The 130470-nt window shown below is 39.0% G+C and overlaps 2 protein-coding genes and 2 pseudogenes across 2 annotated transcripts; 3 read left to right on the top strand and 1 right to left on the bottom strand.

Moving 5' to 3' along the window:
* The first annotated feature begins 10090 nt into the window (after window positions 1-10090).
* Window positions 10091-10556, top strand: LOC122478861 (60S ribosomal protein L31-like). Its single transcript, XM_043572613.1, has one exon. It carries the CDS (start codon window positions 10153-10155, stop codon window positions 10528-10530), a length of 378 nt encoding a protein of 125 aa, XP_043428548.1. The 5' UTR covers window positions 10091-10152; the 3' UTR covers window positions 10531-10556.
* A 5798-nt stretch (window positions 10557-16354) lies between these two features.
* Window positions 16355-102582, bottom strand: ZFR (zinc finger RNA binding protein). Its single transcript, XM_043600399.1, is given in 21 exon segments — window positions 16355-17863; window positions 24370-24467; window positions 24575-24686; window positions 45667-45762; window positions 46621-46718; window positions 52242-52383; window positions 54003-54153; window positions 54884-55089; window positions 56403-56565; window positions 61240-61385; window positions 62448-62567; window positions 63971-64164; window positions 66021-66312; window positions 66831-66988; window positions 66991-67021; window positions 69755-70002; window positions 77377-77595; window positions 79551-79695; window positions 81294-81576; window positions 102048-102147; window positions 102446-102582. Coding segments are annotated over 21 exon segments (3219 nt in total). The 5' UTR covers window positions 102483-102582; the 3' UTR covers window positions 16355-17683.
* LOC122494890 lies at window positions 30462-30967 on the top strand (annotated as a pseudogene).
* On the top strand, window positions 40368-40780 carry LOC122494895 (annotated as a pseudogene).
* Window positions 102583-130470: the final 27888 nt, after the last annotated feature.

The raw sequence follows: 130470 nt of genomic DNA, 5'->3' as shown, positions 1-130470 counted from the left end.
CACCTTTGGCTAGGTACAAAGGGAAATATGACACTAGTTGCTTTTAGAGGCGGAACTAGGTGTTTGGAAGAAAGAAAGAAAAGTTTCACTGTACTTTCTTTTATACCTCTGGATTTTAAACTATCAGAATTATTACCTAGCTCAACAACAAATTAATTTAAAATCACACATGCACAGAAACAGTTATCTCCCATAGACATTTTTAAATTGAGATGAAAGTCAGATAACATAAAATTAGCCATTTTATTTTGTTATGTTTATTTATTTATTTTGAGAGAGAGAGAGAGCAAGCACAAGCAGGGGAGGGGCAGGGAGAGAAACACAGAATCCGAAGCAGGCTCCAGGCTCTGACCTGAGCTGAAGTCGGATGCTTAACTGACTGAGCCACCCAGGCGCCCCAAAATTAGCTATTTTAAAGTGAACAATAGGGGCACCTGCGTGGCTCAGTTGGTTGGGCATCTGACTTCAGCTCAGGTCATGGTCAGAGTTCAAGCCCTGAGTTGGGGTCTGTGCTGACAGCTCAGAGCGTGGAGCCTGCTTCGGATTCTGTGTCTCCCTCTCTGCTCCTTCCCCTCTCGTGCATGCTCTGTCTCTCAAAAATGAATAAACGTTAAAAAAAATTATAAATAAATAAATAAATAAATAAATAAATAAATAAAGTGAACAATTAAAATACATACGTTGGATTTTAATTTAAAAGCAAGAGACTTGGAGCACTTGGGTAGCTCAGTCAGTTAAGCATCCGACTCTTGATTTCAGTTCACGTCACAGTCTCCCGGTTCGTGAGATTGAGCCCCAAGTAGGGCTCTGCACTGACAGTGAGCCTGATTGGGATTCTCTCTGTCTCTCTGTCTGTCTCTCTGTCTGTCTGTCCATCTCTCTCTATCTTTCTGCCCCTTCCCCAGGTGCACGCACATACCCTATCTCTCTCAAAATAAATAAATAAACTTACAAAAAATAAAAGCAAGAGCTTTTTATAAGGCATTGCCATTTTCTGTCTCCATGGTAGTTCCCAAATCGATCCATCCATCATGGTCTGACCTCAATGTTACCACCTCTTTGACATCTTCCTTGGAGACTGTCAGAACCAGGGTAGAGCTCTTCTGAATCCCTAAGCAACCAGGATCTGTATGCTGCATTGGTCCATGAACTTGCATATGTCTTGGAATCACTGCAAAAGGGCCTCACCTTTGTCTTCTTTCCTACAGCTATGCCTGGAGCTTCTCACGGTCATAGGAGACCCTCCTGTGCTTCTAGATAGTTCCTAAAGCACTATCCTTGGTGCTTTGAAGAGATTATCAGATTGATGAAAAGCCTTCAGAACCTGCTGGAGTCACTGACATTCCTGAACCCTGGAAGCCTCTGGGACAAGGCAACTGTGCCCTCTACAGGACTATCTAAAAAGTGGTGAATGGAAGGTACAGATTTCCCCCACTATCCAAAAGTTTGTGTTACACTACTCCGCCTTTACGAAAAACCCACATTAGTAACTGTTTTTGCAAACGAAAATAAAAAAATAACCAAAGACAATTTTTTCTTTTACAGATGGTAATTGCTTCTTTGCTTATGCCATTTAGGCTTAGAATAGGTTTCATAGACAAAACAGATAACACATGGGACAGGAGGGGTTAAGGGGAAGAGGAGAGAAACAAACCACAAGAGACTCTTAAAGGTGGAGAACACAGTGAGGGTTGCTAGAGGGAGGTGTTGTGGGGATGGGCTAGATGGGTGAAGGGTATTAAGGAGGACACTCATTATGATGAGCACTGGGTATCGTATGTAAGTGACAAATCACTGAATTTTACTCCTTTTTTTAATGTTTATTTATTTTGAGGGCAGGGGAGAGAATGAGAGAGAGAGAGAGAAAGAGAGAGAGAATTCCAAGCAGACTCCTCAATGCCAGCACAGAGCTCTGGAATTTATAAACCATGAGATCATGACCTGAGCTGAAATCAGGGGTGTGACACTTAATTGACTAAGCCACCGAGGCTTCCCTGAATTCTACTCCTGAAACCAATGTTGCACTGTATGTTAACTAAGTAGAATTTAAATTTTAAAAATTATAATAAAAAAAGAATAGGCTTCATAGGAATGCTTCACTTCCTGTATTCTCAGCACGGGCTGGGGAATCTCCTCAGCTCCGCAGGCGATCAAGAAAGATGATAAAGGAGGAGGAGGCTGGGCCCATTCCTTCTCTGTCCTCTGGGCACACAAGCGTCCTCTGGCGCCCTCTGTGCACACAGGCACAGGCAGCCTGCAGGAGAAAGCCTGCTTGAGTCAGCGGCTAGGCCACCCCTTTCGTTTTGAGGAGTGGGGGGTGGGGGGGTGGGGATGTCACAAGGCGGACAGAAGTAAAATGACTGGCCGGAGATCACGCTGATCAGGGCCACCCTGAGACTTATTTCTGTAACACAATCTTCTTTCCGAACGTGAGTTCTAGGCCAGAGAGAGGGGTCTAACGCAGGCAACTAATTCTGGTTACTTCTGAGCTTTATCTTTGTCGCTTCAAGTCTTCTAAGCCATTCACAGTCCATTCCCCAGCTCCCTTCTCCTACTCTCTGGGTTGAATTAAAGGCTGTAAGGTACACAAAGCCCCAGCCAGGCCTGGGGTGGGGCAGGGGCAGGGGCCAGGACAGGTTGTTGGCCTCCCTGCCTCTGTCCCATTGCTGGTGCTGCATGTTCCTGGGCAGGGAAGCTGCTGGGTTCAGAGGGTGCAGACTTGGCCTGCGATCTCTCCGTCCTGCCCCTGTGCAGCTGGCTGACATGGCGTGTCCCCGTTTCCTCTGTGAGGCACTCAGCCCTCTTTCCTAATTACTTTCTATGTCTCACTTGAGGGCCACTGAATACTGTGGATCATTTCCAAAGCCCTTGGGAGACACAGAAGTGTCAAGGGGCTTTGCAAGGTCTCCAGCACCTGGAAAGGCCACCACAATTTCAACCACGCTCTGCCTGGAGGCAGGGGAGGAGAGACTGCCAGCAGGGCCACCACATACTCCAAGTCCCCTCTGGGGGTGCCAGGCTCAGGCTCGCACCCCCAGGCTCCCTCTTCCCCTCTCTCAGCTTTCCTAAGTGATGGGGTAACCGGGGAGCAGGGTTAGTGCACAGACACCACCTGCTTCTCACTCTGCTATTTCTCTCCCAGGTTAGCTCTCTGCCCAGCTCAGAGCCCCAGGTAGGGGCGGGGGGCATAGGCATGGGGGGGGGGGGGCAGGAGGAAGCAGCAGGCAGAAAAAAACTGCTATTTTGGTTGGCTTTCCTTTTCAGATTTCTCTTGACTCGTCCCAGGATGATAGAAGTCAAGATCTGGCATCTGATTCAGAGATGATCTCCAGGAGAGGAATGAGAAAAGTTTGTTGATGTCTCAAATTATTATTATTTTAAAACATTTTTAATGTTTATTTATTTTTGAAAGAGAGAGACAGAGTGGTGGGGGGGGGGAGGGGCAGAGAGAGAAGGAGATATAGAATGAAGCAGGCTCCAGACTCTGAGCTGTTAGCACAGAGCCTGATTCGGGGCTGGAGCCCACGGAATGTGAGATCATGACCTAAGCTGACGTCGGACGCTTAACTGACCGAGTCACCCAGGTTCCCCGATATCTCAAATTATTAAAATTGACACAACTTCATGCTTCACATGTCATACAATCATGTGGAGAATGTGTATCACAAAATAAAAATAATGTATTATTCCTCCAAATTTTAATTGAAATCAAAAAGTTATGTTCATTTGTTAAATTTAATTTTTTTTTTTTAAGAGAGAGAGAGAGAGAGAGAGCATGAGCAGGGGAGAAGGACAGATGGAGACAGAATATCAAGCAGGCTTGACATTCAGCAGGGAGCCCGACACAGGGCTCGGCCCCACAATCCCGAGCCCCACAATCCGGGGATCATGAGCTGAGCCAAAATCAAGAGAGGGGTGCTCAACCGACTGAGCCACTAGGGCACCCCAAAGCACCACGTTTAGATCTTAGAAGTCCTGGTACTCCAGAGGTGGTTGGGAAAAATTGAGGGACCTGACACCCAGGGTGTTTAGTCTCTAATTTGCAGGAAGACGGCACTGAAAGAATCTTCTCTTCCTTTCCAGTTTTGTTTAGGGCTGCACCTGGTTTGAAACTGGAAGAAGTGGGGGTGGGCACCTCTTCTCCACGGAGGAGGGCCACCGGTTTTTGCAGCCTAATCATCTTAGACGGCAGAAGGAAGCTGTTGGTGTCACAGGGGCCAGGAGAACCTTTTCAAATACAAACGGGCTGCCCCTCCCTCCCTGCCGGGGTATGTGATCTTTGTTGAAAGTGCAGTCAAGCCTGTTTTGAGCTTGGCTGACCCATTCCTACTCACTGAAAACCTGAAAGGCTCATTGTTCAGGTGGTTGTAAAAGAACATAGAGGTTGTGAAAGGCCCACTGTTTTATATCTGAAATAGTTATCTGTCCCAAAGTAAAAATGTAATCAAAATTGTTTTTTAAATATCCTTTTTTGTCCAAAGGCAAAAAAAAAAAAAAGAGAGAGAATGCAAGGGATAGAAATGACTGCAAAGAAACATCTCAATATTTTTTACAGAGTCATTTTTCTGCTTGAGCACTGTTAATGGGTGGCCATTTCCCCATTTCCCTATTTCCCTGCAGGACACTGGGGTCTATTCACCATTCATTCACCTGGTCTCTGGAACAGAGTCTCGGGGCAGCCAAGCAAAGCACCAGGCAAGACAATTTCAGCCTTTGCAAATATCTTACATAGGTTTAAGAAATCCAAAAAGAAATTCTGTGGCTCAGCTGAAACTGGGGGCCCAGAGAGGTGGTGGGGGGAGGAGGGGGGAATCAGTGCGTTCTCCCACATCATGTGAGACAACATCAGCTGAAGAGAAAATACCAAGAGAAACTTAATCTGAAACCACACAAGATTAGAGAAATAAGCGATTCATTTTTTTCCTTTTATTTCTTTATTTCCTTTTTAAGTAACCTCTACACCCAGCTTGGGGCTCAGACGCACAACCCCAAGATCAAGAATCACAGGCTCCCCTGATTGAGCCAGCCAGGCACACCCCTTCCCCCGCCGAACCCTCACACCAATCCAGATTCATCTTTATTTTTCCTTTTTAATTTTTTAAGTTTATTTATTTATTTTGAGAGAGACAGTGACAGCGTGAGTAGGGGAAGGGCAGAGAGAGAGAGGGAGGGAGGGAGAGAGAGAATCCCAAGCAGGCGCCACACCATCAGCACACAGCCCCACAGCTCGAATTCACCAAACCGTGAGATCATGACCTGAGCCCCAGAGTCAGACGCTTAACCAACTGAGTCACCCAGGCGCCCCTGGATTCATTTTAGAAGGCTTCTCTACTTTTTTCCTGGGCTCCTTGTGTGCCAGGGCCACACCCTCCCCATCCCCAAAGGAAAGGCTCTGTAAGAAAAGGAGCACCCACATTGGCCTATAAGGCTGACCTCAGAGGGGACAGGATGTGTATGCACCAAGGGCAGAGGCAAGAGCTGGGGATTTGCCCTGGCATCACACTGCTGGTTCCAGTACAGGCAGTGGTGGGAGATGGCACTGGAAGGACAGGCTGGAGCTGTAGTTTAGGGGGCCCTGTATGCTAGGCTTTGTAATTTATCCTTAGGTATGTGGAGCTAGTGAAGACTTTTTACACCATTTTTTTTCTTTTTAAAGAATGATGTGGTAATTAAGAATTATCAGGTGATCACTTATTATTATGTAATAAAATTTATTATATAAACATAGAAACAAGAAAATCTCATAATCAGGTAGAAATAAAAGTCCCAAACTGAACAAACCATAATCATACTACACAAGAGGTAACCACTGTAAAGATTTGGAGAAAGAACGGTCTTTATATACGCTTATCTATTAAAATAAAAAGGGATAATACTTTGCACATGGCTTTGTGATCTGATTTTTTTCATTAAACATTATAAAGTAAATTTATTCATGTATTATTATTATTATGCATAGTTCTTTTCTTTTCTTTTTTTTTTTTTAAGTTTATTTATTTTGAGAGAGAGAGAGGGAGCTCGAGAAGGGGAGGGCCAGAGGGAGGAGATAGAGAATCCCAAGCAGGCTCTGCACTGTCAGCACAGAGTCTGACACAGGGCTTGATCCCACAAACTATGAGACCACGACCTGAGTCAAAATCAAGACTTGGTTAACTGACTGAGCCATCCAGGTGCCCCTGCATAGTTATTTTCAACTTTTTTCCTGAACTAAGATTCCTGAGGGAGCTAACACCAAGTCATGAGTAACAGGTTGAACAAGCAGTGATTTTTGAGGGGCACTCCTCTTTAGAATCTTTGGTCTATGATACCATTTAGATGGTTGAGCTGCATTTCAATAAAATACTCGTGGACATTTTAATTGTTTTTAATCTTACACATTTGCTAAGAATGTTTCAGTCAATATATTTGAGCTCTCAGTTTGTAAACTTACTAATTAGATTTAATTCTTTAAGATAAATTCTTTGAAGTTCAGCTGTTTATTTGCATTAAAAAAAAAAGAGACAATTTAGATGTCAACTGAATGAGTGACCCTTGCCTTTGCCTTTGCAATTTTTGGTATTACTAGCTCAGACATTAATATTTTCAATCTTTATAATCTTTGTAAATCTGGCTGACAAAAGGTCTATGACCTTTTAAAAATAATTTGCATGTGTTTTCTTAGTAGTAAGGTTGAAATTTTGTTTTCATATGGTTATCAGCCATTTGTATTTTTTTTTGAGAATTGTCCACTCATGTATATTGTTCATTTACACTTTCAAACAGAAATTTATCTTATTATTTATTACCAAAGTATTCCATGTTGTCAAATCATCTGCATCTCTTAAAAAAGTCATTGAGGATCTTGTAACCCAGAGATAACCAGTGCTAACAGTTTTGAGTTAGAACTTTTTCTATGATGTGTATACATATGTAGATGCTTGTACGGCAATAGTGGACTCTTACACAGATACTTGTTTTACATGTATTATTTGTGAACATCTCGGTATGCCAGTGAGTACATAGCTACAACATTATATGCAATGGTTCACTACATGCATGTTCCATTTGTTTAATTCTTGACCATTTAGGTAACAAATCTTTATGCCTGTGTCCAATTCTTTTCTTAGTGGAATCAGATACAAATGACTTGAATATCTTTATTAATACCAACTGTTATATTATGGTGTAATGGCTTCCCCAGTTATTTGACTTTATTTTTATTATTTTTTTTAACATTTTTAAAGTTTTATTTATTTTTGAAAGAGAATGCACATAAGCTGAGGAGGGATAGAGAGAGAGGGAGACACAGAATCCAAAGCAGGCTCCAGGCTCTGAGCTGTCAGCACAGAGCCCGATGTGGGGCTCAAACCCACGAACCGTAAGATCATGGCATGAGCCAAAGTCGGACACTCAACTGACTGAGCCACCCAGGTGCCCCTTGACTTTAAATTTTATTCTGGGATATGGTAGTTTCATACTTTTAGTAGTAAAATTTGTATGTTGATTGATTTTCATTTATTGAGCCCACTTTACATTCCTAAGATAAACTCCACTTGGTTGTAGTATATTATTCTTCACATATATTGCTGGATATGATTTGATAAATCTCTCATTAAGGGTTCTTCAATCTAATTTCACCAGGTACATTGCTCTGAACTTTTTTTTAAAGTAAGTTCTATACCCAATGTGGGGCTTGAACTCATAACCCTGAGATCCAGAGTCACGTGCTCTACCAACTGAGCCAGCCAGACAGTCCTGAGCTTTCTTTGAACTGTGTTTATTTGGTTTTGATATCATGGTAATGTTGGCCTCATAAAATAAGTTGAGGTTGGGCACCAGAAAAAATCGTTGTGAAGTTACTCATAGATAACTTTATGGGGTCACTTACCCTAGCTTCTCCCTCTCCCCAATCTGCCCAGTATGTTCTAGTTACCCAGGACTCCCCCTTGCAATCCTCTGGCCAGGAAAAGTCCCAGCTGGGGCTTTAGTTACTGTTGCCTGCCACACACTTCCATGGCTCTATTCAAATTCATGGCTAAGCAGTGATTTTACCTCTGGAAGGGGGAAATGTGGTCAACTGTTAAGTTTGATGATACGTCAGTTCTTGTCTTCTCCAATCTGCCTGCCATTAGTTGTTTCAGAGTCCTCAAACTGTTGTTTTATGTATTTTAGCCACATTTTATAATTACATTCAGAGGGACAGATAGGGATGAGGGTGCTTACTTCATTTTACTGCGAACTGGCACTCATAAATTGGTTTCAAGGGGCATCTGGGTGGCTCAATCAGTTGAGTATCCATCTTTGGCTCAGGTCGTCATTTCACAGTTCATGAGGTTCGTGAGTTCAAGCCCTGAATTGAGCTCACTGTTATCAGTGCAGAGCCCACTTCAGATTCTCTGTCCCCTGGTCTCTCTGCCCCTTCCCCACTTCCTTTCTCTCTCAAAAATAAACATTAAAAATATCTAAATGTGGTTTCAATTAATAATTTAGGTGTAGCTGCCTTTCCACTTTACTGTAGACTAAGCCCTCTCCTTTTCATCTCCTTTGTTGTACACTAAATTTCATAAAAAGAAAAAATTTAGAAACTCATACAATTTTTTTTTAAATTTTCATTCAGTTTTGAGAGACAGAGAGAGACACAGTGTGAGCGGGGGAGGGGCAGAGAGAAAGGGAGACACAGAATCTGAACGAGGCTCCAAGCTGTCAGCTCAGAACCCGACACGGGGCTCGAACTCATGAATGGTGAGATCATGACCTGAGCTGAAGTTGGATGCTCAACCAACTGAGCCACCCAGGTGCCCCTAAAAACTCATACAATTAAGAATTTTGTCATCTAGAAAATCTTATTTTCCTTTGAGCCCATCTTTGCTCCTCATCAGCTCCCACTGATTCTTCTACCTCTTTCATTAAGTCCAACCAAAGAGCAGACAGGAGGACAGACCGGCTGCTCCAACATTACCATGAGATTTCTGGGAGATTTTGGTCTCTGCTTTGAAATAAAGGATTCCCTGAATATGTAGTTTGCTTAAATTTTAGGTCTCCTTCCTGACATTTCTCTTGAAACAATCAATGAAGGAAGTGCATTGAGTGTTTATGACAGTCCTTGAGATTTTATTTTTAAAAGTAATCTCTACACCCAACATGGGGCTTGAACTCACAACCCTGAGATCAAGTTACATGTTCCACCGATTGAGCCAACCAGGCGCCCCTATGACTGTCCTTTATACTAAGTGTGAGGGACATCAAGTATCCTAGTGTTTAAGAAGAGAAACATGTGATCACAGAATTGAAGAATTTGGGAACTGAAAGTAATTTTTGAGATTATGCCTCAGTTTAAGAGATGTGTTCGCACACTAAATTTAGGAGTCCATAGGTAAAATGACTGGGGTCTCTAATGTCATAAAATCAAATGCACACAAGGCCAGCCTGGTAGACAAAATAGGGAATGGTAGAGGCTGTGATAAACTTTCCAGAGAAGACGGTCTTAAATTTGTCCACCAGAGGGAATAGCCATTCCTCTCAGCTTCAGTTAATTGTTACCACAGGGGAACACATGCCTTCCTGTCATCAGATCTTCCATTTTTTCAAGAGAAGTCAAATTGGGATTTCCTGTGAATTTTTCTTTTCTTTTTTTTTTTTAAGTTTATTTATTTATTTTGAGAGAGAGAGAGAAAGAGCACCAGCAGGGGAGGGGCAGAGAGAGGGAAAGAATCACAAGCAGGCTCTGTACTGCCAGCACAGAGTCAGAGGTGGGGCTTGAACTCAAGAATTGTGAGATCATGACCTGAGCTGAAATCCAGTCAGATGCTTAACTGACTGAGCCACCCAAGTGCCCCTGTGAAATTGTTCTTTAACATTGGCTGTTTAAAAAAAATTTTGGGGGGGGGCGCCTGGGTGGCTCAGTCGGTTAAGCGTCCGACTTTGGCTCAGGTCATGATCTCACGGTCCGTGAGTTCGAGCCCCACATCGGGCTCTGTGCTGACAGCTCAGAGCCTGGAGCCCGTTTCGGATTCTGTGTCTCCCTCTCTCTCTGCCCCTCCCCTGTTCATGCTCTGTCTCTGTCTCAAAAATAAATAAACGTTAAAAAAAAAAATTAAAAAGAATTTTTTTTTAGGCTGCTTTCCCTCTCCCACAATACCTCGTGGTCTTCCTTTCCAACCCGGGCCTGGCAGGATGGCTCCTGCCAAGAAGGGTGGCGAGAAGAAGGACTGTTCTGCCATCAACGAGGTAGTGACCAGAGAATACACCATCAACATTCACAAGCGCATCCATGGAGTGGGTTTCAAGAAGCGTGCCGCTTGGGCACTCAAAGAGATCCGGAAATTTGCTATGCAGGGGATGGGAACCCCAGATGTGCACATTGACACCAGGCTCAACAAAGCTGTCTGGGCCAAAGGAATAAGGAATGTTCCGTACTGTATCCGTGTGCGGTTGTCCAGAAAAAGTAACGAGGATGAGGATTCACCAAACAAGCTCTATACGTTGGTTACTTATGTACCTGTCGCCACTTTCAAAAATCTACAGACTGTTAATGTGGATGAGAATTGCTGATTGTCAAATAAAGGTATAAAACTGCAGAAAAAAAAATTAATGTTTATTTTATTTTTGAGACAGACAGAGGCAGAGAATGAGGAGGGGAGGGGCAGAGAGGAAGACACAGAATCCGAAGCAGGATCCAGGCTCTGAGCTGTCAGCACAGAACCTGATGCGGGGCTCAAACCCACAAACTGTGAGATCATGACCTGAGCTGAAGTCAGACACTCAACCTACTGAGCCATGCAGGTGCCCCTTGGCTGTTTTTAACAGTTTGGGCCAAATAAGACATAGCTATATCCTGGATATAGTACATAAGATATGACTTCTGGCTCAGGTAAAGGTTAAAATGCAGAGCAATGGAGATGGCATTCCCTTTTCCTATTATTCCTTAACCACTGACCTTTGAAAGAGAAGTAGTGTTGTGAATTCTTCAGAATCTGAAGAGTGGAAAAGGGCTGATGGGTAGGCCTTTGGAATAGACCAAAATTGGGATACTTAAAATTCATGTCTTAAGCATTAAAATTGTACAGAAAGAGGCTTAGCTGCAGGATACATCTATGGGAAGTACATGGCATAAAGGTTAAATGCTCTGGCTTTGAAGTCAAAGAACTCTCCAAATATGTAGCTTTCTGATGATGTGACCCAATTCAAGAAGCTCTATCATTCAAGTGACCTTTTATTACAGAAACAGCAAGTTACTTAATCTCAAACCCTAGTTTACTCGTGTGTAGCAAACACAATGTTGTGAGGATGAATACATACTGTTCAGTACATTGATGTAGAGTTGCTTGAAGGTATCTTGAGTAGCAGTGACATAATCAAACAGATGCTTTAGGAGGAATAATCTGGGGGTTGTAGGCTGAATAGACTGGAGTTTGGAAAAAGGCAGGATTTGGAAATAATTTTAACAAAGGGAGTATCTAAATCCTGAAAGGTGGATGAGATCATCAATAGCATGTACACATGCAGAAGATGTTGATGACAGAACCATGGAAAGTGCCACCTAGAAGCAGCAGCACAAAAGGAATGTTCAGAGAGGTAGGAGGAAATAAAACCAACGAACCAGGAATTTCAATGCCATGGAAAACAAGGGAAAATTTAACAAGGTATAGAGCAAAACCAGCCTCCACTTTGCCGAAATCTTATTCATGCCTGCATTTTGGCTGCCATGAAATAATTATCAACTTTGAGACAATGGCTATTTGAATTCTATTCAAATGATCTTTACTAGGCACATGGACTAACAGTATAAAGGCATACCTCATTTTATTGTACTTTGCTTTATTTCTGCCCTTCACAGATATTGAGGCTTTTTTTATTTTTAAAGATTTTTTTTCTTTTTTTTTTTTTTAGGGGTGCTTGGATGGCTCGGTCGGTTAAGCGTCTGATTCTTGACTTCAGCTCAGGTCCTGATCTCACGGTTCATGAGCCAGAGCCCACATTGGGTTCTGTGCTGACAGTGCAGAGCCTGCTTGGGATTCTCTCTCCCTCTCTGCCCCTCCCCTACTCATGTGCTCCCTCGTACATGCTCTCTCTCAAAATAAATAAATTTGTAATTTTTTTAATGTTTATTTTTGACAGAGAGTGCGAGTACACACGAGCAGGGGAGGGGCAGGGAGAGAGGGGGACAGAGGATCCAAAGTGGGCTCTGCACCGACAGCATAGAGCCTGAGGCGAGGCTCAAAACATGAACCATGAGATCATGTCTTGAGCTGAGGTCCTACACTTAACTGAGAGCCAGACAGGTGCCCTGATACTGTGTGGTTTTTGTTTTTTTACAAATTGATGGTTTGTGGCAACTGTGCATCAAGCAAGTCTCTCAGTGCCATTTTTCTCATAGCACTTGCTCACATAGTGTCTCTGTGTCACATTTGCTAATTCTCAAAATATTTCAAACTTTTTCATTATTATTATAATTGTTATGTGATCTGTCATCAGTGATTATGACTCACTGAAAGCATGGATGATGGTTAGCATTTTGCTTTAAAAATTGTTTTCTTAAAATTTTAATTTTTTTATTTTTTAGAGTTAAGGTATGTACATTTTTTTTTTTTTAAGTTTATGTATTTATTTTGAGAGAGTACACACGCTCACCTCTCTCTCGACGCCAGGCTGGAACTCACAAACTGTGAGATGATGATCTCAGCCGAAATCAAGAGTCAGACACTTAAATGACTCAACTGAGCTGCCCAAATGCCCCTGTACAATGTTTACTAAAGACACACTTAATAGATGAACATAACTTCTATCTATATATAGGGAAACCAAAAAATTCATTTGACTCACTTTATTGTGACATTTACTATGTTATGGTGGTCTAGAACTGAACCTCCAAGTATCTGAGGTATTCCTGGTAACAGCATCTTCAACTTTGAAAAGATCTGGTTAGCTTATATACTTTCATACTTAATGCCAGAACCTTTAACCAAAATGTTAAGCAGGTGGTTATATTTGAACACAGGCACCAACTTCTTTCCAGTGACATTCATCTATTTTATTGTTGCAGTTAACATTTTCAAAAACTATGCTTTCTATAGATATTCATATTTGAAGATACTTCTAATCCTTTCTCTCCCCCACATCTCTTGTTCCTCCTGTGCTGTGGTTCTAACTGTAGAGTTTAGTTTCAAATTTTCACTACCTTGGTCACTCCAAGTTATCACTCAACAACAAATGCTGAGACAGGCACCTGGCTGGCTCAGACAGTAGAGCAAATGATTCTTGATCTCAAGGTTGTGAGTTCAAGCCCCACATTGGGCTAAAGCTCAGTTAACAACAACAACATCAATAAGAAGCAGCCCAGAACTGAACACCAAACTGAACATTGGTGTGAACCAATGCTAAGGATACGTTTCTCTCTCTTTGGATATCAGATAAGGGACACAGGGAGTTCCTTCCAGGTTAGAAGTTCCAATGCTATCTCACCAAAATTAGCTGTTATTGGTAATGTAGGTTTGAACTTCCCTCCAAACCCCTACTTTAAGCATTAACATTTTAAGATTTTTATTTTTTTTGAGAGAAGAGGGCAGAGGGAGAGAGAGAATCTCAAGCAGACTTCATGCTCAGTGTGGAGCCCAACACCGGGCTTGATCTCATGACTGTGAGATGAGATCATAACCTGAGCCAATGTATCAAGAGTCAAGTACTTACCGGACTGAGCCATCCAGTCATATATATTGCCATATATAATGTGTGGCTGATAAAAAAAAAAAAAAAATACTTAGAATACAAAATTTAAGGTACAGTTTTGTAGGGATGCCTCAATGGCTTAGGCAGTAGAGCATGTGACTGTTGATCTCAGGGTTATGAGTTTAAGCCCCATGCTGGGCATAGAACTTATTTAAACAAATGTATACACAAAAACACACAAAATAGCTTTTGAACTCTAGAGTAAATGATGGTCACTGCTATAACGCACATTTATTCAAGAATGACCAATGTACCACTCAATCAGAACCACCTATACTTAAAGAAAAAAAATTCTAATTTGAATGATCTTATAGTGCTTGACAAAAATGCAATTTCCCTATGTGTACTGATATGGAATAATCTCTAGGACTCAGATATTTAAAGGAAAGGAAGGCAGGTGCAGAATAAGCCCAGTATGCAGCCATTTGTAAAAAAGCAAAGAGGTGTACACGTTCATGCCACATGCACAGACCATGTGTGGAAGGACATACAATGGATAACACTGACTGCCTCTGGGAAGGGGCAACACAAGAGGCAGACCTTTTAAGCCATATATTCCTTTACACCTTTAAAATTTTAAACGTGTGTGTAAACCATCCATTCAAGTAAATACCTACAAGAAAGCCATCTTAAAATGTACAGCCTTGGGGTGCCTGGTGGCTCAGTTGGTTAAGTGTCAGATTCTTGACTTCAGCTCAGGTCATGATCTCACAGTTCCTAGGTTTGAGCCCTACATTGGGTCTGCGCTGAGCAAGAAACCATGAAGCCTGCGTGGAATTCTCTCTCGGAGACAGGGGAGAGGGGAGAGGGGAGAGGGAGAGAGGGAGAGAGGGAGAGAGGAGAGGGAGAGAGGGAGAGAGGAGAGGGAGAGAGGGAGAGAGGGAGAGAGGGAGAGAGGGAGAGAGGAGAGGGAGGGAGAGAGGGAGAGAGGGAGAGACGGAGAGAGGGAGAGAGGGAGAGAGGGAGAGAGGGAGAGAGGGAGAGAGGGGGAGAGGGAGAGGGAGAGGGAGAGGGGAGAGGGAGAGAGGAGGGAGAGGGAGAGAGGAGAGGAGGAGAGAGGAGAGGAGAGAGAAGAGAGGAGAGAAGAGAAGGGAGAGGAGAGAGAAGAGCACATTCCTAATTAGGCTTATTCTGGCCCTCCTCAATCTTTTTAGAATGTTCTCCAGACAACTCTCATGGAATAGTCAAATTTGAGACCAATGCTATGAACATTATCTTTCTAGGACACTATAAAATTTGCCCTTTATTGGGAAAAATCTTTATTCATGTTTTTGTTAACAAGCAGGAAAAAATTACTTAAAATACTCTTGACTTACCAGAGATCTGGGGGTGCCTGGGTGTCTCAGTCGGTTGAGCATCTGACTTTGGCTCAGGTCATGATCTCACCATTCAGGAGCTTGAGCCCTGCATCAGGCTCTGTGCTGACAGCTTGGAGCCTGGAGCTTGCTTCAGATTCTGTGTTTCCCTCTCTCCTGGTCCCTCCCCCAATCGCTCTCTTTCTCTCAAAAAATGAATAAACATTGAAAAAAACAATAAAAACTAGAGATCTTTTGCTATGCTGTTCATGCAGTTCTGCATTTTCAATTCTAACTTATCCAAAGAAACAGAAGAAATAGTAGTGGTGAAGAAAAAGAAAATTCTAATTTGGAGTGTATCATTTAAATGGAGGTAGGTGAGAGGAATCAATTTGTTTTATTACGGTCATCATTAAATTACTGTAACAAAGTAACAGGGAAAGCCAGCCTGAGATGCAGAGAATAACTAATAATTAGTTACCAAAACAACTGATTCCAGAATGTATTCTCAGGGTGATAACCAATGCCTCTTTTAACTAAAGTTTATAGTTTTCTTTAAAAATTGTCAAAGCAGAAGATATTAACAAATCCAAGTTATTTCACACAAGATGGTTAATGTGGGTCTAGCCACAACTATGAAACCATTACATCATGCAAAAAATAAGTAGTACTGAAACATTTATTTTCATAAAAAATTTAAACGGCGCTAACTATAGCTCCTACTGAAACCTGACTCAATTTCAATCCTGTCACATAAGTGGATCTGTGATCTTTTGTTAGTTAGCCACTCTGGGCTTCAGTGTTCTCATCTGAAAAATAAGAAATACAGCACTGTCACTTATTCTTATCGTTATGATAGGTTAAAACGGGAAATGACCAAGCATGGTATGTTGTGTCATTAGTGCGTGACAAAATGTCAGTTCTTGCCTTCTCTCTCAAGAGAACTGTGAAAAACAAAATTCCAAAATTTTACTGGGCAACTAATTATTCAAAAGAGTAAAAGGAGACCTAGAAACATTAAAAAAAAAAAAAAAAAAAAAAAAGGCTTGCCAATGTTACATAGTATATGTGACAAAATTGGTAAAAAAGCCCAAGTTTCTTGTTCTAGTTCTCTGGTAGTCGTCTCCTACGGTTTCCTGGTTCTCTAAGGGTCCAGGGAAAGATTCTGACCAAATTAAGAAGTTAAGCCAATAGACTACTGAATTATAAATTCTTCTGAAATTATGTGCTCAGGTAGCATAACAAGATATAAGTACCCAAAAAACTTGAATATGGTTTTACTGAAGCATAAGTCATTTCAAAGCAAAAGTAGTTTATGAGTCAATTCTAACATATAATACATTTAAGTCATTATATGAATTTAAGTTTTTATTTGTGTATTTCACTGTAGTGCTGTGACAACAAAATGACATCTGTGTACCAGAGCATACATACATCAACAGTAAGATGTAACTTCTCATTACACCACTGCTAGAATATTTAGCTTTTTGTAGGACACATAAGCATGTAAGATGGCCACACCAAATAATTTTCTGGTTTTTCTCCTTAGATAACCTTAATTTTTTATCAGTAATACTTTATCAACCTCACTGTTAAGAGAACTGTAAATTATGTGGGTGATGGGCAGGGGGAGGAATCATTCAACTGTGTTACACTGTAATAGTTTGCTAGAGTAATCTCACACACACCAATAAGGAACTGTCATCATAATTAAGGGCTAGTTACTGTTGTTAGTTGCACAATGATAAAGTTCTTTTGAAAATATTGGTTAGCCCACTTATATATGAAAAATGCCCTTTCCACTTATGCAGAAGAAAAAAATATTCAGAAAGTTATTTTTGGCCTTGCTATGTCAAAAAGTCAACTGTACAAAGATCTACGTGTCAAACCTAAAATTATAATTTTAAAAGTCTATTAAAAACAAAAATGTCATGCATTTTTATTATCAATTATGCAGAGGCTTTAAAACTGTTGCAAGACCATATAGTATATATTAGCTTTTATACTGCTAATGCACAACTAACAGCAAACTTGATTAGATTAACAGAAATCTGTCTTAATTACACCTTTATATATCACACTAGGGACAAATGCCACAAGATCTGCAGAAACATTCAGTTCTGAGCACTTAAATGGCAGGATAACTTTTTGTGTTGAAATCCATCACATACAGAATAAAACAAAAAGAAAAAATTCTGCAGTTCCACGTTACAAAAAAACGTACTGCTGTAAAATATTAAGAAGGGCAAAGGATATCATCTATAACACAAAGTAACATCTAGTGTCAAAGAGCAAACAAAACTAAATAAAAATATCAAAATACACATAGCAACTGAAGCACAAACACTGCATTAAATACAGTAAAGATTTAATAAGACTAGTTAATAAAAGACACAAAAATAGGGGGAGCTAGGGCAACCAGTAAATAAAACCAAAATAATGGGGAAAAAATCTGAACCACTGTTTTTCCCCTAGTTGGAGCACAATTTTTTTTTTGGGTGTCTTTCCATTCAATATAATACCTAACACTGTACATTAAGATATTAATGTCACAGAAAAACTTGGTTCTTCCATGAAATTCTTTAAATTCTTGATAAACTTTTCAAAGTAGACATTATTATGAATGAAAAACAACCAACAAATGGGCACCTGTTGTTTTAACACTGCAGATTTACAGAAACTTTTTAAAAGTTATCATAATCTTTTTTGTCTTTTTTCCCCTCAGCTTCAAATCCATCGACTCCATCGCTATCCCTTCTTCGTTTCCTGTTGTTGTGGATGTTAAAACGTTGGCTCATTTGGGGTAATGGATCCATGCCTAGAACTTTGTGTATCTGGCGGAATGCAAGGAGTCTCAATGCAAACTGCAACAAAAAGAGCCAAAATTCAGAGTTAATTTTAAAGACAAAAATATTCATTCTTAACTAGGTTTATGTCTCCATGTAACAATATAAAAAAGCATATTTGGTGAAATAACTTCAATAATATTAGTTTCACAACTGAAATACTGTGAAATACTGTTCTTGTTTTATATGTTCAGACTTTTCTGTATACATGCTATTTTGCTTTTTAAAACCTAAATTAAAAAATAAATCTTAAAAAAAATTCAGTATTATGTTCATTTGAAAAAATCTTGAGGGGCACCTGGGTGGCTCAGTCAGGTGAGCACCTAACTTCAGCTTAGTTCATGACCTCAGGGTTTATGAGTTCAAACCCCATGTCAGGCTCTGGGCTGACACCTCGAGGCCTGGAACCTGCTTCAGATTCTGTGTCTCTCTCCCTCTCTGCCTCTCCCCTGATTGTACCCGGTCTGTCTCTCTGTCTCTCTGTCTCTCAAAAATAAACAAACATTAAAAAAATTTTTTAAAGCCTTGAAACAATATACAGCAAAACAAAGTGTCTCTCAGTCATGCAGTAAATCCCTGTTTGGTTTATAGTCATGTATTTTCCCATTTTTTCTGTGGATGACCATGTGTATAGGCTGCACATATATACATATACACACTTCCTCAGGCTTACAAAAAGGCCATTTCTTTAACTTGTTACTTCATGAACTAAAAATAAAAATTTCATTACATGGTTATGTACGCACAGGCATACATATGTTAGGCATCAATGTCACAAGATTTCACAAAACATAATCTATTCCTCAAATTTCTGGGAATAAACTAATTCAAGAAGATGTAATCATCTGATTATATGGCAAATTTTACTATACGGTTATAACCTTCAATGTAACTGTTTAGACTACTTCTTTAAAATGTTTACTTATTTTTGAGGTTGGGGAGGGAGAGAAGGAGGGAGACAGAGGATCTGAAGATGGCTCTGTGCTGACAGCAGAGAGTTTGATGCAGGGCTCAAACTCATAAACTATGAGATCATGACCTGAACTGAAGTCAGACACTTAACTGACGGTAAGCCACCCAGGCGTCTTTAGACTATTTTTTTAATTTTACATTTATTTATTTATTTTTGAGAGAGACGGAGACAGAGAGAGAGAGAGAGAGAGAGAGAGAGAGAGAGAGAGAGAGAGAGAGAATGAACACACATGAACAGGGAAGGGGCAGAGAGAGAGGGAGACAGAGAATCTCAAGCAGATTCTGCGCTGTCAGTGCAGAACCTGACGACTTGGACCTTAAACTCACTACCGTGAGATCATGAGCTAAGCTGAAACCAAGAGTGGGAAGCTTAACTGACGGAGTCACCCAGGCACCCCAGACTATTTTTTTGAGATATAATTAACATATCCTAAGAATCACCCTTCTAAAATGTACAGTGTTTTTTAGTATACTTAGCAAAGTTGTTCAACCATAACCACTGATTTCAGAACATTTTCACACACAACTCCCCCCCCCCCCCCCCCCCCCGCAAAACTATGACTCAATGGCAGTCATTCCTCAACCCCTTCACCCTTAGGTAGTGACAACCACTAATCCGCTTTTCTATGTCTACAAGATTTGCAGACTGTGGACATTTCACATAAATGGACTCCTACATTATATAGCTTTGTGTCTGACTTCTTTCACTTAATAAGGTTTTTAAGGTTAATCCATGTTATAGCATGTATCAATACTTCATTCCTTTAAATGACTAAATAATATTCCGCTGTACAGAATATATACTGTATTTGTTTATTCATTTACCAGTTGATGGGCATTTGGGATGTCTCCACTTTTTAGCAATTATGCATAATGCTGCTATGAACATTCCTGTACAAGTTTTTGTGTGGACATGTTTTCAGTTGTCTTGGGAATATACCTCGGAGTCTGTTTTCCAAATGGCTGATATTGAGAATATTTTTAATACCTGTTGATTTTCTTCAGCTGAGATACAGTTGTTGGTTATAGTCATCTGTGTGAGAATTTACTATTCTAAAACTTTCCCCAATTATACAATTTCAGTTCCTTAGAACTTTGTGCCACATTATATTGGCTTTTGAAATCCTAAAAGTCCCCAAATCATCTGTGTTCATAAGGACTTGATAAGGTATTCTATTTAGTTTGTAATTCTGGATTTTCACCAGTAGTGGGTGCTTCTCTATCTCCTTTAAGCTATCAGGCAACTTTCTGAAGCCAGAACTAGGAATATTTACCATAACAGAATACAAATTCTCTGAGAGAGACTTATGAAAGATAGAGTAACTTTTTTCTGTATTAACAGAAAATATCCAAAGATACCTGGTATACAATAATGAATATTAATACATTTCTACCATAGGGCGCCCAGGTGGCTCAGTCGATTAAGAGTCTGACTCTTGGCTGGGGCGCCTGGGTGGCTCAGTCGGTTGAGCATCCGACTTCAGCTCAGGTCACGATCTCGCGGTCGGTGAGTTCGAGCCCCGCATCAGGCTCTGGGCTGATGGCTCAGAGCCTGGAGCCTGCTTCCGATTCTGTGTCTCCCTCTCTCTCTGCCCCTCCCCAGTTCATGCTCTGTCTCTCTCTGTCCCAAAAATAAATAAACGTTAAAAAAAAAAAAAATTAAAAAAAAAAAAAAGAGTCTGACTCTTGGTTTTGGCTCCAGTCATGGTTCTTGAGTTTGAGCCCTGCATCAGGCTCTGTGCTGTCAGTGTGGAGCCTGCTTGGATTCTCTCTCTCCCTCAATCACTCTGTCCCTCCCCTGCTCACGTGCACAACTGTGCACGCTCTCTTTCAAAAAATAAACTTTAGGGGCGCCTGGGTGGCTCAGTCAGTTAAGTGTCGGACTCTTGGTTCTGGCTCAGGTCATGAGCTCGCAGTTCGTGAGTTCGAGCCCTGTGTCGGGCTCTGTGCCGACATCTCAGAGCCTGGAGCCTGTATCAGATTCTGTGTCTCCCTCTCTCTCTGCTCCTTCCCCACTCATGCTCTGTCTCTCTCTGTCTCTCAAAAATAAACAAACATTAAAAAAAAAAAAAAGATATTAAACTGTGCCATCACTGTAAGACTCCCTTTCTTGTAACAATCCCTACTCCCATCCCAAACTCCTAGGAAACACTACTCTGTTCTCCATCTCTGTATTTATGTTATTTTATGAACGTTACAGAAATGGAATAATGCAATTAACTCCTTCACTATTAACAAGGACATCTGTCACTACCTCCTAAAGTCAGACCACTTTCTTCGAAGTCACGTTTAAACAAAAAAAGTGCCTTTCAAAAGTGAATTCTATTTGTTTTCGAATGCCCTGTTCCCAACCATAAATTTCATTTCCCTTAGAATTTGTAAGTAATTCCTTCTTTAAGTACCAAGGAAAAACGAAAGCCACTTAGGGTAACCATCTTCATCCCAAAAAAATTAAACCCAGAGAAATAAAAACAAAACTTGTCTAATACACACGAATTAGTAATTGTATAAAGTCTGTAAGATAATCATAAGGTTCTATTACTACCAATTACCCCTTAATATACTTTTGACACAATTTAATCTTAACATCTTTCAAATTCTAAATTACCCTTGCCAGAAGAGACAACAAATCAAGAACTTAAGCCCAACAACTTAATATCTTAGAGTGAAGTATTTCTGTTCATAGCTAGTTGCCTTTTCTCCCCTTAGTACAATTTTGGAATAAAAAAAGGAAAGTTATAGGAGTTTTAGACTTTTTTTTTCTATTAGGTTCACACAGTTTTTCCTTTCCATAATTCTTCTGATAAAACTGTTAACTGATAATAGCTAACATTTATTATGATCCTTCCATATATCAGATACAGTTAATAGTTACACACATTAACTCATTTAATCCTCCCCCAAATCCTGCTTGAGACAGATACTGCTTTGGTCTTTGTTTTATAGATAAGATGGAAGAGCTTATATTCAAACCTAGAGAGTCTTGACTCCAGAGACTACATTTTTAATTAACTACATTAGACAGCCTTTCCAGTGGCAGGGGAGGCTAAATTATAGGAATAACTACCAAAAACTACACAGCACATCACTTCTTAAAACCAGAGGACATAAACAGTTCCTAAACTGATCATGATATATAACCTAATATTCAGATTTAATAAGACACTGAAAATACAGAGGTATTTTTATATTTATATAATATACTTACTTAGACATATAAATTATAGTTAAAATAATGCAGTTAAGATTATATTAGCGAAATCTAGTTTAAATTATATCTCCTCCAACGGCTTACTAAAGAAGCACAAAAAAATACTATACATCCCAAAGAAGACATCCTATTGACTAACTGACACATGAAAAGATACTCAACATCACTCATCATCAGGGAAATACAAATCAAAACCACAATAAGATAGCACCTCACACCTGTCAGAATGGCTAAAATTAACAACACAAGAAACAACAGGTGTTGGTGAGGATGTGGAGACAGGGGAACCCTCTTACACTGTTGGTGGGAATACAAACTTGTGCAGCCACTCGGAAAAACTATAGAGGTTCCCCAAAACTTAAAAATAGAACTACCTTACAACTCAGCAATTGTACTACTAAGTATTTACAGAAAGGATACAACAACCAAAAAACAATTCAAAGGGGTACAGGCACCCTGATGTTTACAGCATCATTATTAACCAAAAGCCAAACTATGGAGAAAGCTCAAATGTCCACTGACTGATAAATACCCACACATGCACATTATGCATATATAAACACTACACACACACACACACACACACACACACACACACAGCAATCAAAGAGAATGAAATCTTTGGGGACCCTGGGTGGCTCAGTCAGTTAAGCATCCGACACTTGTCTCAGCTCAGGTCATCTCACGGTTGCTGAGTTTGAACCTCAACTGGATGTGTGGAGCCTGCTTCGGATCCTGGCGCGCGCGCTCGCTCTCTCTCTCTCTCTCTGCCCCTCCCCTGCTCCTGTGTGTGAGCTTTCTCTCTCTCTCTCTCTCTCTCTCTCTCTCTCTCAAAAATAAACATTAAGGAAAAAGTTCTAAAGTATAAAAAAAAGAATGAAACCTTGCCATTTGCAACGTGGATGGAGCTAGAGTCAGTCAGAGAAAGATAAATACCATATGATTTCATTTATATGTGGAATTTAAGAAACGAAGAAGATGAACATATGGGAGGAAAAAAAAAAGAGGGAAACGAAATATAAAAAGACAAAGATAGACAACAAACTGAACGTTGATGGAGGAAGGTGGGTGGTAGATGGTGATGGGTATTAGCAAGGCACTTATGATGAGCACTGGGTGTCATATGTCAGTAATGAATCACTGAATTCTATTCCTGAAACCAATATTTCACTGTATGGTAACTAACTAGAATTTATCTGTGTGTGTGTTTATTTACTTATTTTTTAAATTTGAGAGAGAGAGAGAGAGAGAGAGAGAGAGAGCGAGCGAGAGCGAGCAGGGGACGGGGGCAGAGAGAGAGAGAGAGAGAGAGAGAGAGAGAGACTCTTTTTTTTTTTTTTTTTTAATTTTTTTTCAACGTTTATTTATTTTTGGGACAGAGAGAGACAGAGCATGAACCGGGGAGGGGCAGAGAGAGAGGGAGACACAGAATCGGAAACAGGCTCCAGGCTCTGAGCCATCAGCCCAGAGCCCGACACGGGGCTGGAACTCACGGACCGCGAGATCGTGACCTGGCTGAAGTCGGACGCTTAACCGACTGCGCCACCCAGGCGCCCCGAGAGAGACTCTTAAGCAGACTCTACACTCAGCATTAATACTGCCATGGGGCTCAATACCATGACTCTGGGATCATGACCTGAGCTGAAACGAAGAGCTGGGTACTAAAATGACTGAGCCACCCAGATGCCCCAACTAATTAGAATTTAAAAACTTGAAAAGAAAAAAAAAATACTATACAATGATTTCTAAAGGACAATTACAAAAAAGATAAAACTTTGGGGCACCTGGGTGGCTCAGTCAGTTAAACATCTGACTCTGGTTTCGGCTCAGGTCATGATCTTATGGTTAGTTAGTTCAAGCTCCGCATAGGGCTCAGCACTAACAGTGCGAAGCCTGCTTGGGATTTTCCCTCTCTGTCCCTCCTTCTCTCTCAAAAATAAAAATAAAATGAACATTGGGGCGCCTGGGTGGCGCAGTCGGTTAAACGTCCGACTTCAGCCAGGTCACGATCTCGCGGTCCGGGCGTTCGAGCCCCACGTCAGGCTCTGGGCTGATGGCTCAGAGCCTGGAGCCTGTTTCCGATTCTGTGTCTCCCTCTCTCTCTGCCCTTCCCCCATTCATGCTCTGTCTCTCTCTGTCTCAAAAAAAATAAATAAACGTTGAAAAAAAAAAAAATTAAAAAAAATAAAAAAATAAATAAAAAATAAAATGAACATTAAAACACACACACACACACACACACACACACACACACACACACACCCACCCACACCCACCCACCCACAAAAAACCTTAAGGGCAGTGACCCAACAAAACTTTGGGATTAGGAATACACTGGTACCTGTGCACTGGAAGTGATGTCTTCACGCTGTTGGTCAGTCATTGTAGCCAAGGTATCAAATGGATCTTTCTCACAAGGATCCAGAAGTCCAGGACTACCTACAATCACCATAGAGAAAAAAAAGGCATTAGCATTATCCATTTGTAAAAGAAAGTTATTATTCAACTATCAAATGCACAAACATTAAAAATGAGCCAAAACTTACCTTTAAGAATAATCCCTGAAGAAATGCACTCAAAAACTCTTCTCAGTGCATCTCCAGGGCTCTGAGGACTAGAAGCACTACTGATCGCCTTCTCGACTAGTAACTCCATAGCCTAAAAATAAAAAAATAAAAACTGTGTTTAATAACTTACAGACCAAAGGAATTACTCATTTTCAAACATCAGAATGAAAAATTACTTATTATGTTGCTGTTAAAAGTTTTAAATACTGAAAACGTTACATAGAACAAATCACAAAACCAGAAAATTAAATATAAAAACAATCAAAATGAAATAAAACAAGTAATGAAAACAAAACTCATGAGGCAATATACAATTTACACTTTATCTATTTATTTTTTTTTTATTTTTGAGACAGGGAGAGACAGAGCATGAACAGGGGAGGGTCAGAGAGAGGGAGACACTGAATCTGAAACAGGCTCCAGGCTCTGAGCTGTCAGCACAGAGCCCGACGCGGGGCTGGAACTCACGGACCCCGAGATCATGACCTGAGCCGAAGTCAGCCGCTTAACCGACTGAGCCACCCAGGTGCCCCTACACTTTTAAAAGATATTATAATTTATGCTTAATGAAGAAAAATGCAAAATAAATTAATAGAGTTTGGTTTGTTTTTAGTTTTAAGTATTGCTGGTCTTTCCTATTAAAATGACAGTCCTTAAAATTCTTTAGATATTTAGGGCTCACATGTTTGTTCCTTAATACCTACAGTTAGAGTAGATCAATATCTCAAGTAAAGAAGACTTGTTTTTTCTTTAAAAACAATGTAGATTATCTAAATTTTCATTTAATGCACAACTACACTTACATTATCCGTAAGGAAAATACAAATTATGCCTTCACTATAAATAAATTACATCTGAGAGACTCAAAATCTAAACCAATGAATAAAAGACAAAAGTAAAAGTACAGATTTAGAAAGAAACCACTTCAGAATATGGTTTGAATGGTCTATTAGAAAATTTGCTTTAATTTAGATTTTAAAACTTGAGATATAATTCACATAAGATCCATTCTTTTAAAGAGTATAATGCAGTGGTTTTCAGTATACTTACAAAGTTGTTCAACCATAATCACTATCTAATTCCAGAATACTGCATCACCTCCACCCAACCCCCGCAAAAAACCTCCATATCCACCAGCTATCATTATCCATTTTCCCTTTTCTCCAACCCCTGGCAACCAGTAAACCACTTTTTATTTCTACAGATTTGTCTTTCTGGACATTTCACACAAATGGAACAAATATAAAATATGGCCTTCTGCATTTTGTGATAGTTTTTACTGAAATTTAAAAAGTATGACCACCAATACAATATTCAAAGAAACTAAACAGATTGAAACTACAATAAAATCCTTAAAATGATAACGAAGCTGGGGCACCTGGGTGGCTCAGTTGGTTGAACATCTGGCTCTTGATTTTGGCTCAGGGCATGATCTCAAGCTTCCTGAGATCAAGCCTGCGCTGGACTCTGTGCTGACAGCATGGAGCATGCTTGAGATTCTCTCTCTCCACCCCTCTCCCACTTGCTCTCTCTCAAAACAAATAAACATTAAAAAAATGATAATGAATGAATTACTGGGACCTCATCAAAATAAAAAGCTTCTGCACAGCGAAGGAGACAATCAGCAAAACTAAAAGGCAACTGACGGAATGGGAGAAGATATTTGCAAACGACATAGCAGATAAAGGGTTAGTATCCAAAATCTATAAAGAACTTATCAAACTCAACACCCAAAAAACAAATAATCCAGTGAAGAAATGGGCAAAAGACATGAATAGACACTTCTCCAAAGAAGACATCTGGATGGCCAACTGACGCATGAAAAAATGCTCAACATCACTCAGCATCAGGGAAACACAAATCAAAACCACAATGAGATACCACCTCACACCTGTCAGAATGGCTAACATTAACAACTCAGGCAACAACTGATGTTGGCTAGGATGCGGATAAAGAGGATCTCTTTTGCATTGTTAGTAGCAATGCAAGCTGGTGCAGCCACTCTGGAAAACAGTATGGAGGTTCCTCAAAAAACTGAAAACAGAACTACCCTATGACCCAGCAATTGCACTACCAGGTATGTATCCAAGGGATACAGGTGCGCTGTTTCAAAGGGACACGTGCACCCCAATGTTTATAGCAGCACTATCAACAATAGCCAAAGTATGGAAAGAGCCCAACTGTCCATCGATGGATGAATGGATAAAGAAAATGTGGTGTATATATATATACAATGAAGTATTACTCGGTAATCAAAAAGAATAAAGTCTTGCCATTTGCAACTACATAGATGGAACTAGAGGGTATTATGCTAAGCAAAATTTGTCAGTCAGAGAAGGACAAATATCATATGACTTCACTCATATGAGGACTTTAAGATACAAAACATATGAACATAAGGGAAGGGAAGCAAAAATAATATAAAAACAGGGAGGGGAACATAACAGAAGAGACTCTTAAATATGGAGAACATACAGAGGGTTGCTGGAGGGGTTGTGGGAGGGGGGATGGGCAAAATGGGCAAGGGGCACTAAGGAATCTACTCCTGAAATCACTGTTGCACTATATGCTAACTAATTTGGATGTAAATTTAAAAAAAAATTAAAAAAAAGAAAAAAATCAAAACAAAACAAAAATAATGAAGCTGAAAATACCTTAGTCAGAATCTATTTTTGTGTACCTAAAATGCTTATGAAGTTATATAATCTGAGATTTACCATATCAACCTATTCACCCTAAGGCCATTAGTCAGATGGTTTTTTTTTTTTTAATAATGTTTTTATTTATTTTTGAGAGAGACAGAGTGCAAAGAGGGGAAGGGCAGAGAGAGAGAGAGAGAGGGAGACACAGAACGTGAAGCAGGCTCCAGGGTCTGAGCTATCAGCACAGAGCCCAAGAACTCGTGAACAGTGAGAGTCGGAGGCTTAACTGAGCCACCCAGGCGCTGCATTAGTCAGATTTTTAAAAAAAATTTAAAAATGTTTTAATTTTATTTTTGAGAGACAGAGACACAGTGAGAGCAGGGGAGGGGCAGAGAGAGATGGAGACAGAATCTGAAGCAGGCTCCAGCCTCTGAGCTGTCAGCGCAGAGCCCGACGTGGGGCTTGAACTCAGACTGCAAGATCATGACCTGAGCTGAAGTCAGATGCCCAACCAACTGAGCTACCCAGGTGCCCCTGCATTAGTCAGATCTTTAAATAGCAATAACTAAAAAGTCTGGACATGTGGAGAAGTAACCCCAAACAAATTAGGAATAAATTATAAGAGAGTTGGAAATTTAAAGAGACAGTACACAATTAACAGGTACAAAAATAATAGCTGGCAGCATGAGACACTGATTAACAAAAATGAAAATAATGAATGTTCATATGATAAATGCAAATCACAATGAAAAAAATTAAGATGGTTCAGTTTACTCAGAAGAATGCAGGAAGATGTTCAAGCATTTTGTTTAAAGATTGTCATTTAGAAATTTTTAGAATTTTAGGGGTGCCTGGGTGGCATGGCTCAGTCAGTTAAGAGTCTGACTTCAGCTCAGGTCATGATCTCACGGTTTGGGAGTTCAAGCCCCACATTGGGCTCTGAGCTGAGAGCAAGGAGCCTGCTTGGGATGCTTTCTCTCCCTCTCTCTGTCCCTCCCCCACTTGCTCTCTATTCTCTCTCAAAATAAATAAAAATAAACCTAAAAAATTTTTGAGAATTCTAAGGAATCAGCTTCAGTTACTCAGACAACTCTATGAATGTGTAATAAATGGCTCTCCTTTTTTAGACAAATCAAGTACTATTTTAAGATGTTCACCAGACTGTGAAATCATTGAGAAGATCAATGTCATTTATTTTGTCCTGTGCCTAGCATAAGTAGCCAACATGTAGAAATTACTCAATATATATTTAGGAAACAAAATGCTTTTGAAAATAATGTGAGAACAGTCCTGGTCATAAGAGAAATTACAGGTGGTAATTATCAAAATTCCTGATGCTGTGCTCAAAATACAACACTGAGTTACAAAATATGCAGCTTTCACAAATATAGGTGACCCTTGAATAACATGTGTTTGACTGGTGTGGGTTCACCAATACATGGATTTTGTAAAAATAAATATATTAGATGGGTACCAGGCTGGCTCAGGCAGTAAAGCATGCTCTTGATCTCAGGGTTGTGAGTTTGAGTCCTACATTAAGTGTGGAGATCACTTAAAAATAAAAATCTTTAATAAATAAGTAGGACAATATTTTGGACATTTGTGATAATTTGAAAAGACAGATGAGGGGCACCTCAGTGGCTCGGTCAGTTGAGCATCTGACTCTTGTTATCGGCTTGGGTCATGATCTCATGGTCATGGGATTGAGCCCTGTGTTGGGTTCCATGCTGGGTGGGGAGCCTGCCTGGGATTCTCTGTCCCTTCCCCGCTCCCTCTCTCAAAATAAATAACATCAACATTAACGACAACAAGATGAATGTAGCCTTGATATATCAAAAGAATTTAAGAAAAGTTAGGCATTACTATAAGAACAAAGGATGTAATATATACAACATACAAAATGTGTTAATGGACTGTGTTATTTGTAAAGCTTCCTATGAAGAGCAGGCTATTCGTAGTTAAGTTTTTGGGCAGTCAAAAGTTGTACATGAATTTTTAACTGTGTGGGGATTGGTGCCCCTAACCCCTACATTGTTCAAGGGTCAACTGTACCTCACACTTTTAATAAGTACTTTTAGAAAATGTTAAGAGAAAAAAAGTATTAAATAATCAGCTGTAGTCTTGGTATGTCAAGACACAGGGTGTGTTTCAAGTAATTCAAAGTTTTATCAAAATCCACTTATTAACCTTGAAAAGTGAGGATTTATGATTTATACTTGCAAATAAAGGTATGGACTAATTAAAAACCAAGAAGGAAATAAATCACTTGTGGAAAACCAAAGTCAATATATAAATACCCACAATAAAACTAGGTCAACGATCTGCCTTCTGAGATCATTTGCTATGAAGCAAGCAATTTAAAAATATTAATTTTCGGGGTGCCTGGGTGGCTCAGTCGGTTAAGCGGCCGACTTTGGCTCAGGTCATGATCTCGCGGTCTGTGAGTTCGAGCCCCGCGTCGGCCTCTGTGCTGACAGCTCAGAGCCTGGAGCCTGTTTCAGATTCTGTGTCTCCCTCTCGCTGACCCTCCCCTGTTCATGCTGTCTCTGTCTCAAAAATAAAATAAAAACGTTAAAAATATATATATATATTAATTTTCTTCAGAACATGGTTATTTTCTAAATTTTTTTTTTCAACGTTTATTTATTTTTGGGACAGAGAGAGACAGAGCATGAACGGGGGAGGGGCAGAGAGAGAGGGAGACACAGAATCGGAAACAGGCTCCAGGCTCTGAGCCATCAGCCCAGAGCCCGACGCGGGGCTCGAACTCACGGACCGCGAGATCGTGACCTGGCTGAAGTCGGACGCTTAACCGACTGCGCCACCCAGGCGCCCCGGAACATGGTTATTTTCTAAGCAAATGTCTATAGTTGGGAAAGCAACAAAAATAGTATGCACGTGGTTTATAAACTCTGAAATGTATGCATCTGAAAGTAAAAAGTAAACATTAAAGATGAACAGAATCAAGAGAAATAATATTTAGATTATAAAGAATCTTGGTAGCTGAAGCTATGGAGAGAGAAAAGCTCTCCATATTAAATGATTTGAGATCTACAATTTTAATATTTGCTTTAAAAGCCACTTGTGGGGGGAGGGGCTCCTGGGCGGCTTAGTCAGTTAAGTGTCTGACTCTTGGTTTCAAGTCAGGCCATGATCTCATGACTCATGAGTTCAAGCCCCGCATCAGGCTCTGTGCTGATAGCGCAAAGCCTACATGGGATTCCCTCTCTCTGCCTCTCCCTTGCTTGCTTGTTGTCTCCCTCTCTCAAAATAAATAAACAAACTTTTACACACATACACTCATGGGTTCCTTTCTGGCATTCAAGATGTTGAAGTGAGGATGTGGTGGGTCCTTCAGTGTGAAATTCTGGATTTCCCTAGGTCTTCTAGTAGGAGCCATGATCAACTGCTGACAACACAGGAACCAAAAAACTGTGTATCATCTCTGTGAAGGAGATCAAGCAACGACTGAACAGACTTTTCACTGCTGTTGTGGGTGACATGGTGATGGCCACAGTGAAGAAAGGCAAAAGATGGTGTGTTTTTCTATTTTGAAGATAACAGAAGGGTCACAGTAAACAATAAAGGTGAAATGATAGGTTCTGCTATCACAGGAGGAGCTGCCAAAGAGTGTGCAGACTTGTGGCCCAGGATTTCATCCAATGCTGGCAGTATTGCATGTTTCTTTGGTGTATTGTTTAAAAAAAAAAAAAAATTATTTGCCCCATAACCCAAACCACTTATGAAGCCTGTTTTTCCTTCTCATCTCTAGTTGTACTAATTAGGCTGACAATGTGGCAAGCACCATGCTAAGCACTTTATTTTTTATGCTAAGCACTTTATTTTTATTTTTCTAAATGTTTATTTAAAAAGAATTTTTTTAAGTTTGTTTATTTTTGAGAGGGTGAGACAGAGCACAAGCGGGGGAGGGGCAGAGAGAAGGAGACACAGAATCTGAAGCAGGCTCTAGGCTCCGGTCAAGTGTTCAGCACAGAGCCCCACATGGGGCTTGAACCCACAAACTGTGAGATCATGACCTGAGACGAAGTCGGTCACTTAACCAACTGAGCCACCATACGCCCATATTTATTTTTGAGAGAGAGAGGGAGAGCGAGCGAGAGCGAGCGCGTGCACGCAAGTAGGGGAGGGGCAGAGGGAGAGGGAGACACAGAATGTGAAGCAGGCTCTAGGCTCTGAGCTATTAGCACAGAGCCAGATGCGGAACTTGAACCTACCAAAGGTGAGATCATGACCGGAGCCGAAGTTGGATGCTTAACCGACTGAACCACACAGGTGTCCCATGTGCTAATAAGCACTTTAAATGCATAATTTAATTTAATCCTCATAACTAGATGCTACTATACCTGAATTTTAAAGACTGGGGGGAAAATCTTAAAGACGTTAAATAACTTGTCCAAGGTTATGCAGCTAAACTGTAAAAATTAGGTTGAGATTTGAACCCAGGTCTGATTTAAAATGTTTTTGTTTTTACAAACCACAACTATATTGCAATATATATCCTTTATCAATGGGTGATCCAGACCAGTTAACTAGTTTCCTTGGATATTAGTTTCTTTTTCTTTTTAAAGATTTAATTAAGCAAGCAGGCTTCATACCTAGTGTGGACCCCAATATGGGGCTTGAACTCAGAACCCTGGGATCAAGACTTGAGATCAATAGTCAGATACCCAACCAACTGAGCCACCTAGGCCTCCCTAAAAGATTTTACGTAGTCTCTACACCCAATGTGGGGTCCAAACTCACAACTCTAAGATCAAGAGTCGCACATTCCACTGACTGAGCCAGCCAAGTGTCCCACTGACTTAAAAAAACATCTTCTGAGACTGTGAGAACACAGATACTTTCATTTGGTGGCAAAGTAAACGGGTAAACCCCTTTTTAGCATACAACTGACAAGCTCAAAGATTTACAATAGGGCTATTATATTTAATGTAAGCACAATCTAACACTAGGAAGTCTGGTTATATAACAGAAATAATAGTAGTTATCCTCTTTATTAAAACTAATGCTTACTGAGTACTTATTATAAACTAAGCACTATTCTAAGCTCTTATGTACATTAACCAATGTAAATTCCCACAATCACCGTTTAGGGGCAGATAGGACTATTATTCCCATTTGACAGATGAAGATGTTAGTAATAATAAAATAGGACTTTATGAATATCATTTACAACAAGCAACTGTATACACAAAATCCATTTCTATATTCTAGTTGACACAGGTTAATATTGATACATGCATGACAGACTTTCATTCCCATGTCCATTTGCAGGATATTGTATTTTTGTATTACATTTATGCAGTAACACCTCATTTCAGACTCAACAATTCTTGGTAAAAAATTGTCATGTCTTGTGAGAATAATTTTTTTACAGCTTTTGATGATTAGGGGGTACATGTGTAGATGGTTTAAGTAGATGGTTTTTGTTGGGGGGTAGCTAAGTGCTACATTATTATTTTTAAACTAAAGTGAATGAGACAATACCCTTCAAGTGTAATTTGCTGATTCTTTTACAAGCTAAGACAATGTTATTTCTTCGCCCTGAATGTCAGTGTCCTATCATTTAAAAACTCTTCACTGGTTCTAAATGTTACAGGCAGGGGGCACCTGGCTGGCTCAGTCAGTAGAGGATGTGACTCTTGATTTTAGGATGGCGAGTTTGATCAAACCCCATGTCGGGTGTAAAGATTACTTAAAAAAAAAAAAGTGATAGGAACTCTCTTACTATAAGCCACCACCACTAAAATCTAAATTACTTATATTCTTGGGAAAAAAAACACAACAAAATATGTAGAAAGAAATAATCACATATTTCAACAGCTATTTGAGCACAAAGCAGAAGAATTACGGCAGTTCCCTCAGCCTCTTTGAGAACTGTCCTTTAACATTTGGCAGATCATTCTTTTAAAAAGTGAGGTAGGGGCACCTGGGTAGCCTAGTCGGTTAAGCATCAGACTTTGCCTTGGGTCATGATCTCATGGTTTGTGAGTTTGAGCCCCTCGTCAGGCTCTGTGCTGACAGCTCAGAGCCTGGAACCCGCTTCATATTCTGTGTCTCCCTCTCTCTGCCTCACCCCCGTTTGTGTGCTGTTTCTCAAAAATGAATAAACGTTTAAAAAAAATTTTTTTTTTAATAAAAAAAAGAAGTGAGGGAAAATTCAGGGCGCCTGGGTGGTTCTGTCAGTTAAGCGTCTAACTCTTGATCTTGGTTCCAGTCAATCTCATGGTTCATGAGTTTGAGCCTCGTGTTAGGCTCTGTGCCAACAGCACAGGGCCTGCTTGGGATTCTCTCTCTCCCTCTCTGCCCCTCACCCACTTGCTCTCAAAAATAAATACATACAAGTTTTTAAAAAGAAAGGTAAAGGGGCGCCTGGGTGGCGCAGTTGGTTAAGCGTCCGACTTCAGCCAGGTCACGATCTCGCACTCCGTGAGTTCGAGCCCCGCGTCAGGCTCTGGGCTGATGGCTCAGAGCCTGGAGCTTGTTTCCGATTCTGTGTCTCCCTCTCTCTCTGCCCCTCCCCCGTTCATGCTCTGTCTCTCTCTGTCCCCAAAAAAATAAATAAATGTTGAAAAAATAAAATTTTTTTTTTAAAAAGGTAAAAGTCACATAATATAAAATCAAGTACTTTAAAGTGAATAATTCACTATGTTGTGCAACTAACACCTCTAATTCAAAACATTGCCATAATTTCAGAGTAAAACTTCTTATCCATTAAGTAGTTTCTCCCATTTCCTCTTTCCCCCCATGTCTCTGGAAGCCCATCAATTTGCATTCTGTCTGTATGTATTTGTTTATTCTGGATATTTCACACAAATGTAATCACATAATGTGACCTTTTGTGTCTAAGGCTTCCTTCACTTCACACAGTATTTTGGAGGTTCATCTATGTTGTGACAGGTTATTCTTTTTATAAAATATTCCTTAACTTCATATATACTGTTCATAAATATATAATAAACATTAAAAAAAAATCATATGTCTTTTGTAAATTATACCACAGTATACCATTATAGAGGTATACCATTCGAAAAGAGGTTGAGATACCACATAGCAACACTGATGCCAGGCCAACCTGACAACAGCTCTGTCTTTTCTTTACTTCATCACCATGGGTTTAGGACAAAAGAACTACTCTGAAAGCAAAGTACCATTTCAGTACTCACTGTAGTGGTAAATGAAAGCCTAAAAGCAGGCACTGTTACTTAAAGATTTACTCAAATAATCTGAATGCTAAATAAAACTAAAGATAATAAAGTTCATAAAAAATTTCAAATTTCTTTTATGAAATCAAGAAAAGTTACTCTTTGCTTAAGGTGACAGCACAAACCCAAACTTCACCATCTCTGGCCCAAAACATGATTAAGAAATATGTTACAACACATACCACCCAAGCAAAAATGTAACAGCTTCAACCAAAAACAGAGGAAAAGGTCAGTGAAAGAACTTTCCAAGAAATTGCAGGCCTTGGGCAACTCTCCATGTAGCTCCCAACTTGGTTCTCTAGACAGAAGATGGGGGTGGGGGTGGCAGTTGAGTGAGAAAACTCCAAAAAATTTTAGCAATAACTTTCCAACCCAGAGAGGTTGGAAAGATATAACAAGTCATATTGAAGGTAATTCCAGAAGAAATTTTCCTAAATGTAAAAACCCCTTTTCCTTCTACCTCCCCTTCCATCTTAACAGAGAAAGGAAAAGAGTAGAATTCACCATCCTGAAGACTCTTGCAGAAAGGAGGAAGGAAAGAACAAGAAGAATCCTAATTATCCACATATAATTATCTCTAAATAGACATTTGGCTAACATGTAGATAAAAAAGAAAAAAAAGATCTTTCAAAGGAGTAAGGGTAGGAAAAATGTATTACCAAGGATGGCTGTAAACTCTCAAGTGTCCCAAAGTGGCATCACATACCCAAATACTCTGTTGGTTCAGGGAAATGGAAGTAGTTTCTACAAGGAGAAGGTAAATAGGCTTGGAGCGGGGGTGGGGGTAGGGGTGGGGAAGAGAGCAGATTCTGCATAGGCGAAAAAGCTCTAGGTGTCCACCCTGGGTTTGAACACTAAAGACTGAACTGTGTCAATGGAATCTACCTCACACAATAGCACAGCACATTCAACCAAGATGTAGTGGAGAGCACAGCCTATGTCTGGAATAAGGCTGGATACAGCAAATCCATATATCTTTCCAATAAATAATCCTCAAAGCAGAGCTCACAGGAGAAGAAAAAGAAACGGATTTTAAAAGGCACAGACAGATTCAAAGACAATTCTTGTTTGGATGTCTCAGCACAAAAACAATTTTGTAATCAAACTGACAACTAAGGAGAAGAAAAAACAAAAACAAACTAGGGGCGCCTGGGTGGCGCAGTTGGTTAAGCGTCCGACTTCAGCCAGGTCACGATCTCGCGGTCCGGGAGTTCGAGCCCCGCGTCGGGCTCTGGGCTGATGGCTCGGAGCCTGGAGCCTGTTTCCGATTCTGTGTCTCCCTCTCTCTCTGCCCCTCCCCGGTTCATACTCTGTCTCTCTCTGTCCCAAAAATAAATAAACGTTGAAAAAAAAAAAATTTAAAAAAAAAAATAAAAAAAAAAACAAAAACAAACTAGACATGACATCTCTATATTTGGGTGGAATGTACCATGAAAAACAGAGATGAAAAATCTATTCTCAGAACTGAGTGATGTTGATGTGTCGATACAGGTTCACTGCTTGTAACTAATGTACCCCTCTGGTGAGGAATATTGACAGGGAGGGAGTGAACATGTGAGAGCAGAAGATCCAAAAACTACTCTAAAAAATTAATGTCTATTAAAAAAAAAATTTAAAAACCTGCTGTGGAAGCGCCTGGTTGGCTCAGTCAGTTCAGCGTCCGATCTCACATTATGTGGGTTTGAGTCCTGCATCAACTCTGTGCTGACAGTGAGGGGCCTGCTTGGGATTCTCTGTCTCCTTTTCTCTCTCTGCCCCTGCCTGCTCTTTCTCTCAAAAATAAATAAACTTAACAACAACAAAAAACCTGTTCTGAAAGAATCTCTCTGCTAACATTCTGAGTTGTAAGAGAGAACCTGATCAGCAAAAAGCCAACAAAATTAAGAACTCAAAGTTGAGATGAAAAGATTAGAGCTAATAAATAAAGCACACTGAAACATAACATTATTACAGAATAAATGAATTATAAATAGTAAATAAAAATACAACATAACTGAAAACCAAGGTACTACCGAAGAGACAATCATAGGGATACAAGAGGAAAGAGAACAAGACTTAAGATAATTACGAAGATGAAAGATATGCAAGACAAAGGCAATCCAACGTAAGGAAACCTGGTTTCCCTAAAATAGAGAATCCTATTAATCAGAGGGGAGCCTGGATGGCTCAGTTAGTTAAGTGTCTGACTCATCATTTCAGCTCAGGTCACAATCTCAGGGTTCGAGAGTTTGAGCCCTGGTCAGGCTCTGTGCTGACAGCAAGGAGCCTGCTTCTCTTCCTGGCCTGCTCCCTCTTAAAAGAAATAAACTTTAAAAAAATTAAAAAAAAAAAATTAGACATAATGGAAGATTATTTCTCCCCTAACTGAAAGAAAAACCAAATCTCCAGGACAAAAGGACATAAAGATTTAAAAAAAAAAAAAATGCTGATATTAAACAATAGATTCCAAGACATAATTTGGTTAAGGTAATGATATGGAAGAATAAAGAAACAATTCTTTCAATAGCCTGTAAAAAAAACGTCAGGGCAAAAAAATTAGGCTGAATTTAGATTTACCAATACACAATGCTGGAAAATAGTGGAGCAAAACTAAAAATGGAGAGAGGAAAAACTGTGACCTAACAATGAATTTCTCATTAAAGTAATGGCGATTGGCAGAGATTCTCAAATGTGAGAAATTTTTAAAAACTTACACATCTTTTGATAAAAACTATTTGATGATAAAATGCAGTCAATCAGGAAATGAAAAGGCAAAGCCCCAGTAAAAAGACCTAGTGGTTGGCATTGAACCATTAAAATATAGAACATTAAACAAGCACACAGAATATGGCTACAGAAGGTAAATGTAGTTATTTTTACACTTTTAAAATTTAAAACGCGTAACTGTGTAAATTGACCTGTTTTCTAAATGGAATCAGTATATATTAAGATAAGTTAATCAAGAAACAGGTGTAAATACATTAAAGAAATAAATGGAATGAACAAAAGAAATAAGAAACCCAAGAAGGAAGGGGTAAGGGGAGGATGTATAAGTGATCATTTTCTCAGCTTTTATAGGTGAGAGGTTGGCAGATATTATCTAAAACTGTTAAAAGAGATAGATGAATAAGAATAGTATATAAAACAGAAGGGCAACAATTAATAGTCAAAAAGAAAAAAATTCACACATAAAAGGGACAAGAAAAGAATAAGAATTATGGTAAAGCACAGAAGAAAACAAAGGAAACACGAAATACACTCCTACTAGACAAATGCTAACGAAAAGAAAACTAGAGTTTCAATATTAATCAATGAACAAGGCTTATTAACTCTCAGCAGAAAGTGTTAAAACGGGGGGCCCTTTACGCCTGGGTGGCGCAGTCGGTTAAGCGTCCGACTTCAACCAGGTCACGATCCTGCGGTCTGTGGGTTCGAGCCCCGCGTCAGGCTCTGGGCTGATGGCTCAGAGCCTGGAGCCTGTTTCCGATTCTGTGTCTCCCTCTCTCTCTGCCCCTCCCCCATTCATGCTCTGTCTCTCTCTGTCCCAAAAAAATAAATAAACGTTGAAAAAAAAAATTAAAAAACAAAAACAAAAACGGGGGGCCCTTTATAATGGGAAAGGGTTCATATTCACAATGACAAAACTATATTACTGCAACAAAACAGTAAAGCACAAACTATAGGAAACAGAAACACAATAGAAATAGCGGATTTTAATTCTTTCATCAATCCATGGATAAACAAAGTAGACAAAATATATGTAAGGAAAAATATAGAAAGATGATTAAACTGAACTAAGGAGTGAATGTTGTTTGCTGTAACTTTTTTTTAAATTTTTTTTTTTTAACATTTATTTTTTGAGACAGAGAGAGACAGAGCATGAACAGGGGAGGGCCAGAGAGAGGGAGACACAGAATCTGAAACAGGCTCCAGGCTCTGAGCTGTCAGCACAGAGCCCTACGTGGGGCTCGAACTCACGGACCGCGAGATCATGACCTGAGCCAAAGTCGGCCGCTTAACCGACTGAGCCACCCAGGCGCCCCGCTGTAACTTTTTAAAAAATATTGATTTATTTTGAGAGGGAGGGATAGAGAGAAAGGAGAACAGGGGGAGAGGCAGAGAAAAGAGAATTCCAAGCAGGCTCAATGCTGTCAGCACAGAGCTGGGCGCAGGGCTCAATCTCATGAACTGTAAGATCATGACCTGAGCCGAAATCAAGAGTTGTCCCTTAACTGGCTGAGCCACCCAGGTGCCCCAATATCTTACTGAGAACACCTCTTTAACATGCCCATATAGATTATAAAAATGGTATATATCAGACTGCAAAGCAGAACTTTAAATTCTAAAAACTGTAAATAGAATACCTTTATCAGATTACAATGCTATAAAAACTAGAGCTTATTTACAGAAATAAAAGCAACCCTCCTTCAATCACAATGAATTCAAAAATTCCCTCAAAACTACTCTTTGCTTAAAGACCATGTGAAGACAAATTTCAGATTACATAGAAAATAAAAAGAAAATATTACATATATAGCCAAAATCTGTGTTAAAACCTCTACATAATTAAAGAGTGAATGAGAGTGGGGGGATGGGTGAAATAGGTGATAGGGATTAAGGAGTGTACCTGTCTTGATGAGCACTGGGTGATGTATAGAATTGTTAAATCACTCCATTGTACACCTGAAACTAATATTACACTGTATGTTAACTATACTGGAATTAGAATTAAAGACAGTGAATGAAACAAGTACCCATCTCAAAAAGTTTGTAAAAGAACAATAAAATAACCCCCCACCCAAAAAATATAAAGAGATGAAATTAGAAATAAATAGGGAAATGGTAGATCTGGCAAATAAACCCAAGGAGCTGATTCTTTGGGGACAGGAAAAAATAATATGAAAAGTAAACCACTGCCTAAATAAGACATTTTTAAATGTCAAAATACTGACATTCTGGTGTGTTATAAATAATCAAAAAATTGGTGTATTTTTGTTATATGTACACGATTTCAAAAGATCAGCCATCAGGTGAAATAGCCTCAAGGGCACCTGGGTGGAGAGGACTGAAGTTAAAGGAAGCAGAAAGCAAAATGATGATGTATAGGGCATATATTTTTATACACTAAAAACCTGAGGGGCACCTGGGTGGCTCACTTGGTTGGGATTTTGACATCAACTTAGGCCATAATCTCGTAGTTCATAAATTCGAGCCTTGCACTGGGCTCTGCACTGACAGCTCAGAGCCTAGAGCCTGCTTCGGATTCTGTGTTTCCCTTTCTCTTTGCCCCTCCCCTGCTCTCTGTCTCAAACTAAATAAGTAACCATTTTGGGGGCGCCTAGGTGGCTCAGTCAGTTAAGCTTCCCACTTCTGCTCAGGTCATGATCTCAGGGTTTGTGAGTTCAAGCCTCCCACCGTGCTCTGTGCTGACAGCTCACAGCCTGGAGCCTGCTTCGGATTCTGTGTTTCCCTCTCTCTCTACCCCTTCCCTGCTCTTTCTCTCAACAATAATAAACATTAAAAAAATATGAAGTTAGGTAATGCTTAATACAATTTTATATTAAAATACATTAAGAATTTTGTGAATTCTGACCACATATAAATACTGAAACAGTCATTCATTTTGCTCTTATATGCTAACTACAACTGTTGGCTAGTGTGATCAATCAAAAGGAGAATTACAAAGAAACAAAATAATAAAGATGCTGCAAGTACTTAAACCCTGAGACAGCAAAATTCTATCATGTAAAAATCTGAATATCTAGCTGAATTGGTCAATTTTTCTAGGAAAATGGAAGTTGCCAAAATGAAGCTCAGGAGAGAGAAAAATTAGACTAATTAATCAACAGAAAAAATTGAGAAAATGCTACCCCATTTCTTGAAAGACACTGGGAAATAGGTGGCTGCTGCTCTTTGAGCTTCACAATGTCACCCAAGGACAAAAAGAAAGATGGCAGAAAGTTGGCCAAAAAAGACAAAGACTCAATGAATGAATCGGGCCCAAAAAGAAGTGGCCCAAAGGCAAAATTTGGGACAAGCTCAATAGATAACCTGGTTTTGTTCGACAAAGCAACATATGACACTCTGTAAGGAAGTTCCCAACCATAAGGTTGTAACTCCAGCTTCAGTCTGTTGTCTCAGACTGAAGATTTGAGTTTTCTTGGCCAGGGAAGCCCTTTAGGAGCTGGTTAGTAAAGAACTTACTAACTGGTTTCAAAGCACAGAGCTCAAGTAATTTACACCAGAAGCACCAAGGGTGGAGATGTCTCAGCTGCTGGTGAACACGCATGAAGAGATCTCACCAAATGAACATTTTGGAAAATAAAAATTTATTAAATTAAAAAGAGAGAGAGATTGGAAAACAGTATCATCAAATGACAGTAGTAGTTTGATCCTATTAAAACTGTTTCAGAGTTCAGAGAAAGAATAAAAGGTTCCAGATTGTTTTTATACCATTAGTGCATTCTTTATTCTAAATCTGAAAACAAGGATAAAAATAAAACTAGAAAAAAATTTTATCACCAAAAAAATCCTAAACAGACCATCAGCAAACAGAATTTAATAGTTCATTAATATTCTCATATATATGAGAATCACCCCTGGAACGCAAAGTTAGCTCAATATGAGATAGTTTATTTGTATTATATACAATATTGAACAGACTGAAAGGAGAAAAACTATACATTTAGGTCAATAAACCCTGAAAAATTATCTGGTAAAGTTCAATTTCCATTCCTGCTTCTTTTTTTATTTACTTTTTGTTTTTAAGTAGGCTTCATGCCCAGTGGGGAGCCCAATGTAAGGCCTGAACTAACAACCCAGAACTGAGATCAAGAGTCAGACGCTTAACCTACTGAGCCACCCAGGTGCCCCTCTTTACTTTTTTTTTTCCATCTAAGTTCCATGCCCAATGTGGGGCTTGAACTTATAACCCCAAGATCAATAGTCACATGCTCTACAATAAAAGGCTAATCATCATGTTAATTAGTACATTTCACACCTAGAAGCACTTTTTTTCCTTTTTCCAAGAAGCATTTTCAATGCATGTATGAACACAGCATGCATGTAAAGTATTATTATATTCCCTATTTATTCTACAAGTATCAATTAGAAAAGAGAAAGAAAGCAAAATATCATTTATAGTTATGTTTCTAAGATTAGAAAACCCAAAAATATCATATGAAAAAAATATTACAAATAAAGGAATGCAGTCAAGTGGCAGGTTGCAAAATTAATACCAAAAGTTAATAGCTTTTATATACACAACAACCGGAAAATAAAATGTGAAGGGGGGAGGAAAAAAAAAAACCTCTAAAAGATTAAATATGTAGGTACAAACAAACCAAACCAAAATTTAACATGCATACAACCTATTCAAATCTGAGCAGGTATGTAAAATTAACTTCAGCAAGCAGGATATCACATACTCTCGGCCAAGAAGAGTCAGTATTATAAAAGTGATATTCCCCAAACTAATTTATTAATTCAGTGAAGTACTACTTAAAAAACATCATGAGAACTTTGGAGAAACTGAACAAAGCTGTAGTAAAGTTCATTTGGAAAAACAAACATATAAGAAAAGCCAGAGAAATTCTTCTGTGCAAGACGATGTTTACAATGAGGGGCAGAAATAAAATGGGGGCAGAGAATAGCCTGGGTGCTCAGTCCCTTGAGTGTCTGATTTCAGCTCAGGTTATGATCTCACGGTTTGTGGGTTAGAGCCTATAAGGGATCACCGCTGTCAGCACAGAGCCTGCTTTGGATCCTCTGCACCCCCCTTTCCTGCTCATGTTCTCTCTCATAAACAGGTAAACATTAAAAAAAATTTTTTTTAAACATACTCTGAAGCTTTAATAGTTAAGAGTTCAGTACTATAGAAGAAAACAAAACAGTCAGACTGAGTAATAAAAGACAACTGCCAAAATGGACCCACAAAAAAAGGAACTCTGGTTTAGGACAGTTTCTCAACCTCAGTACTACTGATAAAGGAAAATGTCTCCTGGAGGGCAAAACTGCCCCTGCCTGAGAACCAGTGGTTTATGAATAATGGTGGTATTTCAAACTGGGGGTTGGGATAACAGATTTCACTGTTAAATTGTTAAATCGTACTGGAATAATTGGCAATTGGTCTGAAAAAGCATTTAGCTAACTCCACTTATGATTTTAAATGATTATTTAAAATTATTTTTAATTGTGTTAAGTCATATGTGTATATTTTGTCTTGGTAAAATTAAACATTACAGATCTCTATTATAATCATCCCTTTCTCTTACTCCTCAGAGATAAGTGCTTTAATTTTAAGTTGATATATAGCTTTCTCAAAGCTTTTGTTATGTATTAAAAAATATGTAATACACACTTGTGGAAAACGTAATTTTTTAAAAGTTTATTTGAGAGCAAGCGTGAGTGGGGGAGGGACAGAGAGAATCCCAAGCAGGTTCTATACCTGCCAATGGGAGCCCGATGGGGGCTCAAACCCATGAACCGTGAGAACAGACCTGAGCTGAAATCGAGCAGGATGCTCAACCGACTGAGCCACCAGGTGCCCCAAAATATAATTTGATTGTGGGGAGGACGGCGGGAGGCTTCAGAGGAAAGCATGTGTGAACTTTTTTTTTAAGTTTATTTATTTCGAGGGGAGCCTGGGTGGCTCAGTCGGTTGAGCATCCGACTTCGGTTCAGGTCATGATCTTGCAGTTTGCTTAGGTTTCTGTGTTTCCCTCTCTTTGCCCCTGCCCTGCACATGCTCTATCTCTCAAAAATAAATGTTAAAAAAAAATGAAAGTTTATTTATTTTGATGGGGGGAGAGGCAGAGAGCGAGAAAGAAAGAGAATCTCAAGCAGGCTCCATTCTGTCAGCGTGCAGCCCGACCTTGGGCTTGATCTCGACTTTGGGCTTGACTTCGAGAACTTTGAGATCATGACCTAAGATAAAATCAAGAGTCTGACGCTTAACTGACTGAGCTACCTAGGTGCCCTATAATATATAACCTAAAATACAAGAGGATTTTATAAATAGAATAAGCAAAACCCAGAAGTCATAAAAGATCAATGGATTAGAATTTACAAAAATTTTAAAACTCTGATACAGCAAAAATGATCATATAGTTAAAAAATAGATAAAAAACTGGAAAAAATAATTTTTGTTACAGATAAGGGCTATTTTCTTATAAAAAAGAGTTGATATAAATTATTAAGAAAATGTTGAGTAACAATGGAACTGCAAATTAAGAAAAAATAATTACAAGTGCCAGCAATCACTCAACTCACTTAAAGAAATGTAAATAACCACATGTGAAGTAACCAGTTGAGCTGAAGTTGACCCTAAAAAACGTAAATAAAAAATGAGACACCATTTTGTATTTATTATATTGTTAAGAAATGTGATGATATCCCAGAGTTAGTGAGGGTGTGAAGGAAATGATCAATCCAACAGTTTTTGGATGTTTTCAATGATCCAACTTTCTGATAAATGATTGGCACATGTTCTTTGACCTTGGAATTCTAGCCCTAACAATTTATCACATGAACATAGTACTTAACAAAAGCTTGATAGCAATATAATGAAGATTTAATGGGAAAACACTGCAAACAACCAAAATGTCTATCAAATGCATGCAGGTTAAATAAAATTTGGCATATCCATACAAAGGGAATACCGTGTAGTCAATGCAGAGAATAAGGTAGATTTGACTGTGACCTTCTCAAAGAGTTTCAAGATGCATTTTGTTAAGAAAAATCCGAATAATGTAAATAGCATAAACACCCCTGTGTTTATTTAAAAAATTACAGAAGTAAAGTAACCCAGGGGCACCTGGGTCAGTTGAACATCTGACTCTTGATCTTGGCTCAGGTCATGATTTCACGGTTCATGGGATCAGGCCCCACGTTGGGCTCTGCACTGTTGGTGCGGACCCTGCTTAGGATTCCCCCTCTCCCTCTCCCTTTCTGCCCCTCCCCCACCACGCGCATGCACTCTCTCTCTCTCAAAATAAATAAATAAACTTTTAAAAAATCTTAAAAAAAAAAAAAAAGTTCGGGCGCCTGGATGGCTCAGTTGGTTGGGCATCCTACTTTGGCTCAGGTCATGATCTGGCAGTTTGTGAGCCCACATCGGGCTCTGTGCGGACAGCTTGGAGCCTGGAGCCTGTTTCAGATCCTGCTGTCTCCCTCTCTCTCTCTCTCTCTCTCTGCTTCTCTTCCACTCACACTCTGTCTCTCTCCCTCTCTCAAAAATAAACAAACATTAAAAAAAAATTTAAAAAAAAAAAAAAAAGAAGAAGTAAAGTAACCTGGCTATTTAATTCTCACTAACCAACTCTGGAATCAATAGGTCCAGTCATATTTTTGGATGAACCCCTCTCTATCTGAATTCTTGCTACTGAGGAACCAAAAAAGCTCCAACATCAAAGGGATACTAGTACTACATATATAAAAACAGGAATATATATGATGCATACGCATGCATTTTTTTTTTTTCCTGGAAGAACCCACAACAAAGTGTTAGACTTTCACTTTTTGGTGCCTTTCTGCATTATTTGAATTTCCTAACTCTACACATTTTTGAAAAGCCCAGATTTCTGAATTCTTAAAATTAAAAATTTTTGCACATTATTTTAAAACAACTGTCAACAGTTGTCAACAGAACACGGCATAGGGAGATAAATACCTTATTTTTAAACTTTGTACCTTTATGTAAGTAAAAGCCAATTAATAATTGCTGTTATTTTAAAAAATAAACAGGGGCGCCTGGGTGGCGCAGTCGGTTAAGCATCCGACTTCAGCCAGGTCACGATCTCGCAGTCTGGGAGTTCGAGCCCCGCGTCAGGCTCTGGGCTGATGGCTCGGGGCCTGGAGCCTGTTTCCGATTCTGTTTCTCCCTCTCTCTCTGCCTGGCCCTCCCCCGTTCATGCTCTGTCTCTCTCTGTCCCAAAAATAAATAAAAAACGTTGGAAAAAAAAAATTAAAAAAAAAAAAAAAACATTGTGAGAAGGGCAAAGGGGGGGGGGGGCGATACAAAAAGAAACATCAAGTCCAATTCTTCAAATAGTAAAATCTCAGAAAATTAGATATTCTATGACCCCCTAGGATTTCTCACTAGAGAAGGAAAGAAATATTTAGCAAGTGAACATAAAGTTGATGACTAAATATAAAAGATTATAAAAACTGCAGAAATATTTCCTAAATGTTTATTTTTCACACCATGAAGTTACATAGTACTCACCCAGCTTGGAAAATCAGACCAAGTTGGAACTCGCTGACAGAGGTCCCGGAGAATACGTATGATAATCACACAGGACTGCAGACCATTAGCTCTAGCCTTAAGAGCAACACAAAAACCAGGTGAATTAATCTTAGAAATATTGAAAATATCCCTTGATGAAAAAAAGTTAAAATACCACTGTTCAATGGAAGCTCAGGTAAAAATAAAACAAAAATAATCACACTTAAAATTGGATTCAATGAGCTGCCATTTACAGCAGTATTTTATGCCAGGGTTAGTATTTAAGAGCTGGTATTTTAGGTCAAAGTAAACAGATTATACAAGAATAATATTTCTTGATCCCCTGTGAACCTTGACCTGTGTCATTTAAAACAGTAAACTTAAAAAAAATCTGCCTACATTAGAAATAAAAGAAAAAGTAAAGAGCTAAAAAGTTTGTCTAGGGACTGAAAGGTTAAGGAAATCTGTTTGGTTTCCCTTCTGTGCCTTTGCATGACTGCAAAGTCACTAAACCAAACAGTTTCTTCCTCACCTTTCACTCCCTACACTTATTAACTTAGAGAAAGAGGGGGAAAAATCTTAAAACTATACACAAAGCTTTAAACACATATTCCATTATTTAAAGCAAAAGTTAATCTGCAGCCTTATGGAATATAATATATATACACAAACATGTGATGTTCCTAAACAAGTAAACTTTAAATATAGCTACTAAAAATGAAAATAAAAAAACCCAAACTACAAAACACCCCCAAAACCTAAGGTTATTGTCAAATTAATAGTAACTGCAATATGCAGATCTTCATACCCAGCTATGTTAACATATTTTCTGAGATTTAATTTAAAATAGTATTGCTTGGGCAATCTTTTGAAATGTTTAAGCACAGTTAAACATGTTGTACTGAACTACTCTCTCATAAGGCTACAAGAAAAAAGTAAAATGATGTTCCGAACCTGGAACCACTTAGCGTGGCGTAGAGCAGCCAGAGCGTCAAGGCATTTTTGCCTGTCCAAGACGTCCGGTGGGTCTTTCACCATACCCGAGGTTACATCTAAAATGGATTGAATTGGCAAAATGCAGTGAGGAATGGGTGTTTGACCAGGTGAGCAAGACACTTCCTTATAGTAGCATCAGTGTCACATGAGCCATTTGAGAATTTACCGGCACATTAATGTACCCAGAGAATTATTTTCAACAAATTTACATAATCCAATGTGAAGATCAAAAGGAGAATTTAAACTCTTATAATAAATAGTTTCTCCAAATATAAACCCTACCCCCAAAATAAAAAGGGAGGATTACTGGACACAGCGCACCAGCACAAAGACAAGACAAGAGGGAACACAAAAATCCACCTTAATAAATGAAGAGTGTATGATAAACTATGAAGTTTGTTCAGTATTCTAAATGGTCATGTCATTCTGGGGCTCATATAGCAAAGAACTAATAATAAAGATGGATTTATCAATATAGTATCAGAGAAAAATGAAGAGTCAAAGATAAGCATTTCTAAGAGATCAATAATTTCTCTCCTGCAAGGAAAATTTTAGCTTCAAGGGAATATGAAATGCTCTTTTAAAAGGTTACCATAAAATATTCCAAAGAATAAATGTAGAGGAACAATGGGTAAAGTGGAAAAGGGCGATAGGAACCAGCATGATTAAACAGAATACGTACAGAAAGGAAGAGATGCAGTAAAGTAAGCAGAATGCTTTGATGATAAACAATATGTATGGTCTAAAATTGTAATAACTGATTTTAATTAGATTATTGTATTAAAACATAAATGAGCTATCTAAAAACTTGAGGAGAAAACTAGAGACAAGAAGGTAATTTTATATTCATAATAGCTGAAGGGCCAGCTATGTATCCATCTATACATATCTGTAAAGTGTGTATAAAAATAACAGCATATCTGCTAATCAAACTAGCCAAAATAGCAACTAAGTCAATCTAATTCATAGCTCTTGGGTAATTTTAATAGTATAGATATTTTCTAAATACAGTATAATCATATACCAGGAAAGTAGTCTCTGGAATTTAACAGTCTTCTGGCTAAGTGCATCAGATGTATGCAGTACTTAAGATATAATTTACGGGCACGTGGGTGGCTCAGTTGGTTGAGCGTCTGACTTCGGCTCAGGTCATGATCTTGGGGTTCATGGGTTTGAGCCCCGCATTGGGCTCTGTGCCGACAGCTCAAAGCCTGAAGCCTGCTTTGGATTCTGTGTCTCCCTTGTCACTGCCCCTCCCCCGCTCACACTCTGTCTCTGTCTCTCTCTCAAAAAATAAACGATAAAAAAAAAATTTTTTTTAAGATATAATTTAATAAATCATTGAAGGTACCAAAGGAGTATGAGGGTCAAAAGAAATATATGATAAAAGAAGTTAAAGTTGGTTTTAAGAGTACAGGGCCACTTTAGGTAAGTTATTTAATTGTATATTTTGTATGAGCATTCAGTTATCTTAAAAGACACTTGTCCTGGGTTGCCTGGGTGGCTAAGTCGGTTAAGCAGCCAACTCTCGATTTCAGCTCAGGTCATGATCTCATGGCTTGATTTGTGTCGGGCTCTGCACTGACAACACGCAGTCTGTTTGGGATTCTCTCTGCCCTTCCCCCACTCTCTCCCTCATAAATAAACATAAAAAAAAAAAAAGACACTTGCTCTTATTTTGAATAGGTAACACATAAAAAACCTTATTTTAGAAATGGTATAGAAGTCTCTCCACTGCATGGGCTTTCTGTTCTTAATTCTTGCTCTTCAAATAATCAGATGATACAGATTTTTTTAGAAGACATGTTAGAAGGGCGATTTACAGATAATCCAAGAACACTACGCCACACTACGCCACATTCTGAGAATTAACACTAAAAGAGGAATCTGAGTGCTAAAAAGAAACTGTCGGGGCGCCTGGGTGGCGCAGTCGGTTAAGCGTCCGACTTCAGCCAGGTCACGATCTCGAGGTCCGTGAGTTCGAGCCCCGCATCGGGCTCTGGGCTGACGGCTCAGAGCCTGGAGCCTGTTTCTGATTCTGTGTCTCCCTCTCTCTCTGCCCCTCCCCCGTTCATGCTCTGTCTCTCTCTGTCCCAAAAATAAATAAACGTTGAAAAAAAAAAAAAAAAAAAGAAACTGTCAAGACAAAATATTAGTGTTAAAAAAAAAACAGTGAACGGGGTGGGGCGCCTGGGTGGCTCAGCTGGTTAAACGTCTTAGACTTTGGCTTAGAACATGATCTCGCAGTTAGTGAGTTCGAGCCCTGTGTCGGGCTCTGTGCTGACAGCTGAGAGTCTGTAGCCTGCTTTGGATTCTGTGTCTCCTCTCTCTGCCCCTCCCCTACGTGCACTCAGTCTCTCTCTCAAAAATAAGCAAACATTAAAAAATGTTTTAATATTTAAAAAAAACAGTAAATAATCCTAAAACCTGTAAGACCTACTACTAATGTCAGAAACATACTGACCATTAGAAATGGGGCTATTCTGAGATAAGGAAAAGGGACACAGGAAAGCACAGCTAACTAAAGAAAAAGAAAGAAAAAAAGAAACAAGAAACCACTCCTCAAAGCAAGATTACAGAACTGCTGAAGGATCCTCTTTCCATGTCCCCTTATTTACATTATTTGTTAAAGCTAGAATGCAAATAGGTGACAATGTGCAATCTCTTTCTAAAAAGTTTATGAATTTCTAAATGTTATTTTTACAATGTTATAATTTCCTCCAAAATGTAAGAAAATTTCTCTTTTAGCACACATTCATAACTTTGAAATTTTTAATGACAATTTCAAAGATGCCAAGACACCTATTGCAATTTAAAAACAAATTAAGAGCTGTAAGTAGGAAGTTTCTGTTAAATTTAGAGTGTGGATTTTTGCACCCATTTTATATTTCAAGTGGATTAACCCCTTAGGTATACTGTACTAAAAACAAAACAAAACAAAAAATCATACTTGTTGCTTAATACCCAGTTAACAAAACTCAGTTAATTTAAAAAAAAAAAAAAAAAAGGCAAATTCTTACCCTACATAAATGTATTTCATAAATTTTAAGGGGTTAATCACCAGTTAGAAGACATGCTGTGTCCACACTACTTTATGATTAAAAGTTAATGGGAATGTATTAATTTAAATTAACATGGTTATATAAAATATATAATCCACCCACAACCATTTAAAAACTAGTGTGAACACTGCTCAATTCTAAATAGACAAAGACAAAACAAACAAAACAGCCACACAAAGGACAATAAATGCCAGACTCTGCATCCAAAAATCCCTCCTTAATCAAATGGCAGGTGTGACACTGAGCTTTTGAAAACCTTGGTCAAAAATCCTTCCGATGTCTTGGCAGCAACCCCTGACAGGAATCAATCCCCTCTGCTAGAAGGCTTTGGACCGGGCCTGATAAGCTACAGGTGGAAAAAAACACACACAATACTTGTCTTGCTGCAGAAAAGACTCTGTAGCAAGGGTTAGAGCATTTCGAACATTTCAAGCTTCAAGTCAATTAACTGTTAACTTAATGTTTAACTGCCAAACACAGTACCATAAAATAGATCTGTCATGCGTTTAACAGTTATTTGGGCAATTTAATAATTTCTTTTAAGTAATTTAAAGATAATTTTTGGTATTAACCAGGACCGTTAAAGAGGCTACCACACTGCGCAAGTCTTGAGATTTATAATTGCTCTTCCGGCAAAGCCTTCCTTACCCTCTGGACTAACTCCCCAAAGCAAGCTATAGGCTTTACGTGATTTTAAGACACAGAGCATTGGGAGCTGCAGTGAGAGAGAATACATACCGTTATTCTGCAGCAAGAAAGAAGCAATCTTCATAATGAAGCTAAAGACATAGTTTACTGCAGTTATCTGCAGCAAGGAACACTCTATCAATGTTTCTACAGTTTTTGCACATCCAACTTTTCAGCTCAGTGTCTTGAAGTAAAATCTTCCAATTTTGGACTGATCATTTCTCTCACCAAAGTATTTATGAAATCCAGAACAGTAATTCTAACTCAAGTCTGGGTCAGACAAAAATATAATTTTGTTTCCTTTAGAAGGGATAGGTTATCAAAGACTACCACAAATGCGATATGAACTTTAGACTTTTGCAACATAATAAAATGACTTGATATTGCACAAATTTAACTACAGTTAAATATAATTAGATAAAATGTGCTCTGAAATAGTTAAATGGTTATATGAATATAATTTCATCCTAAATATAGCAACTTTTATTTATATCATATTAGATTTTTTCCCCCAAATCCTAAGGGTCATATGTTGCATATGAATTGACCAGATTGACTCAGGAAGTGTTTTTCTAGCAATATCCACAGCTAGACCTTGAGTGGAAACTCATGTTCATAGAAAAGATCCTTTTCACAAAACCCATTTATTTTTAAGACGCAAAGCTTTTACAACATACAAGCCCTGATATGGTATACATATGAAGTATATGAGACATGTCTCCCAATGACTACATTTTAAATAAAGTGTTCTCTTCCTGGGTTGTGGAAAGCCCAGTGCCTTAAAAAAATTGTTTTGCTGTAAAAAAAAACAAAAAACAAAAAACAAATTTAAAGGGACTACAACTAAGAGCCTAATCATGCTATTTTAGACAAGTTAATTTTAATATTCAATATATAGTATTTTCTCTTCTCCTTTATCACAAAGAAATATTAGTGTAGACTAACTCCATACTCAACAAGTTAAGATGTACAAAAACAACATGAAAGGAAACAAAGTAAATTTTATCTGACCCATAAAACAACAGAACCAACATAAGGCAGACACTGACCATGCTTTTTGGCTTAAAAGCTTTCGAAGCTTTGAAAATGTTATAGAACAGTCCCTAAAGCAACATTGCTGGCACCAGCAGGATTTCATATTCTACAATTGTAAAGTAAGTTTAAAAACCCTGAATTGTACTAGAACTTACTAACTACACCTACACCATTTATTTTTCAATATATCTAGTATAATAATATTGGGATCAAACGCCCAAATCTATGTGCATTAGGATGCTCTGCATTTATTAAAACTCTCCAAACCAAAGAGCAACCTCAGAGAACTAGAAGTATTTACCTGAGGACAAGCCAAATCCATGATTACACTTATAACAATGCCTCTTAAAGTATAAGCATTACAAGTATTAAACCAATTTTATTTATGAAACTCTCTTGTCTTTTTTGTAAGACAAGGCAAGAACAAGAACTTCTTAATAGAAGTTAAATTTGTGGCCCCTTACTACCAACATTTCTTTAATTTTTTTCATGTGTCCACTATGTCAGCAAGAATAATTTTGAACTTTTTTTTTTCCAGAAATCTGAGGTTAGCAAGAAAAGAAAAAAATTAGAAAATCAACAATACCATGAATGTTTTATGTAAAAGTACATTACTAAAAACATTTACTTTCTGGGAAGTGATCTTAAGCAAAACTGGTTGCTATAAGTCAAATCTATCAAATTCATATTTAATGCCAGCATGTTGCCTTCTAGGGCTTAATGCCATCTTAAAAGAGTAGATAAATGAAAAAAAAAAAGTTAATAGAAAAGTAGAATGCTTAATGGCTTTCCAACCTCCTTCCCTCATGTTCTCCTCTCGAATAATTGGAGATGTCAGGGTGATAGTGACTTGCATTTTGGGTTCCACACAGGAATTCAAAATTATTGCCGCTTCAGACACAGCACATTTTATGTCATACTTCTCAGGACTTATAACCTATGTAATGAAAAGTACAAACAAATTAGTTGGACCTTTTACATTATCAGACAAAGCAATTTCATTATGGATCTTTCATTTTCTCGGTACCTCAAGCATTTTACTTTAAAAAATTTTATTTTTAAGTAATTGTTACACCCAACATGGGCCTTGAACTTATAACCCTAAGTTCAAGAGTTGCATGCTCTACTGACTGAGCCAGCCAGCTGCCCCTCCCTACCTCAAGCATTTTAAAAGTTGATAATATACTACTTCCTCCAAGAAGCCTTGCAATAATGCAAGTATCATTAGTTTCTTACTATACTTTCCTTTTAGAATTACCATTATCTGTATCATGAGTTATGTGGATATGTCCCTCTTAGATTATGAATTCTTGGGTAACAGAAACACTGCTGTATTTATTATTGTACCTTCCAAATAGCACCTGGGTAGCTAAGTACTTGTACATTTGCAGAATTTGACTGAAACTTAAATAGATATTTGAACCTAACAGAAGCATAATTCAACCTTTCCCATTGTAAATTGTGAAATCAACAGATCTATATTTCATCAGAGAGCAAAAAGTCTTTATTAACATCCACAAAACCAGGAATCACTGCAATTTGGAAGATATTTAATAAGCCCCAGTTTACATTAATGAATGAAGACTACAGATGTTTCTTGCAAGTTACATAATTCTCTCAAGGTCCTCAAACCTTTTTCTCTCCCCCCGTTGTGCACCCCACTGCCCTTGCAGCCTCAACAGTGGGGTAAGAAGTAGATGCACAATGCTAATTCTGCTGGTTCCTAATACTTAAAAGTATTAGTTGCTTTGCTGTGGCCAGGCAGTATTTATTCTGACTCACTGCTGTAGAATACATATTATCAATGAAATGTCAATCCTTGGATTTAGAATGCCTAATTAAATTGCAAGGTTTTGAAATAAATTTTATACATTGAATTATTCAAGGATATTTATTTTAAATCTTAATCTGAGATTCTGACAAACTAACGTATAAAACTTGAAACAAAAAAAGTTTGCTTTTGTAAGACCAGAAGGGGGTATGCTACTAATTGTGCATTGCCATAACTTAGTGGACACAGATAGAAGTAATTCCTACCATCATAAACACAGAAAACCAAAACAAACAACAACAAAAAAATATATCAAACACAATAAAACGGAGGAAATTCAAACTGGAAAGACTATTTATTATATTTTACTAAAAACATGCATTCAGTTAAATAGGCAAAAGATTCATGAATTTTCAAAACTTAAGCCTGCAATACAGGGTCTTTATTTGAAAAAGAAAGAAAAACCATTTTCTGTCCTATAACAACTGCCTTCTCTCCTATGCTTCAAATCTTGGAAAAAGAACAGGAAGAAGACATGTGCTAAAATTTAACATTTTTAAATAAATTAGCAGGATGGCTTCATGTCAAATACAAGCACTATAAAACCTAAAAAGACAAAGTAGAAAATAGTTCTGCCAGTTTGCACAACCAAGCAAAAAACTCAATATGGAAAGTCAAGCCAATAATTTAAAGGCTGGCTTAGGTTTAGGCTAAAGCACAGTTAGTCCTGCCAAAAACTTCTGAACTAGACAAGGGGTAAAAATGAACATTTCCATAATACTTACAGCAAGCTGTTTGGGTAGGTTTTCTGCAATACGGCTTAATAATGTCTTTGAAGGTTTCTCAGAGCACAGCAAAACAAGGTTGACATTTCTATCTCCTCGGAGAAGTAATCCTTTTGCCAATACTCCCACTCGCAAAACTCCTTTTAAAGCTCTGCAGTGAAATCAAATTATATTATGACATTTCTCTTCTCAACCAGAGCCATCATAATATCTACACAATAGTAAATCAAATATTTTTTACACTATTAAAAGTTTCATCAACTACAGTATAAAGATGAATTCAATATTATTAAGAAGTATACTTCATTTAGATAAGAAATATGGATAAATAAATGAAGAGCTAAGTTCTCACAGGGACAATTTCAAAGAACATTAACATTTCTGTTTCACTTTATAAATTAGAGTCATGTTTAATAGAAAAATATTTCCAAATGGTAAAAGGAAAATGAGAGGTTATTGAGAGGTTATATGCAAAACTGATATGAAAGATACTCCTAAAGCTTAAGCTTCTTTATGCTTTATGGTCAATGCATTAAGGAAAAAAAGTTGCTAAAACAAAGACTGAAAATGGAACAGATGCAACACATAAAAACTGAAGAGCAGCTGAATCCAATTACCAAGGCTGCTTTGAAAACACTCAAAATAGTTTTATACAAATTTCAATAAAATGAGTAAAATCACAAGGTTGGAGATTCTAAGGAACTGTGCATTTCTCATTTTAGCAAACAGCAGCTGAATACGTTAAATATCTGACCAAGCAAGATAAGACATGTACATTCACACAAGAGAGTTTTTCAGTCTTTGTAACTTTCTATTTCAGGTGTAAGAAGCCCATGTAAAGAAAACAAAAATATGCAAAGTAAATAACTCTGAAAACACACCTGTCTTTACCTCCCTCTTTTTTATCATCTCCCTCTTTGCTCTTACTCTTCTCATGTTCAGACAAACTGTCTGAAACAAGTTTTAAAGCACGTTCAGTGATAGAAACAATTTTCTGAACTGCTTGTAATTCTTCTTCAGTTGGATAAATGGTTGCGTGTTTTGTCATTACATAACGGTCATCAGATGAGTCAGGACGACGTAAAGGCTAGAGAAAAAAAAGTTACTTCATTTAAAAACGATGTTTCCTGGGCAAAAATAAACTATTTTTCAACTCTACATGTTTCTCGTATCTTTTTAATAAGAAAAGACAATGATGCCAAGTGTCTATTTAAAATTATCTTCTCTTTTTCCATTTCAGTAAAAACAAAAATGCAAACTATGGAAAGTTATACTATCAAGAGTATGTATCTCTGTATGTATATATGCTTTGCCTAAACACCAGATCTAAGGTTATGAAAATATTTTTTACTCAATTTTAAAGACCAGTGGTTGTGACACTTTTTTTTTTTTTTTGGCTTTGATAAAACAGGTCTTACAAATGCTTGTTCTGTGTAAAGACAAATGAGAAAGAGAATCGGTTAAATAAAGAGGAGGAATTTGCTGTGCTCTCTGGACAACAGAACAAAACAAAATCCTCTTGTTTTTTGTAATCTAAACTTCTATGAAATGTTCTTCATAACCCAGGTGTCTCTTCTTTTACAGCTTCCATGGAACACAAACTCTCAAGATGCATATCTTTCCTATAGTTTCCCTAATACATCAAGTGTGATGCTCATGTGGAACCATTTACCTACCCCTTATCCTGTACTCAATTCAGAAGTGGTAGTAGGTTTTAGATGGTCAGGATTCAAAGAAGGAAAAAAAAGATTCTTAACAACTGGTAATGGGAAGGTAATAATTTTGAAGGCAAAGCAGCTACCTTCAAAATTGGTTGCTCTTGCTGATCTCGAGAAAAACAAAGGATAGAAAATCTCTAATGTTAAAGAACAGTTGATAAAACAAGTTCAGGGCGCCTAGGTGGCTCAGTTGTTTAATGTCTGACTCTTGATTTTGGCTCAGGTCATGATCTCATGGTTTGTACGATCGAACCCTGTGTTGGGCTCTATGCTGACATTATGGAGCCTGCTTGGGATTCCCTCCCTCTCTCTCTCTCTCTCTCTCTCTCTGTCCCTAGCTTGCATGGGTGTGCTCATTCGCTCTCTGTCAAAATAAACCTTAAAAAAGAAAAAGAAAAAAAAACAAGCTCTTCTCCTGTATAGCTTATACTGAAAGTAAGAAAGACTCATGGAAACTCTATCAACTCCTTATATATAAAGCATGAGTTGGGAACCTGTTAACAAAAAAAAAAAAAAAAAAAAAAAAAAAAAAAAAAAGGAGGGAAAATTCTGTATCAGATGAAAAACTTACATTGAGATTATGAGACTATTAAATCTAAGCATTAGCCCCCCAAACTGTTATCCTGTAATACTGAACCAATCTTACACGTTCACCCCCTATGTAGACAAAGTGGATACTCACTGCAGGCCCCTGTGGCTGAGGAGGCATGCCTGGTCGGACTCCCAGAAGGCCTAATGGGCCTGGGGGACCGTGAGGATAGCCTCCATCAGGCATTCGGCGGCGATCATCCCAATGGTGTTGTTCTTCCTCCATTCTTCTCCAGTACATGTCCTCTTCGTAACGTCTGAAAATACAGAATAATGCTACAAGCCTCAGAGAAATACACCCCAATAACTTACATCAATAATGACAAAAAGCACAATTAAAAAAAACCTTCCCAAATCAGCCTACCTAATGCCTTTTTTCCACTACTGTATCTAATGTCCTTCATTTGCTTCCATCTATAAGTAAGGAGGCAAATATGAGTGAAGAGGTGAGAAAACAAAGAGAAAAGCAACACAAAATTTCATAGCCTGATGTCAAAGTTGAGGAAGCAAACACCAGAAACCTCAGAGTTCCTTCCAATCTCTCCCTCTTTAAGGGGAAGAGGGTAAACTTAAATGGCTACCTCAAATGGCCAGACCAGTAACATGTGTGAAAGACTTGAAGCACACATTCAAGAATTTTCTATTTTCTCCTTAGAATCTCTTTTATTAATGTTTATTTATTTATTTATTTTTAAGAGAGACAGAGCACGAATGGGAGAGGGACGGAGAGAGAGGGAAACACAGAATCTGAAGCAGGCTCCAGGCTCTGAGCTGTCAGCATGGAGACCAATGTGAGGCCTGAACTCAAGAACTGTGAGATCATGACCTCAGCCGAAGTCAGATGCTTACCTACTGAGCCACCCAGGTGCCCCTGGAGAGAATCTCTTAAGACTATTTTTAATCTCCCCATTTATGACACAGGCAGAGACAAAGACATCTGTACACTATGAGGAAAAACAACAGTGCAAGACAGTGATAAATGGCAACTCACATTCTGTCTCATTTTGGGGGATATATTAACAGTGGAGAGGACTATGGTAAAGTAGAAAGCACATGTTCTGGCTAGACAGAACAGCTGCCACCCAGCCTCTATTAATTATTGCTATAAGGGAATAAAGATTGCAATCCCCAAATCATCAAGATTTTATTAACAGCTTTCAGTATCTTTAATGTTGGTTCAGATTAAAAATACCATGTATACCAAATAAAACACCCATGGGCTGAACTTGGGACTGCAGGCAGCTAGTGTATAACCTCTGCTTTAATGGTCCTCTTCAGAATCTAACTTCTTTTTTATTATCTCACTTTCTCCAAGTTCTATCTTCACTTTTAGCTTCATACTATGGTATCAATAACTCCCAAGGGAAATCATGTCTCTAAAGTAAATTTTGAGAGGCAACTGGGTGGCTCAGTTGGTTAAGCAACCAACTCTGGCTCAGGTCATGATCTCACAGTTTTGTGAGTTTGAGCCCCACATCGGACTCTATGCTTGTCAGCGCACAGCCTCTATTCTTCTTACTCTCTACCTCTCCCCAGTTCTCTCTCACAAAAATAAACAAACATTAAAAAAAAAAAAAAAGAAAATTCTGATAGCAATAAGGTTTTGGTAGATAAATTTATTTAACATGAAACATTAAGAAAGAAGTATGCTTCTCAAGTAGCTCTGCAAAAATTACCAATTTCCTCAGGTGGGGAATAAGCTGTGCTTTTTAGGTCATCTGACTTAGAAGTATAGAAACATACTTCTCTATTATTTAGGTCTTGGAAGAAAAATGAATCACAACAAGCTGAAGGCTCTGGAAAACCACATACATACCAATTTTGAATAGTTTTTTGTTATTACTGAAAAGAAACATTTAAGTTATATAAGGGCAGGGATTTTTTTATCCACTGTTTACCAATCCATACTCAGTGCCTAACACACTATGTGCAATTTCCTAGCATATCGTAGGTGCTTAATAAATATTTATATGCAAAGGAGGAAAAGCTGCGTAATCTAAGTACAAAGAATTTCTAACACATTACAAAGGCAGATTATTCATTAAAAACTGAGAATGATATGTTTAAATACATTTAAAAGCCTGGGTGGCTCAGTTGGTTAAGCCTCTGACTTAAGCTCAGGTCATGATCTCACAGTTCATGGAGTTCGAGCCCCTGGTCGGGCTCTATGCTGACAGCTCAGAGCCTGGAGCCTACTTCGGATTCAGAGTCTCCCTCTCTCTCTGCCCCTTCCCTGCTCGCGCATGCTCACGCTCTCTCTCTCAAAAAATAAACATTAAAAAAAAACAACACTTTTTTAAAATAAAAAATAAAAACACATAGCAGCAAAAACTAAAGGTCACATGCTAATAATAGGCTATTACAATATAGTAATCTATAGAAATCAACAACAGGTAAATAAAAAAATAAAAAGTGAATAGGCAATTACCACAGAAAAAATACAAGTCCTCGAACAGGAAATAAAATTCATTTTGTGGGGTGCCTGGGTGGCTCAGTTGGTTAAGAGTCAGACTTCAGCTCAGGTCATGATCTCAAGGTTCATGAATTCGGGCCCCACTGTCGGGCTCTGTGCTGACAGGAGCCTGTTTTGGATTCTGTTTCCCTCTCTCTCTGCCCCTACCCCAGCCCCGCTTGTGCTCAGTCTCTCACTCTCTCAAAAATTAACAAACATTAAAAAAAATTTTTTTTTAATTCAATTTGTGAAATAACAAGTGTTGGCAAGGATGTAGAGAAAGGATGTAGAGAAAAGGAAACCCTTGTATACTGTTGGTGGGAACGTAAATTGGTATAGCCACTGTGGAAAAGGTATGCAGGTTCCTCAAAAAGTTAAAACAGAAATACCTTATGATCCAATAATTCCACTACTTGGTATCTACCCAAAGAAAATAAAAACACTAATTTGAAAAGATAATGCATCCCTATGCTTATTGCAGCATTATTTTTAACAGCCAAGATATGGAAGCAACCTACGTGTCCACTGATACACAAATAGGTAAGGGAGGTTTGGCACACACATGCAAAATATTATGCAGCCATAAAAAAGGATAAGATAGTGCTGTTGCAACATGGATGGATCTAGAAGGTATTATACTAAGTGAAAAAAGTCAGACTGAAAAAGACAAAATACCCTACGATTTCACTCATGTGGAATCTAAATAAAGACAAATGAAAAAACAGACAAAAAGCTAATTCAGACGTATAAATATAGAGAACTGATTTTTGCCAGAGGGGAAGGGAATGGGGAAATAGGCAAAATGGGTATAGGGAGGTGGGAGATACAGGCTTCCAGTAATGAAATGAGTTAAGTCACAGGAATAAAAGGCATAGCTTAAACCACTGGAATTATACTACTCAGTACAGGCAAAAAGTACAGGTCTCCTTCAAACAAGTATTTCTGTTTCTGGGATTTTATTATTAGCAACCAATCATGTTTTATGCAATAATACAACCTCAAAGATTGTCAATGTAATGATTAAAGACACAATGGAAACAATGTAAATATCTAACAACATGAGAAAAGTTATAAAGAAAATTACACATCTATATGAGAATACTATGCTGCCCTGAAAAAAAAGATATAGCTTCATTTTTAAAAAGTTGACATATAAATGAAAAAAGTAGGTTATAAAAGTGATACATTGTGGTTCTGTTCCTGTTTTCTGAAATTGTATTTTAAAACTTGTACACAAAAACTCCTAGCAACAGTATTCATGATAGCCCCAAAGCAGAAACAACACAAATGTCTATCAACTGATAAATGTTACACCTCCATATAATGGAATATTATTCAGCCATGAAAGGAACAAAGTACTGACACATGCTACAACATGCATGAACCTTGAAAACATTGTGCTAACCAAAAGTAGGCAGACAAAACAGTCCAGATATTGTATGATTCCATTTATATGAAATCTCCAGAGTAAGTCTATAGACAAAGTATATTGTGGTTGCCTGGGGGTAAAGGCTGGAATTCCGGGGAAAATAGGGAGTGACTGCTAATGGGTTTTGTGGTTTCTTTTGGGGGTGATAAAAATGTTCTAAAATTGATTGTGGTGATGGTTGCACAACTCTGTGAACGTTACTTAAAAAACACTGAATTGTACTATTTAATTTTTTCGAGTAAGCTCTACACCCAATGTGCGGCTTGACCTCATGACCCCAAAATCAAGAGTCACATGCTCTACTAACTAACTGAGCCAGCCAGGCGCCCCTGAACTGCATCATTTAAAGATATGTCAGTTATACTAATAAAACCAAACATTTATATATCTCCAGAAGATGAATTTTCTCCTTTCTCCTTCCCTGTAGCCTCTAAAGCTTTTTAATAGAAATTTCTTTGAAACAAACAAACCCACACTTTATTTATGTCTAGAATCTACCAAATCTTATACTCAGGATATTTTTATTATGTAACCAAATGTTCTGTTTTGTTTTAAACAGAGGCCATTTACTTATAATATTATAATATTAAATGTAATATTAAACTTATAATATTAAATATAATAAACTTATAATATTATAATATTAAACTACTTTGGGGCACCTGGTTGGCTCAATCAGTAAAGCATGTGACTCTTGATTGTGGGGTTGTGAGTTTAAACCCCATGCTGGGTGTAGAGTTTATTTTAAAAAAGAAATCTATAAATCTATATATATATAATATTAAACTATTTATTCACATATTTAATATATATAAGGTACCACTTACCACATAATTCCTAATACCAAGGCCACGGTCAAATACTAGAATAGTCAATAAGTTAATTTTAATGCATTTCTTTCCTAGACCTAGGATCTTCCTGAAAAGTGAAAATTAAAAGTGTATTAAACAAATCTGGATTGCTTTGAATGGGAGTCACATACTCAGAATAGCTGTTTTTTAGAAAGGCTGAACCACTCACTATCATGTTACTAGAAGTTAAAGATATTACCTCATTTCCATTCTCCAACGTTCTTCTTCTTCTCGTCTTCGCCAATACTCCTCTTTCTGCATTTGCTTCCTCATTTTCTCTTCTTGAATCTTCCTGGCTCGAATACTGGGCTTTACTTCTACTTGTAAATCTGGATTTACTTTTTTCTGTTAAAAAAGACATTTAAAAAATTAGCAGCCCCTCTAACAATCTACACATATTATTGAATCATACAATCCTACATATTCTTTCATCATAGAGGCTTTCAGTTTCAAATTTCCTATTATAAGAGTAAGATCAGTAAATAAGTTGTATTAGAGAAAAGATTCAGAATACATTAATAAACATTCGTTTTCCCCTCCCACACCCCCAAATTCTTACTTGTCCAAACTTATGACGACATACTTCTTACATAAAAAGTACATAACTTAGTGCTAACCAATTGAAGAAATCTTTAGGGAACTAATGGCTATTTAATTTTCCTTTACTTGTTTGTGAGTAGATGATTCTAAACGTTTGAGTGTTGGGGTTAAAAAAACAACTTTTAATTTTCACCACCTCTGTGTTTAGAAGGGAAAACATGAATCTAGTGCATCAGTCTAGCCTAATTAAAAACTTTAGGGGGCGCCTCAGTGGCTCAATCGGTTGAACATCTGACTTTGACTCAGGTCATGATCTCACAGTTCGGTTGATGAGTTCGAGCCTGCATCATGCTTGCTATTGTCAGCTTGGAGCCCGCTTTGGATCCTCTGATCCCCTCTCTGTCTGCCCCTCACCTACTCATGCTCTCTCTCAAAAATAAATAAAAATATTAAGCAAAACTTTAAATAGATGATTTGTATTTAACTTAACACTTAACAAGTTTTCAATGCAGAATTTCTCATCTCAAAATTCATCTTAATGAGAATTCTACCAAGACAGAGAAGGTAAATGAAGACCTGATACTTCTTTCAAAACACTTTATGTGAAGCAATTATCTGTATTTACATATTACTGGATCCAAGCAATGTTACAAGTCACTAAAAGTGATGAAATATGGTTATACTGTTCTTACGTAAGTATAACAAACTAATCAGTAAAAACAAACATCTGAATCTGAGACATGATATGCTGTTAAAATCAAAGTTCACAAACTATGTGCATTATGTTTAGATGCTTTGTTTTCCACATAGAATGTTCCAAGCTGTGTTTAAAAAAAAAAAAAAAAAAAAAGTTGAAATCTTACTCACTTTATATTGAAGTCTGTGTCTTCGCCCTTTTAAGTGCATCTCCTTAGCATTGGGATCATTAAAACTGCACTCACATAATTTACAATGGAATCGAATTACTTTTCCTTCATCATTTCGTACCTTGACACAGGGAGAAAAAAACAACAACAAAAACCCAAGAATCATAACAGGTATGCTACAGTTGAAGATTTCATTCACGAACCTTCACAGATTCTGTGATAAGAAAATGTTGTAAACAATTAAGAGTTTGAAGTAGGGGAAAAAATAAGAGACAATGTCTATAATTTTTTGAAAGGATAACCTATAGAAATGAATTGTTAAAATTCTTAACTGTAAGATGCAAGATGTGTTAGCATGTATTTGCTTTTGATAATAACTTTAATTTCAGCACTTTTATCCATGTGCAAACATTTAGATTTAAATGCAATTGGCTAGGGGTGCCTGGGTGGCTCAGTCAGTTAAGCGTCCAACACTGATTTCGGCTCAGGTCATGCTCACAGTTGTGAGATCAAGCCCTGCCTTGGGCTCTGCACTGGGCATGGAGTCTGATTATGACTCCCTCTCTTCCTCCCCCACTTGCACTTTCTCTCTCTCATGAAAATAATGAGTAAATTTAAAAAAGGAAAAAAGTGTCACTGGATAATATTTCTCTAAGGTGTCCTGGCCATGTATATTTCTTTAGATAACCAAATCTTACTCTCTTAAGATCTGTACTTTTAAAATTGTGATCTACTTATAAACTACACATTCTAGTTTTCTATCTGGTGAACAAAGAAGACAACAAAACACATGATTTTTTTGATGGGAGAAAAAAATGAACAAATATTTACCAAAAACCTACTGCATGCTAGGCGCTATTCTAGGTACTTTATTTAATCTTCACAACTTTGGAAATATCCAAGTTTTACTGATGTGGACACTGAAGCTCAGAGAACTTACATATGTTCTACAACACAGTGAAAGTAAAGAGTAGTGCTATACCACTCTATGTTGGGCCTTTTGCTAACAGCAAATATTTATTAGACCCTCTGACTTTCCCTCTTTCCTCAATTTCCTGAGTTTAGCTATAAAACCAGAAGCTTTCTTACCAGCTTGAGAAACCAAAACAAACACGATCTGTGAAATCAGCACCTTTAATTTTACACGTGAAACTACGTGACTGTTCAGAAATAAATACTGGCTCTCTCTGTCAATATTTTCACTGCTCACAATTTTTTTTTTTTTTAACTCTTATTTGCAGGACACTTGGAAGGATACAAGAATGCCTACCAAACAAATGGAACGTTACCTTCTATCACAGTGATGGTGTTGGAAGGGAAAGAGAGAAGTTAAAAAAATCATGGTATCACTTAGGCAAGCTTCAAAGGCATGTTTTTTAAAAACCTTTAACAATAATACCTACCATATTATATTCTTTCATAAGTAACCTAAATCTAATTTTAGACTTAAAGCATGCCTGCAACAAAGTCACACACTTCTCTCCTATATCTAATCTCACAGGAACGGTATTCTCAAATCAATACCTCTTCCACATAGTCATGCCCTACTGGCTGCACATCGCTCTGCAAAGCAGCAAGAGATGCAGGTGTGACTGGTTCTGACACGGTGTCCGGCTTTACTTCTGGAATCTGTACAGAGGTGACAGGAGTGCTTTTAACACATTCAGTTCCTTTTAAGTCTTCTGTTTTATTTCCTGTTGATTGCAACTTATTCCCACCTGGAAGAACATAAAAAAATTACAGTAATTTTAACTTTCTTTTGTGTAAATGTATAATCTGATACAGGGAAAATTTCAGATAAAGTTCTTATTTTTTCTACCGATAGTCAAACTCCTGGTGACATCCATCAGAATTGTGAAGAACATATAAACCATTTGGCCTTTTTATCCTATTAATGAAATAAATACATGTCTGGATTTTGCCCTTCTCCACCACCCAAGGATCCTCTCCATCCCCACCAGGACTCTACTAATATCAAGTACCTAAAAGTGAACAGCAAGTACCTAAAAAGGTAGGGTCTAAACTTAATTCATGTTTGTAACCCCAGTTCCCTCCCAACTGGGCAATGCCCTAAGTTCTGGTGATATAAGAGTAAGACTGTGTAGCTGCCTTTGAGGTGCCAACAATTTAAGAGAAGACACAAATAATTACAATACAATGTGGTAACTGCTATAGTAAGTAGAAATACATTATGGGAATGCTTTAAAAAAAAAAAAAAAGAGCCACTCCCCTCTAACATGATTCAGTTAGGAAAGGCTTCACCAAGGGTGTGTCCCTTGAGCTGGGCTTTGAAAGAAGAGTAACAAGCATGAACTTGGCCAGGTAGAAAGAAGAGAATGATGTTTAAATAGAACACCACGTACAACAACACAAAGTTTAAAAGACTATGGTAAACTCAAGGAAGACATCAGCATCAATTACTAGACAGACAGAGGTGATGACCTATGAGGCAGGGGTCAGATTGTGAAGACTGTGGGATGACATAAATAAGGAATGTAACTTTTTCTGATATGCCAGAAGGTCAGTGAAAATTTTTAAGCAGGAAACTAACACAACTTGACACATATTTTAACAAAATAACTTTGACAAGCATTGGAGACTGGACGCAATCAGAGGCAAAGCTCTGAGGAATAGACTTTGAAGGCCTAAAAACAAGGCAGTAGCTATGAAGAAAAACTGACATTTTTTGTAGAGATACTGTGGTGACAGAAATAAAAGAACTATGTACACAACTGAAGGAGGCAATAAACAAGCGGAAATAACGTCAGTGAAGTTTTCCATGTGAGAAAAGCAGCAAACTGAACAGACTATTTCATGGTATTCTTGTGACAGAATGAGACACTGGTTGGCCATAGAGAGCCACACAGATAATGACCAGGTAATTCCTACAAATAGCTCTAAAAGGTGGCAGTTTTGAGTTTGCCCGAAAGATTTCAAAGTTCCTGTACAATGGAGTGAATGAGACAACTTGAGAACACTGGGTGACTAAAGAGGAGAGCCAGAATCACAATCTTAGGAGCACCGCCATTTAATGAACTTGAAGGCAGGAGAACCGATAGAGACACCTGAGAAAGAGGTGGGTGGACATAGGAGAGACTTTAACGCTCTAAGATATAGCAGTCAACTGAGCAAATATTACAGAGGTCAACAAGTTGAGACTGAAAACTAGCCACTAGATTTGGCAATTAGGTCTTTAGTGACTTCTGAAAGTGGTTTTAGAAGAATAGAGTGGAAACACTAAAACAGACTAAGGACTAGAAAAAAAGCATAGAAGTAGAGAAAGTAAGAATTAGGTTGCAGCTTGAGAAGATTATAGTAATAAGACAATATATATATTTTTTAAGACTACAGAAGACACAGGGAAACCTGTATGACTATAAGGAAGAAACTATAAGAAGATTGAGGACTGCTTAAAAATTCAAGAGAAAAGAACAGGTATGTGATTAAAGAAGGTCCCAGAGAAGAAAGGAGGAGATGGATACAAGAGCATAAAGCAGATGGGTTAGTTCTGGAATGGAGAAGAAACATCACTTTGACAGAGTTAGGAGGAACACAGAGAATCTTCAGTACTTGCCAACAAAGTTTATTTTGGGTGTAGAGGTTTTCTTGGCAGCCATATTTGTAGGCACTGCTGATACTTTAGTGTTGGATGTGCTATTAAGAGACGAGTTTCCTGTAGTTGTAAGACCTTTCACTGAAGAAGTTGCAATTGATGAAGTATTCACAGTACAATTGCTTGCTGCAATGCTTGAGGGAGAGGCAGTTGGTTTTGAAGCAGACACAGCTGTTGAAGAAGTAGCTTGGCTAACAACGTTTGGTTCTGTTGAAGGAATGGGTTTACCAAGTTTTGTGTGTAATTTAACCACCTACAAAATAAAAGCACATTTGTCAGGAAACTCAAAAAGTGTAGATTTTTGAGTATGTCTAAAAGATTTTATACAATGAAAATCTGAACTATATTTTCGTATTTTTATATTTTTATACACAAAACTCATTACTTTCAAAACAATCTCTGTGATGCAGATTTCGATACATATTCCATCTAGCACTAGGTGAGGAAACCAAGGCAGAGGAAGATGAAATCAACTTGGCTACATGCACACTAACCTAGATTTAAGTATGACAAGAGGAGGCAAATAATCATACAACAAATTTCCAATTGGCAGAATAAATGATCGAGTTCAATTTAAAGAAAAAAGGTCTACAGTCTTTCTCTCGTTAAGCAATGACTATCTGATATTACTTTTATATATATTAACATACAAACAAGGCATGTAATCCACTCAGTTTTTAAGTTTTGAAGTCACCTATACTTAAACCCTCCATTGAAAAAGTAAAAGAAAAGAGAGTAAGACATAAGGGTGTGTGGGGAAAAAACACCTACTTTCTGATGCTTAGCACCACGAATGTGGGCAGCATATGCATCTGCTCCTGTACAAGACACATCGCAGAGCTCACAACGTAGCTGATTTTGAGTCCCACGAGTAGAGTTGTTGCTGCTGCTGGTATTTTGTGAGGCTTTCAATGCGGCTTCTTTTTTTTATGTTTCTGTCCTTCTAAATGTTCTTTATAAGTCTGTTTCAAACAAAAACGATAAATTTTGCTTTGCTAATTTTCTATCTATAACCATTCAAAATATTCAATTCTCAAATCTCTAATACTCATTTAAGAATGAGTACTAAACAACTGTAAAAGCAATTACAGCATGTGGGATTCCCTATCTATTTATCTATCCATATTTATCTGTGGTTCTCTGCACTTTGTTTACCAAGAATACATTTATCTAACACTGATTTACAAAGGCCTTTCATACTTAGCCACATTATCAATAGAAGGTACATCACTTTCAGTTTTAAGAATCTGCATCTTTTACTGCTTATGTATAATCATGGACAGAGTGATGATTCCACAAATTATTTTCATTATAGAATTAAGATGGGGGGGCTGTATCTACATCATGAAAAAAAAATTATGGAACGGTAACAAGACTCTTTACAAACAGGTATGTCTATTTATAAAACTGACTTTTCTACTTAGAATGCATTTTCACATAGAATCCATGCCATCCCGAACAAAAGCCTATTTAAAATAGGTAACAGCCAAAATTGTATGTATTTGCAAGGAAAAAATTATTATTGTACTTCTAACCAACAAAATAGTGAAATTGTGTATAAAAAACTGTCTGGAATCAGATGATCGAAGAAGGCAGATTTGTGAAGAAGGCAGAAGTGAAGAGGCTACTAAGGACTACTGTTTGCTTTGTCTTGAGTGGGGCCAAAAGTTCCTCTTTCATGTTTTATTTTTAAAATTGTCTTTAAGACAGATGTATAATTAGCAAAAAATTGTATTTTCATCATAGAATCTCAGAGGTGGATGGGACTTTAAACATAACCTAAAACAGTGATTTTCTAATTTTTAAAAAAGAGAATCCTTTCTCCAAGTGAAATCTTATACAGAAGTAGAGAAAGTTGTTCTGTTTTTGAAACAGAAGAGGGAGACCTAAGACCCAGCCATTTGATTCTTCTCGTTATCTGCAGTGGCCTGAACTGGCTCCATGAAGCACTCTGAGGCTCAATTATTTAGGGCACGTCCTTATCACAGAAGTGAGAAAACAAAAGCCCAAAGAAGTAAAGGCCTTCAACTTGCCCAAAGCCACACAATGGTGGAGCCAGGACTGGGAACCATGGCCCCTTAAATCTGAACCCGCTTATTCTCCCTCCTTATGTCTACACCTAGACTCTAACTTACAATATCAGTGATATTTTTCCCTAAGGCTCATCAGCCCCTTAAGGCACTGCCCTCTGACCTGCTTGGCCTGTTCTTTCAGAACAATCTAGACAATGGTCAGCCTTATATATACTCATTAAAATGCTGCTTTTCACCTGTCATCCTACAGCTATGTTCTATCCTTTTATATGTATATCACATATTCAAAACATCTCTTAGGCCACTCATAGCATCATCTCCTCTAAACAGCCCATCGTGGAGTAGGATATCCTCCTTCCATGTTTAATCCTGGGCCAACACCAACATTCCCACCTGTTCCGTCTCCCCTAGCCATGTAATCACAATGAAACTGTTTCCTATCACACTCAAAATAGAGAGAAAAAAGGTTTTACATAACTAGTCACATATATTAAATATTCCACAATTATTTCCTAATTTGGTGTAACACAGGAAATACTGACAATTTAAAATAATCTTAAAAAATAGGTATTTAAAAGTAGAACTTATCTAGTAAATTAACAAGAATGTACACAGGTGGGGCAGGAGTGGAAAACAATGTAACTGAAAGAAACTACTACAAAGTTTGTTCCTTTCCAATAAGCCTTTTATCTGCCAAACTGCTTATCAAATTTTTATATAAAAACACACACTCTTAAATATTAACAAATTATGTTGGGATAAGAGTTGAACATATTAGATTTTATAAACACTCATGCCTAAATCACACATTTTAAACTGCAGCAATCAGGAAAAAAACAAAATGGGGGTTGGGGGGGGGATAAAGATTTTACTTTATGCTTTACTATACTTTATGCTTCTTTAGTTGATATTTCTGAAAAAGACACTTCCCCACATCTTTCTTGTTTCCAAAGTTCCTATTCCCTCATGGAAGATATTATATAGCAATAGTAATATTCTACAAAGCATATACAAAAATCATTCTTATTAGAAATGTTACCCTGCAAACTACAGATTAGAAAAAAATTTATTTTAAGAATTTTTAAAATTCAGAAAGACAATTTTCTTCTGCTATTTATATGCTCCAAAAAAGTAGCACACTTGACAAAGTCCTCTCATCTTTAATGCAAGTATGTAAAGCTGAATTCTCTCTATGGTCATCCTTTTTCAGGTGTAAAATTCTATCCATACACTCAAAATGGACCTCAAAGAAAAGCTAAGGAAATCAAGAGCCAACTGTGTTAAGCAAGCTGTGGATGCTAAAAGAGAAATAAAAATTCAATCTTACCCCCAACCCCAATTAATCTGAATGTAAGGCTTCTAAGTTAAATTTAAGTTTTACTTTAAAGAGCAAAGTATCTTTACGGAAAAAAGTACAATTTGCCCATTTTTCATTAACATTCATAATCATTTTTAAAGTTTCTTCTTAATAGAATTCTTATGTGTCAGTACAAATACTTCCTTGAAAATGACTGTTTAGGAAAATATGTATGTGTTAGCTAAAAGCTAACAGGAAAGAAAATGTAAACCTTCTCTGTAAGCATAAGAGTTAGAATATCAACCATACTTAACTATCAAAAATAACCATTGAAGACTCATGGTAAAACATACAACGTTAAGTACCTGTGGTCCAGCACAGCTGATCTTACAAACATCACAATAGTGAATCTGGGGTGGTTTGGGAGGCTGTTTTGGTTTCAGTTGTTTATTTTGGAATGGTGCTTTTTTAGTAAAGGTGGTCCCTGTCCAGGCAGCTGTTGCAGCAGCAGCTGCTGCTGCGGCCGCCGCCTGCTTCTGTTGCTGCTGCTGCTGTTGGTAGTAGGAGGATGCAGCTGAATACACTGCTGCTTCATAACCTGAATAAGACGTACCTTACAAATAAAATCAAACAAAGATTATGTTAAATAATTACAAAAGGCCAAGTTAAATGTCATGAATTTAAATTCAATAAATTCCGCCAATATAGGTAGGTTTACGTGTGCATATTTACAAATATGTATCTCACAAAACCTGGAAAAATCTTTATCTTCCTTTTATAGAAGTCAATCAAGTTTTTAACTCAACACATGCCAGGCGTTACAGAGGCATAGAAAAAGTTTAAGATTTGGTTTTTGCCTTCAAAAAACATATAGTTCAGTTGGTGGGCTACAACAGAGTGATAAAGTTACATGGTCACGGAATCTGTTAATATTTCTCCCAAAAGAATTCCTCTGAATACAATTTGGGAAGGGTTGAATTTGAGGAAGAGTCTGAACTAAGATACTAGTAGGAAAAAAAGAAACTCATGAAAGTAAGATTTTTATATACTTGATGGCTAAGAGAATAGAAGAAATAAAAGAACAGAAAACACACCAAGATTTTGAAACCCACTGATTGACTGATGGGCTGTGCAACTGATAAAAGCAAGTGGCTGACAGAAGCTGGTTTGGAGAAGTAAGGTGAATAAACCCTAGCAGAAGTTTGTGATATGGAACCAGAGTTTAGATGAATATACAGGACAACAGACGGAAGATTTTGGACTTAAGGACCAAATACACTGTTTTTCATCCTCCAAAAGAGACAGAAGCACTATATTTTCTGGTTGAATGTATGGATTCTATCCATGTCCATTGTTCAAAGTGTAATGAATAAGCACATGAAGCTTGTTACTGACATAAACATAATACATATACACGTTGTTTATGTTCAGTGATTTATAGACCTAAAAATCTATAAAAGTTTTAAATTTGACAAAGTTGCTGTATAAAATGACCTCAAAACTAGAAAACTTAACCCCCTTTCTAAACTAAGATCTCTGGAAATTTGGTGGACTCCCTATTTACCCCATTACAGTAAGACTTTTTTTTCTCTGAAGTGGAAATGAGCGGAAAAAGAGTCATGTAAGGCTCAAAAAAAAGATTCCTGGTTGCCAGGATGGCAAAGAAGAAATACTTGAGGAAAACTGAACTTTTGATGTCTCAAATGCAGACTGCTTTATTGGAAAAAAAAAAAAAAAAAAGACTTCTGACCCACTAGCTCCAAGGCATCTACACGCAGGGAAGAAAACATTAATTAGAAAGGTGAGGATTTTAAGATGCATGGGAAATCAGAATCATGGCATCCGAAACTGGAAATATCTAGAAAAGAGACCAAATAACTTGCATGAAAAGGCTTCCTAGAGTTTTATGTCAGGTTATTAAATTACATAAATGCTTCTAAAGATAGAAAGTGTGGTAGGGGTGCCTGGGTGGCTTTAGTCAGTTGAGCATCTGACTTCGGCTCAGGTCATGATCTCACAGCTTGTGAGTTCGAGCCCCGCGTCGGGCTCTGTGCTGACAGCTTGGAGCCTGGAGCCTTCTTCGGATTCTGCGTCTCCCTCTCTCTCTCTGCCCCTAACCCACTCGCATTCTGTCTCTGTCAAAAATAAATGAACATTAAAAAAAAAAAGAAAGAAAGTGTAATAAGAGAAGAAAACATCTAAAAATAAAAGTAGGGAGAAGTAGGTAGGTATATCAATACTAAGAATATGATCAGATAAAAAAACAATTAGAAAACAACTGATGTAGGGGCGCATGAAGTGTGTGACTCTTGATTTCAGTTCAGGTCATGATCTCATAGTTCATGAGATCGAGCCCCGCGTCGGGCTTTGTGCTGACAGCTTGGAGCCTACTTGGGTGGGTCGGTCTCTCTCTCTCTGCCCCTCCCCAGCTAACATGCTCTCTCTCTCTCTCCCTCAAACATTTTTTAAAAAGAAAGAAAAAAGAGAACAACTGATGTAAATGATCCAGGGAAAACCTATATAGATCAATAAACTCTTTTCTGGTCAGTTTTACCAATGTCCTTTGTTATTTAAAAATGGGATAGAAGAGGGGCACCTGGGTGGCTCAGTTGGTTAAGTGTCCGACATCAGCTCAGGTCATGATCTCACAGCTGGGGAGTTTGAGACTCACGTCGGGCTCTGTACTAACAGCTCAGAATCTGGAACCTACTTCAGATTCTGTATCTCACCCTCTCTCTACCCCTCCCCAGCTTGCGCTCTATTTCTCTCTCAAAAAATAAATAAAAAACAATAAAAAAATTTTTTAGGAATGTGATAGAAAAATATAATTAAGTTCACAGCCAAGTATCTTCAAAATAATAGTTTAAATATCACTCTTAAAATCCATTAAGTTGTCTAGTTAAAGCTACCTTTAGATTAAAACTGGCTAGGACCATGATTTTTGTATGAATCTTTATAATAGATATTTTCTAAATAACTAGCTGTTAGATACAGAAACTGTAAAAATGCCACTTAAATGTAACCTCATGAATTATGTATCATAAAGTAAAAAACAGGGTAACAGCAACAGCATACTACAATGCTGGATGACCAGGACTTGCAGTTTTTTGCTTTTCTTTTTTTTAAATTGAGAATCCACAGTATGACAGGCAGTTTTCCAGACACAGTGAAGTCTCAAAACAGGTGTGTTAAGGCAAGTATCTCCTTATTTGACAGATGAGAAAACTGAGGCTAAGAGATTGTGAAGTACTTTAAACACTGAGTTATCTAAACCACAAAAATAACCAGGTTAAGCTTACTATTTACAAAATAATCTCCATCTGTACACATGTAGTCTAAAACTAATAAAAGGCAAGCTTAACTATAGCTTACTACTTAATCTCCTATGAACACTTGCAAACAATCGTACATTTCTTGTAAAAGCACTGTAGAAAAACAAATATAAGGCTGCATCTTTAAGTAAAAGCTCAATTTTTGAGGGCTAAAACAGTTTCAATTAAAAAGTACTCTTATTTAAAATGCTTATCAATTAGTAAGTTAAATAAGCTGAAATTTTAAGTGTAAGATATCACAAACAAAAACATACCACTTCAGCAGAAAACTCAGCATGCTACAAGTCACCATTTAGTACATACCAATATTCTAGAACTCATCTTAATGACACCAAAAAAATAGCTAACCTAAATTGTAGCTGATATAAAACTGCATATACAGAACTCAGACACCCTAATAATGACTCTTCTGGATGACAATTTCACACTGTGTATTGCATTTTTTTCAAGTGCATACCCTTCGACACAACAGGAATTTCTAGGAATTTATCTTAGGAAAACAACGGACAACTACACAAATCTTTTCATACAAGGATTATTTAACTCAATGTCGTTCTTAGCTTTTCCCTAATACGAAACCAAGCATCCCAAGACACAAACTCTAAAATCTATATAGTACATCCATACAATAAAATATCACGCACCCATTAAAAACTACGTACTTCTAAACGTAGATTTTGATTTCTAAATACTATATTAGAAATCACAGCTCCTTTGTGAAATGGCTGATTGTGAGACTTGGGCAGGAAATGCTTTAAGTGTATGTATCAGCAATATCTTACTGTGCCAAAAACGAAATAGGGGCTCAAAGAATAACGATGCCAAGTCCAAAAGGCTCAGGAGCTAGTTTGAAATGGATCCCACTGGCCAAATTTGGGAAAATGTGTGCCTCAAAAAGAAAAAAGAGAATAATGAATTATACTACAATGAATAAAAAAGAATGAGTCCACAGTAATACTAAAAAAGAAGGAATAGGGGACTCTTCCTTAGAGAAGAGTGCTAAGAATCAATGTAAAAGGATTTTACATCCACCATCATTGAACTTGATTCAGTTAAGAGATTTTCAAAGGATCTAACACCGTAGAGTGAAGAGTAGTTGGGTAATAGGCCCATAGATTACTCAGTTACTTACAAAGTGAAAAAGGTATCCTTAAAATGGAGAGTTCTGATAGTCATTATACCTGGCTGGCATCACCAACACAGAATTTATAACATTACTTATGTGCTCTTGATGTGATGAGATACAAAAGTTCACTTAGGTAGTTTTATTGACTAAAAAGCTGTCATAATCTAAGCATAAAGAAAAATCCAGATTGTGGGATATTCTATAGGACAACTGGCCTGAACTCTTCAAAAATGTCAAGGTCATGAGAGACAAGATAAAAATAGATTATTCTACATTAAAGAAAACTGAAACTAACAAGGTATAACAACCAAGTACAATCCATGCTCCTTGATTAGAATCTGAATTTAAAACGAAGCACATGGGTGCCTGGGTGGCTCAGTTGGTTAAATGTCCAACTTCGGTTCAGGTCATGATCTCATGACTTCTGAGTTTGAGACCTGCGTCAGACTCTGTGCTGACAGTTCAGAGCCAGAAGCTTGCTTCGGATACGGTGTCTCCCTCTCTCCCTCCCCCTCCCCACCCAAATAAATAAACATTAAAACATTAATGTTAATTAAAACATTAAAGAAAAAAAGAAAGAAAGAATAACTTAAAAAAAAAAATGGGGAGCCTGGGTGGCTCAGTCACTTAAGCACCTGACTCTTGGTTTCGGCTCAAGTCATGATCTCCTAGTTCTTGAGCAGGAAACCTGCATCAGGCTCTGGCTAACACCACATAACCTGCTTGGGATCCTCTGTCTCCTTCTCTCTGCCCCTCCCCTGCTTGTGCACATTCTCTCAAAATAAACAAACAAACATTAAATAAATAGATAAGTAAATAAATAAATAAATAAAACAAAGTGCAAACACACCAAACACCTAGAAAGCCCAGCCATAAAAGACACTTGAGGACAATTAAAGAAATTAGATAATATCCATGTTCAATTTCGTTTTATGATACTTGCATTTGGTTATGTAAAAGAATGCCCTTATTCTTAGGAAATACATGCTGAGGGGCACCTGGGTGGCGCAGTCGGTTAAGCGTCTGACTTCAGCCAGGTCACGATCTCGCGGTCCGAGAGTTCGAGCCCCGCGTCAGGCTCTGGGCTGATGGCTCAGAGCCTGGAGCCTGTTTCCGATTCTGTGTCTCCCTCTCTCTCTGCCCCTCCCCCGTTCATGCTCTGTCTCTCTCTGTCCCCCAAAAAAGAAATAAACGTTGAAAAAAAAAAATTAAAAAAAAAAAAAAAAAGGAAATACATGCTGAAAAATTCTAGGCAAAGCACCAGGTCACCTGCAACTTGTAAATATACTGCTGAACCATTTGAAAATGTGTTTTGATAAAGCAAATATGATAAAATATTAATTAATAAATCTAGTTAAATGGTATATAGGACACTTGTACTATTTTTTCAACCTTTCTGCAAAATTAAAATTTTCTAAAATAAAAAGTTGGGGAAAAACAAATCAAAAGGATGATATATTTTAATTTAATGACATGAAAGAACATTCACAATGAGAAAAAAGCCAATTAACAAAATAATATGCATTAGACAAATTCCTTTTTATAAAAAAAAGGTATATACTGTATATGTATATTCCCATGAAGAAAAGACAGACATGCACCAAAATGTTAATGGCAGGAAGTATCTAGGAGTAGATGTCCAATGATTTAATTTTTTCTTTTTTATCTATAGTTCCTCGTTTTAAATGTATTTACATGTATTATTCATGTAATATAGCAGTAAATAAAAACAATTAACTTCATCCTGTGTAAGATTTATTCAAGCAACTGAGACAATGGAAGAGAGAAAAGAGAGGGAGGAGAACATGTAAGAGAGAAGCAACAATAGGAAAGAATACTATTGTACTCCTTATTTTGCTGAAGTTAATGTGGACATTTTTAAAATATGTGCCCAGGGGCACCTGGGTGGCTGGGTCGATTAAGTGTCCAACTCATGATTTCAGCTCAGGTCATGATCTCACAGTTGTGAGAGTGAGCCCTGCACTGGTCTCTGTGCTAGGCATGGAGCCTGCTTAAGATTCTCTCCACCCCCCCCGCCCCTCCCCCACCACACACACACACCTTCTCTCTCAAAAAGAGAAAAACAAAACTTTAAAATGTGTCTAGTCAGATTCCACTGAAATAATTCCATATGCAGTTATAACTTATTAATCAGAGATAAAGAGAGGCAGAAAAGTATCTTGGCAATCCTAGGAATCACAGACCTAGGAATAGTAACATTTCCTCACTCCTAATTCATTCCTGCATGGTTGCCACAGTTAACTTAAAACCTGCTCCTACTGCTCCTGTTCTGCAGATTTCCTCTTTGGCACCCTTTTGGCCCATAAGACTATAACAGAGCCTACAAGGCTTTTCACAATGACATTTCTAGCCTCATATCTTGAGATTTACCCCGTGTATCCTGTATTCCAGCCAGAAAAAAAAGGTTTTCCTAAATACTCCATGTCTGCCTAACTCACCATTATATACCTAGCACCCAGCATAAGCATTTAATTTTGCATAGGGTAAGAGATTAAAAAAAAAACAAAAAAAAAAAACTCTGAAAAAAAAATTTTTTTTTAATTCTGTAGTTAGTCTTCTAACACCAAGCTACAACAAAGTATCAAGAAGAACTAAAATTGCCCATATTGCTTTAAATCCTCCATGGAACAAGATGGGGTATTAAGAAATAAACTGCAGAACAAAACAAATCATACAGTAATGCAAGGTTACAGATATACAAAAAAGCAACATGTCATTTTTTTTTTCCCCAATCCAAAAAGGTGGTTTTATTAAAGCACGGGGACAGGACCTGTGGGCAGAAAGAGCTGCCACAACATATGATTTTAATCACTGAAACACTACAAAGTACCTCAGCTAGAAATGAGAAAAGCAGTGGACATAAGTAAGATTTTAGTGATTATATTTCTCTCACTATAATGATTACTTAAGGAAATACATACTTTCCTTAATAAGATAATAAAAAAAATATATGATTATTTAAGGAAAATAAAGCTACTCTGTCCTTCTAAGAGACATGTGTTACAGAACAATCTTATGGATGTTTACAAAAGCTACCTAATATTTTCAAGATTACTTATTCCTGATAATAAAGATAAAGAAACAGCTCCCTGACACAGCTGAAATAAATACAATTTGTCAGTGGTAGTCCCTGAATGTCAACCTTAAGTTTTCAAATTCATTTGGAAAAGTCAGGAAAAAAAAAAATGACCATGTAAAACACTAGGTGTTATTTTCTCTAACTGCAACGCTAGGCCCAGGACTCATGACTACCTTTCAAATGCCCAAAGAGCATTTTACATTGCTAAAATCTCTTAGCTTAAAAAAATAAAAATAAAAAAACAAACAAACAGTAACACCACCACCAACAAAAACACAACCTAGGGTATGGTCTATTTGTTACATTATGCACATATAACAACAACTATCAATTAATTCAATTCTGGCTACTGGGAGGAAGATCATTCCATAAAACAAGGTAGTTTCTAGTAACTTGTTTACTCATTTAAACACAGCTTATCCATCTTACCAGAATAAGTAACTGCCGTGGTACTGTAAGTAGCACTCTGGGTATAAGATGGCACCACAGTAGCTGCAGCTGCTACTGGCTGTACGGTGGAAGATACAGGATAAATGGAGAAAGTAGTGGTAGCTGGACTTGGTGTGGCTGGTTTTATGGCTGTCACTTGTCGAGTCTGCTGGGCTTGTGTATACTGAGTTGCACCTTGGCTATAACCTGCTTTGGGGGCTAAAATGGGAAAGAGACATCAGAAAATTAGAAGGGTGTACCTTGGTATTTTTTCTAATTTTCAAGGATATTGATAAACTAAGTATAAACATCAACTGCAAATTTGATGCTAGAAGTTTTTTCTTAGCACAAGGGTTGAAATTCTTACTACCAATTAAATAACACATCTATATAAATTCATCTAATATCCCATTCTCAGATGCTTTCTATGTATTTCCAAAATGGCATTTTGTCCAAATTTACAACTAACTGAATAGCAGTACTACTTAAATAACGTTTTTAGAAAAGGTGTGTGTGTCGGTGTGTGTGTGTATTTAGGCTAGTCAGTCTAATTTGAGCATTATGCTTAATATTAGGAATAGTGAGCCTCAAATATGTATTTCAATTCACAATAAAAATTTCATTGTTTAATTACGTCAACTTGTTCAAATATACTTCATCACATTTTTATTAATTCTAATTCATCCATAGTGAACTTCAGTCTAATTTCAACTCATAAGGTGACACTGACTTAAATCTTCAAATGTCCAATGGCTTGAGTGCAATTGTTCTCAAATGGCTAATATTCAGGTTTCTGTTGCCTTTGACCATGTTCAAAATATTTATTTTGCTTTAAGAATCTTAGGAACCTTATGCTTTAAGGATTTTTTAAACTGTATGCTTTAAGAATCTTAGGAACCTTATTATTAAGCCCTAAATTAATAATTAATCATTTATTAACAATCATTAAGGCATACAAGTCTAATTCCTGATAAAGGCCCAAATATCAGAGGGCCAGTACCTTATGCTTAGTTTAGTAAAGGCACCTTAAATAAACAGCAGTTCAGTTTATAAAACTGTTATCTACATGTAATACGAAACTTGATCCACACAACACACAGATCAGGACATTTTACAAAAGGAAATTAATGTCCAAGAGCTAAATGACTTACAAGTCACATAGTCAATATCAGACCCAAGACTAAACCAAGGCTCTTTTGACTCTTAAATACAATCTAACTTTGATAATTAACTAGGAAGTTCACTACAGATCAGTGTACTCACAAATCATTAAGAACAAACTATAAGAAAAATCAGTCATAACTATAAAAATATTTGTATACCACTTTTAAGAGACTCATAAAAATCTGAGAACTAGAAGTACCCTAGAGAGATCTGGATCAACTACCTCAATTACTAATAAGAGAACAGAGACGAAAAGAGGTAAAAATCACTACCCACATTAGTGGTAAAGTCAGTACTAGAGGCTAGTCCTACTTTTTCCTAATCCAAGGTTCTACCCACACTCTCACAGTCCTTCAAAAATAATTAAAATAAATGAACTGTCTACTTTTCTGAACTCAGCTGTTTTTAAAAGTTTTCAATTCAATCTCTATTAAAAAAATCCATCTTCAGGGTGCCTGGGTGACTCAGTTAAGTGTCCGACTCTCCATTTCAGCTCAGGCCATGAGGTCACAGTTCTTGAGATCCAGCCCTGTGTGGGGGTCTGCACTGACAGCACAGAGGCTGCTTGGGATTCTCTCTCTCCCTCCTTCTCTGCCGTTCCCCCCAGTTGCACTCTCTCTCTCAAAATAAATTTAAAAACTTAAAAAGGTGGGGGGCCTCAAAGGGTCTCCACTGGTTACACAAAGGCAGGCAGCAATATGTTCTGAGCATCTCTAGTGAAGATAAGAATGTGGCCAGAAATTATCACCATAACTCCTTTTGTATAGCTTATTTCACAGCAGGAAGAGAACTGTAAGAAAAGGGCATGATTAGGATTTGTCCCCATGGCCTTCTCTCTTTGGTACTCAAAGGCATTACAACAGCAGAACAGAGAACAAGGCTAAAACCTGCTTCTTTTTAAGTAATGTAACACAATGACCTTAGATGAACTCAAAAGGGTACCTTCATTAAACACAGTGAACAATTTATTTTAGTAGTTTTCAATGAAACTGTATGCTAATAAAACCCACCTGTCTGATAGTAGGTTTCAGCAACAGAAGGCTGAGGCTGGGCAGCAGCTGCTACGGCAGCAGCCGTTGCTGTTGGCTGTTGGTAGTACTGCTTACTATCATAAGCTACAGCAGGAGCGGTGGATCTTACATACGAGTACGAGTCCTAAAGAAAGGCAATAAAAGAAAGTCTTCCTGTAAGTAAAGTGGCAGGAAAAAAAACCCAACTCTACTATATAAAAGTGTAATAAAGGAAAACAACTAACTACAGACCTATATATAAGAATCAAATTCAAAACAAAGGGCAATCATTTTGGACTTCAAATAAGGTCAAAACCATTTCAAGCAGCATGTTTAACTTTCACATCAGAAAAAAATCACTGAAGCATTTAAAAATAATGCCTATCTTTAAAAATGGATCTCATAGTAAAGACCACCTGTGTGTTCTAAGCTTTGACTACTCTGGCTTTCTTTTCATTCTTTACCACTATTAACAACATGATGAGTAGCAGCTTCTGGGTGGAGAGGAAAGGGGAACTCAGGTTCCAGGAAGAAAGAACACCGTATATAAGTCTCCAAAGCAGTGAAGATCAAGGTGAGCTGGGTGAACTCTGGCACTGCATAAACTGAGGAGGGGGACATGCAGGTGGAAAGGCTGAAAAAATAGGCAAGGCCCAGAAAATGATGGGTTGCATACACCCTATTAAAAACAATGGATTTATTATATTGTGTCTCTGGACATAATAAAAACAATCACACATGGCAAAAGGAATTCTGAGTTTAGTAACTTGCCCAATAGTAACAGAAAATACTAATGTTATGATTCACATGTCAATTCATTACTGAACAAAATAAATTTATATACTTTAGAAAGAATATAGGAAAACTAGGCAAAGTCCAGAAGGATCTGAGTTTAAAAACAGATCCTAGGGGAGCTGGGGTGGCTTAGTCAGTTAAGCATTCAACTCAATCTTGCATGAGTTTGAGCCCTGTGTAAGTCTCTGTGCTGACCCCGCTTGGGATTCTCTCTCTCTGTCCCTCCCCCAACCCCTCCCTCAAAACAAACATTTAAATCAATCAATCAATTAATAAATAAATAAATACAGATCCTAAAAGCAAATAGAAAATGGGTTACTAAAACATGAGGACCAAATTTAGTAAGTAGTAATTTAGTGTCATAACAAACATAGTACTACTATAAAAGGGAATTAGATCTTTGGGTCCCCAAAAGACTGAACCAAAAGCAACTAAATGAATAAGAGCAGTCATCAATTTGTTACATACCAAGAAAGAATACCTTGAGCGGAAGAATGTACAGGCAACAGTTTTCTGTCCTTGTTAAATTTCAAGAAAACACTATGTAACTTGTTTGGCCTATATAGCTTAGGCTCATGGTTCTCAAAAGAGGAGACACAGCCTGTGTTCCAAATGGATGAATAATGCCATAATACAAACAAGGAGCATCTTCACTATGTCTTCATTTTTCTGAAAACCTTGGTTAATATTTAACCAGTAATTAATGGAAAATATTTTTAATTAAAGCAGACACAGATACAAAATGGAGTTGAATGGACTCAGGGGAATTACTAACATAAAACTCACTGCAAGGATGCCCCTAAATTACCTATGAACACACACTCACTTCATCATTACAGGTAGATTTCCGAAGACCCAAGTTCGAAAGCACTGGCTTGGACATTGTATCACACACTATGGCCATTGAAGCATGTATGTCAAGACTACTGGAACCAGTAGTTTTCTTACCTGGTAGTTCTGTGTAGTAGCTGGGGGTGGTGGTGGTGGTGCTTCTTGTTGTCTCTGGGTATAACCGTAGTCAGTTGCTGTATGTGCAGTGGGGTAGCCTCCATAAGCAGCAGCTGTTGCAGCAGCTGCAACAGCTACTGGAGCAGGCCTGGCAACTGCAACTGTGGCGGCCGCTGGTGCATAGGCAGCAGTAACTGTGTGAGCAGCTACTGGAGCCTGATGGACAGTGTAGCTAGCAACTGTAGTTGGATGAGAGTAGGCTACACCCGAAGCTGGCTGCTGGCTATATTGTGGAGTAGAAGAATAAAGATAATACAATTTAGTTGTAAAATCTAAGCATTTAATAAAATACAAAGCACATTTTCAAGAAATTTAATCACGGGCTACAAAACACCAAGTATTTGAACTCAATAAACCTCCTAGTCAATACCGTATTTGTTACTGTTGCATAGTTTTTATTCCTTAATTTTAAAACATTGGACAGTCACACATACTACGCTTAAGATCATGGACCATATCACAAAGCAGGGATGACAAACTGGGATAAAAAGCAGTACTAGGAAGAAAAGAAAAACTGATGAAACTAGGAATTTTAAAAAATATTTGTTTGTAAAGTTCTTTATTCTTGTTCTATAGTTAAAAAAAAACTCTACAAAGAAATCATGTTAAAAATATTGAGTTCTAACTCCAATTACAGAAAACATTTAAGGGAGAAACTATTACTTATTTGACATAAGAAATACTTCTGATACCCTAGGGCAGTACTTATCAACTGGAGGAGATTGTGCCCTCCAGGAACATTTGGCTATGTCTGGAGATAATTTCTGATGGTCAAATTGCAGAGGAGGTGGTGGTGATTGATGTGTGCTACTGGCATCTAGTGGGTAGAGACCATTGATGCTGTTACTTATCCTACAATAAACAGGACAACTACCCACAACAAAGAATTATCCAAAGAATGGCAATAGTGCTGAGGTTGAGAAATCTTGCTCTAGGGCACAAAACCTACAATGGACTATCTATGATTTTAGATAAATTACCCAAGTTACAGGCAGCATTTCATTACATACATTTATTTTTCTCTTAAAAATGTAGCACATGTTGCAAAAGAAGACCTAAGTCAGATGCTTTTCAATCATAACCATTTAAAACATAAAGAGGCAAAAACATTTTTCAAAACTGTAGATCAAATAAATTTCCAGCTAAAGTTCTCAGAAAAATGTTTAATTTTTAAATTGAGAGTCTATGTCATATAAAACCAAGGCTTACAGATGTTAGCACATGAAAGTGTATTTGTTATTCTAATACACTTAGAATTACACTTAAGTTTTATTATCAAGGCAGAAATGCCTTCTAAAAAAAGGAAAGCCCCAACAGTTATTTTAGCTGACAGGTTTTAGATGACCGTAAGTTTTAATATGAGCCAACAAGTTAAGAATAGCTAAGAAAAAAAATACCCGACGTAAGCTGAAGCTGCACTAATAGAGTGTCTGATTCATGGGTTATAGTACAGGATATTCTTCACTGGTGTGCACAATACCATACAAATATGGCATACAATTAAAATTTGGGGCCATCACATTTTAACCATATTAGGGAAAACACTGATAATTATAATGTACTCAAAGGGAATCAATATGAAACTTATAAGTATGGGTATTATTTCACATAAAAAGTAGAGGACCTGGGAACATTCAGTCTAGAAGAGATGACTGGGGAAGATATGAGAGCTGCCTTCTAATAGAAGAGACTTACTCCATGCTGCTCCAGAGAACAGAACTAGAACCAATGGATGGAAGGGTGGCAGATTTCAGCCCAATATGAAAAAGAAAAAAAAACAAAAACTTAGAACAAAGTCCAAAGAAACTCTTATAATTTATATTTGGAAGAGGTTTTCCACATTTTGATATTAAAAATAGCTAATAATTTCTACATATATGACAACTGAAAGACAGGAAAAGGGAAATTTAAATAGTGGAAAATTGGTTTGGGATTGACATTTTCTATGGATAATTCCACAGCCTTAAGAAAAAAATGCCAATAACATATTATACTTCTTCAAAATTCCTAGAACTGAGAAAAAGAATTATATTTAAAATATAAATACACCAGTTCTGTGAAACTTATATTTAACATTTACTGATAAAATTTCACACATTCAGACTACACTGCATAAAAGGGGTTTGTTTATATAAAAATTTAGATAGTCTTGGACTCCTATACAGTTTCCATTCACCCCACGCTATTTATCAAAATATTTGTTCACACTTCTTGATCCCCAAAACTTGTCCTACAGGACAAAAAAGAGTGGGAATAGAATAGGAACGTTAAGTCAATTTGACTTATACTGCCTCTGATCCTTAAAAGACCCTGTGACTGAGAAAGGGAGGACAATATGCTCTGGTTTAAGCCCACTGTCCCCTCATAATTATTAACAGTACTCTCTCACACCCATGTGTCTTGGCTTGAACAATAAATCTTATAATCACCCTTCCCAGTAACCATATAAAAAGTATGTCAATACCTTTAGCAATTATCATAAAGTACATGCCTAGGGCTGCCTAACCCAACTGCTCTTAGCCAGATACCTACCCATCATCTGGGCTGAAACTATATCCTCTACCAAAAGCATCATGATGAACGATGATCTAGTCCCAATTCCCAGGGGTTTAAGGGCTAGGGCAACTGTCTGCTGTTCAAAATAAAGATTCTCTGGTTATCTTAAACCCATCTGGGAAATTCTTTTTCAACTTGAAATATCCTTAGAAAAACTGGGGCGCCTGGGTGGCGCAGTCGGTTAAGCGTCCGACTTCAGCCAGGTCACGATCTTGCGGTCTGTGAGTTCGAGCCCCGTGTCAGGCTCTGGGCTGATGGCTCAGAGCCTGGAGCCTGTTTCTGACTCTGTGTCTCCCTCTCTCTCTGCCCCTCCCCCGTTCATGCTCTGTCTCTCTCTGTCCCAAAAATAAATAAACATTGAAAAAAAAAATTTAAAAAAAAAAAAGAAAAACTGCCTTTAATGTGATGTATATGACCAGCCTGGACCATACCAATTCAATTAAATATCTACTGGCTAAGTCTAAATAAGTAAGTAAATTTTTAAAAATTCAAGTTCAAATTAGTTTAAGCAAAATTAGTCTTCGGTCGAAATATTTTATTTTTATTTATTTATTTTTTCAACGTTTATTTATTTTTGGGACAGAGAGAGACAGAGCATGAACAGGGGAGGGGCAGAGAGAGAGGGAGACACAGAATCAGAAACAGGCTCCAGGCTCTGAGCCATCAGCCCAGAGCCTGACGCGGGGCTCGAACTCACGGACTGCGAGATCGTGACCTGGCTGAAGTCAGACGCCTAACCGACTGCGCCACCCAGGCGCCCCAGGTCGAAATATTTTAAACCAAGGATTGTGCCTACTTTGGAGTGTTAGAATAAAAGGTCTTAAATTATATCCCTACATAAAATTTAAGGCTTAATGGTCATTAATTTTTTAAAATAAAACTGGACAAGTAATTAAGAACCCAAGTCTTGTAATAAAAATTTATTTGTGAAATGAGAAGACTTTCATTTTCATTCAGAAGAAGCTTCCATTTAGATAATATCCTTTGTGAATAAATTAAGTCTAATAAACTTCAGTCAGTTTTAAACCAGGACAAACTAAATAATTAACCACAAAACAAACATATAAAAATATGTGTAAGCAAGGTTATGAAATACTTGAAGAATCAGACATAAAATGGAAAGGTATTTCTCTTGGGGGTTGAAAAATAAAATATTTAGGGAATTATTAATATTAAAGAGTAATGACACTCTTTATATTCTCGGACTTAAACTGGAGGTTAATGGCCAGCTTTCTCCCCTTCCTTACCAGAAAGTGAAACCAACCAGAGACCTTACCACAACAGATAGCTGACCAAAATCACCAGATAGTTGGAAGAAAGCCTACTATAAACTGCAAAAGAAACAGGATTGATCCAAAGAAAATGAATATCTCAAGGCAACAAACAAGAATTTAAAAAACTCTGATTTATCCATAAAATAAAAACTTTACACTCTGGTAGAAGATAAAGTTGAGGGATACAGACAAGATCAGAATATGAAAACTAGAAAAGAGAAGATAATCTAGGAAGTCCAATATCCAATTGGAAAGAATTCTGAAAAGAAAAGAAAAAACCAAATAAAAGAAATTAAGAAATAGTATTTCCCATTCTGGAAGGGAAGCATATATTTTCAAATTTAAAGGGACTACAGAGTGCAAAATTGAATGAAAGAACTACATCTAGAGACATATAGCATTTTACAACACTTCAAGGTTTAAAAAAAAAAAATCTTTCAAGTCTCCAGAAAGAAAAAAAAAATAAGTCAGCTGTATACAAATAAATGAAAATCAGACTTTTACTGATAACACTAGTGGCTAGAAGACAGCAGACTGTCTTAAAAAGTCAAGGAAAGATGATTATTAATACAGAGTTCTGTACCCAGCTAAACCATCAAGACAGAATTATTTTTTTTGACATTCAAGAACTGAAAGAGTTTACTACCTATACACCACCCCCCTCTCTGAAGTAACTAACATGAGGGTGTACTTCAATAAAAAATAAACCAAGAAAAAAAAAAATGAGATCCTATAAACACTGGATCCAAATCCAGGAGAGAGGAGAGGCCAGGTCAGCAGCTGTGCAGCAGACCGACACAGGCAATGAGCTTAGACTGTAAGTAAAAACAGTATAGAGGCCTCCAGGAGAGAAATGTCCAGGAAAACAGGATTGGACAAGGGACAGTATACCAGGATCCTGGAAAAATCTTAAGATACAATCAAGGCACCAAAAAGATGGGGGGGGGGGGTGGTAATGAAAGGCTTCAGCAAATATGAAATTGCTCAAGAAAGGCATGATCCTGGTAAAAGACACCACAGTTAAGCAATCAGTAGGATGTAAAAAACAAACATCCATTTGAACTTGAACCTAGGAAGATTGTTCTATTAAGTGGCACAGGGTTGTAAAAATGGAACAAACATATTAGAAATGATAATCGTACACCACCACCACTTGGCTCCACAGTAAGTACTACTATTTACAATCATAAAAGAATAAAAGTTTTTGCATTAAAGCTTCAGAATCAACCTAAATTACAGAAAACAAACTACGATTACAGAATATAACATAAATGTTAATCACAAGTACAACCACAGCTAAGTTGGGGGATGGGGTGGGGAAAGAGGGAAAGTAAAGCACCAGAGTTCCAAGATTCTTTTCCTAAAATAGAGAGTACTGAGAAACTGACTACCTTTGATGGAAATGGAGTGTTGAAGTAAGAGAAATAGGCATATCAATGAATTTGGAAGGAGAAATGAGAAGCATGAGAGAGTATGTACTAACTCCTGACTGTAGGAAGGACTGTAGGAAGTCAAAATATAATGCATAAAAAAGTTGATAAATTAAGATACAGAGAAGCATATGATTTCATGATATGCAGGTTAGAAATAAAACCAGAATGCACTAAAAGTAAGGGTCTCTACAAAGTGGAACTGGGAAGAAGGGAGAAGGAAAATAAGGGAATTTTTTCATTAAAAGCCCTTCTATACTATTTTATTTTTATTTTTTTAATTTTTTTTTAACGTTTATTCACCTTTGAGACCGAGAGAGACAGAGCATGAACGGGGAAGGGTCAGAGAGAAGGAGACACAGAATCTGAAACAGGCTCCAGGCTCTGAGCTGTCAGCACAGAGCCAGATGCAGGGCTCTAACCCATGAACCATGAGATCATGACCTGAGCCTAAGTTGGATGCTCAACCGACTGAGCCACCCAGGCGCCCCCTATTTTATTTTTGATTACAGTATTATTACTCTAGGGGGGAGCATGAAAGTATTGGAATAGAATTCTCAAACTGGCAACTTGAATAACCGACGAACCACCCACCACAAATTTAACATACTCCTAATTTCTACATTTCTGGACTAACCTATACCCAACCCTGAGCCCATTTTTAGCATTTGCAAGTTCCATTAGTATGAGTTGGCTATTATACTAAAGTTATAGTCACTACTGACATTAAAACAACTATGTGTACCAATGACTTGTCCATATAAGTGGCATCTGGTAACAGGGAAAACATTTCTATACCTCTTTTTTTTTTTAAGTTTATTTATTTAAGTAATCTCTACACCCCACATGGGACTCAAACTCACAACCCTGAAATCAAAAGTCGTACGCTCTTCAGATTGAGCCTGCCATGCTACTCTCTATACTTTTTAATCTTTATACGAGTGATTTTCAAAATGTGATCCAAGGACTACTAGGATCCAGGAGGTTATCCCTTTTTCAGTTACAGATTGCTTTCATATAATTTAATCCAAATAATTTATTGCTTTCATATAATTTAATCTAAACAATTTAATAAAAATCTCTGTAAAAGTGTGAGGTAAGGCCTCTTGTCTCACTATTTTGGGGGGATAGTAATCTAGTTATTTTTCATAAAGAAATTTGGGGTTAACATGTGGTAATTTTATTCTTATTTTAAAATGACTTAATAATTTTAAGTTTTTACTTATTTTGAGAGACAGAGCAAGCAAGGGAGGGGCAGAGAGAGAGGGACAACAGAACCCCAAGTAGGTTCCACTCTGTCAGCACAAAGCCTGATGCAGGACTAGAACTCTCAAACTGTGGGATCATGACCTGAGCCAAAACCAAGAGTCGGATGCTTAACCGACTGAGCCACCCAGGTGTCCCAATAAATATTTTTTTTAATTCTAAGACAGTAAATATAACCCACATAAACAAAAGCTCTTTGGGGTCTTCAATAATTGTAACTGCTTGAGGGGTCCCAAAACTGTAAGCTTCAAGAACCACCATTTTATCATAGAGCATTAACTTAGAGTCTATAATGGTATTCATCATTCGTTTCCCCACTCTTTAAATTATATCTTTAAACAAAAACATTTCCTTCTATTCTGTAACAGGGAAACAGTTCTCCAGGAAAATAAGCAGTGCACATGGTCAGAGCCCTATATCTGCTGCCTACAGCTGCAATAACCCTATCCAGGGCTCCAAATCTCCCACTTTGCCTACTGTGCTGCTCAACAAACATCATTTTCTGTGTTAGCAGACATGAAAGGCATTGGGAAGCAATGGCCTAGAACTCTGGGACTCCCACGAGAACCAGCACAGAAGGTGAATTAGGAAAAAATCCATTCCCCCCACTTCTTTTAAAGATTTTTTAAAAATGTTTATTTATTTTGAGGCATACGTGGGTGGAGGGACAGAGAGAAGGAGAGAGAGAATCCCAACAAGCAGGCCCTGCCCTGTCACCACAGAGGCCACACGTCAGGGCTCTTGGGGCTGGTTCCTACAAACCATGAGATCACAACCTCAGCAGAAATCAAGAGTTGGACACCCAACCAACAAAGCCACCCAGGGACCCCCATTTCCCCTTTTAAGGGAAAATTGTAAAAGAAACTTTACTAGCTCAGCCTGGGCTCTGGGGAAAGGGGAAAGAAGTCTCCCCTGACAATTAATCACAAGCCAGCCTTCCCCTAGTTTGGGCTCTGGAATGCACATTCTCTAACTAGAAACACTCCCAGCTAAGAAGTTCGTTTAATGTATCTCTGGGCTGATAGTGCTTCCAGATGCCACAAAACACATTTTCCTCTCTAAATGCTACAATGTTCCAAGAAACAGGAGCTCTCAATAAAAACACAACAAAACCCACAAGGAAACAAGTTACTATGAGCAAGAGTTTGCAGAATAAAAAAAAAAATTTGAAAAGACTAGAAGCATTAGAATTATTAGATACAAAATATAAAATAAGTACACTAAAAAAAGTAAAAGAGACTATCAAAACTAAGACCAAGGACCAAGAAATTGATCAAACACAACCAGATGAATTTTTAAAAGAACAAAACTTCCAGAAACAAAATACACTATATATAAAAATTATAATCAGGAATTTAGAAAGGCATTACATAACTGATTAGACATGGCTGACAAAAAAAAAATTAAACTTAAAATTGTCTCCAAAATTACTTAGAATGGACAGAGACAATGAGGTGAAAAATATTAGAGGTTAAAAAATCAGGAGGAAAGAAAAAAAGTGGTAAATTACATCTAAGTAGAGTTGCAAATGGAGAAAAAGGAAACACACCTAAAATGAATGTCTGAGATTTCCTAAAATTAATAAAAAAATAACAATCATGAGATTCAAGAGCCCCAACAAAGAGAAGCACTGAGGGAAAACAATTTGCCTACAGAGCCTAAGTGATGACTTCTCAATAATGAGAAACATGAGATTAAAAACACACACAACACACACACAAAATGTTACCAGTAGACCCATATTTAAGGACATTTTTAAAGATTTCCTTTAGGAAAAATGAAAATGATCTCAGAATGAATAAACTTATGTTTAAAAAGTGGTAAATATAGGGTGCCTGGGTGGCTCAGTCAGTTAAGCAACCAACTTGTGGTTTCAGCTCAGGTCATGATCTCATGATTCTTCAGTTCAAACCCCACATTGGGCTCCATACTGACAGTGCCGAGCCTAGTTGGGATTCTCTCTCTCTACCCCTCCCTGCTCGTGTTCTCCTCTCTCTCTCTCTCTCAAAATATATAAACTTAAAAAAAAAAAAAGTGATAGAGGTGCCTGGGTTGTTCAGTTAGTTAAGCTGCGACTTTGGCTAAGGTCATGATCTCTCTGTGAGTTTGAGCCCCTCATCGGGCTCTGTGTTGAAAGTTCAGAGCCTGGAGCCTGCTTCGTATTCTGTGTCTCCCTCTCTCTCTGCCCCTCCACCTACTCGCACTCCCTTTCTCTCTCTCTCAAAAATAAACATTAAAAAAAATTTTTTTAAATGGTAAATATGAAAGTAAGTTTAAATAATCACTAATATGGGGCACCTGGGTGGCTCAGTTGGTTGAGCCTCTGACTCTTGATTTTGGCTCAAGGTCATGATCTCATGGATCATGGGTTCAAGCCCTCCACCCCCCTCTGCCCCTCCCCGGTTTGTGCGTGCTCTCTCTCAAAATAAATAAATAACTTAAAAAAAAAAATCACTGACTATATAATTTTGTTCAACAATGACTAGTTGTGGGGTTAAAAAAAATCTAAAATATTGTATAATAATGGCACAAAACCAGGAGAGGATTAAGATTAAAGCATTTTATAGGGAAGCAAAAATAACAAAAACAGGGAGGGGCACAAAACAGAAGAGACTCTTAAATATGGAGAACAGAAGGTTGCTGGAGGGGTTGTGGGAAGGGGGATGGACTAAATGGGTAAGGGGCTTAAGGAATCTACTCCTGAAATCATTGTTGCACCATGTGCTAACTTGGATGTAAGTTATAAAAAATAAATTATAGAAAGTTTAAAAAAAAAAGGCAAGAAAGAAAAAAAAATAAAGCATTTTAAGTCCTTATATTGTTTAGGAGAGTAAAGATAATGATTAACTTTGGACAGTGTGAAATATCCATATTAAATTTCTAGAGCAACCACTGTAAAACAGAAACAATGTTTAATACCTAATGTTGTAAAAGGAATGAGAAAAAGTCTCAATCAAGAAAATGTAGACTGCTTCTGTCACTTACATTATTAAAGGTGTTTTTTTTTTCTCCTCTGGAAAACATACTCTGTGTGTGTGCATTATTTTTAATTTTGGATAAAATGTCAAATTGATTGATAGACAAAATGTTTTTTTCTTTTTCATGGCATTCAAAACACAATTCGATCTTTTCATGAGTCCAAATTTAATGCTCAACATTGTTGGACTTCTCTAAATTTTCCAGGTCAAATTATGGCATTTTATGTATCTACCAAAGCACTGAGAGATTTTTTCTCTTTTTTTTCTAACGTTTTAATTTATTTTTGAAGGAGAGAGAGACAGAGCATGAGCAGGGGAGGAGCAGAGAGGGAGACAGAATTTGAAGCAGGCTCCAGGCTCTAAGCTGTCAGCACCGAGCCCAACATGGGGCTCGAACTCACAAACTGTGAGATCATAACCTGAGCTGAAACCAAGAACTGGACACTTAACTGACTGAGCCACCCAGGTGCCCCTGGCACTTTTTATATTTTTGAAGTCATTTAACAAATTATTTACAGAAGATTAAGGGATAATAAAAACCTATTAGAAACCCAAATTTTTATTCCGTATGTTCTTGGTTTTAAAACAAACCACGTTCCCTGAGCCTAACTGCTCATCAACTTTTATGCACAAACCACAACATTTCTATCTCGTAAATGTGGAATCCAGATTTCAAATGTATCTCCAATGAGTTCTAATTTATTACTTCTGGCTCTTCTTCCTGCACCTGAACTGTCAAAATACAATGCTTAAAAAGTTTTTTAGAACATTTGATGGCTCCATTTTTTTTTTTTTTTTTGAGAGACAGTCATCTTCTTTGCTCCATACAAACGTTTTCAATTTTAAGTCTGGAATGATCAATCTAATCAATCTTTTCCTTTCTACACCATCAACTTCCTTCCGATTATCTTTGAATACATACGTACCTTCAGTATCTGTCCACTGATGAATCCTATCCAGTAAATTGTGATGCATAAACATTACAAAAAGATGAAAGAATTCTGCCACATACACTTCTAGCAAATTGAGATGTTGAAGATCTTGTCACAGAATATTATGTAAGAAGTCCTTCCTACTGACTGATTAGATGAGAATACCATATTTACTTTTTTTTGAGAGAGAGAGACAGGAGAGGAGAGAGAGCAGGGGAGGGTCAGAGAAAGACAGACAGACAGACAGACAGGGAGAGAAAGAGAAAGAGAGAGACACACACACACACACACAAGCAGGCTCTTCACTCTCGGTGCAGAGGCCAATGAGGGGCTCAAACTCACCAACCATGAGATCATGACCTGAGCGGAAATCAAGAGTCATATACTTAACAGACTGAGCCATGCAGGTGCCCTTACCATACTTACCTTTTAATCCTTAGAAAAACTTGATTTTTCACTCACTGATTCCTGACTTAAAAAAAAATGTCATCTAGGATACTGTATCTAAAGATTCTTAGTCTGAGATTTTGCTTTTACAATCAATGTCACTATCTTTAGTCTACAGTGATCCTGTTTTTTGGCATTCATGCTATTTATCTAATAATTGTCAAATATTTTCCTGTTAATTTTCTTTTCTTTGCCAATATGGACAAAGTATGAACAGCTTGGAATCCTCAACTGTGCTGAAGGACAAAACTAAAAGCCAACTATAATGGTAGTGTCTCTTTCTTTCATATTTCTTCAAAGATGCAAAGATGAGGACAATGCAATCAATGTCCTCCAGTTATTTCACTATTGTACTACCCTTCTAGGTGATTCCAACATTTCTCCATTTTTCTATCGTATTAATCTTTCTTAGTGTAGTTGGGAATAAGTGACAAGAGGAAATAATTCCTAGGATGATGAAACAGCAAAATGTTTCAAGACATAGAAAAGTAAAATCACTAAAATCCCATATGGTAAATCTTAAGACTTATAAAAAGGACCCAATGGATCCATACAGTAATTGCAAGATAAAAATGAATTTTACTCCACTTTTAAAAATTAAGCAGATTTTCTTTGAAGACCTCTAAAAAGGAACAAGTCATGAAATGTCAATCCTTTTAACTGTTTATAAATAGAACTGCTCAAAAAAGAAATTCACCAACTATTAGGTACAATAAAAGCTGATGGATACTATAAGGTAATTAAACCAAAGTGCCTTGTAACTTTCCAAACTCAAGAAAAAATACATTCTTCGTTATTTCACAAACACATTAACATTTCTTCAGTTAAAGATATGAATATTCACAGTAAGTAAAATGAAAAACAAAACAAAACTAGGGTGCCTTGGTGGCTCAGTCAGTTAAGTGACTGACTCCTCTGATTTCAGCTCAGGTCATTTCCTCACAGTCCGTGGGTTCAAGCCCCATGTGGGGCTCTGCGCTGACAGTGTGAAGCCTGCTTGGGATTCTCTGTCTCCCTTTCTCTGCCCCTTCCCTGCTCGCTCTCTCTCAAACATAAACAAACATTAAAAACAAAAAACACACAAACTAAAAATAGGCTCCTGATATTTCAGATCAATTTTTTATTGTCAAGTGTTTTACAAACTTACCAGGAGTATTTTCAGTAGTTTTTTGATTTCATAAATGTAGATAAGGAATTATAAATGTGTACAATAAGATACTGAAGTCCTTAATAAAGCTAGGATAACCAGATATTCTCAAAGTAATAGACAGCCAGTGAAGATTTTAAGCAGAAAAGTGGTGTGACTGAATTTACATTTTATGATGAGTATTCTGTTTACAATAAAAAAAAATGGCTTGGGATGTGTAGGACTGGGAGAGTGAGAGAAGCTATAAAGCCATCTTTATAAATAACAGCACTTTGCCCTCATCTAGATGATTATCGTTTAAAAGGTTTTTGTGTTGTTTCCTATCAAAAAAGTATTAGATTTCTTCAAATCTTTTTAAGAACATTCTTTCCCATTTAAAACTGATTACCATATCAATGTTAATGCATTTTATACAGCATATATTTTCCCAGAAATAAAAAATATATTAAAATTTTCATTTTCACTTAATTGATCTTCCCAATACTTTAAGCCCCTTTGATCTCTAGGGCCCTCAAGAACTTATTTGAATACTAAATTAGACCATAAACCTTTTTCAGTTTGTTTTTGTTTTTGAGCCCCCAGGACCAAGGTCCAAGGTGTGTGGACAGAAATGCAGGTTTCTAGCAAGGACTCAGGACACAGGGAGTGAAGTTACCCCATCCACCCTGCAGTGAGGCTGAGAAGCTGGGAGAAGGCCTTCCCCCCTCCAGGAACTCTGTGCATGCCCTACTTATTTCTTTCTCTGGCCTTACCTTAAACACAGATGTTTCCCAATTTGTAACCATGGCTTTATTTTTTCTATTTTTCTCTCATTCGTTCAAAATTTTTTACTAAATGACGTATGCCAGCCATAGTACTTTCTCTGGTTTCATCCATGCTCAACAACTAAACGGGGCATCACTACCATATGAATGATATCCAGATTTACACTACCAACCCTTATCCCTTTCTTAAGCTCCATTCCAAATGTCTACTGAATATAATAGCTAACGCTGATGGGGATATAATATATGCCAGGGACTGTACCCAGAATTTTGCAAATACTATGTCACTGAATTATCAAAACAACACAATGGAGAATGTAGAAGCCTCCCAGGATGCTGATAATGTTTTTGTTTTTAATTTGGATGCTGTTTATACAGGTAAAGTTTAGTATATGACAGTTCATCAAGCTATACTGTGCAGTTTTTCTCTATGTTGTACTTCAACATAGAACTTTCTAAAAATCTCAATCCTATGAAGAAAGAACAATATTTTCTCCAGTTTAAAGATGAAGCTTAAATATCAAGAGACTGCCCATGGTCACACAGCAAGCAGTACAGGGAACCAGGATTCACCTCAGGTAGTCTGACTTCAAAGTCATTCCACTCTCAATCATATCAAGCATCATACATTGCCTTCCTGGCTCAACACATTTCCTTTGTCTAAAATGATCTTCCCTCAATTTTCAGAATGAAAGACCATGGAAGTGCATCTCAAACTCCACAGTGAGAATCCTCCAATTCCCCATTTTAGTATTTCATTTAAACTCAAGTATGATCATTATCATGGCATGGTTATTTGCAGGTATATTTGTCCTCCCACAGGACATCCCACAAAAGCATAAACTCCTTGAGTACAGAGACTGCACATATATATTGTAGATATTCATTAAATATTACGTGTTACTCCCTAAAAATGTATTTTAATATACATATTATATAGGAAATATCTTTTAAAGCCCAATGTAATCTTTATTTTATTAGTATGTCCTCTACAAGCCTGAATTAAAGAGCTGCACTGCACATAGCTTTCACACAGCACTAAGGAATACTATACTCTGAACAGTGACCCTAATTCTGAGGAAGGAGTGCCAAGGGCAATTTATGGCCAAGCATAGTGGGTGCACTGCACACCTTCAATTATTTAGCTAAGTAATTCTAACATACTTTGTCAATTACTACACTTATAAGCCCAAGGCCTGTCTTCTGATTAACATGATGGTGTACTTCTGAAAACTAATTTGGCTGATTTAACGAATATGTCTATTTAAACAGCTATACATTAATAATCCAACTGCTCATAAGCATAATTCTATCTCTGGGATCTCTATTTTATTCCAGTTATATATTTGTCTATCCCTGTAACTGATTAATATGACATTCTCCTGTTTAATAAAGTTTGGGTATGTGATAATACAAGACCTTCCTTGTCATATCTTACAAGACTGTTATGACTACTTTTGGACAAACACTATTTTCATTACCAACATTAGAATCTCTTTGTCAAGTTAACCCCTGTCCCCCAAGACTGTTGATTTTTATTGGAATTGCGTTATATAGATTACATAGAAGAAAGTTGATAACTTGATGGCATTTTTTCACTCCACGGACCCAGTCCATCCTCATTTATTTATGTATTCTTTTATGGCCTTTATATCCTAATGTATTTTTTTCCTTAAGTGTTTTGTAGATCTCATTAGTTCTATTTCTACTTAATAGGTTTTGTGGCTATATAAAAAAAGATTTATTTTGAAATTTAATAATCTAACACAATATTGCTGAAACAGGAATGTTACCAATTCCTGCCTGATTATAGATTCAGAAAATTTGCTAAGTACTTACTATTTCTCTTATTTTTGTCTGTTGGCTGCAAATAAAATAATCATGTTGCTTGCAAATAAAAAATTTCCGGGGTGCCTGGGTGGCTTGGTTAAGTGTCTGATTCTTGATTTCTGCTCAGGTCATGATCTCAAGGTTGGTCATGAAATTGTGCCCTTGGTCAGGCTTAGCATGGAGCTTGCTTGGGATCTTTCTCTCTCTCTCTGCCCCTCCCCTGCTCATTCTCTCTCAAAATAAATAAACTTAAAAAAAATCTCCTTCCTTCCCCATTAAAATGACACGGTGGCAGGGGGAGTGGGAAGCACCTGGGTGGTTCAGTAGGTTGAGCATCTGACTCTTGATTTTGGCTCAGGTAGTGATCTCACATTTGGAGAGACTCCCACTGACAGCACAGAACTTGCCTGGGATTCTCTCCCTTGCGCGCGTGCGCGCTCGCTCGCACGCGCTCGCTCGCGCGCGCTCTCTCTCTCTCTCTCTCTCTCTGTCCCTCCCCTCCCCTCAAGTGTCCTCGCTCTTAAACATTTAAAAATAAGTAAAATAAAAAAAACAAAATGACACAAATTGAGGCCCATCAATTGATACTCAATTACCTACTTTTAAAACATTTTACCTTGAGATTATGAAACTCTATACATTAAATATATGAAAGACATCAACTAATGAATTCCTTTAAAACCCTTATAGTATTATTCAAATATCTATACTTCATAGAAAACTAACATTGGTTAAAATGCCTACTGAAAATCAGGACCAGGGTAGGAAGTTTTTATATTTAATCTTCACCTCAAGGTAACTCAGGTGAGGGAACAGTCTCAGAAAGATGAAGTGATTTGGCCAAATGACTGATGGGATAGAGCTGAGATTCAAATCTGAAGTCTCACAAGCTCCAAATTCATGCTCTTCCCATTAGAGTATACTGTAAAGCAGTTTACAAAAGCACAGTCAAGCATACACCTTAAACATTCTCTACAGGAATATTTTGGCTCACACTACCCTTAAGGCTACTAATAACATAGGCAAGAAATATCATCAATGTAACAGTAGTAATCCTTTTGGAAAGAAAATTTTCATTATTTCAAACTCATTCAAGCATTATGAATCCTAAGATCTCTGATTCAACGATGAAAGAGCTGATATAATTAGCAGTTGCAGAATTTTTTTTATAGAGCCAGTAAATTTCCATCACCGTGATTGGTTTCAAAAACCTGTTCACCTGGTTTTTCACCTTCTCAGTTAGGGATTACTCCTTTTTTACCCTACTAATGTTACCCTCATTCTTTCCTCAAGAGAGTATTCTTAACACTATATTCAAAATAAACTAAAAAGGAAAGAAAAAAAAACTTCACCAGCTATCAACCTACCCAAGTTATCTTAGTGATGTGAGGAGATACTTAACCTTTAGGGACATACTAAACAGATCTTAAGAATTACTGATGAGATGCCTTCTTTTGAATTAGCAGATGCTGAATTTAAACTAATGTCCAGATGATAGTCAAAATCCACTTAAACATTTATCCTTACACAACATTTGCTAAGATTCTAAGAATATGGGGGTAAAGTAATTATTTTATATTTTTATAAAATCTCTACCCAAAAGCCTTTAAATTCAATAAATATTAGATATAAAAAGGGTAAAAAAGAAAGTTACCAAATGATTTTTTCAAATAGCTAACTTTAAATTATTCAATGATACATTATGAATTATATATAGGACAAAGAAAATTAGTTTAAGCAAAAGCTAAAGATTTAGGTTATCCAGGTAACAAATAGCTTGATTAGATAGAAAGAGGACAAGGAACTTGTATGTCCAAGGCTTGTCTAAATAATAAAGGGAGGGACGCCTAAGTGGCTCAGTCAGTCAAGCTCTGATTTTGGCTCAGGTTTGTGAGTTCCAGCCCCCTGTAGGGCTCCGTGCTGACAGCTCAGAGCCTGAAGTCTGCTTCAGATTCTAGGTCTCCCTCTCTCTGCCCCTCCCCTGTTCATGCTCGCTCTTTCTCTCTCTCTCTCAAAAATAAATATTAAAATAAAACAAAATTATAAATAAGGGAAACTGGCTATTTAAAACTCTCAAAGAAATGTTTATGTCCTATTAATAGTAAAATATAATGGGATTATATCACTATTTTATTATATATATAATACACATAATATATATTATTTTACACATTTATTACATATACATGTATCTGTATATGCCACAACTCCTTTCAAAAAGTAAAAACTATGAGAACTTCTCTATCACTGCCAATGAATGAATTAAAAAATTGATTTTGAGCCTATGTAACTATCAGAAAACTTTTTTTTCTATTGAGAACTATCTTTCCCCACATTTTTTGCTACACTAAGTCTTCATAACTGTTGAAATACTTTTTCCAAGATTGCAAAATTAAATTTATCTGAAAGTCTTTCTTCTCAAACAAAAAAGGTTAGCTCTACTAAAGTAGGTTACCTACCCAAGTCCCCCCCTTTCTGCCATGAAGCCATCCTATTTTCTCACCATACTTCTTATCTGCTTCATCCTGTGCCCCACAAATTAATACTACCAGAAACACATACATATAAACACATAAACTAATACTTAAAAGTATTTTGATTTCTTCATTTCTAAGGAGGAACAAAGGTCAAAAAAATGAAAAGATTTTATCTGCAACAGTGGCTAATAGGCATAGGTTTATTTACTTGCCTTAAAAAAATACAAAAAGAAAAACAGTAGCTGATGGAACATGTAGCACAAGGACTGAGTGCTTATCATGAAAATATTTAATATGCATTATACAAATAAAAAACTTAGTTTATTTAGAAGTTAGCAGTGAGAAGAACTTACAGCCTTACAGACAGCTATAACCAAGAAAACTAAGAACTAGAATGAAATGTAGACTTAGGTTACTTTGTTACTTGTATTCAATGAGTTATTTGTATTTGATTCAACACATTATCCACAAGTAAATGCTTAAAATTTCCAAGTTTGCATCCTTTAAATTAAAATAAAAAACAAAAACTAACAACAAAAACTTGCAAAGTAAGCCCTTGGTCTTCCATGTCTACAAGTTACATTATAGTGATTTCTAGACAGGAAGAAAAATAAGCATCATCACTGCATTTTTTGTATATGCTTTTATTATTAATGCTATTTATCTTCCTTGAGCTGCAGGATTAGCATTATTGGGCCTGATTTCTTTCCATAAAAGCAAACAATTTGCCATGTACTATATCTATATACAAGGACAGAACATATTAACAATTAGTTTTGCTGGCATATGCATAAATAAGTATAGTTAAAAGACTAGTATTTCCTTATTAGACATATAGATAAAATTTAGTAATTTGGATGGTTGTTACAGTTTACTGAAACTTGAGATTCAAAGCCAATAGAAAAAGTAGGTACAGAAATTCTGTACTACTTTTCTATACTGGGATAAAACACATACATACAACTATTTTATCAAAAAAATGATTAAGTGGGGCGCCTGGGTGGCTCAGTAGGGTTAGGCATCCAACCCTTGTTTTTGGCTCAAGTCATGATCTCATAGATGGTGGGATAGAGCCCTACATCAGAACTCTGGGCTGACAGTGCAGAGCCTGCTTGGGATTCTCTCTCTCCTCTCTCCCTGCCCCTCCTTTCCCCCACCTCGAAAAATATAAATGAACTTTAAAAAAAAAAAAAAAAAAGGTTAAGCATCTTTAAGTTAGCATTGCCTCTCCCATTTTTTTTTTTTAAACATTTTATTTATTTTTGGGAGACAGAGACAGAGTGTGAGTGGGGGAAGGGCAGAGAGAGAGGGGGAGACCCAGAATCTGAAGCAGGTTCCAGGCTCTGAGCTGTCAGCAGAGACCAATGTGGGGCTTGAACCCATGAACTGTGAGATCATTACTTGAGCCAAAGTGGGATGCTTAACAGACTGAGCCACCTAGGCACCCCTCCTCCCCCATTTCTATCTGTAGGTCTGGACTAGAAAACAATTATTTCAAAACTGCCAAAGAACCCATTCTATTTTCAGCAAATAATCCCAAAATCTATCACTCTGCCCATAGTAACAACAAAAATACTGTGTGAAACAAGTAAAATTTTTAATGGTTAAATACAGCTTTGTCTAGAACACATAGTACTTGGTAGCACAGGATTTATGGCACAGATGCTGATTAGCTAGCTTGTTTTCCAGGAAAAGAAAATGGTTTTTTTCCCCTCTCTCCATGAAAATTATTAGCTCTAAAAGATTTTTATCAAAGTAACTGATGCTTTGTTAGTAGCAAAGAATTTGTTAGTGTTTGAAAAGCCCCAAGATCTTGCCCCCAATATTTTCTGGAATGTCTCAAAATAAAACAGATTTGTAAAAATTGCCACATGCGTTTAAGAAATTCAAGGATTAACAGGGGCACCTGAGTGGCTCAGTCGGTTAAGTGTCCGACTTTGGTTCAAGTCATTATCTCAGGGCTTGTGAGTTCAAGTGCAGGGATTCCGCCTCTGCGCTGACAGCTCAGAGCCTGCAGCCTGCTTTGGATTCTGTCTCCATCTCCCTCTGCCCCTACCCACATCCGGCATACTCTCTCAAACATAAACAAACATTAAAAAAAAAAAAAAGAAATTCAACAATTATAAAAATTTAATACCAATTTTTTAAATAAAATGTACATTTACACATTTTAACATCTCTTAAAACCAATGGGGTCTTAAGCACTGTATACTTCAATTGGCAACAACTTTCTTTGGTGATATGTAAAATAAAGCATACATAAGCGGTATCTTAGAATTCCATGAAATATAGCAACCTTTTCAGAATTACAAGCTTTTACTCAAGAAGACAGCCGAATATCTCATTTTACAGATGAGGAAAATGAAAGCCCAAACAAGTGATGCCCCCAACGACATAAAATCAAGAGGAAAAAAGACATGGAAGCCAGGTCTTCTGATTCCCAGTGATGCCCTTTGCATTACACAACCTAACACCTGAAGTTAAGGAGACAAAAAAATTCCCTGGGTTTAACCAAATAGTTAACACACATATCTAATATATCTCTTTCTATAAAAAGCTGGTCGCTTAGGAGCCCTGTAGGTTTATGGCCTGAATCTGAACACAATGTCTCAGACTGACTCAAAAGCAACAACGACCACACAAAAAAAATCTAGCGCGTTTTTCTCTTTTGATAAGATGTATAATGAACTACTGACACTTCAGAAATTAGAGCTTCCCTTAAGGTACAGATTTCATTGGATGCATCACAATGTCAGTACAATCTCACTCGAACTCCCCCCCCCCCCAACCCGCCCCCATACTCGAGGAAAAAGACCCGCCAAGGGGAATTATTACCACCTCCCACCCCCCGGCCTAAACTCAATAGCTAGAATAAGGCCATGGATTCATTTATCAGTACTAGAAACTTCGCACATCTTTACCAGTCTACCAACTACAAATTCACAGGTGGTTGGTATGTTTACATCTCTCCCTAGAGGAAAAACTAAAGGAACCCAATGTAGTTGACACCCGCGGTTTGTTTGCAGGTTTCGAGAGGAGGGACAGGAGGAGCCGAAGGAGAAGGTACCCGAGAAAACGACACGTTATCGGGCTCAAGGGGCCTCGGCACTGGGCGAAGACTGGCGCACGGGAGGCGTCGCGGAACAGGCGGGTGGGCAGTGCGACTCGGCGCTCCCCTGCGCCCACCCTCTCCATTCCCCAAGTGGGAGGGGGTTCAGAGGTGGGCACTGGACAGGCGGGGCGGAGACTGGGGGGGAGATCCGAGCCCCGGCCTCGCTTCCCTCCCTCAGCCGGCCGGGCGGGGGTGGCGGCTGGGCTCCGAGGCCGCGGGAGGCCATTTTAGCTGCGGGGCCGCCGAAAGCCCCGGCGGCCCTCCACGTCCCAACACCTCGGCGGTCTCTCGCTCCCGCCCCCACCGAGGGGGCCCCTCCCCGTCGCGGGCCGAGCGGGGCGGGAGAGGCCGCCGGGCCGGGCCCGTCTCGGGCCGGGACTCGGGGGCGCCGGGCGGGGGCCGGCGCGGGGGCGTTGTGTCGGCGGGATGTGGGCGGAAGAGCGAGCAGGGGGAAAGAAGGGAGAGGGCGGGGAGCCGTTACCTATACTGGGCCGCAGCCGCCGCCGCCGCCGCCCCGCTGTGGGTGAATCCAAAGTAGTTGCCGGTCGCCATTTTGGCATCTTCCCCCAGCCGGCTGGGCACTGCGGCGGGCACGGAGAGTCGGGTCCCATGGCGGGAGGAGAGGCGCAGAGGGGCAGAGACGCCGAGGGAGGGAAAGGGAGAGAGAGAGGCGCTGTGAAAAGCCGCCCTCGCCGGGCCGGGGCCAGGGCCGCGGCCGCGCCGCCTCCCCCTCCCGCCTCGCACTCCCTCACTCACTCGCACGCCCCGGTGGCGGCCGCCGCCTCCTCCCTGGAGCCAGCCCCAACCCCCGCGCCTCCCCGCGGCCCCGGGCCGGGGAAGGGGCCGGGCAGGGACCTCGGCGGGGCACATTATACTCACCATAGGTGAAAGAAACTACAGGGCATATGGGAATCATGGGCTCGGGCTGCTGCTGCTGAACTCTGAACTCTCACCCACTGCCTCCCTCCTCTGCCCCGCTCCTCCTCAGCGGAGAACAGACCGCCGCCTCCCGCCGCACTGCGCAGGCGCCCCCGCGCTCGGCACCCTGGGAGGTGTAGTCCCGGTCGCCTTAGCGGCTCTGGCGGGCGCGTGCCAGGGCCTTGGCCGAGGCGGGCGGGGGAAGCTGACGGGCGAAGGCGGGCCTGGTCTCCCCCAAAGTGATGGTGACTGCGAAACGCAACAGGAGCGGTAGAGGAGCGTGCGAGCAGCGCCTCGCCCCAACGTGGGGGGGGGGGGGGGGGGGCGGGGATCAGGGAGAGATTGGAAAGAGTGACGCCTGTTAGCCTTCTCTTACTTTTCACTCTCACTTTTGCGTGTATGCAGTATTCTTTACCTTTCAGTCCTTCTCGCTTTTGCACTTTTAATTAGAATTTGAGCTGGACTAATTTGGATGCTTCCTTAATTCTCTCATTCCTGCTTCTGATTCCTAGCTTCCTAGGGGAGGAAATGCCTGGGGAGGAGAGAAAAATTGCTCTTGTGTTGAGCTGTAAGCACACCCCCAAACACCCCTTCGGAACACCGTCTCCGCCCATCTACACCCACTCCTTGAGTCCTTCAACTTATGTTGAGCCCCGCCCCCACCTCAAAGTGTCAGGCTAGGTCCCGGAGATGTATCAGTGAAGAAAATGAAGACCCTTGCGCACATAGAATTTACCTTCTGGGGAGGGAGGTGGAGAGTGTCAGACAATCGCAAATCGTGTGGTGGATGGTGATTGCGGCTTTAAGAATAAAGTCGGATAAAAAGGAGGGAGGTGTTATTTTACTTAGGGTGTGGATAGAGCGACGACTTGGGTATGGCCTTGAAGGAAATGAGGAAAGAGCCCGGTAAATACCTGAAGGACAGCAAATGGAGGGTCCTAAAGCCAAGTGCTCAAGAGCAGCAAGGAAGTTAGTCTGACTGGAGTTGAGTGGTAAGGATACAGGATCTTCTGAAAGGTCCTTGGTAGGGATGCCAGGTCTTTCATGGTAAGGACAGAATACTCTCTCCCATGCAAGCATCTCTTTCTTCCTCTGGTTTCTCACTGTTTTCTCTTTGCTTTCCCAGTTCATTTCCAACCATTCTCTTTCCTCTTACAGTCCCTCCTTCTTGCCTCCCATTAATGCATAAGTGCTCCATTTCACCTCTTGCTCATCTTCTTCATGCCCGTGCCCCAGACCCTTTGCTACTGGCCTCTCTTCAATGTTTATTATTTATTAAAATCATTTATTAAAAAAATAACGATTTTTTAAAGTAAAAAAAATTTTTTTTTAACATTTATTTATTATTGAGAGACAGAGAGACACTGAGGATGAGCAAGGAAGGGGCAGAGAGGGGGAGACACATAATGTGAAGCAGGCTCCAGGCTCTGAGCTGTCAGCACAAGGCCTGATACGGGGCTCAAACTCACAAACTGAGATCATGACCTGAGCTGAAGTCGGACGCTCAACCAACCGAGCCACCCAAGTGCCCCCCATTTTTAAAAGTTTATTTAAGTCATCTCTACAGCCCAATATGGGGCTCTATCTCACAACCTAGAGATCAAGAGTCACATGCTCCTCCATCTGAGCCAGGCAGGTGCCCCTCCTCAGTGTTTAATATGAGCACTAAAAAGAAATGCAGGGGTGCCTGGGTGGCTCAGTCAGTTGAGTGTCGACTCTTGACTTCAGCTCAGGTCACAGTAAGGGGATCAAGCCCCAAATCCAGCTCCACAGTGCGTGTGAAGCCTGCTTGGGATTTTTCTTTCTCCCTCTCCCTCTGCCCCTTACTTGCTTGTGCTTTCTGTCTCTCTCTCTCTGTCTCTCTCAAATAATAATAATAATAATAATAATAAACAATAATTTTTTGAAAAGAGAAATGCAAAGGGTGAATCAGAACTCATCATGAAGTTTAGGGCTTTATCCCACCTTCCTATGCCAGAGCAGAAACAATACCTCAGTTCCTATTTGTGCCAACCTGGCTCCCCCACACCTCCTACAAAGGTGCAAGTTCTAAGAACCTGTCTGATTTATCCTATTACTCATTTCAAAAAAGAGAAAATGTAGAACATTGGGGGGAAAAAATCAATGTCATTGTTTTTGACAATACTGGTGTTTCCCTAGGCAGAAGTTCTTTGCAGTCCAAGTGTGTTGCTAGGAAAAAATATCTCCTACACATAGGGTATTAGAACTGCATTTTCAACGTAATTTGTCTTGAACTTCATGGAGCAATAAAGCTTTTAAGGCACTGACTATCACTGCTTTGATAAACTTGCACTATTAGTTCCTAGGCTACTTGAATAAAACTGGAGGAGAAAAGACAGGTGTTAATCACCTAAGATTATTTTTAGGCCAATTTTATGCTTGGCAGGCCTTTAGGGGATGGAAGAGGGCTGCTGGCACACCCCAATGAGCAAGCAAGTAACTAGAAAGAGGAAGGCGTGCCTCTTGTCTTTGGTAACTGTTCCTAGAGTTCAGAGTAGGTGTGGCAGTAGTGAAAATTATTTACCACAGTGTACTCCTTAAAGAGGGAATCTGTAGGGAGGGCTCTACGAACTAGCATGGATTTATTTAAGGAAGGAATTTGGGGGGGGGGGGCACCTGGGCAGCTCAGTTGGTTAAGCGTCCGACTTCGGCTCAGGTCATCTCAGGGTTTGTGAGTTCAGGCCTCACATTGGGGTCTTTGATAACAGCGCAAAGCCTGCTTAGAATTCTCTTTCTCTTTCTGCCCCTCCCCTGCTCCTGCTCCCCCCCCCCGCCCCGCCCTGCCTTTCAGAATAAATAAATAAGCCTTTAAAAAAATAAAAAAGGAAGGGGTTTTGGGATGTTTGGGATGGACTTGGAATCAAGAAGCAATGGGTCCTGGGGCACCTGGGTGACTCAGTCGGTTAAGCATCCGACTTCAGCTCAGGTCATGATCTCATGGTTTGTGAGTTTGAGCACCACATCAGGCTCTGTGCTGACAGCTCAGAGCCTGGAGCCTGCTGCAGATTCTGTGTCTCCCTCTCTCTCTGCCCCTACCCTGCTCACGCTCTGTCTCTCTCTCTCCAAACCGAATAAACGGTAAAAAAAAAAAAAAAAAAAAAAAAAAAAGCAATGGGGTCCTTTTCCTGGGCTTTAAGTAGTGGAATGACCTGAACACATTATTGAACCTTTCTGAACCTCTGTGACAGGAATAATACTAATGTCTCCCAGGACTGTGGTGGGGGTTAAATAAGGTAGCATTTCTATAGAACAACTCCAAGCACAGGGTATTTATGTAAAAAGAAGTAGGCTGGATGATTGTGAATCTTTTTAAAATCTTCCTTCCAAAAAGTGAATGCACTGCCCAAGTCACTCACCTAAAACCAAAAAGTAGGTGGCTCTGCCTTAGAGGGTTTATGTCCCAGAGTGTACCCAGTCCAGCCAACAGAGCAATATGCAATCCTCTGGACCAGGTGGGAGACTTGACAGGAGGAAGTCACTTATAACATCTGTCATGCTTCATGTCCAGAAATGCTTGGCATTGGAATACAAAAAATTACACTTACCAGTCATTCTCCACACTTTCACTCCAGTGACGTGTTCAAAATGCAAATCTAATCAAACACTTCTGCGCTTCCCCTCACTCTTAGGACAAAGCAAAACTTTCACTTGGCTCACCCTGTGCAGTCAGGCCTACCAGCCAATCTCAGCTTCTTCCTCCTTCTCTTCATTCCAGCTACCTTGGCCTCCCATCTAGCATGCTATTACCACAGGACTTTGCATGTTCTATCTGACTAGAATGTTCTTCCTTCCTCTCCTTACCTAGTTAATCCTCATGCTTCAAAATCTCCACTCAGTCAATCCCTCCTCAGCCTTCCCTGCCCCCTCCCCCCCCACCATCAGACTCTTATCATGCTCTCAGAGCACCGGGCATCTCTCCTTAAGGTGCCTTTGTGACAGCTGCAATCTTATACTTACTGCGTGATTGTTTGACTGACATTATGTCTCCCATCAAACTACAGCTTGATGAGGGCAGGACGCCAATATTGGGTGCCTGGTGATGGGCACTCAGTAAGTTCTTATTTAATAAATGAACCAGGCAGTGAACAGCTTAATCTTTGATGATTCAGAAGACAGTTTCAGGAAACTGTAATGCCTCGGGGTCATCATTAAGAACCTCAATTAACATCTGAGGGCAAATGAGGAAACATAAATTGGCAGACTGATTAACCACAAGGTGGAGCTAGCCTGAAAAGGCCTGCCCCTAAACTCACCCCAAATATTTGTAGTCACCTTTAGTCACACCTTTGAGTCAGGCCCGGTTTCCTGAAAGGTCTTGTTAAAATACAAATGTGTTAGGGACATCTGGGTGGCTCAGCCAGTTAAGCGTCTGACTTCGGCTCAGGTCATGATCTCACGGTTTGTGAGTTCCAGCCTTGCATCGGGCTCTGTGCTGACAGCTCAGAGCCTGGAGCTGGCTTCGGATTCTATATCTCCCTCCCCCCATCATACCCAGTCTCTCTCTCTCTCTCACTCTCACTCTCTCTCAAAAATAAATAAACATTAAAATACAAATGTGTCAGCCAGAGAGGATGACATATGAGCTACTCTATAAACCAAGAGAGTATGGCATGGTGAATGAGGGCTTGGTCTCTGAAGCTGGACCCATATGGCTTCAAATCTCAGCTGTCACTAACTGTTGTGTGACTTCAACCACAATCTCTCTGTGCTTCATTTTTCTCCTAAGTAAAAAGAGGTTATAAAAGTAGTGTCTACAGCAGGGTTTTGTTGGCAGGGCTTTAACAACTTCCAGAGGTAAAGGTCCTAGATCAATGCTGGGTTCTTTGCAAGTGCTATGAGTATTGGCTGGTCCTTCTAACTACCACCCATTCTTTTTTTTTTTTTTTTTTAAGTTTATTTATTTTGAGAGAGGGAGAGAGAGAGAATCCCAAGCAGGATTCTGTCAGTGGGGCACAAACTCACAAACCTTGAGATCATGACCTGAGCTGAAATCACAAGTCTGATGCTTAACTGACTGAGCCACCCAGGTGCCACTAACCACCACCCACCCAGTTTTATCACAATCAGAGATAAAGCCAAAGGATGAGGTCATTCTTTTTGTAGTGGAAGGGGGAAGATGGAGTCCACAGGGGCATAGAATGGGCGGGACCTGGATAGGGAAAGGGGCATAGAGGGTCATAGGGAGGAACGCACAGAGAGGCAAGGGACAAACTTGCTGTTGCATCATTGTTTCCTTGAGAACCCAGGGAAGGAGCAAGAAGGCCAGGAAGCTCACTTGGAACCTGTGATGCTTTCGCAAGATAACTACAGTCATTGCATTTGGGGTTAATAAAGAAAGAATGGGAAATGAAGCTCTAGCTCTGGGCGTGACTCGAACAGGCTGAGGCTCCAGGCATTCTGGGACCTTCCCAACACAGACAGGTGGTGGTGGGACAGGAGAGAATGTGGAGAGCAACAGAGTCAGTCTGGGGAGCTGACCCAACTATCAGACTGGCTCTTAAGGGCCAAGTGGGGTAGGACAGTGTTGATTCAAAGGGAAAGCTCTGATTTAAAAAAAAAACAAAAAATTGCTTTAATGTTTGTTTTTCAGAGAGACAGTGAGAGAGAGAGAGAGAGAGAGAGAGAGAGAGGCAGAGAGAGAAGGAGACACAGAATCCAAAGCAGGCTCCAGGTTCTGAGCTGTCAGCACAGAGCCCGACATGGGGCTCGAACTCACGAACCGCGAAATCATGACCTGAGCCGAAGTCAACCGACTGAGTCACCCAGGCACCCCGAGAAAGCTCTGATTTTAATCAAGAAAACCGTAACTGAGAGATGCACTCCAGGTGGTGGATATGACAGTGACACATCAGGAAGTGTTCCCCTCTAAATTCTTCCATACTCTCTCCTCCTCTCCCTCCTATCTCCTTCTCTTCCTTCCCCTCTAGTCTCTTTCCTTCCCTCTGAGGAATAACTGTGTGGTCTAGGAGATGTCAGACACTAGGGTAATCCACAGAGATGGAATGCATCCTTGTTAAACACAGTGACACCTACTGGTGCAAAAGGGGGTTTAGTGCAATGATGATGTATTTAATCTCAGTAAGAGAGTTTATGATACAGTGGTTTCTTCTAGGGCTAAATTTTGTGGGTTCAAATCCTACCTGCACCACATACTAGTTGTGTAGACCTAGGACAAGTTATATAACCTCGCTGAGCCTCAGTTTCTTCAGTTCGGGTGGTTGTTGTGGACATTAAAGGAAATACACATAAAGTTCTTGGAACATTGCTTGGCACATAGCAAGTTCTCAATACAATCCTTGCGGTTACCACAAAGACTGAATAGATATTAGCAATGTCTTTGGGAATAAAGGATCTCTTGGCATAGGTAATCTCTAATCTCTTTCACCCTGTTATACTATTTTTTTAATTAAAATTTTTAAAAAATTAATTTATTAACGTATTCTGATAGAGAGAAAGCATGGGGAAGAGGGGCAGAGACAGAGAGAGAAAGGGAGAGAGGATCCCAAGCAGGCTCTGTGATTGAACCTGATGTGGGGCTCGATCCCACAAACTCTGAGATTATGACCTGAGCCAAAACCAAGAGTCTGATGCCCAACTCATTGAGCCACCCAGGCACCCCTCAACTAAATTTTTAAATTAAAATATAATTCACCTACTATTAAGACTCACGCTTTCAAAGTGTTCAATTCAGTGGTTTTTAGTATATACATAAAATTGTGCAACTCTCACTGCTATATAATTTCAGGACATTTTCCATGACTGCATTAATAAATCCTGAACCCATTAGCAGTCATTCCCTATTTCCTATTCCTCCGAGGTCCTGGCAACCACTAACCTACTTTCTGTCTTTATGGATCTGTCTACACTGGACATTTAATGTAAATGCAATCATACAGAGGCACCTGGGTAGCTCAGTCGGTTAAGTGGCCAACTTCCACTCAGGTCATAATCTCATGGTTCATGGGTTTGAGACCCATGTCGATCGCTGTCTGAGCTGTCAGCATAGAACCCGGAGTCTGCTTCAGATTCTATGTCTCCCTTGCTCTCTGCCCCTCCCCCACTCATTCTCTGTCTGTCTGTCTCTCTCTCAAAAAATGAACCAACATTAAAAAAATTAAATGCAATCATACAATATGTAGCTTTTTGTATCTGGCTTCTTTCACTTAGTCTAATGTTTTCAACTTTCTTTTATGTTGTAGCATGTTTTGGTACTTCATTCCTTTTTATGATTGAATAATATTCTACCATTTGAATATATCTCATCTTGTTGATCATTCATAAATTGATGGACATTTGGGTTGTTCCCACTATTTGGCTATTAAGAATAATGGTACTAAAAATCTCTTTGACCTTGGCCACAGCAACTTCTTACTCAACACATCTCAGGAGGAAAGGGAAACAAAGGCAAAAATGAACTATTGGGACCTCATCAAAATAAAAAGCTTCTGCGCAGTGAAGGAAACAAACAGCAAAACTAAAAGGCAACCAATGGAGTGGGAGAGGATATCTGCAAATGACATATCAGATAAAAGATTAGTATCCAAAATCTATAAAGAACTTTTCAAACTCAACACCCAGAAAACATAATCCAGTGAAGAAATGGGCAAAAGACATGAATAGACACTTCTCCAAAGAAGACATCCAGATGGCCAACTGACACATGAAAAAATGCTCAACATGACTCACCATCAGGGAAATACAAATCAAACCACAATGAGATACCACCTCACACCTGTCAGAATGGCTAAGATTAACAACTTAGGCAACAACTGATGTTGGCTAGGATGCAGAGAAAGAGGATCTCTTTTGCACTCTGGTGGGATTGCAAGCTGGTGCAGCCACTCTGGAAAACAGTATGGAGGTTCCTCAAAAAACTAAAAACAGAACTACCCTACGACCCAGCAATTGCACTACTAGGTATTTATCCAAGGGATACAGGTATGCTGTTTCGAAGGGGCACATGCACCCCAATGTTTATAGCAGCACTATCCACAATAGCCAAAGTATGGAAAGAGTCCAAATGTCCATCGATGGATGAATGGATACAGAAGATGTGGTATATATAAATGATGGAGTATTACTCGGCAATCAGAAAGAATGAAATCTTGCCATTTGCAACTATGTGGATGGAACTGGAGGGTATTATGCTAAGTGAAATTAGTCAGTCAGAAAGACAAATATCATTTGACTTCACTCATATGAGGACTTTAAGAGACAAAACAGATGAACATAAGGGAAGGGAAACAAAAATAATATAAAAACAGGAAGGGAGACAAAACATAAGAGACTCTTAAATATGGAGAACAGAGGGTTGCTGGAGGGATTGTGGGAGGGGGGATGGGATAAATGGGTAAGGGGCATTAAGGAATCTACTCCTGAAATCATTGTTGCACTATAAGCTAACTAACTTGGATGTAAATTTTAAAAATTTACCATTTTTTAAGAAAACTAAGAAACTACAAAAAAATATTAAAGAAAATAATGCTGCTATGAACATTTGTGGTGGCTAATTTTTTTTTTTTTTTTTTTAAATTTTTTTTTTTTTCAATGTTTATTTATTTTTGGGACAGAGAGAGACAGAGCATGAACGGGGCAGGGGCAGAGAGAGAGGGAGACCCAGAATCGGAAACAGGCTCCAGGCTCTGAGCCATCAGCCCAGAGCCTGACGCGGGGCTCGAACTCACGGACCGCGAGATCGTGACCTGGCTGAAGTCGGACGCTTAACCGACTGCGCCACCCAGGCGCCCCCCCAGTGGTGGCTAATTTTATGTGATGAGTTGACTGAGCTGAAGAATGCCTAGATAGCTGGTAAAACATCATTTCTGAGTGTGTCTGTGAGGGTGTCTTTGGAAGAGATTAGCACATGAATCAGTAGGCTGAGTAAAGATGCCCTCACCTGTATGAGTGGGCATCATCCAATCTGCCAAGGCCCAGAATACATCAAAAAAGGCAGAGATCTGGGGCGCCTGGGTGGCGCAGTTGGTTAAGCGTCCGACATCAGCCAGGTCACGATCTCGTGGTCCGTGAGTTCGAAGCCCCGCGTCGGGCTCTGGGCTGATGGCTCAGAGCCTGGAGCCTGTTTCCGATTCTGTGTCTCCCTCTCTCTCTGCCCCTCGCCCGTTCATGCTCTGTCTCTCTCTGTCCCAAAAAATAAATAAACGTTGAAAAAAAAAAATTAAAAAAAAAAAATTTAAAAAAAAAATTAAAAAAAAAAAAAAAAGGCAGAGATCTGGAGAATTTGCTCTCTCTGCCTGAGCTGAGACATTCATCTTCTCTTGTCCTCCAACTTGGAGTTTCTGGTTCTTGGGCCTTTCAACTCCAACAGGGACTTAACACAAATGACATATCAGATAAAAGATTAGTATCAAAAATATATAAAGAACATATTGGTTCTCATTCTCAGGCCTTTCAACTTGGACTTTCATCACCAGCTTTCCGGGTTCTCTAGCCTGCGGATAGCTGATCAAGGGACTTCGTGGCCTCCATAACAGTGTGAGTCAACTCTTATAACAGATATCCTTTTATATATATCACTATATATCCTATTGATTCTGTTTTTCTGGAAAGCCCTGACTAATACAAAATTTTGCATCGACATGTTTTCATTTCTCCTGAGTGGAATTGCTGGTATAAACTTTAAAAAAACTTTCCAAATATCTCAAATTCTCTTCCTCTGCATAGTCACTGCCCTAGTTTGTCTCTTGCTAAGGCCACTTTAACAGCCTACCAATTGGTCTTTCTAAGGATCCCATTCTCTACATAATTATCAAAGGACCTAAGTTTGAAAAACTAGTAGTAATAATAGAAAGAACAGCTATGTACATTACAATAATTCATTCTTTAATAAAATATGAGGTAGAGACTATTATGTTTATCCCATTTAGAGATGATGAAGCTGAGTTTGCAAAGCTAGTAAGTGGCAGAGAAGGATTTAAATCTAACACCAACCTGACTCCAGAATGCCTAATTTCTATGACATGCCACCTTCCTGAAACACCTCTGACCAGCATGTAACTACCCTGCCGAAAACCTTATGAAGATTCCTATTGCCTAAAGTAAAAATCCTGGCCAGCTATTGTACCTGGCTATATCTCATTTATAAACTCCTAGAGCATTTATGTTGTCAACTGTCCAATTATTCTATTCTGAAGCATCCCATACTTTACATTTCCTACATACATTAGATTTGTTATTTCTTGTTCAATGTCTTTCTCTCCCCCAGAAAAGGATGTAAGCTTCACTGAGTCAGGAGCTATGTTTTATCCACTCTAAAATTCCCAGTGCCTAGGAAAATGGCAAGAACACGGTAGACACATCCCACATATTTGTGGAGTGAATGAGAGTAGTTCTGTGTTCTTCATCTCTTGAGGGCAATAGTTTTATGATGTATTTTTGGTATCTCCCTCTACCCTCCTCCAGCTACCACCTGGCACAATCCTAAGCACACAAGAGAATTCCAACCTGTTTTAGTCCTCCAGGTTCCTTGACACGTGAACATGGGTTATCTGTTGCCAAGTCTCAACACTCAACACCTGTGTTGTAAGGGTTTCTTTGTGTCAGTAACACATTTTGAGGTATCTGAAGAACATGCAGAACTCAAGGCAGCCATAAAGAATAGCTATTTAGGGGCTTGGAGAAGAGTCTAAGCCATGCTGTGATCATTTAGAGATTGATATCAAATTAATGAGAGATGCTGAAGGGCGTATTGTGACAGAAACTAAATTTTAATTTTGTTTTTTTTTAAATTTTATTTATTTATTCTGAGAGAGAAGTGTGTGTGTGCACAAGCAGGGGAGAGGTGGAGAGAGAAGGGGGGGCTGTAGAGAGAGAGGCAGAAAGAGAGAGAGATAATCCCAAGTAGGCTCCATTAGAGTCTGATGTGGGGCTTGAACCCATGAACCATGAAATTATAAACTGAACTGAAATCAAGAGTCAGATGCTTAACCAACTGAGCCACCCAGGCTCTCCTAATTTTGTTTAATTTAAATACCCATATATGGCTAGTGGCTACCATATTGGATATCAAATCCTGGCTCCACTACTTACTGACTATATGATTGACTGATTTACTCAACCTCCTTGTGCCCTGCTCTCCTCATCTATAAAATGGGGACAATAATAACAGTACTAATGTCATAAATTTGGTGTGAGGATTAAGTAATTAAATATATACTTTAAGCTAGCACTGGGGTGGCTAGGGAAAGAGGCTGACTGACATCCAAAAATGGGTCATCTGGTCCACCTGATTAATCGAGTGCCTTCTCTGCTGGAAATACCCTCTCATGGGCATTAACATGGTGTATTAGTTTCCTATTGCTGCTATAACAAATTACCACAAACTTCTTGACCTGAAACTACACATTTTATCTTACAATTCTTTAGTTCAGAAATCTCACTGGGCTAAAGTGAAAGTGTCAATAGGGCTGCATGCCCTTAGAAGGCTCTAGAGGAGAATCCATTCCCTTGTCTTTTCCAGCTTCTAGAGGTTACCTGTATTACTTGGCTCATGGCCCCTTCCTCATATTCAAAGCCAGCAGCAGGGCATCTTCAAATCTCCCTCTGACTTGGACATGCCTGTATTCCTCTCACAAGGACCCTTGCGGTTATATTAGGTCCACCCGGGAAATCCAGGATAATCTCCTCATCTCAAAATCCTTAACATAATCGTATTTGTAAATTCCTTTGGCCATGTAAGGGAACATGGATATGGGGACCATGATTCTGCCTACCACACATGGGATATGGACATTTCACATTCAGTGACCCTTCTGAAAGGTCCATCCATGTAACCTCTCCCCTGGATTATCTTGTCACCATTTCCTCGGCCTGTTCTTTCTGAAGTCTCTGATCAGCTGGCCAACCTACTAGCCAGTGCTCGTTAATAAATACAGGTCCATGCTCAGTCTATCTTTATTTACACACGAAGTAGACAATAAGGTGGACACTCTAAATCTTGCCCTCTGGGAAGATTTTCTTTTATCATTCTATGTCAGGGCCACCCTGAGTCGGGCAGTAGGACAATCATCCAATTCCAGCTGGAACCAGTGTGGCATACAGATTGATCAATGATTCTTCCAAATTTGCCTCTTTCATTAACTGATCACAGGGAATTCCCCGAGAAGCTACAGGGATGCCTGGAGGAAGAGAGTGCAAAGTAATAGGAGCAGGTAACAGGGGATTCTGGACACTGGTTGTGATAGTGTGTTTGTGCCTTCTGGATTGCTCCAGCCCAGTTATATATATATACATATATGTATATATACATATATATATACATATATGTATATGTATGTGTGTATATGTATATATATATATACATATATATATGTGTGTGTGTGTATATACACATATATATGTACCACTTCTATTTTGGAATGCTGCTGTGTACATGTTAAAGTTTGGTAGATCAGATAATAATTCCGTTTGGGGCACCTAGGTGGCTCAGTCGGTTAAGCAACCGACTTCGGTTCAGATCATGGTCTCATTGTGAGTCTGAGTCCCGCATCGGGCTCTGTGCTGACAGTGCAGACCCTGCTTGAGATTCTCACTCTTTCCCTCTTCCCCTGTCCCTCCTCCCCCTCTCAAAATAAATAAATAAACTTAAAAAAAAAAGATAATACCCAGTTCATGTTGGACAGTTCTCATAGGCACCTGGTGTCTCCTAGGGCCCAGAAGCCTCCCCAGGCTAGAAGTAAATTTTTAGTAAACTTCAATTATTTCACTTGTTCTAATCTGCTATAGATTATAAGAGCGGCAAAGAAAAAAAAACTCTGCCAATAATAATTGTAATACAACATTGATTGTAATGATTATATATGTGTTCCAAATTCAGAGATATTAAAATGTGAAAAAAAAAAAAAACAACCCACAAACCATGCACCTTACAGTCAGTAAAATAAGATACCACCCAATCCATTCTTCCATTGTATACACAAGGAAATGGGTCTAGAGAGGTAAGTGACTTGCCCAAGATCACAACTCCTTTGCCACAGTGGCACATCTAGACACACCTGACTTCTACTCCAAAGCCAGTTTCATTTCAACTTAGAGATTTATTATTAATGATTTAAATGAAAAATAGCAACCCCAACTTTGCAAAATAAACTTATATTAAGTGTCCTTATTCTCCCTTATGTCAGAAATACCAGGAAAAGTAGAGGCTGGGTCTTTCAGGACTGTGCCTCTTACACTCTGCCCTTTGTGTCTATCCTTGCATAATCACAGGCTGCTTCTAGAAGGACTTTGGGGAAGGGGCCTGGAAGACCAGAATTTCTAAGAAGCAAAAGAGACTATTTGCCTTTTTGTGGTGGTTGGGAAAAAAAAAAAAAGTTTTCCTTGTATAATGAATGACTTTTTAATTAAAAATCTAGTTCTAAGTTCATCTGATTTGCATCCATCTTGGAAATACAGTCATTTGTACTCTGGCTCCCCCACTCCAACGTACCTTGCTTGAGTCTGCTTCGTAGCTGTCACACTGCTCCTTCCTCTCCCGTTCCTCTGCCCACTCCACACTCCACCTGTGCGGTCAGCCCTGCCTTACTGCTGCAGCCCAGCTATGCTGGGGGCCAGGAGCATCTGAAAGGCCCCTTCTCTGGTGGGAAGGCCTTGGAGTTGTTATCTCCCCGCTGAGACACAGTGAGAGCCCCAGAGTCTCATAGCCTCTAGGCTTGGCTGTGACTCTTCTGCACTTGCCAGCAAGGACCTGAAGCAGCAGTTGGCTTCCTGGACTCCCAGAGAGGACTCCAAGCCTAAGTAGTCACACTCCCACCTTTCTGGTTTCTCCCAGCCACATCTCAAAGCCCCACCGTCAAGGTTCTATGTAAGGTAGGGATAGAAGAATACATTTAAATGTCTAAATACCTGAGTGTGGGCCAAGTGGATCTGTGTTAACTCTATTGGAAATGCCACTGCTTCAACCCCTCAGAAACTGGCAGTATCTATTAAAGCTCAACAAGCACATATGCCCTGCCCAGCGATACTGCTCCTAGGCATGCCTGCGGAAATGTATATTTACAAGTTTACTAAAAGATATGTTCAAGAATATTCATAGGAGGGGGCACCTGGCTGGCTCAGTTGGTTTAGTGTCCTACTTTGGCTTAGGTCCTGATCTCACAGTTCATGAGTTCGAGCCCCACATTGGGCTCACTGCTGTCAGTGCAGAGCCGGCTTTGGATCCTCTATCTGCCTTTCTCTCTGCTCCTCCCCCACTCTCTCAAAAATAAATAAAAACATTTAAAAAAAAGAATATTCATGGCAGCAACTACTTACATTGTTTAAAGTTGGATACTGTCCAAATATTCATCGATAGTCAAATGGGTAAAATAAATTCTATTACATTCATACAATAGAATATTATCAACAATGAGAATGAATGAATGATACATGCAGCAGCATAGATGGTACTCACAAATATAACACTGAGGGGGAAAAAAGCCAGACATAAATAAGTACAGGTTATATGTCATTTTCATGAAATTTTCTCCCCCCCCCCCAGTTTTATTGAGATGTAATTGACATAATATGTAAGTTTAAGGTATACAATGTGATGATTTGACATACATATATATTGTGAAATGGTTACCACAACAAAGTTAGTTAACACATCCATCACCTCACATAATTATAATTTTTTATGTGAAGTTTTAACCAAAAACATTCAAAGTTAATCCCTGGAATTTTAAGTCAGGATAGTGGGTAGGAAGTGACTAGGAGAGAATATTAGGGCAAATTCTATGGAGCTGGTAATATTAGAGTCCATCAGAGGTGATGGGTAATTTATAAAACTTTAATTTATAGATGTATAAGTTCTGTAATACTTGGGTAATTTATAAAAATTCATCGAGTGGTCCACTCATGATTTGTGATTTTTCTGTATGTGTGTTTACTTCAATATAAAATTTCCATTAAAAAAAAGTCACCACAGATCAGTAGTTATCCACTTTATCAAACCCAAACACCCCCTTTTCATAACAAGGGTTTTGTGACATTCTCTGTATCTCCTGAAATTAAAATTGTACATACTACATGTATAATTAATTTTTTTCCTTTTAAAATACAATTTTAATTTTATAATTTAAAAAATCTATAATGCATTAGTTGAAGTATAAAGAAAAAAGGAGAGGAGGAAACTTTATAGTAGAATATACTGTGTATGATAAAATACAATGTATAATTAATAGACTGTGTATTTCAACGTATAAATGTTTGGTCATGACTACTCTGGAAGACATTAAGTGAGTACTTCAAGTTCCTGCACCCAGTGTGAAAATCTCTAGGAATGCAGCGGTTGCAGGTTCAGATGGCATCAGGTAACGTAATTGGCTAATTACTCGAGCACCGGTGATGTGCTTTTCTGAAATGGTAAAAAACTCTGTGCTAGAGTTTTAAATAGAACACAATACAACCATCCTTCTATTTACACAATAATGACATCTCTTTCAAATCTAGAGCATGTTAAAACTATGCAAAAATATTTTGTATTTGTCAAAGCCAACTTAGATTATAGGCTTAAATCATTACCAACTTGCTTTACACGTACATGAACGTCCAACTTGATATTATAAAGTCATGCAGGAGGTAAGACAATCCACTGTGGTCCAGGACTGCCCTGTGTATTGCAGGGTGTCTAACATCTGTGGCCCCTGACCATTATATGCTAGTGGTGTCATTGCAATAACCACAGTTTTCCAATATTCCCCCAGGCAACAGCAATACTTTGGTCAAGAATCATCTGTGCATCAATGTAATTTGTTGGGCATAGCAATTTGAATGAGCTCTCTCAGGTCTTCAGAGCTTCTCCACTCACTGCACTGTAGACCTTTTTCAAATTAGCCTCCCTGAAATCTTAATGAAGATTTGGGTTGTTTTGTGGTTGGTGCCTGAGGTTGAGGGTCTATCAGAGGAGATGGGTAATGTTCTTGGACAAACAAGTGAAAATTACGCCTGCAATTTCAAGCTATGTCCCTACCTCTGCCCTGAGAGCCCCGCTTTGTTTTGTTTTTGTGTTTATGTATTTATTTTTTTTAGAGAGAGAGAGATAGAGAGCAAGTGGGGGAGGGGCAGAGAGAGGCAGACAGAATCCCAAGCAGTCTGCACACTGTCAGTGCAGAGCCTGACGTTGGGCTTGAAGTCACAAGCCATGAGATCATGACCTAAGCTGAAAGCAGGAATTGGTGGCCTAACCAATTGAGTCTCCCAGGTGCCACCTGCCTACTTTGTTTTCATAAATAAGACTCCAGATGTTCCAGAAAAGAGGGCTCCATTAATTTGTCAGTGTGTATGATCAAGAGTTGCACAAATCCATGCAGGACATTCTTGCAGTGAATGCTGGAGACCTTCTACCTCATCTTCTGCCATGGAATATAACTAACATTTGAAAGATTATTATATGCCAGGCTATACACCAACCCTGTGCAAAGCACTTTACAGGCGTTATCTCATTTTATTATTTTAACAGCCCAATGAGGTAGGTACTATTATTATTCCCAGGTTTTGATGGAGAAGGAAACTAAGACACAAAGAGGTTAAATAACATTCCCAGGGTCACACAGTTAATAAGCTTAAAAGCCAGGATTTGAACCCAGGCATCTTATTCCAAATTTATATCTCTTAATGATTATGGCGTCTTGCTCCATAATCCAAAAGGAGAACACCCTTTTGCCAAAAACCTGTATCACAGGCATAGAGACATGATGCAGTCTTCCGTTGGCTAAATGGCTGTTGGAATTCAGCCTGCCTGGGGAGAAGTCTGGTAGCCTCCAGTATTAGTGAGATTACATTCAGCTTCAAATAACACGAAGCTGACCAGTAAGTATGAACAATAAGGACATTTATTGCTTACTTAACACAAATTCTCAGGATTGGTTAAATGGCTTAGTATCATTAAACACCCTTGGCTTCACCATCATCAGGGTGAAAGCCCATTAGCTTTTCTTCCTCATAAATGTTTTCTCCTGGTCACAAGATGGCGGCTGATGTTCCAACTCTGCCAGAGGAAACAAGGGGCAGAGGAAAAAGGATTTTCTTTTAATGGTTTTTTATCTGTAGCCAATTTTCTTTCCCATCTCATTGGCCGTAATTGATTGATGTGCCTACCCCTAAACCCATTATTGAAAACGGGGAATAGTAGCACAATGATTGTCTTACACAAATCATTGTTGATCCCCTGGGCTTCTTTTTCCAGAGGTTTCCACCCATTACAAAATAAGGTTCTGTTAGGAAAGAAAGAGAATGGCTGTTGTATTAGTCTGTGAGGGCTACCATAACAATACTGTAGACTGGGTGGCTTAAGCAACAGCAAATTGGAGGCCATAAAGTCCAATGTCAAAGTGCAGCAGGGTTCATTTTCTGTTAAGTGTTTTCTTCTTGTTTGGAAACAGGCATGCTGTGCTCTCACATGCTTTCCCTTTCCTAGGCATGTGTGATGGGAGAGAGGAGCAGAGAGAGAGAAAGAGAGCAACTTTTCTAAAGTCTCTTCTTGTAAAGGCACTGATGCCATCATGAGGGCACCACTATCGTGACCTCTTCTAACCCTAATTACTTCCCAAAGGCTTCATCTTCAAACATTATCACATTGGGGGTTAAGTGTTCAACATATGAATGGGAAGCATTGGGGGTGTGGGGGACACAAACATTCTATTCATAACAGCTGCCAAGTAGGCTATAAATAGTGTCTGCCATTCCTTCTCTGTGGGATGATTAGGTGGTCCCAGCTTGGTAGTAGCCGGGGAATATGTCGGTTGCAGGAGATACCAAAGATGTGATTATGGTACTCTCAGCCATAGTGAAATCATGTTTCTCTAGCCAGTCAGGCCTGACATTCTCTCACATTCTCCTTCATGGACCTCCAGAGCTTGGGACTCCTAGTGAATGGGCTCTATGCACAGACAATGTCCTTGATTATCTTAGCCATCATAGGATAGGCTTAGTGTGGGTGGGCCTTGCTTCTGCCATAAAAAGACCTACTGTATCCCCAAAAAGTCTACAACTTATGACCATGTACAGTAGCCTATTGGAAATTTCCTGAGTTCCCCGTGCATGCATTCTTTGTTCACCAATGCCTACTGTCTCCATCACAAACAACTTCACAGTTATCTATGTTGCCCAATTCCTAGGCAAGTCCTGGGGATGGGTATTTCTAGTCCCCTGAATAAAGAAAGTAAATGTGATAGATTAGAATTTCACCAATAGTAATCTACATACTTTTTCACTTGATATCTTCAAATGTTTTCATTTCCACCACCTTCACCCCAGATAGCTGGACCTCAGTCATTCACTTCTCTGGAGGTATAAAAATTAAGGATCTTTGATCACAAGCAGTAGAAACAAACTCTGGCTGATGAAATCCACAGGGAACTTTGGAAGAGGTTATAGAAAGCTCACATGCATAGCAGGAAAGCTGGAGGATCAGGCTCGGAACTGGATGGAAACAAACTCAGCTCTGGAAGGTAAAGAAGCAGGAAGTGCGGGAATAGTCTGGACAGACACCATTGTCTCATGAAGGAAATCCAACCATTTTCAATTCAGTTCTAGGCAGAACGTTTGAACTAAAGGCAGGATCAATTTCAGCTGGATTGCAAATTTAAATGTGAAAGGAAAAGTCAATAAAGCCTTTAGAGGAAAACAGGGGAGAGCCCTTTTGGGCCAGAGAGGGCAGGGTGTCACATACACGCTTGGCTTGTCTAGGGGACAACTCTTACTCCAGCCCAGGAATGGGAGGTAGAGGCAGAGCCCGGAGGCTTGAAGGGGCATGCTTGTGGCTTAGGGGTTTGAGAAGTTCAAGCACAGCAGATGCTAGGCCTGTGGCAGCCTGATGGATTCCAGATCCCTTCCGTGGTGGCTTGGGTATTCCCAGTACCCTTCCATTCTCGGTCAGGGTCAGCTCAGCCTGCTGGAAAAAATGCCTCAAGGCCCACAGCTGAGCAGTGACAGGGACAGATACCATGCATCTCTTCTCCCATTGCAGGTGCTCAGTTAGCTGGGGGCAAGGGATGGAAAACCAGCTTAGCAAGTGCAGAAATCCAGCATTCCCAGGGAAGCTCTCTGAGTGAGTGCAGCACACAGCTCTGGATAGGAAAGGCAGACATTCAGGGCCACGGGTTACTTCAGCAGCAGAATAGAGCAGTGGTGGCAGAGACCACATGTTTTGCATATGTTTTAATAAAAAATAACTCTTACTGTTGTGTTAAGCCTGTTCTAAGCACTGCACATGTGCCATATTGTCTTTAAATTTTTTTTTTCTTTTCTTTTCTTTTTTTAATTTACACCCAAGTTAGCATATAGTGCAACAATGATTTCAGGAGTAGATTCCTTAATGCCCCTTACCCATTTAGCCCATACTCCCTAAATTTTTTTTTAATGTTTATTTATTTTTCAGAGAGAGAGAGAGACAGACAGAGTGAGAGCAGGGGAAGGGGCAGAGAGACAGGAGAACATGTGTCATCTTTTTAATCCTGTCATGTAAGTTGCTAGTACTCTCCCACTTTACAGATGAGGAAACTGAGGCTCAGGAAGTTTAAGACACTTGCCTCAGATCACACTCTGTGTCACCTTGACTTGGTTGTAGGGTGCACAGACATTTGGTCAGACCTTATTCTGGGTATGCTGTGAGGGTGTTTTTGGATGAGGTTAACATCTTTGAATCAGCCGACTGAGGAAAGCAGTCTACTGACTGAGTGACGAGGCAGAGCTGGGATTTACATGCCGACAATATTGCTCCAGAGATACTTAACCACTGTACCCAATTTTGCCTCTCATGTAAGCCAAGCAGATAAGCACAGACACAAAGCAAACTCTTGAGCAAGGACTGGCAACCAGAGTGCACCAGAAGTCAAGGAGACACAGATACAGGTGCATTCTAAGGATGAGAACCAGAGAGCCGAAAGAGGTGGAAAGCAGGAGAGTCCCAGAGCCAAGGTGTGAGTGTGTGTCTATGCTGAGGTACAGCTCTGGACAGCCCTCATTTACCTTGTAGCTCCCTTTCGGAGGGTTCCCAAATGTATCTCTTTCTTTCTTCCTTTTTTTTTAAGTTTGTTTTATTTATTTTGAGAGAAAGAGAGAGAGCACGCGTGTGCATGTGAGCACGAGGGGGGGCAGAGGGAGACAGGAGAGAATCCCAAGCAGGCTCCGTGTACAGAGCCTGACTCGGGGCTCCATCTCAGTTTGTGAGATCATGACCTGAGCCGAAATCAAGAGTCGGACGCTTAACCGACGGAGCCACCCGGGCGCCCTGCAAATGCATTTCTTAACGTGTATGTGACCCTTCTGACACCCAGTTGATAATGAGAATCTTGGGTTCCTTCAGAATTCCACAGTGGAACTTGCCCAGCAAATCCTACTGCTTTGAGCCATTTTGCATACACATTGGACTTCTTCAATACCTGCCTCTTTATCTTGTTAAGAGTAGACAATGATTCTTGTTTGCCTGTGGGACAGTGTACTTATTCCTTACCCTGGCCTCCAAAACTCTGCATAACTCAACAATCCCAAATCTTAGCTGCAGTCTGCCCAACCTCCCCTCTGAACCCCACGTAACATATTCATATTCCAGACACTTCCACTTTGCTTTCCTGGCATACTATCTCCCCTTGTCTTTAACCATTTAAATGCCACCCAGCCTTCAAGGTTAGCTCAAGTTCCATTCTCTCTGCTTAGTCTTCTGTATTGTGTTTTCCAAAGGAACAGAACCAATAGGAGATATGTATGTATATCATATATGGATGATATATGACATATATACTTATTATAAGGAATTGGCTCATGCAATTATGGAGGATAAGAAGTCTCAAGATCTTCAGCTGGCAAGTTGGAGGGCCAGGAGAGGTGATGTGTAATTCCAGACAAGGTCCAAAGGCCTAAGAACCAGAAGAGTTCATGGTGTAAGTTTCAGTGCAAAAGCCCAGAGGCTCAAAAACCAACGTTTCAGTTTGAGTCCAAAGGCTGGAAAAAGACCAGTCCCAGCTCAAGCAATCAGGCAAGAGAAATTCCTTTTTACCTGAAAGAGGGTCAGTGTATTTTGCTCTATTGTTGATTCGATGAAGGGCATCTACATGCGGGAGGGCAATCTGCTTTACCCAGTCTACTGATTCAGATGCTAATTTTTTTTTAAATTTTTTTTTAACGTTTATTTATTTTTGAGACAGAGAGAGACAGAGCATGACGGGGGAGGGTCAGAGAGAGGGAGACACAGAATCCGAAACAGGCTTCAGGCTCTGAGCTGTCAGCACAGAGCCCGATGCGGGGCTCGAACTCACGGACTGTGAGATTGTGACCTGAGCCGAAGTTGGCCGCTCAACCAACTGAGCCACCCAGGCGCCCCTTCAAATGCTAATCTTATCCAAAAACACCGCACAGGCTTACCCGGAATAAGCTTAGACCAAAAGTCTGGGCACCCCATGACCCAGTCAAGTTGACACATAAAATTAACCATCACTACTTCCTTCATTTTTGAATTGGAACTATATACTCCAAGTCCCAAATTGTTACCTGTGGTTACTCCTGAAAGGTGTGATTCCAGGACGGGAAGGGAGAACTTCCATTTCTATTCTCTACTCTTCAAAAGGATGGTGGAACTTTGAGTAAATGGTGCTTTTCTGTATTTTTTGGTGCTTTTTCAAAATATTTATATTAAAAATGTTATACTAAAAATAATGATCCAATTCCAACTACCAGTTATAGAAAATGCAGAGGACAAAGGAACATGTTTAATAAACCATGTGATACAATAAGCAAAATCCATGACTATTGGAAACTATTCAGCATAAACAACCTAGTTTCTTCAACAGATAAATTGGAAGTGTTATAAAAAGAAGTAGAAGAAAATCCTATGATTAAAAGAGATTTTTAAAAACATAGCAACCATTTGCAATGTGTGGACATTATTTGGATCCCATTAAAAAAAAAAAAGGAAGAAGAAGAAAAAGAAGAAAAAAAAAAAAACAATCCAAAAAGTGAAAAAAGAAAAATCCATAGTATTTATGAGACAATTGGAAATTTAAGCACTGACGGGACATTTGACATTATTAAGACACTTTTTAAAAGTGTAATGGTTGTGTTGCGGTTATGTTTTAAGAGCTTATCTTTTAGGGGCACCTGGGTGGCTCAGTCGGTTAAACATCAGACTCTGCTCAAGTCATGATCTCGTGTGGTTCGTGGGTTCGGCCCCCAGGTCGGGCTCTGTGCTGACAGCTCAGAGCCTGGAGCCTTCTTCATATTCTGTGTCTTGCTCTCTCTCTGCCATTCCCCTGCTTGTGCTCTCTCTCTCTGTCTCAAAAATAAGTGAAGATTAAAAACATTTTTTAATAAATCAATAAAAGCTTAACTTTTTATTTACTTCATTGAAGTTTATTTATTTATTTTGAGAAAGAGAAGGAGACTGTGAGTGGTGGGGGGAACGGAGAGAGAATCTGAGGGAGAGAGAGAATCTCAAGCAGCCTCTGTACTGGCAGCACGCAGCCTGATGCAGGGCTTGGACTGACAAACCAGGAGATCATGACCTGAGCCGAAATCAAGAGTCAGATGCTTAACCAACTGAGCCACCCAGGGGCCCCTAAAAACTTATCTTAAAAAAAATTTTTTTAAATATTTATTTATTTTTAAGAGAGAGAGAGAGACTGAGATAGAGCACGAGCAGGGGAGGGGCAGATAGAGAGGGAGACACAGAATCCAAAGCAGGCTCCAGGCTCTGAGCTGTCAGCACAGAGCCCGACCTGGGGCTCGAACCTACGAACCACACGAGATCATGACTTGAGCTGAGTCTGATGCTTAACCGACTGAGACACCCAGGTGCCCCTAAAAACTATCTTTTAAAGAAACGTACTCAGGGGCGCCTGGGTGGCTCAGTCGGTTAAGCATCCGACTTCAGCTCAGGTCACGATCTTGCACTCTGTGAGTTCAAGCCCCGCGTCGGGCTCTGGGCTGATGGCTCAGAGCCTGAGCCTGCTTCCGATTCTGTGTCTCCCTCTCTCTCTGCCCCTCCCCCATTCATGCTCTGTCTCTCTCTGTCTCAAAAATAAATAAAAACATTAAAAAAATTTTTTTTAATTAAAAAGATAAAGAAACGTACTCAAAATTTTAAGGATGAAATAATGTTATGTCTGAGATTTACTTCAAAATAATTTGGCAAGAGAGAAAGTGGATGAAGATGTGGATGGGGCAGGATTGTCATGGGTTGATAATTTTGGGGATTAAGTGATACAGAGAGGGCTCATTATACTATTTGATCTACTTTTGTGTGAGTTGGAAATTCTCCACAAATAAAAATATTTTTTTTAATATTTTTTTTCAACGTTTATTTATTTTTGGGACAGAGAGAGACAGAGCATGAACGGGGGAGGGGCAGAGAGAGAGGGAGACACAGAATCGGAAACAGGCTCCAGGCTCTGAGCCATCAGCCCAGAGCCTGACGCGGGGCTCGAACTCCCGGACCGCGAGATCGTGACCTGGCTGAAGTCGGACGCTTAACCGACTGTGCCACCCAGGCGCCCCCACAAATAAAAATATTTTAAAAATTATAATATGTCCAGCAAAATTTCATTGTAGGTAATTATTTCCACCCTATCAACTATAAAAGACTTATTTAAAAACTCAGAGGTTCACTCAAAAGATAGTTGAAAATTTCAAATGCTAAGAAATTTTCATCTCCATTTTCCTCCTCCCACACAACATACTTGTCATTCTGGTCGCAGAACCAAACTCGTACCACGTATGACACAAAGTAAATTATCAGCTCACCTCTGGTTTCTGGCTGCAACTCAGTCCTGAGTTGGTTTTGCTCCTTCAGGTTCCCAGCTGAAACCTCAGTTGAGACTCTCCCTGCTATAGAGACAGGGGTCAAACACCAGGACTTATGCAAAACCTGGAAGGGTCACCAAGATGATTAAGACAGGGCCCCTGCCCTCGAGAACGTGAATCCACCATTACGTCCAAATGGAGAACTACCTACATTTTTTAGGACGTCTTCCAGATTGTGAGACTCCAGATACATCAGACTCTCCTCAACTACCTTCTCTTACTACATTTTCTCCCTCGAGAGTTCGCCCTGCTTCACAGCTTCACACTCATCTAAAAGGTGATGATTCCCGGGTTCACACCTCCAGCCGAGGCCTCTCTCCTGATTGCCAACTGAAATATGCAGCTGTTTTCGTGACATTCTCATCTCAATAAAGAAAGGGATTCTTCAGCTACCGTGCAACAGGGCTTGAGTTGTTTCCTCAAGACACACCCCACCACACCCTGCCCTTCCCAAGAAGTCATCCCTGATGCTTCTCTTTTCTTTACTCTCCACATCCAGGTGCTTACTAAGTCCTATGGACCCTACCTTGAAACTATTCCCCAAATCTGAGTCCTGCTCATCGTTGTACCACTACCACTTGGTCCAAGCCACTACTATCTCTCATCTGGGCTACTGCAGTAAGCTTCCAACTTGTCTTTTGTATTGATGAAGATTAGGTTTTAAAGATATTAATCAGATTATAAGCCACCTCCCTATTTCCCTCTCAACTCTCTCTAGTGGCTTCCTCTTCTACTTGTAATAAAATTCAAATTCCTCACATGGCTGACAAGCTCCTCTAGGACCTGAACCCCTGTCTACCCTCTGTTTCCCGCTCCTCTTGGCTCATTCTCCTCTAGCCACTGGCTTTTATGATGTTCCTTGAATGTTTGCTCAAGCCTCAGGTCCTAGTATTTGCTCTTCTTATTCTAGATGGTTCTTTCTTAAAACTTTATGGCTTGTTCCCTCCCTTGATTCCAGTGCCTACCTAGATGTTAGGTTCTCAGAGATACTTTCTCTCTGCCCTATGTGAAAGAGCCCTAACTCTTCTTATCATTTACCCTCCTTCTTTTGTATAGCACTTATCACCACTTAAAATGATATGTTTATGTGTTTATTTCTTTGTTTTCTATTTCCTTCCCCTCCTCCTCCCAGGAGTATAAGCTTCACAGGGGCAAGGACTTTATGCCTTTCACTGTTCTATCTCTAGGGCTTAACTCAGTAGGTGAATAAGTATTTGTTGAGCGAATGAATGAATCTTCCAAGATTAATCTGATACAGACTTATCTTCTCTAAGAATGGGAAAATGAAAATGTCAGCCCAGGGGCACCTGGGTGGATCAGTCAGTTAAATTTATGATTCTTTCTTTTTTTTTTTTAATGTTTATTTATTTTTGAGAGAGAGAGAGAGACAGAGACAGAGAGAGACAGAGAGAGACAGAGCATGAACAGGGGAGGGGCAGAGAGAGAGGGAAACAAAATGTGAAGCAGGCTTCAGGCTCTGAGCCATCAGCACAAAGCCCAATGCAGGGCTCAAACCCACGAACAGTGAAATCATGACCCGAACTGAAATCAGATGCTTAACTGACTGAGCCGCCCAGGCGCTCCTAAGCCTCCAACTCTTGATTTCAGCTCAGGTCATGATCTCACAGTTGTGAGATCTAGTTCCGTGTCAGGCTATGTGATGACAGCTCAGAGCCTGCTTGGGATTCTCTCTCTCCCTGTCTCTCTGTCCCTCCCCTGATGAAGTGCTCTCTCTCTCTCTCTCTCTCTCTCTGTCTCAAAATAAATAAACTTAAGATAAAGAAAAGTAAAGAAAAAGGAAATACCAGTCTGTTATTCTGCTTCGAATGTCAGAGTGCAGGCGTGTGCTGTGGAGTTCACGTGAATTTCCGCATGTGTTACCAGGGATTGTTCTCTCACAAGAGCCTGGTGCCTGGTACATGGGGACTGACACCCCAGGGCTGTACCACATTCAATCAGAGATCATTAACTTTGCCTTAACCTTCCTGATGGTATTCTGAAAGGAAAGCAGCCCACCCCAACAGGAGCACTCCTAACTTGCCCTGGGACACTGTTGAGGTTGCTGAGGAGAGAGGGTTTGAATGCAGCCCAGAGTCTCAAATGATCTTTAGGTCCAGCTATCTTGTAACTATCTCCTGGGGCGAGGAGTCTTGTGCTAAAAAGAAAAAAATTAGTTAAGCTTCAGAGCTTCAGACAGCAGCATAGGGTGGCTCTATTTTGTGACCTTGTACAATTTAACCCAGGTTGGAAGAAAGTAAGCGTTTCACTTCAGTGGGAGCTGAGCGGAGTTGTACCTTAACTGTGACCACAGAGACATGGGAGATGTTACAGGGGGTGGTGGGGACACCAGCCATGGTGGGGAGAGTGAAGACCCGTGCAGCAAGAGTCACAGCATGTGTCTGGTGAGTAGGGACTATTGGAATGACACGCCAGCTGCATGGTAAACACCAGGGATGTGCCCAACAAGGGGCTGGATTGAATTACGTTGAAGACCCTTCGATTTTTAAGACAGGTAATACATTATATATTTTAGAGCAATTCTACTTCTAAAAAGTAGGGGCTGGATCAGTCAGGTTTTATTGCAATGGTTTTGCATAAACAAATAAACTCAAATTTCAGAGGCTTATGTCAACATCAACACCACACTTATGTTTCTCACTATAGGTCCCAATATAGGCTTCAGGCTGAGTCTGGTTCAAGTTAACTCCCCATGTCTCTTAAGCCGGGATCAGTAACTTCTCACAGCGGATGGCTGAGGTCCAAGAAGCCAAACCAAGTCAAGCCAGACCTCGTAAGCACATTTAAAGCCTCTGCATAGGTGATGTTCATTAACATTCTGTTGACAAACAAACTAGAGTCAAGCCTCAGTGGGACATGAAAAGGTACTGCACTGGGAGACCCTATAAGGTCTCGAGGCAAAGCCTGTGGATGTTTCCTTTTTTGCTGGGAGGAAGTGAAGGAGCAGTAACCCAATCTCCTACAGGGCCCATCAAGGCTGTTTGGAGGCACAAGTGAGTTACCATGGAAACATCTTGAATGAGAAGCTTAAAATCTCAAAGGTAGGGGCACGCAGCCAGAATCGTTCCTTTGTTACTGTTACTTTGATACATATTCCTTGATTTTTACCCTCTAGGCTAAAATTCGAGCCTCCTTGATTTTTGCCCCCAGGCTAAAATATGAGCCTGTGGAAGCTCAAATTACAGGGCCAGGAATTTCTGTCTCTGGCAGGAAGCACCAAGGCTGAGAACTTGAGCACGTAGAGTTTGCAAATTGTAATGTAAAGGGGACTGTGTGCTCAGGCAGTGAATGTAGCAACTAGGCCTGGCATGGAAAAATAAAGCTCCTAGGTATTTTTCAGGTTTGTTTAAAATTGCAGGTAAGATCTTCCTTGCTCTGCATTTATGAGGTTGGTTCCACCGTGGCTTCTTTTCATATCTAAGAATTACAGCAACACTCAGTGTACCCACATAGTATGTGAATCAAGGTCCCATGCAGCTGATAATTCCATGTGATGGAAACTTGCCCCTTCAAGTGCCAAAACAGTGTTTATTTTGACCACTTAAAAAAAATAGATATTGTTTTAAAATATGTAATTTGTTAACTGTTTTAAAAGCCAAAAGGGCAGGATGCCTGGGTGGCTCAGTCGGTTAAGCGTCCAACTTTGGCTCAGGTCATGATCTCATGGTTCATGGGTTCAAGCCCCACGTCGGGCTCTATGCTGACAGCTCAGAGCCTGGAGCCTGCTTCGGATTCTGTCTCCTTCTCTCTCTCTGCCCCTCCCCCCACTTCTCTCTCTATCTCTCTCAAAAATAAACATTAAAAAAAATTTTTTTTAATTCAAAAGGGCCTAAACATAATCCAGTCTTTTCTTTCTTTCTTCTTCTTTTTTTTCTTTTTTTAAAAGTAGGCTTCTCGCCTAGTGTGGAGCCCAATGCAGGGCTTGAATTCACAACCCTGAGGTCAAGACTTGAGTTGAGATCAGGAGTCAGAAACTCAACTGATGAGTCACCCAGGTGACCTTCTTCAGTCTTTTCTTCAAGACTTGGGATATTTATCTATTATTGTGCAAAACAACAAAGCTTCCTCTCTTTTGTTTACCTGTGTTCTTTGTGTTCAGCTTTCACTTCCTTTTGCCATCATTTGACTTGTTTTCTAAAATAAAGTCCTTGATTTAT

The sequence above is a fragment of the Prionailurus bengalensis genome, chromosome A1 (genome assembly GCF_016509475.1).
Source record: "Prionailurus bengalensis isolate Pbe53 chromosome A1, Fcat_Pben_1.1_paternal_pri, whole genome shotgun sequence".
Classification (NCBI taxonomy): domain Eukaryota; kingdom Metazoa; phylum Chordata; class Mammalia; order Carnivora; family Felidae; genus Prionailurus; species Prionailurus bengalensis.
Note: the sequence above shows the minus strand (reverse complement) of the source record. Positions and strands in the feature narration are given on the sequence as shown.

Bases quoted from the DNA above. Each gene is read 5' to 3' on its own strand.
- LOC122478861 (XM_043572613.1), top strand. From the start codon at position 10,153: ATGGCTCCTGCCAAGAAGGGTGGCGAGAAGAAGGACTGTTCTGCCATC.